The following is a 144,179-nucleotide window of genomic DNA, read 5'->3' on the forward strand; positions in this document are numbered from 1 at the left end:
CCCCTTGTGTTTGTAGCTTGTCTGTCAGGAGGGCAGGAATATACCATCCTCACCCCATCTCTCCCATCCTGTGCTTTCCAAACCCCTGATAAGTTTGTATACAGACTAGCTATACAACTCCAACCAAAGGAAACAAAACGGAAACAATCAAATACTGTATGTAGATAAACACACTTCAGAAAGAATTACTACCTCTGTAGGACATTTGCATGCGTTTAAGACAAAACAAGCTGGCCTGCAGCTCTGCTAAAACTGTTAAAGGAACTTTCGCCTTCCCCACACCCCGTACAGTTTGGAAGCTGAAAACTAAACCCAGAACAAATGAATGAGAAAGTGTCTGCACTGGACCAGAGTCCCCCACTCCCGAGAGCAAGGAAGTCTGCATTGAATTTGACTCTGATGTGACCCTTAACTGGGGCTGGTAGAAGAACCATGCCAGATGCAGGAGAGGACTTGTGTAATTCAATAGTGAAAAGAGAAATATTGATGCATTGTCAGCCCTTTTTCTTATTTATTTTATTGTTTTGCAGTTTTATATGCAAGTTGGCAGTCCTAAATAAGGAATAAGGCAAAGAGAACTTGATATTCCAAGAAACGCCTCTGTGCTGCAATTGTTACACAGTGTGATTTGATTTTCAAGCAATGCCCATCTGCTTGGTATAGCATAAAGGGTCAATCTTATCCTAGGACAGGACTGAAGTCTGCACATTAAGATTGTATTATTGATGCAGCAATTCCATTTGTTCAAAATCTCTGGAAACAGAAATCCGGTCGTGAATGACAGTATCCCGTGAACAATACCTGGCTGTGGTTTTTGCAGTTTTAGCAGAGTGCATCCCAGCTTTGGAAGCTCTCAGTTGTCTTTTATCAAATACTCAGAATGATCTCACACGTACGTATACAGTACTGGGGTGGTAAGGAGGGAGGGAGAGAAGCACGTGATTACTAATGCGTCTCCTTCACTGAAAGATGAAACGGTGCAGCAGGGGTTACTCCAATGTTCTGAGAATGCCAGCAGGTTTCCTCTGATTGGAGAACTGAGTGGGGTTGGAGCTAAATATCCTGGAAGGGGGTGTGTCCTAAATTACAACTGAAAAATAGTTCCAGTGTGTGTGTGTGTGTATATATATATATATATATATATATATATATATATATATATATATATATATTCTAATAACCAAGATTTAAATATTGCACATTTTTTCTAGATCGGTCTGATCTAAACTTACACAATTGTTAATTTACTCCCAAACCCATATCTGTAGGGCAAAGTAGTTTTAACTGAATAATAAACTTGCTTGACATCCGAAACCCTGCATACACACAGGTGACGTAAGTGTGTCTAAAGATTCTGATGCACCTACACACTACCGCCATCTATTGGCTGAAATAATCATTGCACCTCTCGCAGGCTACGGCGAGCCGCACACACACTTCCGCGCCCGGTCTCGCAGTCAAGACACATCTTAGCCGGGAGACAGCAATTCCCAGGCACCGACGTGTCAATACAGACTGCTTAAAACAAACAACGCTGTCAACTGATGCTTTAAATATGCATTTGAAGAAAAGTTTGAACACTTTGCATTTGTAACAGGGCGGCGGCTGGGTGCGAACCGGTGGCCCTGTGCACCTCATCTTCCCGACGGGAGAGAATCCGTAATGGCACTGCACGTCTCTGGTAACTGCAGAGCTAATTCATTACCAGCGACAGCTTATAAAACACTGTACAGGGACACCCATCCAGACAAGGAGAAGTCCAGGGCAATCCGTAAAATCTGATAGGGTTATCTCTCTCTCTCTCTCTGGGTTAGACAGGGGTGGCAATGGTCCAATCAGCACACCACAGGCTTCTCTGTCTAACAGGTATTTCTTGCTGCTCATCAGCAATATTGAACTTAAACATGATTGCTTGGCTGGCTTCAGCTACTGATTGAATGTATTAGATTGTAAATCATTAGCAATAGATGGTGGAAGGGAGTTATCTGCACCTGTGTGTGTGTGTGTATGTGTGTGAAGTCTCTGCACCTCTGTGTGTGTGAGAGTGTGAATTCTTTGCACCTGTGTGTGTGTGTGAGAGCATTCTCTGCACCTCTGTGTGTGTACTAGCTTCCCCAGTCTGCCCTCTGTACTTGTAGCTGATATGTATATATGTCAACTTTTTTTTTTCTTTTTTGTATACAGTATAAATTAACTATATAGATTAGCAGCATTCTCGACTTGTACAGATTGATAAATGCTCAATTGGTCACTTTAGCAACAACATTAGTTGCAGGTATACTCAAGAAAAACAGAAATGAGAAATCGTCTTGACAACGCTATACACTACCTTTTTAAAATTTAAATATCTAGATATAATGAATATTCTTTTATCTTATATTAGCTATAAAGTGACCAAGGCGCAGTTTCCCTCGGAGAGAGTATCATCTCGACCGAAAATCCCCACATTAAAAACTGTTATCCCAGACTTTTGAAATGAAACCATTCATTATAGTTAAAAACAAATCTACTTCTATGAAACAGGTCTGTGCATAAAAATAAATACCTAACTCGATCCATGCATGAACTCACAGCTTGAAAACTGAGTACTTCTGCAAAACATAGTCTATGTGACAGACTGTAGGTCTGCGGTTTCTGTTAAATAATATAATAATCAAACAAGATACCCTTGGCAGCCCCCTGAGCCAGGCCTGCGGGGATCCTCTGTCCAGGAGCAGCAGCTGATTGGTCACAAAACTATTTCATCTATATAATGATGCACTGAAATGTATAAACTATTTACAGAGTCCCCATTCCAGCGACGGGAGTGCACTCACCAGCCACACAGTCACTCCTTGACTCTCAACTCCACTGATTCAAACGGGTTATATGTGAACCTCTCTCTGTCTCCCCCGCGGGCCGCTGACTGGGTGATATAATGGAGCGCGGCGGGAGGCCCCTGGTCTGCGCCTTTGTTCCCTTGAGCAGATAACAGCCCGCTATCTAAACAAGCTCGCAAAATTAAAAGAAAGACGACATTGTCTGATCTGAGCAATTCAACCCCAACGAGATTTCAAAGATGATTGTCAATGACTTGACTCGTCCATCTCATTGTGGGCTCCTCTGTGTGTCTGAAGCATGTAGCTTTCTCTGAAGCACAATTAGGGGAGCCACAGAGCTCTCACACAGCCCCCACTAGAGGGAGCAACCAGCCTTCTGCTACAAGAGCTGAAGCTTAACCTCAAATTACAAGGATCCCGCTGGAAGCAAAAATAATCTGTAGAAATGCAACCTGCTTTTTTGTTTTTTGCTAGGAATCAAGCATGTCTGTATCCAGCCCCCTGGAGGCTGTGGCTCTGGTCAATTGAATCATCGGAATTTCTATTAGTTCTCTTGCAACCCTTCAAGGCTAGAATATTGGATTGTCAGAGACATACAGTTGTCTTAATTCATGCATTCTTACTGAGCTCCCTGACCTCTGCAGAGGTGCTGCTCTGGTCTGGTGGTGGACTGTGGAGCTGAGGGTCCACCAGGGCATTTTACAACTCTGTTAAAATCACAGCTGCAATACAAACACATGGATTAATTTTTTTCCCCCTTGGAAAAATAATTTGGAAAACAAGAAATTTGAATCAAATCAAGAAATATAATAATCTTGGTCAGGATTCGCTTTTTGTTTTTTATTTTTTGTTGCGTTTTTTTCTAATTTAAATTGGGATTTGCCCTTTCCAAAAAAATTAAATAATCTAATATGTAATATATTTTTGTGTTGCTTTTGGTTTGCCAATGCATGTCCAACATCTTTGTATTTGTATATACAACACAGCAATAATTAATATTGGATCAGTCACAGTATATTGATTCGTTTGACTTTACAAAGTCAAATATATATATATATATATATATATATATATATATATATATATATATATATGTATATATATATATATGTATGTGTGTGTATATATATATATATATATATATATATATATATATATATATATATATATATATGTTATATATATATGTATATGTGTATATATATATATATATATATATATAAGGGACGCTATACATACAATGGCGCTTTGTGTGCATGTGAAATATATTTACCAATATATTTTAATATATGTCATATACTTTGTAATATATTTTCAAATATTGACATTGTTTTATACATGTTATACATTATATTTGATATAAATATAGATATATAAATATAAATTTGATATAAATATATGAATCCATATATTTCACTTTTTTCAATATATTGCACCCTGTTTTGTTACTGTGTGTAAGTGTGAAAGCTGCTCTGCTGTGTGTGTGTGTCTGAGTGGTGTGCAGGGCGGGGCGGGGGCCGTGGGTTATCATCAAATACTAGAGCCAAGTAAATTGAGAAAGAAAAGTCACTGATTCTTGAAGCTGGCATTTGGGATTTGGAATTTGGAAAGATAACGCAGATAACCACAGATTTCCAAACCCCTGATCCCAGGAACAGGACTTGTGTATTTGTGAGTTTCTCAATGTGTCTCTCGGGGGCCCTGAGGCTTGGTGGTGTTGTTATATCTTGGCGGCAGAACAGTCAGTGTGAAGCAGACCTACACAATCACACTGTCACATTGTCACACTGTCACTATGTCATGCTGTTACTCTGTCACACTGATACAATGTCACACTGTCACGCTGTCACGCTGCCTGTCATTGCATCACTTTGTGCCTACGGTGTCCATTCACCCGTCACAGTAAACAAGTTATTTTCTTCGGTCTTTGATTAGCTTTCAGTCTTGGTGAGCTCACACCCTCCCCTCTGCATTCTCTTCTTCTCTCCATCCTCGGACACATTCCCTTCTTCCTGTCATCTTTAAAACCACTTTACAAAAAGTTCCTCCCTACCCCTCCGCCCCAAAAATAGATCTCTGTTCCCAGCAGCCAGATGGGAAGTGTGTTTGGAACAGTAAACATGAATGCAGGGAATGCTGGGAATGCTGGGTACGAAAAGTGACTGCCCCCAAACTTCAACATGAGCATGCTCAGAATGAAAGGGCTCTTTGGACTTGACACTGCGTGAGGAATGTGGAAACACCTGGTACCGGCGTGAAACTGGTGCCCTGGCTCTTCTTCTAAAAGAAAAGAGCAACCGGCAACGCATCTAACCAGATAGCAGGACCTCTTACTGCTCTGCAGAGAGTGGAGCCCCTTCCAGCGCTGGATGTGTGGAAGGAAGGTGGGGTTGGCATCTGTTTAGCAAAATAAAATCATCATCATAACTGTTTCACGCCTGTACTAAATGTGAATAATTAAAATACGTCAGCCCACCAGGGTGCGTTGTGCGCAAAAGGAAAGAAAGGAGAACAGCAAGAAATTACAGTGGGAGTGATAGGGAGTGTGCTGGGGTCCCCTCTGAGGCTGGCTGGGGTGATGCTGGGTTCAGTCACTGAAGGAAGGGGCTGGAGGTCGGGCTGGCCGGGAGGGATGGTGGGTTCAGTCACTGAAGAAAGGGGCTGGAGGTTAGGCTGGCCGGGGTGATGCTGGGTTCAGTCACTGAAGAAAGGGTCTGGAGGTCGGGCTGGCCGGGGTGATGCTGGGTTCAGTCACTGATGGAAGGGGCTGGAGGTCGGGCTGGCCGGGGGGATGGTGGGTTCAGTCACTGAAAGAAGGGGCTGGCCGGGGGGGGATGCTGGGTTCAGTCACTGAAGAAAGGGTCTGGAGGTTGGGCTGGCCGGGGTGATGCTGGGTTCAGTCACTGATGGAAGGGGCTGGCTGGGGGGTAATGGTGGGTTCAGTCACTGAAAGAAGGGGCTGGCCGGGGGGGGATGGTGGGTTCAGTCACTGAAAGAAGGGGCTGGCCGGGGGGGGATGGTGGGTTCAGTCACTGAAAGAAGGGGCTGGCCGGGGGGGGATGGTGGGTTCAGTCACTGAAGGAAGGGGCTGGAGTTCGGGCTGGCCGGGGGGGGATGGTGGGTTCAGTCACTGATGGAAGGGGCTGGAGTTCGGGCTGGCCGGGGGGGGATGGTGGGTTCAGTCACTGATGGAAGGGGCTGGAGTTCGGGCTGGCTAGGGTAATGGTGGGTTCAGTCACTGAAAGAAGGGGCTGGCTGGGGTGGTGGTGGGTTCAGTCACTGAAGGAAGGGGCTGGAGTTCGGGCTGGCTGGGGGGTAATGGTGGGTTCAGTCACTGAAAGAAGGGGCTGGCTGGGGTGGTGGTGGGTTCAGTCACTGAAGGAAGGGGCTGGAGTTTGGGCTGGCTGGGGGGTAATGGTGGGTTCAGTCACTGAAAGAAGGGGCTGGCTGGGGTGGTGGTGGGTTCAGTCACTGAAGGAAGGGGCTGGAGTTCAGGCTGGCTGGGGGGTAATGGTGGGTTCAGTCACTGAAAGAAGGGGCTGGCCGGGGGGGGATGGTGGGTTCAGTCACTGAAGGAAGGGGCTGGAGTTCGGGCTGGCCGGGGTAATGGTGGGTTCAGTCACTGAAAGAAGGGGCTGGCTGGGGTAATGGTGGGTTCAGTCACTGAAAGAAGGGGCTGGCTGGGGTGGTGGTGGGTTCAGTCACTGATGGAAGGGGCTGGAGTTCGGGCTGGCCGGGGGGGGATGGTGGGTTCAGTCACTGATGGAAGGGGCTGGAGTTCGGGCTGGCTGGGGTAATGGTGGGTTCAGTCACTGAAAGAAGGGGCTGGCTGGGGTAATGGTGGGTTCAGTCACTGAAAGAAGGGGCTGGCTGGGGTGGTGGTGGGTTCAGTCACTGATGGAAGGGGCTGGAGTTCGGGCTGGCCGGGGGGGGATGGTGGGTTCAGTCACTGAAAGAAGGGGCTGGCCGGGGGGGGATGGTGGGTTCAGTCACTGAAGGAAGGGGCTGGAGGTCGGGCTGGCCGGGGTGATGCTGGGTTCAGTCACTGAAAGAAGGGGCTGGCCGGGGGGGGATGGTGGGTTCAGTCACTGAAAGAAGGGGCTGGCTGGGGTGATGGTGGGTTCAGTCACTGAAGGAAGGGGCTCGGGCTGGGGGGGGATGGTGGGTTCAGTCACTGAAGGAAGGGGCTGGAGTTCGGGCTGGCCGGGGGGGGATGGTGGGTTCAGTCACTGAAAGAAGGGGCTGGCTGGGGTGGTGGTGGGTTCAGTCACTGAAGGAAGGGGCTGGAGTTCGGGCTGGCCGGGGGGGGATGGTGGGTTCAGTCACTGAAGGAAGGGGCTGGAGTTCGGGCTGGCTGGGGTAATGGTGGGTTCAGTCACTGAAAGAAGGGGCTGGCTGGGGTGGTGGTGGGTTCAGTCACTGAAGGAAGGGGCTGGAGGTCGAGTTGGGTTCTCAGGAGTAGATGGTGATGACCTCTCTGCCTCCGCCACGCACCAGCAGCACCCGGTTCAGCCCTTCAGTCAGCACTTCCAGGAACTCCATGTCTGATTGAGGGAGTGTTAAGAGACATGCTGACCAGTCATAACAACAGCACTGTCTTACAGCCAGATAGCTTACTTTCTGACTAAGATGCCCTTCTAAAACTTTCAATAGCTATTGCATTGTAAAGGTAACACAGACCGTCTGTTCAATTGATCCAAACAATGCTGTGATAATTAAGGTAGGGTTTCGTTCTGGTGGTCTGCCATTCAGGTCAATCTTTGCAATTCCCCCCCCAGTTGCTCGAATGGTAACTGTCCCAGCGCTGGGATTGGCAGTGCAGTGGGTTTGGGCTCCAGCAAAAGGATACAGTTCTCATCCCCCTTCCTGTTCTTGGGCGGACCCGGCATGTTGAGCAGGACCAGCTTCGCATCCTGGGACTTCCTTGTGATGACCTCGTTCAGCTTCAATGCCGTATGCATTCGCCGCACATTCGACTGGTTCCTGTTGGGGCGAGAGGGGGAGGGTGGTAAGGAGGGGAAGAGGAGGGGGAGGAGAGGGGGTGGAGATGAGGAAGAGGAAAATGAAAGATGTTTTTAGCTGTTATTAGAGCTACACAGTATTTCTTGGCATTATCAGTGTCAAGGGTACTTACAAGTTTTCCCATTCACTGCAGCAAAGAGAGCGAGGACAAAGAGGGAAACAAAAATGGTCCAGTTAGTTCAATGGGTTTAAAGCTGTCTAGAAAGCATTATTCGCTCTGCACAGTAAGCATGTTCGATAATCTTGCTTGTAACCAACAAACATGTGCAGCCACTGAGTCTCTCCTTGAAGAAAATGAACGGGCTCCTCTTTAATTTGTTCTGCTTGTGCATGCCTTCTTATTACTTAAACTACAAAAGCAGTGCTGATTACATTCCCAATGACCCCAAGCACCTGCCAGGAGTCATGTAAATACACCTGGTGTCTGGTGTTAGGATCCTGTGTGTGTGTGTGTGTGTGTGTTTGGGCACCCCCCCCCCCGACAGCCCCCACACTTTGACAACAACTCATTTAATGTACGTCAAAAAGCAATGAAGGATCCTACTAATGAAATCCTGCATTAAACAGTGTTGTGCCATGTGCCCCACACGCCCTGAACTGCCTACCATGCCCCACCCCGCCCCACCCGTCACACTTACGGCTTCATGTTGAATATGTCTTTGATGCCCTCAGGGGTGCTCGGCCCCTTGCTCTTGCCTGGGTCTCCGGTGAATTTCTCGGTCCACGTCAGCTGCACCTTAGAGCTGGGAGTCTGCACCTCCTCCACGGGGGACTGGGGGCTGGTCGGGGTGGGCGTGGCATTCTGGTCATGGATCAGCTGAACCTGCGAGGGGCAGGAGAGAGCAACACTCTGAGAGAGCGGGGGAGAGCGAGAGCGAGGGAGAGAGAGACAGGCACAGTTAGACACACAGCGAGAGAGAGAGCGGCAGGGTCTGCAGACAGTGAGGAAGTCCCCAAACACCCTTATTGGAAAGCTGACAGCGAGTGGGACAGTGTGACGGTAGGAGTGTGACTGTGAGATGAGCATGGGGGGGGGGGTAGCTGCAGCACTTCTCTTCATTACAGCAATCCCAGATTGCATCTCACTCAGGTTTGTTTTTTAATGGAATGTACTGTATAAAAAATATGTTGAATGAAATGAACAGACTGATTAAGTGGGATGGAGGGAGAGTGGGAGGAAGGAAAACAGATGCGGGGAGGGATGTCGAGGGGAAAGGGATAGGTGAAGAGGATTAGGGAGGGAAAGAGGAATGGAGATGGTTACAGAGAAAGGAGAGAGGGGAGAGGAGGGAAGGGAGATGGCAGGGTGGGACAGTGCTCGTATCTCTTCCTCAGAGAGAGGAGAGTGGAGAGAGGGGAGAGAGGAGGGCAGGGTGGGACAATGCTCGTACCTCCTCCTCAGGTTTCTCCTCCTTGCTGCCCCCTGGCTGCTCCTCCTGCACACTCAGATGCATGCGAGGGTTTGAGGGGTTCTTGCGCCGGATCGATCCACGGGACTCATCTGTGATGCTCTGGATCTGCACAGAGAGGGGACAGGGAACAAGCATCACACAACAATAAAACAATGTGGCCACTGGATGTTTAAGTTGAATTCCCATAGAAATGTCAGACTTTAAAAAGTCACTTTAGATCATTTATAATTAGTTTGCTGGGTGCAGTGCCCCAGTCTGTGTGTGTGTCTGTGCTGGGTGCAGTGCCCCAGTCTGTGGGTGTGTGTGTGTGTGTGTCTGTGCTGGGTGCAGTGCCCCAGTCTGTGGGTGTGTGTGTGTGTGTGTCTGTGCTGGGTGCAGTGCCCCAGTCTGTGGGTGTGTGTGTGCCGGGTGCAGTACCCCAGTCTGTGGGTGGGTGTCTGTGCTGGGTGCAGTGCCCCAGTCTGTGGGTGTGTGTGTGCCGGGTGCAGTACCTCTCTCTCACGCTCAGTCTTGGTGAGCTGCATCTGCTTGAGGATCTGTGAGCGCTGCTCCATCACCAGGGTCTTCTCGTAGGTGTATGCAGAGATGTCACTGTCTTGCTGCCAGGGAAACAGAGTTACAGGGAGATCACTGCACACAGCAGAGTGTTCAGAAATACAAAACAGACCACACTGAACACATTCCTAAGACACAGCTCCATACTGAACACATGCATTCTGCTATTCTTCCACTCTGGCTCAGAGATCACTTGCATGATTCAAGAACATTAAGCTACATCATAAAAAACAATCTAATATAAGGTTTGTGGTGTTTGTCATTCATTCTGTGCCGAGCTCCATTCCTGCACCACAATACCCAGCCACTCAGCCCTGGCCCTCCCTGGCTTAAACGGTGTGGACCGTAGTGCACCTCCCTGCCCTGCCTCACTCAGCTCGGCTCGGCACGACTCTACTCACCACCTCCACCACCTCCACTTCAGCGCTGATGCGCAGGTGGTACAGAAAGGTGGTCAGGTCTTTCTTCATCTGGATGCTGTTGTCGTCCATCTGGGCCACGGTGAAGATACGCATCTTACACTTCCTCCACACCTGTCAACACACACAGAACTGTCAACGCACTGGTACCGGGGGCACGCAGACAGACAGAGAGTCACACAGTCAGAGAGACAGGCAGACAGACAGACAGTGTGCACCTTGTGCTGGCGCAGCAGGAAGGGCAGCAGCATCAGCATGCCCCCGTCGTGCACGATCCACCACACGTCGATGTTGCCCTCCGTGAAGCGCTCCTGGTTGGAGGGGTACGCAGAGATGTTCATGGGCACCAGCAGGGCCAGGTGAGCGGCTGTGGTCTCCCGTACCAGCTCTGTGGAGCAACATAGGGTCACAATACTGTACCAGCTCTGTGGAGCAACACAGGGTCACAATACTGTACCAGCTCTGTGGAGCAACACAGGGTCACAATACTGTACCAGCTCTGTGGAGCAACACAGGGTCACAATACTGTACCAGCTCTGTGCCAACACAGGGTCACAATACTGTACCAGCTCTGTGCCAACACAGGGTCACAATACTGTACCAGCTCTGTGGCGCAACACAGGGTCACAATACTGTACCAGCTCTGTGCCAACACAGGGTCACAATACTGTACCAGCTCTGTGCCAACACAGGGTCACAATACTGTACCAGCTCTGTGGAGCAACACAGGGTCACAATACTGTACCAGCTCTGTGCCAACACAGGGTCACAATACTGTACCAGCTCTGTGCCAACACAGGGTCACAATACTGTACCAGCTCTGTGCCAACACAGGGTCACAATACTGTACCAGCTCTGTGCCAACACAGGATCACAATACTGTACCAGCTCTGTGGAGCAACACAGGGTCACAATACTGTACCAGCTCTGTGCCAACACAGGGTCACAATACTGTACCAGCTCTGTGGAGCAACACAGGGTCACAATACTGTACCAGCTCTGTGTCAACACAGGGTCACAATACCGTACCAGCTCTGTAGAGCAACACACAGTCAACTCTACTACTCCCTTAAAAAAGTTTATCTTAGTAAATATACAGCAAAGTGTAACAAAGCTTTGTGAAAGCATGGTAAGGCACAGGTAAGAATTGTAAAGCTTCTAGGGGTACGGTAAAGTATATCAAACAAACCTGGCACACAAGGTTAAACTATGGGAAATGCAACTATGAGAAAAAGCACAGGGGGTACAATGCAAACATCCAGCAGCACAGAGTCACAATGCTCCACTCGGCTGTAATTCATCACTGATTGTTGTAAGTGACTGAGCGTTGGGCTGTGTTACAGTCGAAGTCCTGGCTCTCACCGATGAAGTTCCTCCAGGTGCTGTGGTCCTCTGCCTGCTTCCAGTTGCATGGCCAGCTCACCAGCACGGTGTTGTGCTGCAGCCCCCCAAGCCCCCCCGCCTGGATCAGATGGGACGTCCCGTCACGCATGTTAGAGGAGATCACCACCTGGCAGAAGCCCTTCACCTTCTCCGTCTCCATCATCCGACGCAAAGACTGCAGAGAGGGAGAGAGGGAGAGAGGGAGGGAGAGAGGGAGAGTGGGAGGGGGGAGAGAGGGAGAGAGGTGAGACAGAGGAGGGCAAGAGAGGGAGAAATGGAGGGAGAGAGGGAGGACCATATCCACTTTGGTCACAAATATTTTATTACATTTTTTGAAAATTTAAAACAGTTTGTGTGAACTCTAAGGACATATATGCATTATAAAAATAGATACATAGATAGGAAACTTAACAACTGTGCACACAGTGACTGAAGGGGATGTAACCGGTACAGTAACAGCCTCTCTTTCACAGCTCAGGCAGTCCTGAGGGACCTCTGGACACCTGTCTGCTCTCACCTGCTCGGCGCGCTGCGCCTGAGGGTGGTTGTTCAGGTAAGTGCCCTCCAGCGCTGCGCCCACGATGGTCAGGCCCTTGCCAGCCTTCAGCTGGTTGGTGAGGGACAGCAGCTGGGGGTTTTCCACATTCTGATCCTGATCCACACTGACCACGACCAGGATCTGAGGCCTGAGAGAGAGCTCGAGAGATCAGAGTTAATGAGACCAGAGAGAGAGAGAGCACATAGAGAAAGAGAGTTTGTGTCAGTGCGTGCAGTAGTGTGCTGCGCTGCGCTGAGCTGGACTCGGCAGGACTCACCTCCAGTTCTTGGTATGTGGGGGTCCCTCCTCCAGTCTCAGCAGAGCGAAGCGTGCAGCGCTAAGAGACAGGCCTCTGATCCCGTCTCCCCACTCCTTCTCAGCCCTGCGAGAGGCAAACCACAACCGGGTCAGAACCTAGCCACACCGGGTCAGAACACACCCAAGAAACAAGCCAGCACTGGAGCAGAACCACAGAAAGAAGAACCTGTCTTTGCCTTTGATTAACTGACTGCGAGGCCGGTCCTTTACACAGGCATGGCACATGGAGGTCAGAGGTCACTCACCCTTGGTACTCGATGTACTTGTAGATGCAGGTGGCGATCACCATGGCGACGAGGGCATAGTACCAGGAGCAGATGAACATGAGCGACAGACACAGACTCATACCGAGGAAAGAGAGGGCCCTGAAAGAGAGAGAGAGAGACAGAGAGGGGCCGTGGGAATCAACCTCAATGTTACCATATCACTGTCCTTTAATCTCACAGCCAGAGAAGAGCATGTTGATGATGTGGGTGGAGTCCATGGGTGCAGTCAGGGCAGGGTCAAGTAGGGTATGTAGATTCATGGACGGGGTCAGGTAGGGTATGTGGATTTATGGGCGGGGTCAGGTAGGGTATGTGGATTTATGGGCGGGGTCAGTGCTCCTCACCAGTGGTAGAATTTGAAGCGTGGTCTCCAGTTGGGAGTGCGCAGCAGGGTCTGTAAGGCACAGGCCAGGTTCACAAACATGTAGCACATCAGGAAGAACCTGCAGAGAGAGGAGGGAGAGAGAACAGTTACGGTGCACGCCCTGTTTGCACTGAGATGAACACAACACACATCATTTTAAGTTCGAAGTGATGAGAGCGCGGATGCTGACTCTGCCGAGCAGGGAGTACCTACATAGAGAGGATGGGGGCCACAGCGTCCAGCGAGGCGATGAGGATCCCGATCTCACAGATACAGGCTGTCAGCAGCAAAGCCCAGGTGGGCTCCCCATTCGCCTTGCCGTGGCCGAATACCTGTAAAGGAGAGCAGAGTGAGAACAGGGACACACACACACATTTGCACATGCACACTCACACACTGACACACACATACACACTGCTCGGTACAACACAGGCACACTCAGGTACTACATAGAATCTGCTCGACATCAGACAGCAGCAGAACTGAAACACTTGGAATGCAGAGGTAGCCTGTATCTCTATACCTAGAATAGATACTGTGTAAATATGAAATGGAAACTTTCACAATCAATTCTGAAAAGTTTTGGAAAATAAGGGTGATAAATGACCCTGCAGGGAGTCTCTCTCTCTCTCTTTCTCTCTCTCTCTCTCTCTCTCTCTCTCTCTCTCTCTCTCTCTCTCTCTCTCTCTCTCTCTCTCTCTCTCTCTCTCTCTCTCTCTCTCTCTCTCTCTCTCTCACCCCCTCATCCCTGCTCTCTCCACCCCAATCAGGCAGGATTACGGAGACCAGTGTTTCCCTGCCACTTTATGAGCCTCATAAATCAGAGCACGTGTCAGGGGCTGAGGGACAGCGCGCTGCCGGGACTCATAAATCAGAACGCGTGTCAGGGCTGGGGGACAGCGCGCTGCCAGGATTGGACCCATTACTTCTCATTCTCTCCGTTATCATGAGAAATGGGAATGAGTTCTTCCTGAGCTTTCCAAACAGACAGCCAGACCCTGTGGAAGGTGACAGACAGACAGACAGACCCTGTGGAAGGTGACAGACAGACTGACCCTGAGGAAGGTGACAGACAGACAGACAGACCCTGTGGAAGGAGACAGACAGACAGACTGACCCCGAGGAAGGTGACAGACAGACAGACAGACAGACAGACAGACAGACTGACATGGGGAAGGTGACAGACAGACAGACAGACAGACCCTGTGGAAGGTGACAGACAGACAGACAGACTGACCCCGAGGAAGGTGACAGACAGACAGACAGACAGACAGACTGACCATGAGGAAGGTGACAGACAGACTGACCATGAGGAAGATGACAGACAGACAGACTGACCCTGAGGAAGGGCACAATGCCGTCGCGGGCAATGGCCTGGAGGAGGCGTGGCGCTCCCGTCAGGCTCTGCAGCCCCGCCCCGCAGGTGGAGAAGAAGGAGCCCACCACAATGACCCAGGGGGACGGCCAGGCCAGCGTCCCGATCACCAGGTTCCCGTTGACTGCCTCGCCGAACCTGAGCAGGGAGAGGAGGGTGCTTAGATCCACATGCACTGAATCACTTGTCTTATTGCATTACCACACTTGTTTTTGGCACAATTGTATTTTAGAACTAGCATTAAGTTCTCACTTACTTGTCCCTCAGCACCACCCCCTCGATGCAGGCTCCAAACAGGACAATACTGGACATGTCTGGAGGGGCAGTGAAGGAAAACAGGAAGAGAAACACCTCTCCACCCAGTGAAACCAGCGAATCAAAGCTGTGAGCTTGCTAGCGAGCATGCTGCCACGCTGCCGCGCTGTGGAAGGATACAGACGAAGGAGGTGGTGGCTATTGCCATGATGGTGCCGACAGGGATGGACTTCTGGGCATCGCGCAGGTCTCCTGATCGGTTCGACCCGGCCATGATACCTGGAACAGACACAGCTGCATTGTGTGTGTGTGTGTTCACGTGCAGTTCGAGACATGGCTGAACCTCTGTTTCATTCACCCCCTGTCGGTTCCACCGCACTGGTGCGTGCGCGCGCGCGCGTGTGTGTGTGTGTGTGTGTGTGTGTGGCAGTCCTGCATTGCACTCTATCAGAGACAGTGCTGCTGTCATGTGAGGACAGACTGACCTGTGACGGAGGGGAAGTAGATGCCCACGAGCAGGGTGAAGAAGCTGGTGATGTCACTCATGACGTAGCGCTTGGTCTTGCCCAAGGTCCCGTCTTCATTGGGCACGGACATCGCCCCCTCCTTCTCAATCACCACCCCCTTCTCCAAGTAGTTACTCCACAGGTTCTCTGAGAGCATAGGACAGAGAGAGAGAGAGAGAGAGAGAGAGAGAGAGAGAGAGAGAGAGAGAGAGAGAGAGAGAGAGAGAGAGAGAGAAAGTCTCTTATTCTTCATCTTGTGCAGTCTGGGCTGATGGCTGCTGTAAATTGATTCCCAATACAATAATAGACACCCTACACACAACCTATAAACTTACTATAAACTGCAAAAAAATTACATTGTCCTCAAGAACTACTGTTCTCACTATTAAATATAAAACAGTGTGTGTGTGTGTATGTGTGTGTGTGTGTGCGTGTGTGTATGTGCGTGCGTGTGTGTGTGTGTACATGCATGTGTGCGTGTGTGTGTGTGTGTGTACATGCGTGCGTGTGTGTGTGAGCCGGTATTAGTATCAATGTGCAGACAAAATTTGAGAAAATCTCCCCACAGAAATAGGATATCACCCCTTTATAAAGTACCTTTTTAAGAACTAAATATGACTGCAAAAAAAGTGCCAAAATATTGTTGTCGACTTTCACCATGTGTGGAGTTTTGTCTGACTGGAGTTAGAAATAGTAAACAAAATTATAGTGAGAGTCAATGAGAAGTCCCTAGAAATATAGGAATGCAAACGTGTGTACGTGTGCATGTGCGTGTGACTGTGTGTTTCACAATAGAAAACGAATTCTATGACAGAAATGAGCTTCTCAGATAAGGGGTAACCTCAGCTCTCCCGGTCTCTTATCAGTGTGCTGTCATGAGCTACCCAGACGAGCTAATCTGGAGGAGCGAGTGCAGAACCACGCAGGAGTCCCCGAGGAGTCACTCCCACTGCGCTGATAAGGGACTGGAGTGAGGGGCCAACTTACTGATCTCATCACATCTTCCAGCCTTTTCAATTTGTTATGTGGGGCGCTGCACGCACAACAGGAGGGATTCTGTGACGCTCGAAGCTTTGAAACCGAGTCAGCGGCTTTGCAGAAGTGTTCACTTCCATTTCCATACAGAGTGAAGTCATTGGGGGTGAGTAAAAACCTTGGAAGTATATATATATATATAATATATATAACATATATATATATATATATATATATATATATATATATATATATATATATATATATATAGATAGATAGATAGATAGATAGATAGATAGATAGATAGATAGACACACGGATATACTTAGAGACAGGCACACTCAGACAGACATACAGACACGGACACACTGGACCACACTCAGACAGACAGGCTCTCACTGGTGATGATGCCGCTGGCCACCCCAGGGATACCCTGCACCTCTGTCACGTTGTTGTTGGTGAAGTACTCGTCGCAGGTGGCGTTCAGCAAGGTGGAGTTGCAGAAGAGGCTCCACAGCTTGGTGGTGACTGTCTGGTTGCCCATCTCCACTACCTTGGCACACAGGTCGAACTCCTTGCGGATCAGAGTGCGGTTCCCCAGGATACAGATCCTGCAGCGCAGGGGAGAGCAGCCAGTGTTAGCCAGGCAGGAGCACAGCTCTTCAAAAGTACTCACAGACACTCTGAGACTGGGCTATTAACATTCAGCACGCAAGCTCTTTGTCCTTTTGTCAAAAAAATTGAAAAACACCCAACAAAACGGTGCAAATTGCACAATCTGGACAAATGGAAGAACTGTAAAAAAAAAAAGTTCTCTCCGGCTTTTGACATCTGGAATGTGTACAGTAATAACAGTATCTTTGTTCTACAGTAGGTAAGCCTCTTCAAACAAGCTAAGCGCTTTGCGGGGCTGTGCGCTTGGTGCTGTGCGCTTGGTGCTGTGCGCTTGGTGCTGTGCGGGGCTGTATGCTCGATGCCGTGCGGGGCCGTGCGCTTGGTGCTGTGCACCCGGCGCTGTGCGCCCGGCGCTGTGCGCCCGGCGCTGTGCAGGGCTGTGCGCCCGGCGCTGTGCGGGGTTGTGTGCTCGGTGCTGTGTGGGGCTGTGCGTTTGGTGCTGTGCGCCCGGCGCTGTGCGGGGCTGTGCGCACGGTGCTGTGCGAGGCTGTGCACTCGGTGCTGTACGGGGCTGTGCGTTTGGTGCTGTGCGGGGCTGTGCGCACGGTGCTGTGCGAGGCTGTGCGCTCAGTGCTGTGCGGGGCTGTACTCTGTGTGCTGGCTTGGGTACTCACGGGAAATCCGGGGGGTCGATGGCAGTCTTGATCACCCCTGCATAGATGGCGGCAATGGAGATGATGACGCAGGCCAGGAAGAGCAGCGCCAGCTTGTTGACATACTTGACTCCCACAAACACCACCGTCGCCATGCAGGACAGCACGCAGGTCCCATAGATACGCATGTTATTTAACATAGCCTCCTCCATCTCCGCCCCCTCCAGGCCGTCCAGCTTGAAAACAGCCGCCTGGGGCACGATGTAGGTCTGCGAGGGGGAGAGAGAGAGTTGGAGCATTCCCAGTCCACTGTGTGGGGCTGTGTGGAGCGAGTTTCTGATACTGCAATACATTACACTGATCCCTTCAAAATCACTCTTACAACACTCAGCCACCATGTGCACTCCATACAAACCCATTCACAGAAACTTACAGTATGTGGCCAGGGGGTGGCATTGCGTGATGTATTAAGCCATACCAAAGTGTTACCTCAAAAGCCTTTCGGTCACTCCTAACTAAGGCTGCCACCTCAAAATCTGTAAATGCCTTTGTTTATCTTATTAGTAATGAGTGTTTAAAAACTCCATTAACAATAAACTAACATTAAGCAGCTGCATCACTTATCCCTGATATATTTTTGTTTTACACTGCAATCGCATACTGACTCAATGGCAATCCAGTTATTAATCCACCTAGCTTTTTCTTCTCACAGACTGGCTGTAGATGTATGTACGTCCGTATGTCTGTCTGTCTGTAGCAGAGTCTCTGCTGCTCAATGCAAGTCCGTGTGTCTGTCTGTCTTTAGCGGAGTCTCTGCTGCTCAATGCAAGTCCGTGTGTCTGTCTGTCTTTAGCGGAGTCTCTGCTGCTCAATGCACGTCCGTGTGTCTGTCTGTCTTTAGCGGAGTCTCTGCTGCTCAATGCACGTCCGTGTGTCTGTCTGTCTTTAGCGGAGTCTCTGCTGCTCAATGCACGTCCGTGTGTCTGTCTGTCTTTAGCGGAGTCTCTGCTGCTCAATGCACGTCCGTGTGTCTGTCTGTCTTTAGCGGAGTCTCTGCTGCTCAATGCACGTCCGTGTGTCTGTCTGTCTGCTGCTTAGCGGAGTAGCGGAGTCTCTGCTGCTCAATGCACGTCCGTGTGTCTGTCTGTCTTTAGCGGAGTCTCTGCTGCTCAATGCACGTCCGTGTGTCTGTCTGTCTTTAGCGGAGTCTCTGCTGCTCAATGCACGTCCGTGTGTCTGTCTGTCTTTAGCGGAGTCTCTGCTGCTCAATGCACGTCCGTGTGTCTGTCTGTCTTTAGCGGAGTCTCTGCTGCTCAATGCACGTCCGTGTGTCTGTCTGTCTTTAGCGGAGTCTCTGCTGCTCAATGCACGTCTGTGTGTCTGTCTGTGTTTTTTGCATCGGCACCTGATTTCACGGCTCCAGTTCAAGTTCTCCTTGCTCTGTAATTATGGATTGTGAATTCACATTAATATTGATACTTTAATTAATGTCTGATGACTTCTGAGCGTGAAGTGTTTTCTGTGTGACTGTGAATCATTTACCATTTAAAAACAAAAAACAGCAAGTCGCGACTCAGACGCAGGAGTGCGATTTTATACATGCTTCACTTTTTTATTCCTCTGATAAGATTTGCTTTCAAATATCTACTGCCTGTAAACCCTGCTCTTACATACATATCTGAAATGAGCCACTTTCATGTGAGCTGATACAAGGCACACAATCTGCTACACTGTGCATGCAGACAGCCCTGTAGAAGGATTCACTGGGACAGGCTGTAATGAAGCGATACTGCTGATTGGATTAGCGAGCCCTGTGATAAAGATCTCTTCACCTGGGCAGCAGCCTGCATCCTGATCAGAGGGGTCTTTAAACAGCTACAAACACTATCTCCCATCTCTCTCTCTTTCTCACTCTGTCTGTCTAGACCAATATAAGCCACAACCTCGGTTATTCAATACCATGTCTGATTGCTTCAGAAGAGCTTCAGAAAGAAAAAATTAAAAACCAAACAACAAAAACAAGAAACTTTTTATTTTTATGTTGTATTGTTATTCCATCGTTAATAAAACAGAACAAAGTGCATCTTTGCCTGGTCCCGTCTCATCACCCAGCAGATCCCAGTGTTGCACTTTCTAATGCTGGATTTACATAATTATCCTTCTGAAAGTAGCGGGAGAGAGAAAGGGGATGAAGTGTTGGAAGACGGGGAGAATGTACAAGTATGAGAGGGAGAAGGAGGGATTGAGTGAGAGAGAGGGAGAGAAAGAGGGAGCAAGTGAGAGAGAACAATAAATAGATAGACACATACACGCGTGCCAACGCTCTTACCAGCAGGATCTCGATGGTACCCAGGATGTACATGGCTCCCGCGAAGGTGGTCCCCAGATAGAAGCAGAGTCCCACAGCGCCCCCAAACTCGGGCCCCAGCGAGCGCGATATCATGTAGTACGATCCACCAGCTGTCAGACACACAAACACAGGCACTGAGCGCAGGGGCACAGAATAACCTGGCACTGACCTGGTGGGGAATATCTGCAAGGACTCCTATTGAAACACCTGGCAGTGTTGGGAGCAGTGGTTAGTGACAGAGGAGCAGGGTCTCTAATAGAATTACAAGAGGAGAGCCGGACTAGAGGAGCAGGGTCTCTAATAGAATTACAAGAGCAGAGCCGGACTAGAGGAGCAGGGTCTCTAATAGAATTACAAGAGCAGAGCCGGACTAGAGGAGCAGGGTCTCTAATAGAATTACAAGAGCAGAGCCAGACTCCCAACACTCCTTCCACTTTCCATCTGGGATTTATTTATTTATTTTTTTTTACAAACACAATAACAGACGTTTATCAGCTAATCTCGGTGTTAATTAGCAGAGCAGTTGCGCTCATTAACGGTGGAGCTAATTAACTGTGCTCAATGATCGCACTTGCATAATTAGATTATTTCATTTGTTCGGAAGCAGTGCGAACTCTTTCAATTTCACTCCTTGGGAGTGAGGGGCGAGGGTCAGCTGGGCACACCGCTGGGAGTGTGACCAATAGTCAGTGGAATAATTCATTGTTTTACCTCCTAACTGTGAACAGGACAAGAGTGAAGTGTTACCTGCAGCTGAACTCGCAGAATAAGACAGACACTATGAACCACTAAAGAGAAGGTCCATCTGCCTGCCTGCCTGCCTGCAGCATCTTTAATTAAAACAAAAAGTTTTGGACAAGGATGAATGCACCTTCCAAATGGGGCTGCCACTGCTCTCTCCCTCTCTCGCTCTCTCTCCCTCTCTCTCTCTCTCTCTCTCTCACACACACAGTCATTACCACATGTCTTACTAGAGGAATCCCTGAGGAGTCTCCCTCTCTCCCCTCCCTGCCCCTGGCACCCCAGAGTACAAGCTGTTCACACCTCTGTGGACAGCACTTTGCAATAGTGTGCCGTGTTGCTGTACTGCAGATTCACCCCAGTTCTGTGCAGTCTCAAAGCTGCGTTTAACGCTGTTCCCGTAGGGCTGTGTCCTGTGCCTAACTGAGATATTGCTATGGGACTTGTCCTGGTTTGATTTTTCCGCTGGTAAAGTGTTCTGGTCGGGATCGTTAGATTAGCTGGTACCACACTGGCTCTGCAGCTTGGGAGTGCGTGCCCAGTGCCACACACATCTTTGCCAACCCCAGTACTGGACTCTTTGATCCTGGCACCCCATGACATTAGGCATCCTAACTGAGGACACCCTCCCAGTGAATGCATTGAGAAGTGAAATGTACCCTGACAGTCACCCCCCTCTGTTGTATAATGACACAGTGGAACGGCATTGGAAATGAAGATTTAAAATATGCAGTGGAGATGATGTCAAGACAGAGGGGTCTTTGCTTTGTCAGGTGTGTGGGTCATTGGGGAGAGAATATGATGCTGTACGCTCTGCTTCCCAGTTCCTGTATAAGGATCCAATGAAGCCACCTACCTGGTACCACTCCGTTTGTGGCGATGGCACTCATGGAAATCGCGGTCAGCATGGTCTGCAAAAACAAAACCAAAAAACAATTCAGTATTTCTGTTGATATTTTGAGTTACTCTTGCTTTTCAACCTACAGCAACACTGCGAGCAGACAGTAACCATGGAAACAGCGTGCTGGTGTGTCCGCATGGATCTCGAGCAGCTCAAATCGACATGAAGGAACACAAACAACCTTCTGAACGGAGACTGCTCTGCCCGGAGTGCAGCTGCCTTGCAGTTCACTTCTGCTGCTGCGTTACTGGAGCACCTACTAGTGGTGATATTAGGTAAGTGCACAGAGGGTAGAAATGCCAGCAAAGGCATTTTGTTTACATTACACGGGGTAAATAGCTTCAAATGATGATTTTAATAACGTGTTCATTCTTTTACTCTTCCTGCAGCTGTTCAGTGTTCTGTGATTGTAAATGCAGTATAAAGCAATCTGGTTCTGTGCCATATTCAGGCAGAGTGGATACGGGGGAATCAGAGTTTCAGTTACAGTGGAACTTATAAATGTCAAGAGGATTGCAAACGCAGAACAACAAGGGAGAGTTGGTCATGCAATGAAATGCTAGCAGGAGCTGAAAACGAGTTCAGAAGCTAAAGGAAGGGGAAAAAAAAGCCAGAAAAATCACTCTAAACTTTAAAAGACGACATACTCTGCGTCACTGTGGCTCAACTTTTCTGAGGGGCATTTTATGCAGTGCGGGCAGGTTTAGTGTTTGTACAGGGATGAGATGTCACGCGGAGCAGAGGGAGGGCAGCTAAACCTGCAATTAACTGCTAATACTCACTGAAGCGCTGAGGCAAATAAGAAACCCTGCCAGGTCAAGACAGCAGAGGAAAAACAAATCAGGGACACATGGACCAGCCATCCTTGTATCCACAGCCTCCCTGATATACTGCCTGGAGTCTGCATGCCTGCTCCCCTAGCCTGGCTTGTCAGGATAGCAGAGTGTGAACACTGAATACAGAGAGATCAGAGCTGCTATCTTCAATACAGCTATAAATAAGTAATCACTATCAGACTACTAGCAAGCGCCAATACTTTTTGCTGTCTGTTAGGATCAATCAAATATTACAAAGTATTGGACGTGTCATTAGTCTTAGTGCAAGAGTCCCTACCTTGTTTTTTTAACAGTCTGCTAGCATGAATCTGTTTAATTCAGTGCTAACACAAAGTAAGAAAATTAGATTTAAAAACCTTGGTTGCCACTAGTTTAAAAACAGCGGGTCCCACAAGCAAAAATCTCAGCAGGTAACTGTGAATCTTTGTGGATGCACAGTCAGATCTCTGTGTTCCCGACGCTCAGCATGCCTTCCTAATGAGCAACGCAGGCGAGAATCTGCACCACAAAGTTTAAGAGGTTCATAATCAGTAAAGCGTGAAGTTTACAGACACAGTTCCCTGCCAGGCAGCCACCCCTGTAAGCAAATCACTAATCAGGTATTAATAAAGTGGATATCAGTCTTTGAGAGCCCAGATAAGACCCAAATCGTTTTGGAGCTGTTATCAGCTGTAACTCATTCCGGAAAGCTGAACTGAAATTGAGTCTGAGCAGCACGTGGAAACGATGCAGCAGGGCCCACAAAAGAGGGATTCATAGCCCGGGAAATGGAACATAGAAGCATCTTTGACTGGGATTTATCACAGCAAACAGTGCGGCTGGGTGGCAAATCAACCCCCATCCCTCACCACAGTCCCAGTACTGCAGTGCTGCTGGGAAAGGCACCCATGGGTGTTCAGTACCTCCCGTAAAAGCACCCTAGCAGCCCCTGACCGTGCAACTCAGTGGGGTGACGGCACTCTGCAGGCAGCGCCTGGGACAAGTCCTGAGGGGCGACTGGTCTGGCAGAGAAAGGAGAATTAAGAGCATTTCACTTGCAGAGGGATGTCTGTCCGTCCGTCCGTCCGTCTGTCTGTGTCTGCCTGCCTGTCTGTTATAATGGGTGGCACTGTCTAATTACAGTGGCTTCTATTTGGAGTTCTCAATGCTTAACATGCTGCGCTGTGCTTGTCACAGTACTGGGCTCACTGTTCAGAATGAGCGCTAGCGATCAGCTATGAATATTTAATAGTGCACATCCTGTGCTACCAGCATTTAATAAAAGCACATTGATTTCATAAATATTGAATGAGGTGAGGGATGCATATTGACATTCAATTAGAAAAGCACCCTTGTGTATTATGGCTGAGGGTCACATTTTAACAGAAGAGTCTCGTTATCTGCTAGTGGCTAGTTAATACGCAGCAATATGTTTTAGCTGATCATATTCAGGGTTAATATTTCTATTTCTGTTAACAGACTCCAAGCCATCTATTTTTACTGTTCCTGTGAGTACAACAAGTACGGCTCCTACTACCTGCTTATCAACAATCAATGATGGTCATTGAAATCAGGGTTGTTCACAGGCTGAATGATGGAATGGGGTGCTGCCCGGAGATACACATGGCTTTCCAATAAGTATAGTGTTCACAGAAGCACAGAGAGAGGGGAGCGGATGCTAACTGATATAGCAGCCTTGCTATATTCTGTGCAGAAAGCTGGATTTCAGAGCTGAATGGCCCGTGGGCTCTTTAATCTTGTTTGGTGGAGGTGTACACTTCAATGTAAAGCCTTTATCGTTCAGCACTTTCCTTGCACTCCCTTCAATTCCACTAATAGCTCGGTGTTGGAGGCAGTTTTATTTCTCTCTCTTCTCTTCCTCCTACTGCTCCGTTCCACAGCCTCGCCTCTGTTATGAAAGCCCCTGAAGGCAGGCTGATTTCCACGTGGAGCAGAAAGCACTGCATAGAGGCTCGGTTCAACAGGATTTAGTGTGGGTGGAAAGGTTGGGGGCAGCGGAGTAAGAGAGGCTGGTAAAGATACAGCCCACCATTCCTCCCCCCTCTCCCCCGCTGGTTGGTGGATCCTGTTGTCTGGTGGCACCTGGACTCTGAAATACACCCCCAATATATATATAGTGAAAAATGCATAAATCACTGCACCAGTACTAACTCAAAAGTTTTAAATGACTTTTAAATGAGTTGTTAGGGAGCTCTGCCCGAAAACCATTTGTGATGCTATTTCTGAACTCTATCCAATCGGATGTCTCTTCAGTCATGTGCTTTCCATCTGCAGCGTCCCCATTAATCAGACCTGGGTTACGAATCATGATCGGGGTTCAAACACGCAAGCACCGCAGTGCAGGGTCAGGTGTTTGGTAGAGACCATCGCTCTGCAGCTAGACTGGGACTGACTGGACTGTAACTGTACATTGGAGAGGATTGACCCGATGTGCACATTGAAACAAACACTATGAGATGAAGAGCACCGCGGGGCTAGAGAGCTGCGGACTGACAGGGCCATTCAACTCAAGGGTTACATGCGGAATCCAATTATTAAGCAGCTGGCCAGTGGTTTAATTGCTTCAGTTTAATAACTGTGGACAAAACCCTGGACTGGATGGATCCAGCTGGTCAGTGTCTTCAGTATTTGTGGAGCCCAAGTTTCCAGCGCTGAAGAGGAGGGGGTGGGATTGGTTGAGTGCTACTCACACAGGTGCAGCATATGAAGACGATGATGAAGGAATCTAACACGCCCCCCATGCCCACCACCCAGGTGAGACGCAGGAACAGGATCACACCAAAGATGTTCTGCAGGCAGGGCAGGTACACGCCCATGAAGGTACCCATCCGTGGAGCCTGGCACAGAGAGAGAGAGAGAGAGAGAGAGAGAAAGAGAGACAGCTCTTGAGAGACTGTGAGAGACAGAGGGAGGGAGAGAGTGTGAGAGGGAGAGTCTGTCCAAAGGCCAACCTTAGCTTTATACAGAGGAGAAGAAGTGAGGGGAGGCACTAGTCCTTGTTCAGGCTGGCTAGGACAGTGTATAACCTGGCTAGGACAATGTGGATGAACGAGGGAAGGTGAATTCTTTATGCATTTAAACAGCTTGATTGTCTAATGGTTTTCAGCACACTATGGAATTATCAAAATGGACCTATTGTTTAAACAGAATCCCCAGCTGGACAAGCCTACAACAGGTGAGTGGCTTTGACCTTTATGTATGCAGCTCAAGAGGGTCAACCCCTGAGCTGCTGAACTGCCTGGAAACCTCACAATGTTGCGCTGACTCTCAGGGCAAGATGACCCAGCATTTCAAATTGAATTCGACAGAGAGGATGGAGATTAAACAGGGCTGGCAAGCGATTTCTAACAAAGGGGTCTGGCCAAGACGGACAGCTGTTGTGCCTGAGATGAGATACAGAACCTCACTTCAGCCAAGAGAGGGGGATACAGCACCGTACTGCAGGAGGTCAGATCTCTCTGGAAAACTGTGCTGGCGTGGATTATCCTGGAGAACAGGTGCAAGATCTTCCAGCACCTCAGTGCTCCACCTTGTTGGCTTCTGTGTTCTGGGTCCTGGGTTCTGTGTTCTGGGACCCAACCCTGCCTAGCTTGTAAGATCAGGCCTGAGGATGGTCCAGCTACCAAACAAGCCACCCCATCTGGATTGTGCGATGTGATTACAGTTCCAGCCTGACCAGAGGAACCTGGCCACAGCACAGTCCCAACTGCTGTATTGGCTTGCCTGACTTAACTGATCTGACCAGGATGTACGCCAAGGTGGTGCAGACGGGCTAATAGGAACCGTCACTGGCTCACCCGCTGCACTCAAACAGAGCAGCTGTGTTTGCCATGTTGGCTCAAGCTGTCCAGTAGTTTGCTACTCAATGCAGACTCCATGATGGAGCCAGACTGGTGTCAGTTTCACAATAAACCTCCTGTACTGTGCAAACCAAGAGCAGTGCATGTCTGAATGTGACCTGTGGAGCTGTTAACATATTAACCCATGTGTGAAGAAAATGTATCACATAACTATTGAAACATTTCAGGGGGGTCCCTGTTTCATTCATATGGTGTAATATCGCTATGCACATTTAATTCTGGTATTTTAAGACATAATGTCAGAGTTAGCATTCCAGACTATCTTGGCAATGAGTTTAAACGCTCATGAAGACACAGTTGGAGAAGTCTGCTTGTCGTCCATTTTCAGAAATGCATTTCCCATAGTTTGCAATGGTTTGACATGTTTTTGAATATGCTTTACCATACCTCTGGGGGCTTTACAAGAATTGCCTATAACTTGTTATGGCTCTCTTAATATGACATTATGTAGCAGGCAGTGTTGTGGAACTAAATCTCTGCTGTGCGTGGCTCCAGTGAGCTATAATAGGAGTGAATGAATGCGACTGTGAAGGTCAGCTGTACACTCTCTCAGGCTCAACCACTGTGATTAGGACCAGCAAATTAATAAGGTGAGCAGACCCTGGGTGACATGTCTCAACAGCTGCCAGGGAGAAGAACAGTTTCAATTGAATTAACCTGCAATATTAATCCCAGATTAACACTGTGCTGGCAGTAATTATTCACAACAAAATAATTTAAAACATGCACACCTTATTAACAGGCATTGCAATTAATATTAAATTGTGTTTTTTCTATTAAAATACTGGAAACAGAAATTTATTTTTAAGTGTCTGTTAATATTTTGTATTTTTTTTAAGCTGCAGGAAGGCCAGGTTTTTAATGCCATGTATAAATGCAGCCAGGTCTTCTATCTTTGCCATGTCTCTTCCTGTTGTAATGACTTGCACCTCTACTGCAGCTGTTGCTAGGCTGAGCGGTAAGCTAATTAGTTTCTGATCATTCACCCTTCAGTGTACAGTAAAAGGCACAGCATCCATCATGTCAACCTAGCAACTGTCTAGGAGGCTTTCTGGATTGGGATATTTTTAAGAGCGCCTCTCATTCAAGGTGCCGCCCAGCTGGGGTGCAGCCCTCATTATACACAGCGTCTGCCTGACAGTGTGCACACATTGTACTGCGCAAGAGCCAGGCAGACTTCCAAAAACAAGAGCGATGACCAGCACACCCTGAACCAACATGCTGAGCATCACCACCAACCACAGCGAAGACGCCAGACACAGTGAGAGGGCCATCCATTGCATTGCATTGTGGACAGTACCAGACTTTGGTTATTTTCTCTTGGAACCCGTGAGTAGTTTAGATGTTAAAGGTTAAATAGCCTGATGGTACAGACGGTAGCAGAAAGTCCCAGCTGAAAGGCTTGAGCTATTGTTTTGTACAGTGCCCGACACTCCCTAGCGAGAAGTCTGAGAGTAGAAATACTTGATGCTGTGCAGCCTTGTTTGGCTATGTGTACCTGGCTTGAGTTACAGGTTCATTAGATGAGATCCTAGCTGATAGCTGACTGAGACACATTCCTCGCTGGGATTATCGATCCTGTTCTCTGATTAAGATGCTGAAATGAGGAGGGATGACACATTCCTGCTGCCTTCTCGTTGATTTCTTATTTTAAACAGGGGCTTCGGGTTACAGCCGGTCATGTGGAAAGGTATCTCTGAGACGAACACACAGACGCCACTGCAGTCTAACAGAGTAGCAACAGGCGGTCATTGTGCCAGACTCGCTCATCACAGAGCTGAACCAAGCGGCGGAAATCTACAGCTCCCAGAACCCTACTGCAGTTCTTGAATTGTAATGTAATAAAACCAGCTTGTAATTCCTGCTTCACGCTCTGCTACTCACACACCAGCTGACAGCACTAATGTGTTCCTGTTCAGGCTTGATGGATTATTAAGGAGTTGCTTTCAGCGAGGGACATGATCGGGCAGTGTACCTGATCTGCAGTCATGCACAGGCAGGGGAGATGCACCTGATCTGCAGTCATGCACAGGCAGGGGAGATGCACCTGATCTGCAGTCATGCACAGGCAGGGGAGATGCACCTGATCTGCAGTCATGCACAGGCAGGGGAGATGCACCTGATCTGCAGTCATGCACAGGCAGGGGAGATGCACCTGATCTGCAGTCATGCACAGGCAGGGGAGATGCACCTGATCTGCAGTCATGCACAGGCAGGGGAAATGCACCTGATCTGCAGTCATGCACAGGCAAGGGAGATGGAGCCTTTGCCATGTGGCTGAAATCCACAGCCATCAGGAACGCACAGCCATGAAAGATGGATTGACTGACAGACACCCACAGCATATTGGATGCTGAATTCACTTTACTTGTGGGAGTCCACTGGAGCCTGAGCGAGCCGCGGTCACCAAGGGGACTGAGGAGAAAGGCAGCTGCTGATTCAAAGTTGTTTATTAACTTTATTAATACTGTCAGAGAAAAAGACATGATCCTATCTGGAGTTTGCTGTCTTTCTGTTCCTGTGCTTGCCAGTATGCACGCCCCCAGCTACATATCTGATTTATTTTCACTGAGATGAAAGCAGTGTGTGTGCGTGTGTGTGTGTGTGTGTGTGTGTGTGTGTGTTTTACAGATTGCATACCAAACCCCGCAGATGACATCATCAAAGAAACTCTGACAGACAGATAGCAGAGGGTGGGTGGGCAAGTTTAATATATTACTGTTTACTCTAAATGTCCTTCATTTCTAATGTTTTCCAAAGCTGTGATTTTGATTCAAGGCGCGATGCAGTGAACAGCCCCCTGGGACTCCCCTTGGAAAGGAGATGTTTTGTACGAAGCTAAACTGGAGTCGTCAGATCAGTGGTGTTTGTGCTGGTTAGCCGTGTTCATCAAGGGTATTTTTAACACCTGGATTAGAGAGATTTAAACAATGCTGGGATCGATTCCAGTGGTGGAAATGAAAACAAGCAGAAATAATCTGTTTGGGAGAGTGAAGGAATGAGAGAGAGGGAGAGCAGGGGGTTGAGAGGAGAATAGCAGTGTGAGAGTCTGGGACAGCTGAGAGAGAGGGACTCAAAGACCTTGGATCACAGATAGAGAGGTACAACACATTCACACTGGGACTCTCGTGGAGCTCTGTTGGTGTAAGCTGACAGTGTCTGTGCAGCAATGAGAGAGATACCTTCGTTACCTTGATGGGTTTTTTGCGTGCCTCCTCGTTGTTCTCTGCTTCCTCGTGCTCCTTGCTCCCTTGCGGCAGGTTCGAATAGTTGGCCAGGCTGCTGAGCAGAGAGGAGACCATGGGGCTGGTGTCCATCTCCTCCTGCGGACAAATGTTACAAGCAGTTAGACCCACGCCAAACAAAACCAAAGAAACATTAGTGCTTTGATAGCAGAGCAGAACTGCACTGTCATTGTTACTGTTATGTGGTACTGCCTGGGACCTGCTTTAAGGATCCTGGCACCCTGGGGGGCCTTCATCTCCGAGGCCAGGGATAGAATATGCCTCCAAAGAGCAGTGGACAGTGGAGTGATCACAGCAGCAACACTGCCCGGCTCTCCAGACCTGAATCTCAGGCAGGTGTTGTAGTTCAGGTGCATTGACAGAGAAGCACCACACACTAACTGCAGCTAGTGCCAGTCCCTCTTACCATATCAGTGCATGAGCACTGTGCACTGACTACAGAGCAGACATACCTCATTTCCACACAAGCACGTATAGTTAACAAATGAACTGGGGCTTGAGCGGGTTCATTTCCCAGACAGACAGACAGAGGGTGTTACCTCGAAGAGAGCCATGTGCTTTCCATCGTACTCCTTGCCCTTCTCCACGTCGCTGCTGTTGATGAAAGGGCTGCTCTCCTTAGGATTGCCATCTCCTGTAGGGGGCAGCAACGCAAAGAGAGCATCAGTAAAGGAGGGTATTGCTATATATTATTGACAAAGTACAGGACACAGCATTAGTGAAGCTGCACGGTAGAAAGTTTAAAGTAGTCGTGGTGTATCAAACAGTATCTCTACAAATATCCGTGCAGAACAAACCCAGCTGACCTCTGCGCATTTTCGCTTTTATTAAACAAGAATGGAAGCTAAGAGCTTCGTGCTGCACTTGAGTCTGGTCCCTCGAGGTGTTGTAACAAACATCACGGTTTGAGCGGCGCTTTCATTAATTAGGGGACATTACTAATATGAAAATGTGTATCTGTGCCCAGCGCCCAGTGCCCAGGACTGTCCACCAGTCTTGTTCAATCCCACAGGCTTCCAGCTGACCTGTTCACAGGGAATTTCTCCTTCTTTGCCTTCTTATAAAGTTTGCATGGTTCTGAGTTCAGTTGCTCCAGCTTAAACCATTTCCTCAAAATATGCCTTTGCTGGCTTTCAGCTACATTCAGAGCTGCTACTGAACCCTAATAACCTGCAGTTTTTAATAAAGATTAGTAAATCTTCAAAGGACCAGTTTTTAATCGCGCTCTCCCCTGCCTTGTTAGGGGATTCAGGTCGTATATCTGAGCAGTTTTGAGTGCCGTTGCTCACCTTTATTGATTTTTGTATAACCTGTGTGAAGTGCTTTGGCTGTTTCGTTGTAGCTGCTACAAATGCACTATTTCATTTCTCAGCTCTCCCAAGAGTAATGCACATTACAAACTCTTCCATGTTAGGTCTGGAGCACGCAGCTGTGAAAGTGCAAGCCACTTTATTAAGCACTAGGACTACAAAGTGATAAAGGTTCATGGCACATCTCCTGGGCACGGCTCAACACTTGAACTTATTTTTTGTTTTGTTTTCGCTGTCTGGGGAGCAGCAGAATTGTTCTTCATTAGGACAGCAACCTGGTCTCATGTTCCTGTGTAATCTCTGAGAGGAGAGGGAATGAGTGTTTCGTCCTGTTCCTAGAAACTGATTGATCTCAGAACTTTGTCAAGCTAGGTCTTAAAAGATCCAAGTGATTGTGCCTCAACAACCTGACTAGGTAGCCTGTCCCATCCCCTCACCACACTAGTTCCTGTGCTGCTCTTAAAGTATTGTTCAGGGTTAACTAATGTAGCTCCATTTAAGATTTTAAAGACTTGGATCATAACCCCTCTAATTCTTCTTTGTTCTAGGCTCCAAGAATGTTGTTGATCTTCTCTCTCAGTAAGAAGTGAATAAATTAGAGCCCAGGACAAAGCCCCTGGCCCTGTCTAATTCAATTTGAAAACTCTTCCCTTCACATGCCCTCCTGACACAAGCAGATGCTGGGTGAATTTCAAAGTTTGCGTTTCTCCTGTATGAATGCATGTCTTCAAAGTGATGGGAGCTGGATCTAATTCCCACGCAGCTCAGCTCTGAAGAAAGGAGTCTGTGTCAGCTTTCATTTTTATTAAATGAAATGGCTCTATACTGATCTTCTTATACTGACATGTTGAGTACCAGTCCTCAGCAGGGCAGCTCAGGGATGCAGTGCCCTCACTCGATCTTTGTGAGGAGAATTGCACAGTTGACCTTCCACCTGCCCTGGGTGTGGGTGGGGGTGCACACTCGCCCCTTATTCAAATTTTCCACTGTAAATTTGCACAGACATTCAGCATTTTTTCATGTGCTTTTGCCATGGTTATATTATGCATTTACCATAGTTTCCCATGTTTAAAAAACAAACTAAAAAAAACGATTTACCATACCACTTTGGGCTTTGCAATACTTACATATGCTTTATGGTGAACTTTTATAACGGACCTCTCTTAAAACAGGTCAAAACTCCTGAGCGGTCACGGATTAGGATTCCCTTAATAATACTCAGTGTATTGTAGACCTCATTGTAGACTGACCTGGGAGAACCTGGATTGTCTGCTCTACCAGCTCTGCACAAAGATGTAGTAAAACGCTACAAATAAAAGTGCAGGCAGACTTTGTACATTCACTGAAGTGCATCTGACAATTGCAGTCAGAATATTATATTGATCTCCATCTTCCAGTGTAGGTGGAATTGCAGTCACATGCAATTTCATCTTGCTTCACAATGGCAGAGCAGATGGGGTATTGATGAGATACTCCAGCTGTCCCTCTGGGGCAGAATGCAGCAGCTACCTGACTGAGATGCTAACTCAGGCCCGCAGATAACCTCTAGCTACTCTTTTTACATTGGGGGTGCATTAGCAAACAGACACTCACCTGTGCACACACACAAATCCTTACACACACAGAGCTACACAAGCTGTTTCAAACACACTCTTCCTCATACATTCAATCAAGTCACAGTTCCAACAAGCTCAGAGAGGTAAGCAGGCATGAAGCAGCTTCAGACTTTCTAGCTGATAGCGAGCACTGTGCACAGGCGGAGCTGTCGAGACCGATAGCGAATGTGGTTCGAACAGACAGTCCTTCATGTCAAAGACCTCCTGAAACTAAACCTCCCTCTCACTTCTCATCTCACTCATTAGAGACACACACCAGGAAGTCTTGCTTGAAGTCTTCAATTGTAAATCAGTGGGCAAGGTTGAAGACCATAGGAATATTTTGCATGTGGTTCTGTCCAACACTCTCTGCCCTCACGCCTCAGTGTTAGTAAATATTCTTCCACGCTGCAGTTTGAGTTTCTTCGGTCCTTTGGATACCTCGCTAGGAGGCTCCTCTTTCCTTATACCTCTTCTAATGCACTTTCCAGCTCTCTCAGATACAACTGCTGCCTCAACTTCACCCCTTAATCTCTGGGGGTTTTAAAAGACCCTGAATTGTAATGTTATCAGAAAGGGCTTTAAGTCTCCACACACTGTAGGTCATGATTTTCCCCCTGTATTAGTTATAACCGCATAGAAAAAGATCCCATTTTCTCTTTCCTACTCCTAAATCAATACCTGTCACAGCAATGCCGGAGACACTAGCTAGCACGCTGTACAGTTTCATTCGATTTGCCTGTTCAAACATTCGGCTGGCTAAATGCTTGTGACAAGATTTAATTTTCACACATTCGCCCCCCATTTCTGGAAAATAATTCTGCTGTGGAACACCAACGAAGGTGCCATGAAACAAGAAAAACAATTCAGTTAAACTGCAAACAAGAGATTGCAAAAAGCATTGTCAGTATTGTGCAAACAGTGTCAAAACAAACAAAAAACAGAATCCAATTGAGTCAAGCGCTGCGGTTGTTTTCAGACAGACACCCCTGGTTGAGTTTCATGTTAGTATTAATATCACTGCATCCGTTACCCGCTGTTTGACCATAGAGACAGGTAAATACTGCCAAGCGCGTTCCTGCTTGAAACTGCCTGTGGAAATCTGCAAAGAGCTTCATTAATCAAATATTAATCACCTCTTGCCAGCTGTCACTGGGGGGTGGGGCTCTTCCCCTTGAGCTGCGCTTCCGTAAGACTGCACCGCTGTACTGTCTAGTGGCACAAGGGAGCAGAGCGGAGTCAGAATCAATGGAATATTACAATCTATAGCAATGCTGTAACAAAGACGTGGTTAAAGCACAGAGCCTAGAGAACTCTGAATGCGATACATCTGTAGTGCTACAATTCATATGTGAGACTCATTTTGATGATGCCTGTGGTCTAGGAGACCACGTTAGAAGGAGGATGGAGTGTATTTAGTTGTGTTAGATGTCAGAGGGGTGATGTGGTGTAGGTCAGAGGGAGGGAGGCAGTGTGCAGGTTATGTTTATCGGGGATGGAGTTTGAACAGTTTTTTCTTGCTTGTTGAGCAGTGCTGATTGACGTCTCTGGCATCATTAGTGTCAGAACCGAAAGTGATGGATTGCACATGATAGACCTGCTGGCACCAGCAAAAACTGAGGTGCGTTTGCTCATGGTTCAAGCAAGAGGTGGCGCTGAACACAACGCCAGCCAAGTGAACAAAGCGTGGGGCTACACTGCAGATACTGGCAGACCTTCAGATGCAACATCTTGTTTACAAGGCTGTCCAGTCCCGTTTACTGGGAAAGAGGGATTGAAGAATGCCTAAAAGAGGACCAGGAGGTGTGTTCGGTCCACAAAGAAGACAGGCTTACCAGATGAAAAACCCGACGAATAGCGAATCACACGGGTACCATGCTGGGTTCTAAAGGGTTAACATCCCCAGTGCTGTGACTGGAATTTAATTTTGGAAACGCTCGTCGAAAATCGTCTCACCTCATTAAAGCAAGCAAGTGCTGGAGCATAAACGCCAAGAGAGAGAGAGAGAGAGAGAGAGAGAGAGAGAGAGAGAGAGAGAGAGAGAGAGAGAGAGAGAGAGAGGAGGGGGGAGGCCGCCCTGGAGCGACTGAAGGACAGAATACTACCTTATGTGTTTCTCACCCAGCCCAGTCCATACCTTTAACACCCTCCCCACCTCTAACAGTGTAACAAGCACATCCACTGCCTAAGACAGCTGTCAAGAAGGCATGCTGGGAAGTACCCATGGACAGTGTACCTCACACTGAGCTCAAACAATGCACCCCTTGTAGCAAGGCTCTAGGGAGACAGTGCCATGCTGTGTTTCCATGGACCACACTCATGCTCAGTCTGTCAGAAGGCTACCTACTGGGTAAAATCTGGAAATTGAGGCCACGTTTTTAAGGACACTCTAAGGACAAAAAAAAGTCCGTTGGGATCAATGTTAGGCAACATTTATTAGCAGTAACATGTAGGCTAGTGAGACTACGGAAGTGTAAAATGTATTGCTTGTCTGCAAAAAAAATGTAAAATACAGAACAATTCTGGTTGCATTAATTCAGTGTGGATCAGGGAACAATTAATTAATTTTGTTGGCAAAACTTTCATAAGATCAAAACACACAGGTGACTCAGAACCACTCTGTGGGCGAGTATGAGAAGGAGAGAGAGAGGCAATAAAACCTGCAATGAAATTAGCATTCCTGAGAATGACGTGCTGAGATTAACAAGTTCTCCAAATGCTGGTCTGCCAGTTTCAATTTGAGGGCCTGTCACCGGTACAGCACCCCCCTTCAAAACCCCAGTGGGCTGACCAGCGTATTGCCCTGAGCTTGCAGTTCTCAGGCTTGTTCAATCAGAAGCTTACTGTGGATACATCTCGCTGCAGTGGGTAAGGAGTGACAGGTATTAGGAAAAAGCCTCCTTCACAAAGGGATGGGATTACAGCCCAATAAACACATTAAAATACTTGGGGAGGATTGATGTTTTTAAATCCTTGTCGAGGTAAAACAGCCGTGGCCAAGAATAACCCGGCGAGTGCCTGGATTGGGATCAGCTGCCCCACAGAGTCAGTTAATCCCACACGGGAGCACTCTGTGTTATTATCTGACTGGAGACTCCAACGCAGAACAGGCTTTTAAGAGGGAATCGGTGGTTATCTAACACACACTGCTAAATATCTCCAGTCTAACAAAATCTCGCTTTTTACAGTGGCACAAAAACAAACGTGTTCTGGGCAAACGGAGAAATGCAAACCACGGTGCAGCACAGAACATCTCCCTGGTGCCAGAGCCCTAACTAGACAAGCAGCATGCTGAAATGACGTCGTCAAGATCCCCAGGATCCTATAGAAGTCTGGGCAGCAACTACTAGTCGAATTGTCGACAGCTAGTTAACTGCAGGGGTTGTCGACTTGCAAAATCAACCAGCCTCATTTTTACAGCACTCTATGCCCTATTCAGCATTCAGCACATGCCCTCCTCTTTCTGAAACCCTGTGACATCGCTTTCCAATGCTGTTAGCAGTGCTGCAGCTCAGCAATGGACCAGCACCAATTAGCTGACCATCTGAAATGTGTCGTGTAATATTGTAAAACTCCATAGTGGAAATGTCTTCCAGTAAATACAGAAGGATGTGCCAGTCACTGATAGAATTTGGAGTGGAAGGCTCTCAGGGCCTGGCAGACTGTACAGTCTGAGATTGACTGGCTGATGAGCTTCGCTGGGATAACTGGCACCAGTGCAGAGCCGCACACTCACACCTGCAGCCCCCCCCCCCCCCCCCCCCAGCACTATGCAGAAGAGGAAGAGAGGAGAGAGGAACCAGCCTGCCTCCCACAGTAAACATTACAGCTCAGAGAGGAGAGTGGAACCAGCCTGCCTCCCACAGTAAACACAACAGCTCAGAGAGGAGAGTGGAACCAGCCTGCCTCCCACAGTAAACACTACAGCTCAGAGAGGAGAGAGGAACCAGCCTGCCTCCCACAGTAAACACTACAGCTCAGAGAGGAGAGTGGAACCAGCCTGCCTCCCACAGTCTACAGCTCAGAGAGGAGAGTGGAACCAGCCTGCCTCCCACAGTAAACATTACAGCTCAGACAGGAGAGTGGAACCAGCCTGCCTCCCATTTCACATTGCCCACCATTACATTTACAATGCTTTAGAAAGGGATCTGTCCATGGGTACTTCCCAGCATGTCTTCTTGACAGCTGTCTTAGGCAGTGGATGTGCTTGTTACACTGTTAGGGGTGGGGAGAGGTTCAGTACTTGTGACCTCAAACCCACTCTTTTTGGAATTCCGGTCAGGGTGAGAACCTAGTGGTATTCCCCAATACGGGGAGTCGCGAGGTCATGCGCTCCAGCCCCTCCCCCCTCCTCCCTCTCTCTCTCTCTCTCTCTCTCTCTCTCTCTCTCTCTCTCTCTCTCTCACCAGCTCTTCTGTACTGTGAGTCTTGTCCACACCTCCGCAAGCCTGACTGCCACTAACCAGTACCTCAGCATGCAGTCTGGGCTCAGAGCTGCCAAGGACAGAGTGTGCAGTGCAATGGAGTGTGGGGTGTGTTATTGTAAGGATGAGAGACAGCATTTTTATACACATACAGAAATACAGTGTGCCAAAAAACAACACACTTGATAATGCAGTGACCAAAACTCCATCTTTTTTAATGCTACAATCTTTTCCAATTCTTTGACTGTTTTTATGTTTTTCTTGCCAGTTACTATTTCAGTGCTATGTTTTAAAAGGAAGGTTTCTGCATATCTCAGATCCACCAGATTGAAAGTATTGTTTGAGATATATGAATTAATCAATTTGATTAGCATTTGAACGTGATTAGATTGTTCTATTGATTTTTGGAACGCTGATTGGTGGTGTCCTTCTGAAGAGCTGACCTGCACCCCTGCTGCTTCCTACGGCCCCCCAGTCCAGAGATAACTCAATCTCCAGATCTGAACTGACAGCATAGCCTTCTTTCTCAAGAGCTACGACCACACCACCCTCTCAAACAGGTCCTTTATCCAGGTGGAAATCTGGGGGTAAAATGCATTGTCTGTTTTTTAACAAGATTATTAGAAAATATATAGTCCCTGTAAAGGTTGCTTTCTATCCAATTCAATAAAGTCTGGCTGTACCATGTTCTGAAACAGCCCCCCATACCCAGTACACAGAGAGGACCCTTCGTTTTATAAAAGGATCCATGATCTGGAAAAACAAGCCGAAGAATCTTTTTTTCAGGCAGAAAATCAAAAACTGCAAAAACGAAATAATAAACAAACAAACAAAAAATACAACAGAACAGAAATTGTAAGTTGAAAGAGAAAGTGTGAAATAAGCGCTTTGGAAATGTGCAGACTGGAAATGTGCTCCAGGCGTTTTCACTCTGTACAAACTATTAGAGGCTTTAAAGCCATCCATTCTAACAGCCTCCCCCATTGAGAAACACATGAGCACCCTAACTGCCATTAAGAGCACTAAACCGAGAACACAGCTGAAAGACTGCACAACACATTCATTTATTAAACAGCGTTCAATCTTTTTTGTGTTACGGTATTAGGCAGACTCCAGAGCTGCTGGTAACATCCATGCCCAACTCTTAACAGCTGAGCAACTCAAAGCCACTGCCATCCACACTGCAGCCCAGCATTCTAACCACTGAGCTCCTCACTCATATATATATATATAATATGTCTTTGTTTGTTTCCCATGATTTTTGCTGACATTATTTCTAATGTTATTTTCTAATTTAAGAAAGTGGAACGGGCAGAGCTGCTCAGATCCTCTCTGCTCCTTCGGTAACACAATCTCTCTCTAATCTGTTCAAGTGCTTTGTTGAATCAACTGTTTTTCCAATGCCTCCCCATCAACCAGGATTTCATTCCTCAACAAATTACACCTCCACGGGCTTCTCGTGTGTTAATAAAGGAAGCCTGACCTGCCCTCTCTACTCCACAGAGCAGCTGGACCTGTTTGACAGGACTCACAGCTGGAAGGTTGCTCTCTCTCGGCTATCCTGGGTTGGTCATCTCCTTTTTAATCCCTTTTCAACAGTTGAGGGGCCCTGGACTGCACCTCTAAGATCTGGCTGGTGTTCTCCCCATATCTGTGGGATTATCCCCTTCAGATTCTCATCTTCACATTTCTCTGTCCATTTTGCCCTCCAGCTGTGGGGGCAGTGGTATCTTGCTCCGGGCATGAAAGAACTGTTCTGTCACCCCAGGAGTCCCGGGTTCAATACCCAGTCCTGTTTTGAACACACCCCCAAGCACAAGCCAGTGTTCCTAAAATGCTTGGGTGGGTTTTAACAAAATTCTATAAGAAAACGATTCAGTACCATCAGCCAGTCAGCTTCCATCTCTAGCGGGCTTCTATCAGATAGTAGATACTCGCTGGAATGTCACCGCATCAACTGTGAATCAAACTTGAAATCAATCTGTGCAAGTGCCGGCTTTTTCATTTAGACTTGCTGGAGTGAAAGCTTGGTTCACATTTATTGAACCGTAAATACTAACCGAAGACACAACTGGCATCTACAAAACCCTTTATTTACTAATAAGAGATGCCAAGCATCTCTTACCCTGCTTATTAGCTGTGAAACGTTGGAATCAGCAGGCAATCCACTCTGCACTTCTCTAGTTGAAATATGTAAGCTGTCAGCCCATCACCTTTCCGGAGCACTTTCAATTTATTAGGCTTTTCAGATAGCTAGAAATCCCTGAGAAGACACAGGAACAGTTCTATGAGTTTTTACTACAAGTGCTAAACCTGTAATGGCTATTCAAGTCTTTGCATTTCCCAGGAGCTGTGAGCCTCTTCAGTCACTTTGAATCAGAGACTCTCCAGTACAAAGCAGTCACTAATCTAATAACGATGCCCTCGATCAATAATGCTTTCACAGAAAAAATAAATACTAATGAAGAATAAATGAAACCCAATAACCTGCTGGAACACAGTCGCTCTTAATATTTAATCAAGGTAGCCCTGCTTATCAATAGATTAACACAGTCTCTCAGCTCTACCCTCTCGCCCACACTGCCTCCCAGAGCCTCCCATCTAAGCGTTTAGCTGGGTTGCCCTTTTCATTTCATTATGCCTTTGGATAAAGACAATGGAGCTTTAGTAAATATCAGCTCCCATATATCCTGGCAGTCTCCTAATACATTAATGAGGTGACTCCCTCCATTGAAAGACCTGCTCCTGGGCTCCAGCAGCACATTGCCATTGTTCCCAGGCTGATGGGAGCCGCACGATCTCTCTCTTTTTATCTCACAAATGCCGGCCGTTATTGATGTATTCTGCCTGGGCCTCTCCTTTATGCCAACACTCCATTGAAAAGGATATCTCAGGGCAATGGCAGACCTCCGTTCTGAGTGACTGAGCCCTCCACTCTCACACACTCCTACATCAGTGCAGGCAGGCAGGCAGGCAGGCGGGTACACAGGGAGCACTCTGGGCTCCATGAGGTGTAACCAGAGTCACAAGTTTTAATGGCAGGGATGGAAATAAGACTTGAACAGCAGTGTGATCCACGCTTTGCTATTCACTTGAGCTTGTGATCCCTAGTGTTGTAAAGCCCAGAGAGGTACAGTAAAAGCATATTTAACACACATGGCAAAGCATGGTAAGCTGTGGGAAATGCACAGCAAAGCTGTTGGAAAAGCGTGGGAAAAATTCACAATTACCATGCAAATGATGAACTTTAATATGTACTCCTAGGGTCTGTGTGTGCCCAGGTTGTGAGTGATGCTGCCTGCAGCAGACTGCTATAGAGTCCATTAGTCAGCTTGGAGGGGGAGAGTCGGAATTCCCCTTTACTCACAGAGTGAGCCACGCTGCAGTGAAAGGAGCTCCCTATATGGTCTTTGTGCATCACAAGTGTAGCGTGCCATGTAAATATATGCATATTAGCAAACGCTATAAAGTCTGCATATTATAAGGGCCATTAATTGGATTTAAGTGGAGTTTTTCTATATAGTATATTGAGTATCACAGTGATCACAGTGCCAGACAGATGCATTCAAACTGTTTATTTGGGGTGGGGAGGTATATTTGAAATGGCTTACAGACTTTATACAGAATCCTCTTATGTGTTTGCCAGGCTATACAGTAAAAGAGAGGAGGGATCGCATTTCTGTTTCGAATATCTGTGCTACACAGTAAAGTAATAATTCTTGCTGACAGGCTGCATGCTCCGGCAATCCATGGAGCTGTTCATGGAGCTGGTCCCGAGAGAGACTCTGTCAGGGGCCAGGCCTCCACCTGCACCCCTGGGGCTGCCAGCGAGGACTGTCCTGGATACAGCCAGCCTCCTGCTGCACTCAAAACCTCCTGCAGGACACTTTAGAGCCACACAGTTTACTGCTGAAAAAGCTGTGGCTTCGAAACTCGTTTCTATTTTCGTTTCTATATTTTTAAAAATTTATTGTATACTTCATTTCGACACAGTGATAAATTGTGGGAATTCTGCCTTTATCTTTTTAAAATATCCCTATATTTTATAATCCAGTGTGGTAAGCATCATTTATGAGGGATATAAAAAAAAAATGATATTCCCATCTCATTTGCAAATATGTGTTAAAGAAACAAGCCATGTTCTTCGAGGTGCTCTAAAGGTGCACTAAAAAATCAGATAAATCATAATATTAATCTGCAGTTTAAACACTGCGCTCCGACAGAGGCAGCTGATTCTCATGTAGGGCTAGAGTGCTACAAATCATCTCATCTCATCATATTAGCCAAAATCAAGATTCCGTCTACACCTTTATTCCAAATCGCTCCAATAATACCTACTTTTTATTCACCCCCTAGACCCTCATATCTCAAACTGGTACGATTCATATCCCTTCTGGTGTCCTGACCAGCCCAATGAAGACATCACAGAGCTGAATCCAATTGCACAATTGTATCAATGAACAGACGTGCGAGTGAGCGTTCCACTCTGCCCACTTGTTGTTAGACGGACTCGCTCCTGTTTATTATCTTGTAATGATTATCCCAGGGTGGTCTGACAGACAGTCAGGGGCTCATCACTTCCACTAGAGAGTTTGACACAACTTGGTTGCAAGGAGGTCAAGTGACTCGACCCATTTCACTCAGTGGCCATCGTTTTCTAAATGATGACCTTCCATAGGCTTGTGCACATGATCAAGTTTGTCTGGGTTCACAGTGTGTTTTATGTTATCCAAGCTGGAGCCAATCCCCTCTCTCTCTCTCTCTCTCTCTCTCTCTCTGACTTCCAAAATGTTAAGTCAAAAATGCAAGTCACCCATATCGAGGTCTCATATCTCATACCTGTCACACTGCATCCCACTGTCTTCTTCTTAGCGTGTGCTGTTCTTGCGCAGCCAAGCAACTGCTGAATCAACAGCTGTGTGTAAAGCACGGAGACCACCCGGGAAACTTGTCAGCGGGCAGTCCTCTACAACGTAAAGCATTGTCTGTTTCTGCCCACATGAGCAGAGTGGGCTGTCTACAAGGCCCCAGTCATAAAGACACGCTGCACACCGACCGTGACCAGTACGATAGCGATTGAGTAAAATCCAATCTTGGCGAGGCAGGTCAAAGTCGGGTGGGCGGTCTGTTGGGTCGGCAATGAGGAATTGGTTGCGAGTGTCGCTCTGGAACCACTCCTCTTGCCACTGGGTTGTTGATGACCAATCAGGGTCAGGAAGTGACAGCCAGACTGGACGTCTAGATTCCAGACGCACCTTTGGTGGATGGAGGATAAAGTCATGCAATGGTAGTGCCGGGTTATCCTGGATCTTGTTGACGATTTTGACCACTGCTTCCTTGCGCCGAATGTGTGGAGGTGTGATGTTGCTCAGCACCGGTAGCCACTGGACCGGAGTTGAGCAAAAAGTGCCGGAGATGGTCCGCATTGCAGAGTTCAGCTGAGTGTCAATTTTCTTTGCATGCGAACTGCGACACCAGACTGGGGCACAGTACTCAGCTGTTGAGTAGCAGAGAGCAAGGGCTGTGGACCGGAGGAAAGAATCCTAATTTACGTGCGAAAGGCACAGGAGTGGGCGCTGCTTGATCTCTCTCATTAACATTGCCATGTTTTGCATTCCAGTTGAATCTTTCGTGTTATTTCTTTACTGTCCTAAGGTAATCTCTTCGTATTCACGGCTGATTTGATTTGTTTGACGTTTGAAAGGTGTTGGTCTCCACTGCCTGCCTTTGTGCCTCAAGCTTTCCTAAATGGAGTCGAAGCTCCAGGTTTCTAATAATTCTCACAGCAGGAAAGTTGTCTGACTCAATTCTCAAAGGATGATAAGGAGGAGGGGTCAGCCGAACTGACGCGGAGTGAAAATGTTCTTGCTCAGTAAAACTCTCGACGCTCTTACTGAATGAAATATGAATTGAAAGTCCTTCGTTTTGTTTTGCTAGGTGCTTACGTGACTGATGTGTTGAGACACTTCCAGAGAGCTGGGGTCGGCCGACAGGTCGATTCTCAGAGACTAATTGTTCTTGTTCTCTCCGCGGGCGCTTCCCTGACAAGGACTTTTGGTCAAAGCACCACCTATTTTTAGAACCCATTTCTATTCATCCGGTACAGCGGTTCAGTTTTTATCCCCTTTTTCGTTCAGGTTTGCCTTTGAATATGAAGCTCTCAAACCCTGCCTACGAGAAGGCTTAAAGAGAGATGAGAAATCTTGAACTGTGACTCTTTAAGGAGACTGAACAGCCAATCATTACGACTCTGTCTTCCACGTGTCATCGCTGTGTATTCGTTAGTATTGCAGAAGATTATGAGCATGTGAACTGTTTGTGCATTCTGACATGGTCAGTAGCTGGAGCTAATTGTGAAAGGTGCTAATAAGCAATAGTAACTACGGGATGGCAGTTGATTTGATTTATTTGTACAGGCGTCTTGGACACAGCTGGTATAGAGGACTGCAGGGGTTAATGCTGCAAGGATGAAAACATTACCTGTGAGCTGTGAGCGATACAACATGCACGTCAGATGGGCTAATGAAATGATGTACAGCACAGTCATGGCTTATTAATGTGACCTTTATTACACGGCGTCCGAAAAAACGAGTCCTGTACACATTAATTACCATCAACTGTAGGCTGTTACCAGCACTGCAGCTCCCCGAGCACACACTGAAGGACACACAGTCAGACAGACCCGGTCCACACGATCACTGTACCTGAACCTGCGTCATACAGGAAGGGTAGAGCCAGGAGAACATTGCGCCCCATTAATCAAAGCCTTCAACTCCAGTATGCAAAGGAAACGAAACTGGCAATCCTACAAAACCGGGGAGAATTCTGAAGGGTAATGTGAGGAGCCCCTACTGTTTGATTGATGTTAATATGTTGCAGGTTTTGTAATAGGCTTTCGTCAGCTAGCCTGAGACCCACGAAGGGGATATGGTTATACAAAGGAATGTGATGGTCTTATTAATAGTCCACCAACATTGCTTCAGGCAGCAAAGGGTTAATGAGCGAGCTGTTTGACAGATGCGTTCCAGGTGCCAGCAGGTACAGCTCTCTACATTCCTTTCACAACGTCCTCATGGATTAGGAGAGGGCAGGGGGGTCAAGGAGACCATCAGAAACATCTCAAGCTCTCTGCCCCTCTCCTATGGGACCCTGGGATAGGAGGCTGCTTCGAGCTACAGGACTGACATGCAGTGTGCCAGTGCTTGATTAGCACACAGGGTTTGGACAGACAGTTTATACATAAGGACGGAGAGGAATAGCCTAGTGATTCATTAACAACCCAGATTGTGAAGATCATTGCCTGAATATTTTGCATCTACCAGTCTGATTCCCTCAGGCTCTCCTGAACTAGACTAAAAACCTATTTCTCTGACCTGCCTACATGGGGTGGCTCAGTTCTTTTCAGTGGCGTGAGATAAATACTGCATTGCCTTGTATTCTTCCCCTGCTAGTGCTAAGGAACTGAAATGCAGTGTTCTTTAGTGTTTTGTATTATTCACAGATATATTCAAAACTGAGGGCTCGGATGGGAGGGTAACACAGTGGCTTAAAGAGCTGCGGACTGGACTGGGAGCCAGGGATGCTAGTGTTTAAGTCTTGATGCCTGACAGTAAAAAAACCCAGCTGACAATGGATCTGTGTTTGGTCTGATAATGGATTTGGACATGGGCATGCATTGTGCGTTGTTGTAAAATGAATGAAAGAAATCCTAAAATATATTATAATTATTATTCAGCCAGGAGTGTTTAAGAATGCTCAACCTTCTGCACCTCAAGTTGAATGGCAGCCCTCCCACCTCTTTGCAGATGAGTCTACATGCTCACAGGGGGTGTCCTGCATATATATCCTTAATCAATGAAATGCTCTGCCAAGTATAGAGTTTTGCACACAGTGAACCCCTACCAGTTTCTGGCTACAGAATGAGAATTGATTACTTGAACAGTTGAATCAACAGTTTGAGCAAGCAATTAAACAAAGAGGATTGCAACATGTGTACACACCTCTTTTTTAGCAGCTTTATATGAATTGTGTTTGTCTGTCCTGCGCATTATCATATAACAGACCCTCGATTGATGATCTAAAAGACAGTGGACCTACAGGAGAGACTGAGGCACGCTGTTAATGCACAGTGTGGATAACACAAGCAAGGGACCTGCATCAATACTTGGTTTTGCTGCCAGTGGGGAGTACGTGGAACGACTGCAGAAATGCAAACACATATCAAATTACATTAGTGTGTGGCTTTCCCTTCTCCTACAGTACAGAGAGGGAGACAGCAAGACTCCTGCCCTCAAACATCAACCTGTCAGCCCTCACAATCCCTGGCTATTCTGGTCCCCCATACATGCTTAGCTACAGACTAGGGTCCAAGTGCAAAAGTGTTTGATTAGTTCTACTAATCCTGGAAACTGCTGATCAGTTGCCTGTATGACAGCAAACCTCTTTGGCAAACATGTATCCCTGCTCTGAAAGTGTGGTAACCCACTTAATATTCCAGCTGCACCCTTCACTTGGGACCCCTGAGTTGCTCAGGGAGCTGCGCAGCCTCGTCGAATCACTGGCTCGTTTTTTTTCACAGCAGGGGACACTGCACTAAACCTCAGCCTGACAGGTACGGCTGTTCTACTGTTCCGAGCAGCTTAGGAAAGAACAGGAATGAATCTCAATGTTATCTCAGCCCGTGCAGCTGTGAGAGGGGTAGGACCGCTGTTCTCTGCTGGTCTGGGGAATGCAGCAAAGGGTTTCTGTTCGCCTGCAAACAGAGGGGCTGCTGTACGTGCTGCTCATCTCAATGAGCCCCCCCGAGTCCAGCCGCAGCCCAGGCACAGCGGATTAGAAAGGCCAGCAGGATTAATATCATCATTGCTATTATCATTCCAGGATGCAATATCTCAGCTCTCCGGCATTGTCGTTCCTCTGCACTAAAACCCTCCATTACTGTGAAGGTAAGCTATTACACCTTACAAGTGAGTAGGTTTGCCCACACTATTTGTCCATCTGGAATCACTGAAGGAGTTTTTATTTCCAAGCCATGGAATTTTCCCCCTCGTCTTGAGCTCTAGATTTCGTTTGATTTATTGTTTCCTCACTACTCTTGCGTCCGTTCTTTCTCCTGCCTTGTTTGCCATGTCCCTGGGGTGACTGACGGAAACGCATTTCTTCCTCTGTCTTCAGACCTCATTCCAGAGCGTGGCGCCCATTCTCCCGGTCACACACCCCCCCTCCCCTCCTCCTCCCACCCAGCCCCCTGCAGCCTCAACAATGTTAAAACAGCACACAGCAACACAATGCAGTTCCTTGGCAGATTGTGAAAGCAATGATACTTTTCAAAGTCCATAAGAAACAAGGATAGCAGAAATGTGTTAAATACAATCTCCCTGTCGTAGCTTTAAAGTGCAATGCTGGGCACACACAGGCGGCTGCCAACCTGCTCTGCAGGGCTAATACAGAGGTACTTTGACAACAGGGCATTTCCATTCCCCACACTCTGTACCCCAGGCCTCTCAGATATGTGGAGTTTCCATTCTGCCCGCTGGCAATCCTGTGGGTTTTCTAAAAGCTGAGCCAGGCGCTGTGCAATTCAATTAAAACTGTTGACTTCAGAATTACAACCCTTTGACCACGGGTCATAATAAAATAAGAGGCTGTTTAATTCGCTCTTCCTTTCTTACTGTAGCAGCTGGTTTCCCCTGGGCCCATTCAGCGTGCAGGACGGTTTAATCTTCAATAATAGCCTGGCTGGCAGAGTAGCTGCGGTTTCCAGTGTGGTCACATGAGCACATTAGAGAGAAGCCCAAAGATGCTTTGAGTGAAGGAGCGAGATGGGAGTGAGGATGTACACAGAAGCACTTTGCAACTCTGTGCCAGGGTCAAGGGTTTGAGTGCTGTCAAGCTTTATCGAGCCTGATTTACTGTATTTATTTTGAAACGTTACAATTGAACTTGGAAAAAGCAGTCAAAGTCATGACAAACTGAAATGCAGGTCCCTACAGCTGTGTTTGGATTGCATCTGTATTTGTCATGTTAAAACCTGTAATACTGCATTGTAATCAATCAATGCCACTGAAACTAAAATCTTCAAGATAAGGGCTGATATTCAACCTGTTACTGTGTCTGCAATCACATACTGTTTACTGAACACACAGACAGTGTACCGTAGAGGCACTCTGCATAGACACAGGAAACTCTTTCCAGAATAGCAAACTCAGAGGTGTTACTTACAGCTCACAGAACAGTGGGCTGACTGCTTCTACATGTGGCTGCCTTACACAGATTGAAATGAAATCAGTCGCACCAAGCACATCCCCCTCTTCATCTAGAATGATCAGACCCTGCAAACTTGTGCACTGCAGCCCCCCTGTCTGTGTAATTCACACCTAGGTGATTATTCTCAATCGATTCCAACAAAAAGCGCAACAAAAATAAAAAGCCAGGCTTTAGCTGAATGAATCTGAATGCTGTGGTACAGCCTGTTTGCCTGCCTGCCTGCCTGCCACAAAGTACAAAGCAGAGCTTCCGGGAGGGAACAAGTAAAGGGAGGGGGGGGGGATAAAGCATACTTCCGCCATTTTGTGACTTTGCTATAAAGCTTTAGAATTATTATTTTATTTTTTAATCCACGTCTCTGACAAAACATTTGTAACTGCTCGACCGTACTAATGGTGTAACTCCTGGCAGGGAAATCTAATTATCCCTCACGACCCCCTCTGTGTTAATAAGTGTGCCTGTCTCCAGTCCTGCGCACTTGTTTTGGGATGCTCAGACCTGCAATGACGTGTGTTTATAACCCAGGGGTGGGGAGGGGGGAGACTGACCTGCAAAGGACTTGCAGCCCCCTAGTCAGTACCACCAGACTCTCAGCCCTCAGGCACCTCCAGGTCCTCCGCTCACCACAGCTCTTTTATCTGTGTGTGCCCAGACCAGCCTGTCCCTCTCCCTGCCCGGTCCCTGGACTGCCAGCACAGAGAGGTGCCGCAGAGCGTCTAGCAGATGTTAAGAGTAACACCAGCCTCCCTGTTTTATGTCAGCTGTGTTTGCGAGTGCAGTCATTAAATAGGGGGCTGTGAAGACGTGCATGTGAACGCCTCAGAACCATAAGTAGTTGTGACAGAAACCACAGCAGATATCATATCACACAGAAATTGTGAACACGTGAGGGGGCAGTGTACAGGACTGGCCCCGGGCTAACCAGTTTCTGCTTTTACATTATACTCCATTCGCTCTTCAGTCAGTTCCAGCTCTTTAGGAACCTGTTCCTATCGCACGTCAGCTCTGTGCATTGTTTGCCTTTCCTGTGCCTTTCACTGCAGTCATTTGGGACCCTTCTGAAAAAGGAGATAGCATTTTACCTTGAGAGCTCTCTGCTGAAAACGAAATCTTCAAATAAACGCTTCAAATAATCTAAAAAGAAATGTCAGCGTCTGCCGCCGCTGCGTTATATAAGAGCAGCGCTTTCGTCTCCGGTGGGGTGTACCAAACTCATCTGTGGCTCGTACATTCAAATAAATACATTCCTGTTTGGAAAAGAAGCGGGCAGATCAGATTAGAGGAGCGCTGCGAGGACTCGGGGCTCCCAGCAGGCCGGGGCTATGAACGCCGCTGCCTCCTAACGCCAATTACAGCAATGTTTCAGCGGCCCCCTGCAGAATCAGACAAGATCACTGCACTCCTCCCTAACAGAGACTCTGCGCCTGTAAAGTGACCTACATAGCATAATGATTCTGCCTCTCACTAACAATCTCTTCTCCAGCTGCACAACCTGCTCTGTGCGTCCTACTCTCAATCCTACAATAAAAAATACTGTCGCTGCAATACAGTGCATGATTTCAAACTGTGCCAGGCAACTGAATGCTTAGGTTAGAGTCTCAAATGAACGACTGCACAGTATGTCAATGCTGCTGCAGTACCATTTTCAGCACGGCTGTGAGTGTGGTTACAGTACTGTTACTCCTATAGAGCACAGCATGCAGGTGTGCGTGCAGGAAGACTCCACAACAGGCTCCTATGCAGGGGAATTGCTTCAACATGACCAAGTGGTTCATGGGTCAAGGAATGTCAAGCATCAAATACAATTTTCTTACCATGAAAGAGGTCAAGACACTGGTAAGAAGCATTGCTATTAATTATTATTATTCAAAACAACTGCGCCATTAACTGCTCCTAATACACTTTCCCTTCAAAATAATATGAACAAGTTTTCAGCAGCGTGTGGCAAAGACACCTATTTACCACACTGATAACTGACACTGCAGAAAGTCTCTCATGAACGCTTCAGCAACTCAGCCATATCTAAAATGATAGGCAAACTCTCAAGAATCAGCTCCCGGGTTCACAGTCACTTCAGAATTACTGATCTTTTGCAGTGTCGAGCCCTGGTCACCATTTCAAGATGTCTAGCTCTTGAGCGTGCTGGCACCTTGCCAATAGGAGGCAGTTACCAAGGAAACAGTAAGGTTGGTGTTTCTACAGTACATACTGGAAACCCTGAAAAAGACTGGGGTTTGTGCCACTATATTTTGCATGTTCTACTTGACAGCCTTCCTGAAATAAAATAAAACAACATGTACATTTGTACCTTCAACATCCTGACCTTAACTGTGGTACGGGAGTGAGGTGTTGCCTTAGGGATCAATTGATGTGATCCGATGTTGTGTGCGTTTACAATGATAACTGAAGGCTGCTTTGTGATTCTTGCTCTCACTGCTCTAGTTGTCTGCCAGTGTTCAAGCTACACATTCTGAAAAAGCAATAAATACAACAGTCCCTAAGGGATACCTGTTAAAAACACAAGTACACGCCATTCCAATGTCAGAACAAGGAGATTACAGGGGTGATGAAGCTGCGCACTATTCCTGCTTGAATCCCCCCTCCTCGGCTTCCTCCTTGCTGTGCTACATCAGGGCTCACAGGCTCTTTGACCGTCTGTTATTCTGCAATAAGAAACGATCCTGCGTGTCCATAGCTTTCTCTTGTGGTGTCATATCATCTGTATCTGGGTATTTCTGGCTGGTGTGGCTCAAAGGCGAATGAGTTATGTCACGCTGTTGGGACTTGGCTGCCTGTCACACGCTCGAAGGGATAAGTGCTGCACAGAACTGGAAATACTAGAAACTGGAAACTCAACATGCTAGCGACCGCAGCCACTGCAGCCATCCTCCAGACTCACTGCCTTTAATACAGTCCCCCGCGTTGAAAATATTTCTATACAAAGTTATTATCATCATGACATACTGCCGTTTGACAAGGATCCTCTGATTTGTGACGACTCTCCCTGGGAGATTGCTTTTAAGCCTGCTATTGCAACAAAGAGAGAACAGAGTCGCTCCCTTCTCAAGTGTTTCTACTGCGTACGGTTTTATTTCTCAGAAAAACAAGCAGGCTATAAGAAAACTCTGGCGTCTAACTCGGATCCAGTGATTGTTTATCCCTTTTTTACAAAGAAAAAATCTAGGAAACTCAGAGGACAGAGGAGGACATCCAGTTTATCAAAGCACTTCCCTTTTCAGCACATCCCCCAGGCTGTACATCTAATTGCCTGAATGGCCCATAATCTCTGAAGGAGTTTGTCTGTAGACCCTGCCACTTGCTCCTTGGCGCTGCGTAGCTCTAAAATGGTAGCTCAGACGGACACCATGTGCTGTGTCCTTTGTATTGTGCATTCTTTGGCTATATCTCCAACCTAAAGCCCTTGCTTCCTGTTTGGAAGCATGTTTTCCAAGTTCTCCACACTAAGGCCCTGTATTATTAATGAAGTTAGCGCACGTTTTTGCAGTGCACTAAATTGGCAGCAATTTAGTCTCCTCCACTCCCCCTCCTCCCTGAACAGTCCTGCCTCCTCCACCCCCCTCCTCCCTGAGCAGTCCTGCCTTCTCCACCCCCTCCTCCCTGAGCAGTCCTGCCTTCTCCACTCCCCCTCCTCCCTGAGCAGTCCTGCCTCCTCCACTCCCCCTCCTCCCTGAGCAGTCCTGCCTTCTCCACTCCCCCTCCTCCCTGAGCAGTCCTGCCTCCTCCACTCCCCCTCCTCCCTGAGCAGTCCTGCCTCCTCCACTCCCCCTCCTCCCTGAGCAGTCCTGCCTCCTCCACTCCCCCTCCTCCCTGAACAGTCCTGCCTCCTCCACTCCCCCTCCTCCCTGAACAGTCCTGAATCCTCCACTCCATCAATGGATATTGTGATCCTCTCCCACTAGGAGCTTTTGATTCACTCGCAGTCATTAGCCATCGAAAACATTCCATCTGCTTTGATCACTTCAAGTGATGGCTTCACAAATAGCGCTGACTGACACAGCTAATCATCAGGTAGGGTCAGATGATTTGAGGTGTTCTATGAAAAAAAAATGCAGCTAACTGAAGCACTTTACACCACTTAAGTGAACTGCCCTTCAGGTTAACCCTTCATAGACAATATAGACAGAATTCTACTATTCACTAGATTCCCGATGGCATTTTTCTTTTTTTACAAGAAAAAAAACATCACTCAAAAATGTGCCTGATTAGACCCCACTGTCCATTTTACAGCAGCTTCATTTAAATACTGTCAATAGAAAACTAAATTCATAAAAAATAAATCCTTTCATTGATTTTTAAAGAAAGATGAAAGCCATGGATGTGTCTGCTTGGTTGATGTGAAGAACTAAACTCAGATCAACCTTAACCAACAGTTTGTTTATCCCTGCAAGATGATCTCTGCAGAACATGTCTGCTGTAATGATTGAAAGGGTGTAGAATGCTGAGATTGCACAACCCTACTAGAATGGAGAGCAGGTCTGCTCGGGGTGTCAGTTTGTAAATGTGTGTGTGTACGAATGACTGCATATGTCTGTGAGCTCCTGTGGCTGTGCGTCCGTGTGTGCGTGTGTGTGTGCATCCGTGCGTGTGTGTGTCCGTGTGTTCACGTGTGTGTTTTGCCGTGTTGCGAGTATATCCGTGTGTGTCTCTGTGATCACGATACTGTATTCCCTGTATTAAATATCCTTGTTCTGCGATCACGATACTGTATTCCCTGTATTAAATATCCTTGTTCTGCGATCACGATACTGTATTCCCTGTATTAAATATCCTTGTTCTGCGATCACGATACTGTATTCCCTGTATTAAATATCCTTGTTCTGCGATCACGATACTGTATTCCCTATATTAAATATCCTTGTTCTGCGATCACGATACTGTATTCCCTGTATTAAATATCCTTGTTCTGCGATCACGATACTGTATTCCCTGTATTAAATATCCTTGTTCTGCGATCATGATACTGTATTCCCTGTATCCAAACTCACCACAGAGAAATAAACACTTGGGGCATCAACAGAGAAAGAGATGGATACAGTACATTGCTAGATAAGGGATATAGACAGACAGATTATGCATAAAGAGGTTACAGATGGATAATGCAGTACACACACTGTTTCTAGTATTGGAAGGTTCCACTTGTACCTGCTCTCGTGGGGCAGTGTCTGGGGCAGAGTGGAAAGGTATACATTCTTCACTCGCTTCTCTCTGTTTGTTGTGCTTGCTTATTTCCAGCGCTATCTGTGCCGTGATGAGATGCTAATCAGAAGTGCGCTGTGATCAAAAGCTGACGAGACGTGCTGTTCAATATTCACTACAGTTGGGGGGGGGGGGTCTTATTGAGTTACCTTCTCCACCAAGAACAATCCAGATTGAATCAGGATGAAGGCGAATAAGAAACTGTTCCCAAGCAGGTATAGCTTCGTCACAGAGCACTCTGGATGTGGATGTCCACACATCTGGGTTCAGCTGGACTGTCCTCAAGTTATATTGCATTCCCAGAATGGCGACTTGGAAAAGACAGTTTTGTGATGGCTGTTGAGACACATACCCCACACTCAGCTCCCCAATACATCACGGCTCTTCTGAGTTAGGGATGACAATTCCTGCTGAAAAGAACACAAGGGCTAAAGCTGCAGTGCAATGCAAGAACGTACTGCAACTACATCGTGTTTTAATGTGGAAAATCTTTTTTACATTTCTGTGCTAGCATGTTCAGCCTTTGTTTTGTCCGTTTCACATGGTCTTGCTTTATAGCAGTGCTGGCAGTGGTATTTACTGATGCTTGTGATCCACCCTTCTTTGAATGTCTCCTGTTGAGCCTGTGAAGAAGGTAGAAGTGTGCCACTGCTGTAATGAGCAGCTAGCATGCGCAGCATGCCAAAGAAAACCAATCAGAAAAGATAGGGAAACATAAGGTGGTTAAAAAAGAGCCAGACAGACAGACGAGAGGAAAGAGCAGGCTACAAGCCAAGCGAATCGCTCACGATTTCTTTCTAATTCCCTGAATGCACCCTTTTATTCTGGGATCACAAACTGAAAAATGTGATGTTTGTTCCGTTAGTCCTTTAAAATCCCTCAATCATGCTTTAACGACTTCAAAGCAGGCTTCACAAAAGCCAAACAGATTTTTTCAGTGAGATACGTGAGCTGGATCCAGCGGCAGCGTCAGAAAACAAAGCTGATTTAGAATCGGTTCTGCTACAGCCTTAACCTCTGCCCAAGAGGGACCTGGGGCCTCAGAATGCATCAAGAGCGTGTGTTTACTAAGGGTACTGGTCAGGCCTTGCGCTCACAGGGCAGTATCTGGAAACCTCCAGAAGATACCAAGCTGGTTAACGCAGTTTCTCCGTGACGTTGTGGGGTAAGAGAGTTGCACGCAACGGGACAGGATAGTAGGGGGCTGTTCGGATAACATAGGGCTTTTAAATGCAAATTTGGATAATCAAGGTTTTACTCCCAGTAGTCCAAGGATTCCTAACGTATTTATTTATTTAATGTCTAAGAGTAGTCTGACATGCATAGAATATTTATTACATAGTCTGATTAAAAAGCCTCTGATTTTAAAGAGTGCTAGCAGAGCATCTCCTGTGTGTGTGTGGTGAGATAGCACCCCCTTTTGGTAGTGTGGCGAGCCTGCTATCCTCACGCAGTTATGTCATTTTTGGGGTTTCTGGGTTGTAGGCAGAGTACTGACACGTAATATGCAGTAAATACATGTTTTATTTATTCAGTCCAAAACAAGGCAATAGGTCAACTGGCCCTTTAAATGCAAACAAGGCAAAAACAACATGTACAAAATTCAAACAAAAGAAAAACCTAGCTCTCTCTGAGCTCTGCCTTGACTGGGGGATTTCCCTCGTTTAGTCCCTATCAATAAAGAAGAGGGCTAATTCCTGCTCCCCTTCTTAACCAAAAGGTTATATATTTCTAGTTTTACCTTTCTTTCCAGTTGCGCTACCAAAAACTCCTTGTTTCCTTCAGCAATGTTTATAACCATACCTCATGCTAACACCACACCAAGGGCTGTTTGCACTGGCCTTTTATACCAGCCCTTATTAGTTCATTGTAACCAGCTGTCTATTTAACTAACTTGTTATACCCAAATTGGCCTCATTAGACCATTGCCTTCTGGGAGATGTAGTTTTCTGTCTCTCTGAACTACATCTCTCGCCTCCACTGCATCTGCAGTGGTACATGGGGTATACACTTCTAGCGACACAGGAACCAATATATCTCCCTTCTGCTATTCTACCCCATACTTTACCATAGTGTATGTGTCAGTCAGTTTGAATGTACAAAGCCAGAGTTCTGTGCATTGGGTTCAAGTGGTGCTCCACAAGCCACACTGTACCCTCACTCTGTAATCCTTCCTTTACAGCTGTCCTCGGTGTCCTGTCATCCTTGGGAGTTAGAGAAATGGGGTCTGCTCTGTGTGATCCAGGGAGAAACAGCTTGTAATCACAATCTAGCAAAGCTGTAAATCAACTGGAAACACATCAAGGGGGGTATGGATCCGAACAAGCCTTTAAAACCCTACTGTGGGTATTAGGAGGGATCCTTATATAATAACTTGTGTGCAATTTCATCATCCTCACCACTACATGGTAATGTAATCAATGCGATGCTATGCATGGTTTATAACAAGGCAGCGAGGAAGAGAGGCAATGCCCTTCATGAGTCCCCCTGCTGCCATTCCAGCCTCCTCATTGGCTGCTCATAGCAACCAATCAGACAGGGTCAGAACAACACCAATGCCCTCCCCTGAGCTCACAGTTTGTGTACACTCCATTGTAGTACCACTCAATATATCCAGGTGGCATCATCTTCCATTACTTGCTTCAGTTCTTTGAGACATCCATTTATTGTCATCTCCCTCAAATAATCCAAGATCTTAACCACAGCCTCCCAATCCCTCAATTCTAACCACTAGACCACACCATCTCCCAGTCTCCTTTTTTTAAACTGCTGTGCAGAGCTGCAAACTAGACTAATCCACTGAGCCAGTGCAGCCCGGCAGCCCCACCACCTTGTGTCATTAAAACGAGAACAAAGAGGAGCCAAGAAGAGTCTTAATACATGCAGAAATATATTGGATGTTTTTGTGAGGTTGCTCAAGGAAGCAATTGAATTTCTAACGAGGGCTCTTCAATATCGCCCGATGTATTATTTGATAGGTTCTGTTGATAACGCTTGTTTCATGAGTTTGTGAGTGTGTGTGTGGTGGAAGATTGTATAGATAAATTGCTGTTGCCAAAGGAGATGGAAGTAGACAGCAATCCCCGTGCTTTCTCCTAGGGAGAAGGAGGAGCCTCAGGGAAGCTGGAGAAGGCAGAGAGCTGCTTTGAGGAAAGTTAATCTGCTCCATCCCTTCCCAGAAAGCTCACTGGTTAGACCGACGGCCACAGTGACAAGAGCCACTGATTGCATTCTGTACTGTCTGTTGGTTTACTTTGTTCCTGAATAAAACTATTTTGATTAAAACTTAACTGAAGAAGACTGGCTGATTATTTTAAAGAAGAAATCCACCCATTTCTTCCTGCTTGACAGAAAGGTAGATACAAAGCATCTGTAAGCATTGAGAGGAGGCTGTAGAAATCCCATTGTCTATTCATCAATTCACCTGGAAAGGATGGATCGATAGAAATGCCACACACCAGAATTTAGCTCAATTCTCAGCTTTAGAAATTGCATCAACACCCCCGGCTCCCTGAGCAATAACAGCAGGTCTTGACAGCACAGCGATGGAGGGACTGTTTTGTGAGTTTCTTTGCAGAGACAAAAAGCTCACAATAACGTTTCCCGTGCTCTGGGATGACAGCGTGAGGGATTTAAAGAATAGCAAAGGGCTGGCCTTTAATATTACTCTGCTCAGCTGTTAAAATGTGTTTCAATCTCAGTGCATTTCTGCAACAGATGAAAGAAAGGCATTTTTGTTGTGTTCCGTTTTTAGAACGCTAGAGCGTTTAGAGCCCCCCCGCCCTGCACCTACAAACAACCTATGCTAGTAGGGACTACAGTTTCTGTGCATGGAACGCCAGCTATGTCATCATGAAGGTCAAACCTCTTTAATGGAACACTGAGCAGATTGGCGTGGCTTTGTGAAGGGCGTAGTCCTTTACATTTGCATGTCGTCACCAGGCAGACACACGGCATGCAGGACATCATTGACTTAGTCCTGTAGATGCTGTAATCACCTCACAGCACTCAAGGTCAAGCACATACATTAGCTTCAACAATAACCCATATATTAAGCAGAAATCCCGCTATAACTGATTAGAGTGCATACCGATTGGATCAGGGGGATTCAAGGCTACTGTTTGAAAGCAAAGTAAGATCCTAGTGAATGCCTGGCTTTGGTAAACCACTGATAACCACAGCAGAATTTATAGAAAAGAGCTCCCTGGATTTAAGGCTTCATCGGTAGACCGGGCTGACTACACGCACTGCACTTTACTGGGAAAAGGACCTGCTCGTGTTTCAAAGACATTGCAGGAGCTTTTGTTATTACTTCTCAATGCCATGGAACATGCTGGGTACTATACTGCATAACCTTGCTTTCCTCAAAGGTTACTCCACATAAGAACCGCCAGCGTTAGGAAACCAAGCAGGGTTTGCAGAGCACAAAATCATTCGTAACCACGGTTACTTTTCTTAATAATCCCCAACAAAACCTTCTGCCAATGCAAAGTATAGATCCTTCTGATTGATTGTAGAAAGCGGCGTGTATAATAGTGGACTGGTAATCTCAGCGCTGGAGAGCGAGCACACGCTGGCATGAGCTCAGAGCCCAGTTTCATCTTCATTAACCTCCCCCAGAATGAGATGCAGAGACAGAAGGAAGTACAACTGACCAAAATGAAACATAGAAATCGTGACTGTACCTGAGCAAACTGCAGAGGAAACTACAGCCTGCAAAATGCTAGTGTACTGTTAAAAATAGCAGCCTACAGAAATGCACAGATGCACTGTTATATATCTATCTATATATATGGGAACACTTTACATGAAGTGTCTCTAATTACTGTGTATTTACATGGCAGTTACTTAGTAAATACATGTGTACAGAGTTACAACACTACTAGAAACCTTTAAAACAACTGAAATATTTTCTGCATTACCAAAATGACAAAACAACAACTAGTATTTCTTGTCAAAGCATCTTATTGAGCTGAAACAGCTGTTATTGTTATTTTAGTACAGAGAGAGAATAGTATAATAATCTTTAACCATGCGGTGCTTTCCTAGTTTGTGCAGTCTGGACGAGAGCTTGCAGGGAGAGCATTTCAAATGAACAGGGTTTACCTCTCCTGAAGATAAAAGAAATTTCATTTAAAAAATAATAATTACAAAGAAATACCAAGAATGAATCTGCTGAAGCAGGTGCTGATTCTTATTAGAATACAGACTCTGCTCAGGTAAGCCTCCTGGGTAACGCAGAGTCAGCTGCGTGCTCAAATGAACTGGCACATTGGATTCTGAGCATTGCTCCCCTACAAGTGTCATTTTAATAAGTGTGATTAAAGGTAAGATTCGCAGACAAGTGGCCCTGCAGTGAGTTTAATAACTCGAAGAGGTAATGACTGAAGCAACCACAGCAGAACCATCGCTGCTCCTTGACCGCCTCAATACATTGATGTATTGATTAGCTTTGTTAACATTTAAGAGATTTTAACAACCACATATTGACAATGCCAACCCCCAGTTCACTGCTGTTACACACAGCCGCAAAGTAACACTATATGAATACAATCCCTGCATTATTAACTTGTTAAGAAACACAATTATTATTTTCTTTTGCCTTTAACCAGCATTTAATCTAAAAAAAAACCTACTCCGTCTTTCATGGCAGCCTGTTTGTTTAACAATGTCAATTCAGTTTGTCCCATTGCAAACCTGTGGGAGTGATCAGATACTGAACAAGACACACTTTGTAACCAGCATGGTATAGACTGGTAACCCAATCTAGCAAGGCTAACACCCTTGGTTATACTACACTGTACTTTAGTAGAATGAATGGAGAATGCATTATTTGGCTTGGTCCAGCTATCCCCAGATAGAGCAGGCTCGGGACCCCATTCCCCTCCAGACTCCAGGTCTCTGGGGTCTGGAGGTTGAGGGTCCCTGACCTGGATCTCTGCTGGACACAGTCTGCTGTCGAACAGGCAGCTTCCACAAACTGACTCAGCAATGAAAATACAAAGAAATGCATTGATTGACCTCTGAATGGTCAAGCACTGACACCTCCTGTAACCCTTCGGAAACACAGCCCCTCAAAACACGTGATTCATACCGAAGTGGAGTGGATACAGGGGGCAAGCACAATGCATGTCAGTATGTCTCACTAGTGCACTGCATACATGTGCAGGCACAAAACCAACGACCTTGACTATTACATATATATTAAATTAATCTGATTGATTCTTTTATCTGGTCTGGACAATTTGATTGTATTACAATAAAATTTACTAAACCACGTCCTGTGCAAGCTTCACACTAAACAAATACACTAATTGTTACTTTCACCACCTGAATTTTTTCCCCATGGAAATCCATGCAGATTTCTTTGTTAACGACGAGAGCAAAAGAACTAAAGCAGCCACTGAGAGTCCGGAATGGAGAGAAGGTGCTGAGGTATGAGAGAGCTGCAGTGGAAAGATTATCGGGTTCAATATTCATTGCTGTTTTCCAGGTTTCAGAGCGGAGGGTCTGTTGTAACAGGCAGGGCTCCGTGTCTGCAAAGGTATTTTCTACTGAGGCTCTCGGTGTCCGAGAGAAAAAAAAATTCCCTTGTAAAAAATTCCCCAGGCAGTTATTAAGACATGACGCAGTCAGTCATAACTAAACATCATTCTAAGTGTACAGTACGCCTTTGCAGAGCAAGACAGAGGCCCAGGGGGATTCAGGGATGCTAGTGATTGAGTGTGTGGCTGGAGCCCTGGGGGTGTGAGGCAGCTGTCTTGGAGCACCCTCCTTCCCCAACGCAGAGGAATTCAAAGCCTCTCGAGCTGCCTCTGCCCTGGATTCCACTGCGATGAACAGACCAGTGCTGCTGCAAACTGCGGCTTTGAGAAGTCAGCTTGCAAACAAAGGGGACAACAGAACCTCTTTGTGAAAGCACCAAGGACGGATACGCAGAGGAGAGAGAGCTGCAGGATTGAATCAAACACAAAGCAGCAGGTAGGAGGGGCTGCTCATTACAAAACCAGAGGACTTCTAATGCAAAGTCAGCTGAGCAACCTTTCCCCACCTACATTGAGTATGAAGTCAGGAAACAGACAGAGCACACAGTTCAACAGATGATATTAACGGTGCTATTTCATGCAGTCAAAGCCTTGAAACACACACACACCTACACACACACACACACACACACACTTGTGCACACACACACACACACACACACACACACCCTTAGCACCACACACACACACACAACACACACACATCACACACAGCACACACACACACACACACACACACACACTCACACACACATACATACACACACATTCACACATACACACACACTCACACACTCTCATGCACAAACACACACGCACACACACATATATATACACACACACTCATACAAACACGCACGACACACACTGTGCACCTCACACAACACCCACCAGTCAGTAGGTACACACAAACGCACAAACACACACACACACTCACGCAAACACACACGCACTCAAACACACACAGACACATGCACACACACACACACACAGGGATACACACAAGCACACACACACACACACACACACACAACTCACACACACACACACACACACACACACACACACTAACACACACACTCACACTCACACACACATACACACACCCATTCACACATACACACACACTCACGCCACCCTCTCATCACACAAACGTGCACACACACTGCACACACCACTTACACATATATACACACAACACCTCACACCACACACTCACGACACACACTACAACTCACACGCACAAACACACGCACACACACACATATATACACACACACTCACACACACCTACACACACATACTCACACTCACACACACATACACACACACACACACACACACACACACACACACACACACACACACACACACACACACACACACATACACACACACAGACACACACACACTCACACACTCTCACGCACAAACACACACGCACACACATGCTCACACACACACACACACACACACACTCTCACACTCACTCACACACACACACACTCACACACACACACACACACACACACACGCACACACATACAAGCACACACGTACTCATACACACACACACACACACTCAGACACACACACACACACACTCACAAACACACACACACACACACACCTCAGTGTTCACAAACACACCACGCACACACACCACTACACACACACGCATCACACCCCTCACACACGATACGGCACGCAAAACACAAACGCACACACACGCTCACACACACACTCACACACACACACACACACACTCTCACTCACAAACACACACTCACACACACACACACACACACACAGCACACACGTACTCACACACACGCACACCAACTCAGACACACAGAACCACACACCTCAGACATGCCAAACACACAGCACACACACACACACTCACACACTCTCATGCACAAACACACACGCACACACACATATATATACACAGCACCACACAACCTCACAGGGGGGTTTGACTCACAACAGAACACAACACAACCTTCACCACACACACACACACACACACACACACACACACACACACACACACACACACACACACACCACAGAGGTATGAAGTGAAAGAAGGTCGTCTCAAAGGGAACAGAATCCTCTGGACTTCCATTTTGAGGTAGATCAATCAATCTACCTTTCCACATTAACCTATCAATCCACTTCAAAGAATGCATCCAAATTTCAAACCTGGTATCATCTATGGTATCTTTTTTTAGATGTTGGTGCTTAAACAATCTATTAGCCACTCAGCATGGGTCCATGGATGCTGCAGTTCTTCTGCAGATGTGAGTGACCCAATCCTGCTTGCAGCTGGATTAGCTCAGCCCGAGTGCCAGCATTAATGAGCTGCTCACTGGGGACTCATAGCATGACCCCCCCCCCCCCCCCCCCCCCCCCAGGGCTGTGCAGCAGGACAAACATGACATATGTTCTCCAGCATGCAGCGATACTGTATGATCAGTCACTGCATTAAGCAGTTACTGTACATGCTTATTTTGAAATGGGCCATTGCCATGTCCAACATTTATCAGATTAATCAACTGGGATATCTGTTTATATTTTTTTACAAGTCACTTCAGAAGCTGTATGGTGTGGATGTTTCTAAGGTTTCCCCTAAGTGTGTGCTCTGGTAGCACTGTAAGGACTCGCTGAAGCTTTTACTGTGAGACTCTGAGCAGAGGATAAGCCATAAAGCCAAACGTCTCTGCAGCAACATCACTGTCACGACTTTTAATCTCTGAGGTAAGAACAAGACCATTACAAATGGTATCTCCGAATGCTGCCCTCGTACTGCAGATGTACACCGGGCTTAGCATACAAATTGGTAGACCGCGAAAAAAAAAAAGCAAAAAACACTGTTCCATGAGGTGTGCAAATGCAAAAGGATTAGGTTAATACCTAGCTAGCCAGCCAAAATAGTGCATCAAACAGACATACAAACTGAGTCAACTGATAAGAGCTGTGCAGTGTGCGTGCATTTCAGCACCATGGAGAGCTCCATGCAGTCCTATTGTATTTGCAGGCACAGAGCAGATCTAATGGGAAATCAGCACCGGATAGCAGATATCCTTCCTAGCACAGCACTAACTGATTGGCTGATTTCAGCACCTTGGACAAAGTTACAGCACTATTTATTATACAGCGATGGTTGCCAACTCAAGTCCAAGGGGACAACTATAAGTCTGGGTTTTTGAGTCAACTGTGACCTACATACAGTAATTACTTCATGTCAGCAGTGTACATAAAAAATGATTTTTAGATATTCTTGTACAGTAAGTGGTTATTTTCCATATGCAGTACAAATAGAGTACAATACCAATAAAATAATTTAACTCACATCAGTTTAATACAAAAACCTGCATAGTGGTCCCTGTTTTAAAAACCTGCACATTGGGATGCTACACCAAGAAGGCATTGTTGCCTCTTCACATACAGGCAAGGAAGACAGCACATTCCTGCAGTGATCATACACTTCTCGAGCTGTAGTCATGGGGACGGCCGCGTGCGCCAGCTCTGAGACTCCTGAGCAGAAATAGCATGCATGGACACGCACACACACACACACACACACACACACACACACACACACACACACACACACACACACAGTATCTATACAGGCACATGCAAACACACAGAACAGTGCATCGTCTTCCTATTCACAAGACATGAAGCCCAGTCGCATCAAGCGCTTTTTGATTTGATCCCAGCAGATGAATACATCAGAGTGGAAATAAGATTCAGTGATAATGGTTCAGTAATCTGATTTGTTAATTAATTTCTGTGTTGTCTATTTCAGAATGCAGGTTATATATATAGAGCAATTCTCTGCCAATAGGCGAGGATTGAGATTCTGCTACTAGGGATTAGGAAACATTTTAAAATATGTCTTACCTCTGTGGCACTGACTATTTTTCTATCAATCTCTATCAAACTACCTACAGAACACATACACACAGACCCACACACACACACACACATATAATACATTGAGAATGCATACTTTTAAATATCTATCTCTCTATTTGACTATCTATCTCTTTTTCTGTATGAGCTGTGCTGTACTGAACTGCATTGACTGCATGCATCCCTCGTGTAGTATCTTCCTATTTTTCTGTAGCAGACCCTATTATTATTCCTGTCACAGACCCCATGCAGCAGCAGCAGCAGCAGCAACAGCCCTCAGCTAGATTCCGTCACTCACCCTGGTTGGGTCCCCCATCCCCATCCTCGCAGTCTGTCAGGTTGTTGAGCATCCTCCTGCCCTGCTGTTCCCTGGCTGGCTGGTTCCAGTAGGAGCCTGGGTCAGGTCCTGCGTGCTGAGTCTGCTCCTGAGGGAGATGTCCTCAAATAAAAATGAATCAGCACCAGCGGCTTCTTCTTTCGTTGTCTTCGTTTTTTCTATGCTTCTTTAAGGAGCCAGGTTTCCTTGTTCTCTCTTCGTCTTCTTCTTCACAGGTCTCACTGTGTGCGTGTTTTTTTTCTCTCTCTCTCTCTCTCTTTCGCTCGCTCTCTCTCTCTCTCTTTTGGAGTGTAGGAGGAGGAGGAGGATGGAGAGATGGAGTGGTTGCAGCAGGAGTGATGGAACGCCTCAGTACACCTCAGTCTCACACACACTCAGCATCCACAACCAGCCCCAGTCAGTCCAAACCTGACAACTGAATTCATCATGCATTCAGGAGGTATTATCTCAGCTCTCTCTCTCTTTCTCCCTCTCCCTCTCCTCGATCTCTCTGAGTGCCAATGGAAGGAGGGGGGGGGGGGGCTCCTCTAGCATCTCTCTATATGTCTTGTATAATGTAGGGTTTCCTGGATAGAGATGCTGTATATTCATCCTCATTCTTTCCCATTTTGTTGTTGTTTGATTACTTGCTTATTACAGGCAGCATAAAAGACATAACACCTTTCGTTTTCAGCTGCGTGTGTTTTGATTGACCTGTCAATGTTAATCTATTAATTCGCTGAGCAGTAAACTCCAAATTGTCATTAGCTCATACTTTTGTCTAAACAGAAAAGAAAACACAATTTTAATTCTGTTAAATAAGTAACAGCTTTAGACTATTTAGAGTCAATAGCTTTGAGGATCTAGCCCATAGTGGAACACCCTCCTGTATACACACTATATATATATATATACAGAGTATAAATCTAGTGTTTTCTGTTCTTTTTTCATTCTTAGTCTTGGCCTCTACACACCGGATGTGATGCACATGTCACACAGCACCACGACAAAAACAGATTTCTTTTATTTGTACGATCCGTTTGCACTGCCTGTGATGAGATGGGCGACACTGAAGCGATGCGGGAAAAAATAGGATTGGCATCTATGTTAGCGATTTTGTCACGTGGCAGCTAGAGAACTGACCAATGAGGAACAGCTTCCCTTGCGCGCCTTCTTCAATAAACAATGGCGGAAGAAAAGATCATTCTTGCAGCATCAAAATACCTGCTGCACAATAAAGGACACAAAAATTATAAAGACACGGCAGTGAGGAGAACAGCTGGCAGTCCATTTCCAGGGAACTGGCTATCGCTGGTGTGTACGATTCATTTACCTTTACTGAAATAAGTATTCTGAAGAGCTAGTAAGTATTCTCTATTTTTATCACATGTGTGATTTTTTTCGCGTCGTATTCAGTTTGTGGAGACCTTTAGTTTGTATTTCACCACCTCATTTGTGTTCACACTTGCGTGGTTTCTTTGGTTTACAATTACCCTACTTGTGGATCGATAGAGAATGCATCTCGTACAGTCACTGTGATCCATGAGGACTGCAAACAGAGCCCCCCCCCCGCCCCATACACACACAGTACAGCACAGACAGACCCAGCACACGTCAATAAAAGCCAAGCTTGCCTGCAACAGAACTGTATCAGGTAGCATGAAGACCGCAATCAGTGTGACAACATGAATAATGCACGGTGATGCGATGGAGCATTCAGACATGCAGCAGAACACCACTGATCAGACATGATGGTTGCATGTAATACATAAGAGTATTTTAAATGTGTGTGACTGCAAAAGAACATATAGATGCTTAAGCTCTGGAATGTGTGTGCAAGGGTCGGTTGTGGAGAGCAATGCATTTCAAGACACAGCATCTGTGGAATCAGCTTGTCATACAGCTGCTATCGGACAGCATTCATATATCATTGCTATTGGAAAGCATGACTTACTGTTGCTGCATACTGCACTGCATGGATATTTTTAAATCTCATTTTATATCGCTGACCCCCTTTTTTGGTATTTTGTATGCTCGGGTCTCGCTGCGCTCAGGTCTCACAGCGCTCAGGTCTCACCGCACTCAGGTCTCACAGTGCTCAGGTCTCACAGCGCTCAGGTCTCACAGCACTCAGGTCCCACAGCACTCAGGTCTCGCCGTGCTCAGGTCTCACAGCGCTCAGGTCTCACAGTGCTCAGGTCTCACAGCGCTCAGGTCTCATAGCGCTCAGGTCTCACAGCGCTCAGGTCTCACAGCGCTCAGGTCTCACAGCGCTCAGGTCTCACAGCGCTCAGGTCTCGTGCTCAGGTCTCACAGCGCTCAGGTCTCACAGCGCTCAGGTCTCACAGCGCTCAGGTCTCGTCGTGCTCGGGTCTCGCCACGCTCGGGTCTCGCTGTGCTCAGGACGAAGTAATCAGTGAATGTAAGCATTAAAATAAGGAAAGAGAAAGATCTCGACCTTGTTTGAGGTTCTTTTTCACAGCAGCGAGGCCTCTGCTTTAAACTGATACCTGTGTCTGAGCCCCAGTGCAGTAGGGCTACAGCATGAAAGAGGGCATGCAGTCCAGTTCTGCAGTCAGCCAGGTCAGTAATCAGTAATACACTATCAATAGTAATCAGACAGTGCAGCAAGTCTATAGTTACACAGCTGTGTAGAGAAATGCCAATACAAACCCATCGACCCAGAACAGTTACATTTCTACCACTTGTAATATACGAACGAGTCTGACAACTCAATAACGCTAGCCAGACACCTACTGGTAAAACGTCAAACGTTACTGCGACAAATTCAATACGGCTAATATTCAATAGCAGGGGTGTCCAACCCTGGTCCTGGAGGGCGATTCCACTCCAGGTTTAACAGGTGAAATAAGATCATCAACAACATTCAGAGTGTGGATGAAGGTTTAATTGGTTAAACCATTTAGAACAAGGCTGGAACAAAGACCAGGAGTGGAAGAGCCCACTCTGGACACTGTGCTTCAGTGCACAAACAGCAGTGCCGGGTCTAGAGCCAGCAGAATAACAAAACTTGCAAACAAACACAACTTTAAATCACACAAGGTGGTGGGATCGCCTGAGGCAGCACAACAATACAGTACAATGAAATGCTTAACGAATGCATTATAACAAACATTACTCATTTTTATAACACATCGTAAACGCTTCCCACTGCACTGTAAGTCAATTATATTATATAGTAAACAGGTATCCCTCGACAACTGTCACCAAGACCTTTAAGAATCTGTTTACAACCTGGTCGCTCTTTAATGGATCCTTACATTAAAGCCTGACCCTCTCCTTATCAGCGTGAGGTGACCAATTAAACCACGGGACGCACCCTGTGCACCGTGAGAACAGCATACTCTGAAGAGCAGAGTTCAGCAGATGAGAAGCAAGACAACTGTCATTTTCTGTCCTTGTCTCTCGCATCGATCCTACCTGCTTACCCTTGCTGTTCTTTAAAACCACATACAGAAGTTCTTCATAATCAAAAATGTATCCGATTGTACCTAACTACAACCCAAAACGGCTATAGGAGGGTAGAAGAGGCAATTCCCCTTGTGGGGACAGTCAGACAAGCAGACAGAGCTTTGAATCAAAGGCAACTACTAACCACACATCAAGTGGGCATTCAGACAGTATTCAGTATCTCTACGGATAACAATCTCCACTTCTACTTCACAGAGAAGACTATAAGCACACCACTACAGTGAACCCTAAACACAATGCACTAAATCAACACATGCTAACAAGTGTATAGTAAGTGGGGTGTTGCTGATTGCGTTATCACTGCTGTGTTTGACATCCAATGCACCTTTAAAGTGCTTCGAGATCCAGCACTTCAGTGTTCGAATAAGCACAGTCAAAATGTAATTATTGCTGCTGATGAGCTGACAAGCTGATCCCTGCAGACTCCTTTGCTCACCCAGCAACGCAGGACACTAGGACCAGCACTGCTACTGCAGAGAAAGGCTCAAGCAGGAGAATGAAGGATCTACTCATCATGTTAAGGATCATGTAACCCCAATCCTATATGCTACAGAGACTAGGACCAGAGGACAAGGCTGGAAGTGAAGTGGAGACGGACTGAGGAAAGAGGGAAGGAGACTCTTCTTCACACAGAGATGGTGCTGGAATCGCTCAGGTGCTGGGCACCACAGGAGCCCTCCTCTAGGTTGACTGGCACTCAGCAAGATGCTCAAGGGCTTCCAAATTCATTTCCATCTGCAGATTGCAGCCATCCCAAAACTGGTCAGTGTAAATAGTCTCTGGCACAAGGACTGGCCATCACATTGACCCAGGCGGTGCCTTGCTGCGCTGACGTTCAGTCATGTTCAAGGTCCGGTGAAACAGGACCTCTAAACCTGGTATCATGGGAAGCATTGTCCACTCATATTTTAAGGAAGGCATTGCACATCTCAAATTCACTTTATTGAGCTGCTGTAACCTGCTTTAGTTTGCTCCTCACAACCCACTGAAGTTGGGATTTTAAACAGTCCTCCAGCCCATCTTAATTCACTGGGACTTTAAGACACTGCATTTCTTTTACTTTACTGAGATTTAATCCTTCCTAAGAATCCCTATTGTGTTCCCCAGCAGTGCTCCAGCAGCCTCGCAACAAGTGGGCTGGTAGGAAACGTTAGCCACTGAAATGTGAGGCAGATCGCCCGTGGATCATTTGTTTGGTGTGTGCTGCAGTCCAGTGCTGGTGGAAGCGCTGTAAGTGATGAATTGCAATAATCAACCGCGGGTGACACAATCAAAGCATGAATATATCACTGTCACCTTGAGTGAGACACAAATAAATATTGTTTCTTTCTTCAAAACCTTGGACAGGGGAAAGGGGAGTGGAAAATAAATTCTGCCCAGCAATGCTTCCCCATTGGCTGAGAACTAAGCAGTACTCTGCCCACGGAAAGCATTCCACCATTCTGATTGGAGGGAAGCGTGTAGAAAATGTGCATTTGGTGATCTTAAAATATAAAAATAATATAAATATAAATATGATCACTGGGAAATAATATGTGAAAGGCACTAAGAAACCACTGTCCCTTTCTTAAGCAAGACATCTTTATCTCCAAAGCCTCTCTCATTATAATAAGCATCTTGTCATCTAACCAGATCATGCTGTGCTAAACAAACCAATTTCAGCACATAATGGAATCAACATTTTGAAGGCAAAAATAAATGACATATTAATTAATGCGCATTTCAGTAAATGGATGACTATTCAAGGATACTATTTAAAGAACCATTGTCTTTATGTGAAGCAGAATGAAGGAATTAAAGAAGGCAACAATCTCACAGCAGCAGGTCCCAATGGAGATGAGCTTCAACACACAGTAAGACTGGAAGTGAAGGCAGAGCATCTACACCTCTCTGAGCACTGCCCCCTTGAGGAGACCAGTGTTCACTACATTACTGAAGTACGGGTACTCAATCAGTGTGCCCATTGCTACAGAGTATGAGGGGAAACGCATCATAAAACCCAGCCATCTAGCCAGACTGTCACAGCTTATAGGTAATGCCTCTATACATGTTCTGACACACAGTTTACCCTGCTTAACTCGAGAATACCTGGAAGCCACCCTTTACGAGGCTCCAAACATGGGCAGGCAAACCATGTCATGAAATTTTATTGAATGCCACCATAAAATAGGAAGCTAATACTGGTGCTTCTTTATTGAATCTTCAAGCTGTGCTTATAACGATTACACTATGTAACACAATTTTTGTTCCTGGGTAGTAAGTGTTATTTCCTAATTGCTTATGCCTCAAAAGTATAGAAAATGGCAAATATTCCCCACAAACTTTGCTTTTGTGACCAGGACAGTGATATTTCAAAATATCACTATTTCCAATGGGAAAACGGGCAAATGTGTGTCTTTTCGTTCACATAAAGTCAGAAAAAAACAACATATGAATCCAAATTAACATGTATTTATACTAAAGTAATACAAAAATGACTACAAAAGATTTAGAAGTGAGTAGTTTTTCGAGATTTACAATTATACTGTATTTAATAATAGCCATTTTTCTATACTTTTGAGGCATAAGCAATTAGGAAATAACATTTACTACCCAGGAACAAAAAAAAAAAAAAAAAAATTGTTACACAGTGTTATTGATCTCCATACTATGCCATTAAATAACAAGATAATTAAGAATAACTATAAAAGCAGTATTAATTCAATAAAGAATGGGGTTCTGTATTAATAGTCTGAAAGCAGTATTAATTCAATAAAGGATGATGTTCTGTATTCATCTTCTGCTCCTCCTCCAAAGCAGTTTGATAGCACCTTTTACAATTTTAATATGCATGCAACTCCTATAATGATACAGTATTATGAGCCCTATTGTAGCCTGTGAGCGTTTGCAAGTACATCCTAATTGGAAAGAAAATACTGCACAGCACGTAGTATTAACCCTTTATTTCTCTTTATTTCAATTGCATCGTGGTGCTGTAGTTAGTTTATCATGTTTAGTAAGTGTTTTTAATTCAAGATAACAGATAAAAGGAAATGTATAACACTGTGAACAGTTTAGTAATTGCAGCAGAACATTATATTTTACTGTTATACAAAAAGGAGGAAAAAGAAAGTTTAATCTTTGAATTGCTTGAATGGCATTGCGTCAAATACAAAAATAATAACTAGCTTTCAGAACCGTTTTCTGTAAATGCATAACTATAACTGTGTCTTTTGTGCTGCTCTCTGAGCTGGCTGCACTATGTAAACTGTGTCTCAGATGCTCAGTTATGAAATGTGCAAAGCAAGATACAAAGCAGGCATGGAGTCATTTATTATTTTTCTTAATGTAAGGGTAGACCTGGCCACCAGCGACACGCGAAATCCTCTCTTGCACGTCCAGCTTCCTGGCGCTTGTTGAGAAGTGTGTACTGGAACTTAACCTAGGCACACAATTCCCCTAATTCAGAATAATCATGGTACATTTTAGCAGGGCATGCATGCATCTATAACTTCAAACAGTCTTGAAATCTAATGCAAAACTTTGAAGACAAACAAGCATTTGGGCTGTTGCACTGATGAAGGCACTGTGTACTGTATATAGAGTGTACAGAACTAGCAAGAAACCTCTACACTGTACTGTATATAGCAGCGATAAGCTCTACACTGTACTGTATATAACAGTAATATAGAACTAGCATGAAGTCTCTACACTGTACTGTATATTGGAGCTTTTAAATGAGCCCATTGAGTTATTTGAAGTTTTGCACAATATAACTATGTGCTGGCTGTGTCCTCCCCAGCGCCAGCCCTTGTGGTTTAACAGTCCATTACCCAGCTTGTTCACAGCAGCACTAAAAGGCTCATCACTTGAGCATGGGGAAGTTAATAACGATGGGGAATTGAAATGGGGTCAGTCAACAGTAACACAATGATCAGGGCTCAAGGAGCCACTGAGGCTGGGTGAGAGTTAGTGTGGTTTAGGGTGAGATAACACACCTGTTGGGAACAATAAGAATGTATCGTGGCTCATCGCGTTTAGTGCAGTGCATCACCTACCCCAGGATGGAGTTAAACAACTTCATTAAGGACCCTCCCCCCAAGAGCTGGGTAGAGAATTGAGATTCTCTATTACTCTCCTTCTTTCCTATCTCTGTCTGCATCTGCCTACCAATCCCCTTTATCTTTAGATTTATATATCCCTATATGTAGCTATCTAGTTCTCTCTAGCAGCTCTCTCTATTTATCCATCCTCCTCCTTTTCTTCTCCTCTGTAATCATCAGTTTGTTCGTCTTTGTATAATGATGTTTAGCGTGATGCAGAGCCTCATGGACCGGTATTTTAGATTTCATTTTAATACCTCAAGCAGGGTTGCTCTGGCAGTGGCCAGGTATTGCCCTGGCTAAGATGGCATTGATGACACTGCAGCTGGAACGGCAGCCCAGGAGCCCGGTCCAGTTGGGGGTGGAAGCATTGATATACAATGCTTTCACAAGCAAGGATACCATGATATACAATGCTTCCTCAACAAGGATACCATGATATACAATGTTTCCTCAAGCAAGGATACCATTAGACCACTTGAAATGATTGTTAAACGAATGCGTTTCAGCATGAACTATGAATTATCTGGCTGTGGTTTTGTTAATGTCTATTGCATAGGAAGGAAATAAGCCAAAAACTCAATGTAGAGAATGCTGCATTCCAGCATGTTAGCTCTGGTGTTTTTATTATAGCAACAGAACCCCTTGATGGAATTACAGCCCTAGTGCATGCACTTCTTCTTCTTCTTCTTCTTCTTCTTCTTCTTCTTCTTCTTGATTTTTTATTGTGTTTCTAAAAGAACAGTGCATCTCCCTTGTAACACTGCAGTAAAAGTTCAGATGAATTCAGATACAACACAGGTACCCCAGTGTTTTCAGATCAGCATTCCTAACCAGTATCAGCCCTGAATGGAGATGATGGGGATTGTGCTGGAGTATTACTGGGTATTACTGGGCATTACTTAACATGCTAGAAACCATATTTAGATAATAACGTCTCCTGGGTTAGGGTTAAGGTTAGAGTTAGGTTTAGGGTTAGGGTTAGGGTAAGTGTTAGTGTAGGTTTGTAGTGTAGGTGTTATTGTTATTGTTAGTGTTAATGTTAGAGTTAGGGTTAGGGTTAGGGTTAGGGTAAGTGTTAGTGTAGGTTTGTAGTGTAGGTGTTATTGTTATTGTTAGTGTTAATGTTAGAGTTAGGGTTCGTGTAAGTGTTAGTGTAAAGATTAGCACTATCATTCTGACCGATCACGTCAAACACTCAAAGTTACAATCACTCTGAGAACCCTGGCTGAACAGCCCTCATCATAGTGGTATTTTGGTTAATCAAAAAGCAAAATCATAAATCTAGCCTTTCTGGAGTTTAATTCAATCATATAATAGAAAAATGATAAATCACTGCCCTTGGCTAAATAACATGTGATTATTGCAGGATTTGGGGAACGCAAGTAGTATACCACAGTATTATTTCAGCAACAGCTGACACCCAGGAGCCACTGGTGAACTTAAAGAGTGGGGAAAGGGTTAGGGTTATAGAATGACATTGAAGTAAGGAAAAAAGCAAAAGAGAGAGGGGAAAAGAAAGGAGAGAAAAAGAGGGGGTTGGGAGAAAGGAGAGGTGGAGAGCCCTTCTGTCTTGGGGAGAAACCCTTTCTCTCAATCCAAGCCATCACTTCAACGCAAGCCCCTCCCAGCACCACTTGAACCAGCCAGTCACCTTGCTGGCAGCAGGTGTCAGCTTCAACTAGGAATAAATCCTGCTATTCAGGGATCAGCAGCTGGCCAGCTTCACTTTAATACACTCTGTGATTCATCTCTCAATCTTGTATATACCTGAATGCATATTGACAGAAGGCAGAGCAGAGTACATTAGATTATACAGCACAACAAGCATTGTGATATCCAGCATCGAATATGTTTTTCACATGCAGCAGTCCTGATTGAATATCATTTTGGAATCTATCTTGCAGTCATTCTAATCCAACAACAGAATGAGCGGTCGAATCGCACTGCTCCAAATCAAGCTGCATCGCTAAGCAGATGTGGCGCTCGAGTCAAGGAAAGATGTTATCCGATAGCAGCTGTTAAACACAGGTTTAAACAGGCTTCCTTTTCTAAAACATGTGCTTGATGATTAAACAGAATACCCTGTGGACGTTCCCGTGTCTATTTCACTCAGGAGGATACACAACCCCTGGAGGCTCGTCTGGGTTATTCAGCCTGATCCTCACTGGTGCAACTACCGGACCCCACGGTGTATCCTCTATATAACCATTCTGAACGCGCAAGAACACAGTCATGGGACACAGAGGCTGATACTAAATGATACTAAATCCCATAACAGTAACAGGTACATGCTTTCATTTTATTTTCTATGAATCTAATCCAAACCCAGGGTGTTAAACCTCCTCTCACCTTCAACCCCCTCGGGAGAAAGTGAACTCTCAAAGCTCCTGCTGGAATGTTTGCGTTAGTGTCTAAAGTAAAGAACAGATTGATTTCTAAATGCACGTATCGATGTGTTTACCAGGAGGACTCCCTCGGGGGTGTCCAGTCCTGGGAGGTTATCTGCGCAGTGCCAGGGCTGGATTACCCTGAGCAATACTGTAGCTGACAGGTCAGTGTGCTGAACCTCAAAGGATAAATGATAACACCCCCTGCCTGTGGGATTTTCCAAACGTCTCTTTCAGGTAAATTTCAAGATCAAAAGATCATCGCTCTTTCTTCCACTTCTGCGAGGTCCCTGTGATTGATCTGTATTGAAAGAGCCTTTTTAAGTAGGAAGGAGGCTTCATTCATAAACATGAAAAACTGCCGTTTCGGACCAGGGTGATAACTCTCTGAAAAACGGCTACAGTGGCCCCACTTCAGGGCTTGTAAATCAATTAGGTTTTGCACAGTAGATTTGAGTCATTTTATTATGTATATTTTTTTTATTTATTCAGTATTAGTCTACTGAGATGCAATCCCCTCATTCGCAGGGACATCCTGACCGCAGCAGCATGACAATCAATTGATCGATCAGTCAGATAGACAAGGGAATAATAATTTAAAAGCAATCACAAAACAATTAAAAGAAACTTTAACTGGAACATCCCTTTTCCAAATGCACAGCACACCCCGGGGGGGGGCAACGACTCTGGCGAATGTACATTGTGAGTGTGCTTTGAGAAGAGCTCTTCTGCATCCTGTGCTCTTGTTGTACGGTGGAGCCTGGTATTTCAGTTCTGGCTGGCTGGAGCATAGAGCATGACGGTTGTAAATTCATTCTCTTGCATTTGGCCATATGTGCTGATCAGGGCTCTTTTACACTTCATTTACTGGCTGCAACGGCTTTCTGATTTATTCACTCTGACACTGTGGGGCTACCTGCAATCTTCAATAAAGTGAAGCCTCCACGGCACCATTAGCCAGCCACCCAGGACCGCAATTACCAATAAGCGATGCACAGGTCTCTAACACTTTACATATAACCCTAACACTAACCCTAACCCTAACCCTTACACTAACTCTAACACTAACCCTAACTCTAACACTAACCCTTACACTAACCCTAACCCTAACCCTAACCCTAACCCTAACCCTAACCCTAACCCTAACCCTTACACTAACCCTAACCCTAACATTAACACTAACCCTAACCCTTACACTAACCCTAGCCCTAACCCTTACACTAACTCAAACCCTAACCCTAACCCTAACCCTAACCCTAACCCTAATACTAACCCTAACCCTAACTGAGGTACAGCTCAGTGGGTTTGAGTAGCTCAGTGCAGGGTCTGTGTAGCATGGTCTCGTCTGCTCTACATAACCAGAGTGTATTATATAGGTACAGCTCAGTGGGTTTGAATAGCTCAGTAAAGACATTTCTGCCAACAGTGTGCAAAGGTATGACGGCAGTAACACCCCCTACAAGTGTCTGTGATGTCAAGTGGTTTCCTCTGTTTATTGCCTGGCTCTGTCCCAGTCCCTCATAGCAGTGTGAAGGATGATTCTGCCACTGTCAGGCCTGACTCTGTCCCCCTGTCTCTAATTCTATTGGACCGCCCCCCCTCTCATAACTGTTGCATTGCCATTCTCTCCCATTGTCCTGGAGGAGCCATACATCACGGTGAACCAGCCAGCCTGCCTCCAGACCTCCCCAATTAAAACACCATTAAACCGTCCTTCATAAAAGAGTGAAAATGCACAGTGTAGAAATAAAAAAAACATGAGCACCCCTTAATGCATGCTGGCCTGTAGGGTGAAGATTAGCGTATGGAGGGAATGCAGTCTGGCAGTGAGTTAGGACCTATGAGTGGCATCAATTAAACGCTTCACTCATTATTACCAATGGAGTTCTTTAGTCTAATTCCAGGGGGAAAGCTGTGATTCTAACAATGCTTTATTGGAATGCCATATGCCTCCTGCTGGAGCCATTGCTAGAGCTAGAAAATACAGCCACGCTTAAAAGTTACTGAAAAGATGCATCTAGAGATGTTACGGATGTCATGAACAATATACAGCAACCCAGTGTTATAAAACATGTAATTAAGGCATTGGAAGAAACCTTGGCATTGTCGTGAGTACAGAGTCATACTGCATAAGTAGTATTGTAATGAACTGTTGTTCCTTGTTAGTAATTATCAGTATATTTCATTGCATCTTCTGATATGAATCCTGAAACCAAAGTGGGACTGGAAACCACAGTGCTGTGGATGCTATTCTTAAGATATTCCATTTTAAGCCCTTTGAATTTGCAGTTCTTTCTTTAAGTGTTACCCTGTGGAGGAGAAACACACACACTCACACAAATGGGCAACCTTTCAGTTTGACTCTCCCCGCTGTATACAGTAAACTCAGATTTAGAAGATGAAAGAAAAGGTCTCTGAACCTACCTTTGGAGTGAGTCCTCACCAACTGCACTGGGGCTGCAAAGAGAGAAAACGACCATTCAGAATCCAGCTCTCTGCACAGTCTTTAACACAGTAGACCTGGTTGGTCGAAACCTTTTGTAGATATCACATGTTTATGCAGCTGATCCTTTCATGCGAACTTGGCCATGCTTGTGCATGTTTTTGAACCAATAAAACCTTTCCAAGATGAGTAAACAACTTTGTACAGACTAGGACTTCTAATCATCCTGTCTGCTAGTCTGTCACAGTGCACAGTCATCCTTTAACCAGGAATGGACCCAATGAAAAGCAATTAAACCGACATAGTGTTCAGCACCAAGCAGGGAAGAGTAAACAAGCACTGTTCAAACAGCAGCACAACACCTCATCATAATCTCCCTTTCATTAGCACTCTGTAAGTTTCAATATATAACCAAGCACTATGCTTGCCTTTTTTACTGTTTCCCCAAACTGTGTGGTTGCTGACAGCGATACAGCACATTTACGAGCATTATATTCCAGCCCAGGTCTGTGTGTTGTCAGTAATGGGGATGAGAAAGAGCAGGGATCTGAGCACTGAGCTGTCTCTGCTGGCTGCCTGCTGGAATGATGCTTCTCTTTAAACAGTCCTTTCGTTAACCCCTGTAGGGATGATCGCAGGCTGACTGGTTTGTCATTTCATGGGGGCTCCTAGAACCTCTCCAGAGATCACATGAGCCCTCCGAACAGCAAGTTAAAAGTCCTGTGCTGGGGAAGACTCTACCAAACCCAAGTGTTCATTGAATTAATGAAGTGAATGATTGATGACAGCTGTCACTTACTGCAAGCTATAACATATTACACTCTGCAGAAAGGAAATGGAACTAAATTAGTATTTTGAGGAAGTCGCCAAAGGCACTTTTTCTTCTTTTTTTCATGCATGGCTGTAATGTGCTTCAGCGAGTTTTGCATCGCAAACGGTAACCGTTTGTGTCTTCTGTAAATGAGTATATATTATTTTTGCAGGTGGCTGGAATTCAGAGCAAGGTTTTCAGTCATGTGCTGCATTGTATTTATCACCTTTCTCGCTCTCAGAATAAATTACTTGAAGGGAGCGGAGAGAATGAGTCCAGGAGACAGCCTCGGCCAAATCTGCTGATTTACTTCCCTGCAGAATCCTGGGAACAGATTTAAAAAGCTGGGACACAGAAATTAGAATTGTGAAGTATGTACAGAGAAGAGCTGAAACTAACCCTGCAGCTAAATACATGTGAAGCAACAGGGTTCCTTGAACACACACATACACATACTGTATATATATATATATATATATATATATATATATATATATATATATATATATATATATATATATATATATATATATGTGTGTGTGTGTGTGTGTGTGTGTGTGTGTGTGAAAATATGGATCGGAGAGGAGGCTCACAGTCGGAAACTATGGCCCCCGTGGGAAGAACTATAGTTTATAGTTACCAACAGGGGACTGTGATGCCTGAAGCCGCAGGTAACTATAGTTCTTCCTGAGGGGCGTTTAGTTTTCTTCTAGGAGCCGAGGTCTGCAGTTCATATTTGTTGTATGAGTCAGTCAGAAAGTCCACAGCGCAGAGTTATTAACAGTTTTTTTGGCACAGAACTGTCCGTCTGACCTTCTCACTGCAGCACAGAATTCTCTGAGGAGTCCAGGGAGTTTGTTCACGCCGGATTTATTCACATTGTCGAGTTGGATTTGTTTGTATTTTAAGAGGTCAGAAAACACTGAAAGCAAAGTTTTGTATGCTGATTCTAGTGTTTGCAGCGTCTTTGTTACGTACTGTGTTTTGTAATTCGTTTTCTGTTACACCACAAAGTCACATCACACGTTGCTTTGTTGTGTGAAGAGAGGAAGGGCGTTCAGTGTGTCATGTGATTTTAGAGAGTTTGTAAAAAAAAACTATAGACCGCAAGCAGAGTCACAGAGGCAGTGGTTAGATCTATTTTGGTCCTGTGATGAGGTTTTAACCAATCACATGCCAGACTAGACTAATATATATAATGCTGAAAATACACTATAAAAATAAATATATCTGAAATGTATATGACAAAATGCTTCTATATATATGGTAGCTCCTGAAATATAAGATAGTTTATTCTTTAAACATATTTAACACATAACCGTGATATATGTTTAGAACATAGTACAACAAAAATAGATTGAGAGAGATTTCATACACATTACGTCTGTGTGAACAATACTAACTGCAGAATACTTTACAATGAAACTAAGGGCTGCAATTTCCAGCTGTAAACAATGCAATGTTTAATGAATTCTGCTGCAAAATGGTCATTGGCTGTAAAGGAGGATCACTCAGTGCCAAGCCCAGGATATGGTGTTGTACCCCAAGGCATACTGAAGGACAACGGAGCAGATGACAAGCGGAATAAAATGACATTGCTATTAATGTAAAGGGTGATAATGAGGTAAATGTGCTTACTGCATTGCAAACGAGGCTGCCGTTTTCTCTGAATTAAGCAGTCATCATCAACTGCACTCAGACTTCACTGCAGCTGAAAGTATTTGCTCATTAAATTCATTTTTGTTTGCTGATTACCACGCTGCTGTGTGACTTTTTTTTTTTTTAAGAACTTGGCTGCTGCGTTGCTTTGGTCCAATCTAACTTGCCTTGTGTGAATTTCGTAATGCAAGCTAGCAATGTAGTCATGGAGTCCAATGACGTTATCTGCTTGGCTTAATAATAGACTGGGGGCCCAATCTCATGAAATCAGTTTCAGGATGCCGGGCTATATTTGGAGCTTGGTCTTTGCTGCTGTTGGCACAAGATTCACGGGCTGCTCCAAACAGAAGCTCTTGTGTAATCCCATTTAACAAAGTTTTATGTGCTGTCAATTCAGCGCACGGTTACTCCCCCCAGCAAGCAGGCGCTGGACACCCTTGGAGAAGAGATGCTGCATTTAAATCTACCCAGCACATAGAAAATAACTTCAAACATGCTATTTCTTTTTAAAGAACTATTACCACTACATTAATATTTAAATACTATTTTCGATTTCATATTGGAAACCCTCTGGTGCATTTGTAGCGTGTAATTCAGTAAAACATTTTATTTCCTATTGAATTCAAAATTAAACATTCCTTACATTTGTGATCTGATCCATGTGCATTTATGAATAGTGCACCACTGTTTTTTTCTATTTTATTTTTTATGGTGCACACTTTATGCACAAAATAAAATCTGCTGTCTGTGAGATCCAGTTAATGAAAATAACACTGTTCTGAATCTCTGCGCATTCAGCAGAGAACACAGGTGCTGTTTCCAGAGACATAGTAGTCCTGTTTAAGTGCTGGTGTGGGGTCCTTCACCTGCTGTGAATTCTACTGAACACCCCCAAAACAAAAGGAGGTGCTGAGAAAGCCAGCACTTAACTAATTAAACAAAAAGACCGGTAAAAGGACTGTAAATGAAATGTTCCAAGACCGGTAAAAGGACTGTAAATGAAATGTTCCAAGACCGGTAAAAGGACTGTAAATGAAATGTTCAAAGAAAGAACTGAACCACAATAAACGGTAGTAGTAGTAGTTGTTTGTTTTTTTTTTTTTTAATCTTAATTAACAAGGAAGCGTAGCTGGAAGAGTTCTGCTCTTTCCTGTTAGAGTCCCTCAGTCAAGCTGCATTTCAAAGCCTTGTCTCCCCTTGGGGCTTCTCAACAGTCTTACTAATTTGTAAATGTATTCCCTTTTTCTCTGTAACATTCCACAGCCAAAATACCCGTCTCATTTTTAATATATGCGTCTTATTATCAGGAGATTCTTGCTGCATCTCTTTGCGGCAGCACGCATCACCCCACCTCCTCCTGGGGTTCTGGTCATCTCATGAATTATAGAGCGCTTTCTGGTGCTGTGGCCGATGCTTGCATCCTCTGCCAAGTCAAGCGCAGTCCGGGGGAAGTGAGGTGTGAGAGATGAGCGCGTCTCTACGAGGCCGCGGAGGGCACTGATTGGTGGAGAGGCTTCGAGAAGCAAAGCACCATGGGAGCTTGAGTTCCATAAAGGGACATGCGCTAAAGATGTCTTGGATACCGAGGTCTGTTTTACGGTAATTATCAAAACGCGGCCGTTGTCTCTGTTAAAAATATATCATGCTGACCCATCTCAAACCAAACCAATTGGAATGGTTTTTGTTTTAGTTTTTTTGCCTTCCGTTCTCATTCCAGCCTGGGCATGTTGATCTCTCTCTCTCCAGTGAGCGGAGAAGATGGCTTTTTGAAAATCCTTCATGAGACTCCGGGGGTCATTTACAGCTGTGACCTTGTGGCGTCCGGCAGATTCACAGAGACCACACCCACTCAGATTAACCCTTGATGCAATTAAAATAACAGCATCAGGGCAGGCAGGTTTGATTCAGACTTCAAAACCTGCCTGATGTTGTGGAGGCATGTTCAAACGGGCTTTACGTTCACAGCTAGGGTCTCCTGCACAAGGGCTGGGTCAGCGCTATGCAGGACAAAGAGGTTAGTGAGTTGCAGTCCCAGCAGGTGCACCGTCTGGTCACTTTATTAGGATCTGTCAACCCAATTGGGTAGAAGGTGTCCGGGCAGCGTATGCGCATCCATTCCAAACTGCTTTCTGCCACTGTTAGTGCATTTAACATTGTTGCTAGGAACAATGGAAGTGGAAGACATGGAAATAGCCTTTCTGAAATTAGCTCAACAAGTCTTTCATTTCCTTTCGCTTCTAATCCTTGAATAGCGGACAGTACCACAGGCCCCTTCAGTAAGAATTCACTGCACACCCAAAGGGAACCCAGACTGATTGAGGTTCTTGGGTACCCTGTAGTGCAACCGTCTAGCTGATGACTGGCGGGGTGTTTGGAGCTACGAATGCTGATGTGCAAAGGAAGCCACAGTGACATTGCCCTGGAGGCAGACAAGCAGGATCTCCTGCCTAACCAGACCTCTGCTACAGCAGCCAAGTCAAACTGCAGCTATTGCATCATCAATCGCTGCTTTTAATCTATTGAAGCATTGGGTCTCAGGGATGATGGCGCTCTTATTCCTTAAATGTAGTAACTGTATGAAACACTGTGAACCATTTATAGGTTGTCTGGAAAGGGAAGAAATCCTTAAATCCTGCACAGCTGGTGACTACTAAGTGGGAAATGAATTACAAGAAATAAATGACATCAGTACAGCAAATCAGTACAGTACAGAGAAGTCATTGAAGAGGTCCTGTGTGACACTACCCTTCACACCACTGCTAGCATTGGAGGTGCTATCGTTAGATGTTCAAACAAAGCAGTGTTCAGTACAGTAGATCAAATGGCATTTCATTTTAAAATAATGACACACGTGCAACTTGCATGGCTTTTTTTTTTTTGTTTGCAATGGTTTCCAAGCAGTTTTCAGCTCTGGTGAGCCTTGCCCGAGTGTGTCTTGGATTCGCATGAGGGGCTGTTAACTCTGCTGGCTTCACCCTCCCTTAAGATAATAAAAAGGAAAAGGTACAAAACCCCATTACAATGTCTCTTTAGGCAAAGGTGCCATGCACGGCTGCCATTAAACTCACTTCCTCCTCAGTGCACATATCCTGACTCTTGCAGGGCAAAGGAGCAGGGAACAGAGAGCTAAGAGACAGCCCATAGTGCTGTACTGCCCAAGTGACTTTACAGCTCCTTCACCCATGTCACTTTGATAACACCTACAAAAAAGTCTGGGGAGGATAGTTGAGATTGCATTATTTATTGCATGTTTTAGCTGGGAGTGTGCATCCTGTGCTTGGTGGTTTTTTACATAGGTTATAAGTGAAAATTGCTAGGTGAATTGTGCTGTCTTGCTACAGCCACAGGTTCTCGCAGTGATGGAAGCAATGTGTGTGGGCCTTGATGGATCTATTTCGGTTTCTGTGCCTGAGTCCTATTGAAGCTGACAGATTCAAACAGCTACAGCCGCAACCCTAAACAGGCAGATAAAAGAGAGCTAAACGCTTTCAGCACGAGACACAAAACAAAGGGTTTCTCCTTCCCCATGTTTATCCACGGTTTTATTCTGGGAAGATCTGTGAGGGCTGTCATGGGCATCCCCAATCAATCCAACTCTCTGAAGTCCGGTCTCTGATCCCCCCCCCACCCCACACAGCCAGGGGCTCAGAAGCAGGCTGGGCTGCTCCTCCTGATGGATCGATAGCCGCATCCTCACACACACCACTAGACCTTCACATTATTCTCTATTTAATGCCTGCTCTCATTTTCAATCATTTCCCATCTTTCTTTCTTTCTTTCTTTCTCTCATCTCCCATGCATCGCAGGTGCATAGCAAGTGTTTGCAGTGTTCAGCCCCCATGGACAGTGAATTACTCCCGGCTCCACTCTTCTCAGTTCAGTCTCGCTCTCTCAGGGGCTGGGTGCAGAGTTTCTTTATTATTTTTCTGGCAGTGCAGTTTCTTTTGTTCTGATCTAGACACAAGTTGGGCCATGTTTATTGGTGTTGGTGCTTTGTTTTTCTTTTTTAATTAATAGTTTCACCTTCCACAGACTAGCTAATCTCATAAACAAACTCACTAATCAGATCCCTGGAGAAAACACTTCATCCTGAGCAACGCATTCCTGAAATGAAAAGAAAAACGAACGATGACAAGCTGCACATCGAGGAAAACTAATTTCACACTGGCATTTCCAAACAGCCACCAGATCCAGCGAGCTACAAGTGAAATACTCAAGTGATAATCCACTGAGGAACCCATACTCAGCGAATGAAGCTTCAAACCATCTCCCAGACGGAAGCATAATGTAAGGGCTCGGGAAAGCTGGGATTATGGGGTGGGGTGCTGGGAGTCTTTACACCACGTGAGAGAGAGATGAGGGATGCCGGCACTCAGAGACTGCTGCGAAAATGTTTTTCATACTAAAGCATTAAAAACAGATGATAGTGCTGTTCCATTAGATTTCTGTGAAGGTTAAAAGTGCCAAGGGGATGGCGCAGAAAGTTAAAAAAAAGAATGAAGGAAAGGTCAAAATAAGAATACTGCAAAAGAACAGAAAAATAATTTTAAAAAGGAATGGACAGAATAAATATTTTTAAACTTCCAAAGCACGCCTCCACGTCCAGAAATGCACCGTTGGCAGCAGCAGCAGCGTCAGGGACTGGAATGCGTTTACTTCTCTGATAAACACTGACAGACCTGCGCATCTACACATTGCACCCTCTTCATATCAATGCAACACAAGACAAGCCCTGCATTCCCTTTCACTTCATGCAAAGCTCTGTCCTTCCTCTCCACTGCACATGAGGGATACAGTGAGCCCTGTCCTTCCTCTCCACTGCACATGAGGGATACAGTGAGCTGTCCTTCCTCTCCACTGCACATGAGGGATACAGTGAGCCCTGTCCTTCCTCTCCACTGCACATGAGGGATATAGTGAGCCCTGTCCTTCCTCTCCACTGCACATGAGGGATACAGTGAGCTGTCCTTCCTCTCCACTGCACATGAGGGATACAGTGAGCCCTGTCCTTCCTCTCCACTGCACATGAGGGATACAGTGAGCTGTCCTTCCTCTCCACTGCACATGAGGGATACAGTGAGCCCTGTCCTTCCTCTCCACTGCACATGAGGGATACAGTGAGCTCTGTCCTTCCTCTCCACTGCACATGAGGGATACAGTGAGCCCTGTCCTTCCTCTCCACTGCACATGAGGGATACAGTGAGCTGTCCTTCCTCTCCACTGCACATGAGGGATACAGTGAGCCCTGTCCTTCCTCTCCACTGCACATGAGGGATACAGTGAGCTCTGTCCTTCCTCTCCACTGCACATGAGGGATACAGTGAGCCCTGTCCTTCCTCTCCACTGCACATGAGGGATACAGTGAGCTCTGTCCTTCCTCTCCACTGCACATGAGGGATACAGTGAGCCCTGTCCTTCCTCTCCATTGCACATGAGGGATACAGTGAGCTCTCTCCTTTCTCTCCACTGCACATGAGGGATACAGTGAGCTCTGTCCTTCCTCTCCACTGCACATGAGGGATATAGTGAGCCCTGTCCTTCCTCTCCACTGCACGAGGGATACAGTGAGCTGTCCTTCCTCTCCACTGCACATGAGGGATACAGTGAGCTGTCCTTCCTCTCCACTGCACATGAGGGATACAGTGAGCCCTGTCCTTCCTCTCCACTGCACATGAGGGATACAGTGAGCCCTGTCCTTCCTCTCCACTGCACATGAGGGATACAGTGAGCCCTGTCCTTCCTCTCCACTGCACATGAGGGATACAGTGAGCCCTGTCCTGTTTGTTTGTTTGTTTGTTTGTTATTTTGGATGTTTCATGCTCTGCAGCAGAAGAGCCTGTTTTTTTTTTTTAAACTCCTTTTCAAAGGGATGCATTTAGTCAAATACCCCATCGAAAAAGGATGGTTGTTAAAAGCAGAATTAAGACTGCCATTTGAATCCAGTGCTTTGCCAGCTGCATGTCTACAGCTTACATTCAAAGCTAATCTCAACAGCCACAAAAACTTTCATTAATTGAAGCCACAAACACGAACAAAGTTCCTATTGCAACAAAGGAACTTTTTTTTTGGTTTCACAAACGTGTTCCTGGTAAATACTTCTGCGTGAATGGGTCTCGATACATTGAGAGGTGAATTGTCAGTTCCCTTCTGTGCTTTACCAGTTCAGCCTCTTACTGTTTTATAGTAGGACTGTTGTGCTGTATTGATTTGACTTTTTGCATAGGTGCAGCATGTCGCGCCTCTGCCGCACAGTGTAAGAGACTGCTTCAGTCTCCAGCTGGTTTTATTATTAGAAATGCATTTCAAATTTTGTCAGACACAGTAATCCGTTTTACCACTACAATCCTCTCAGGCCAGGGTCCTGATCCCTACACTGGATCAGAAGGCATTTAGTCAAAAACTCCCCAGGCGCTGTGTGGATTAATCCTGCCAGCCCTGTAACCCAATCTGCTCTATTTCCTTGAAAACCTGCATTTTAAAAATGCAGTCCTTCAAATAACATGCAACAAAAAACCTACAGAGGTATGTCTATAGAAAACTGCCACGTCTGTGTAGCGATCAAACAAGCTTTTTTAAATTAAAACTTTCCACTGAATTACTGGACTTTGAAATGTTACCAGAAACTGACAACTCAAGATGTCTAATTTAAGGGCTTGTAAAAGCAGTCTTTAATTATTCCTTACTCCCCTTTTTTAAAATTCAGAAATAAATATGTACCAATGACAGTATGGTGTGAATAGCTTTGAGAATCTGGACCCATGTCTTTCCCCTCAGTAATCCAGTTCTGGTTTTTATTTTAACCTAGATCTAATTCTAAAAATAGAACTGTATTTCTTTCAAATCAGCCCGGCTTTCCATTTTTCCAGAGAACATTGCATACGGTGTTCACAGACAGCCTGCTAGCAGAACAGGGACACAGGGGAGCTTGTGGTAATGACGGAATTCTCTACACGCTACACATTTTGACGATTTGTAGCGCTTGACTGAATGAAAACAGCAGGCTCTTTAGAGGTATTACTGAATCCTGGTGCTGGAAGACATGAACTCTCTTTTTATCTCTGGGGTTCTGGCCAATGAGTTCTGGACTCTCATGCCGCCTTCCAGGGCCAGCTATTGATCCCTTCATTTTAATGCAGTGCCCTTTGACCCCAGAAAGCATGGCCTTTGTGTTCTGTAACCATGGCTACCACACCATCTTGCTCTATGCTGCAGTGCTGCTGGAAATAGCAGAGCCCAGTCCCCCTTGGTATCAGGAATGTGGATCTCACAAGAAAAACATGCCAGTGCACAATGCATTGAGAAGTGGGGCTTGTTTCATCAATAGATATATTTCCATCCCATCGTGTGTTTGTTCCTGCATACTAAGCACTTGTTACCTATACACTGTGGCTAATCAAGATCACAGTAAAACCTGGAATGGGTGAAACTGCTTTGCAATAGGAGTCATCCCTGAATCTATGTGCTTGAGTGGGCAGTGGTCTCATGAATCCTTGCTGAAACCTCATTCCATTCCCTTTTTCTTAGTGGTTGTCAGCACACAGAGGCAGTGACTAGCTCAACGATTTACCATGCTGGTAGAGGGGATGCTGTTTATTTTTGTGTCCACTATTACAATGCAGTGAATAGGAAACCCTATTTCTGACTGTATTTCTCTATGTTGTTCCCCACGCTCCCCAGGAAGCCAGCAATATTAGATGACCTCAGATGTGTGCAGAGCATCAAATCCTCCGCAGTAATTCCTCTCGCCGCTCTGAAAACCAATCATGATTGCTGCTGGTTGCCCTGGCAACGGCGGTCCTCTAGAACACAGTGCCGGCAGATCTGCCAATCCCTCGGCCAGGGGAGGTTTTTTTGTTCTAATGAGGTACTCCACTCTACTGCAACACTTACTTGCTTTTTTATTTTTATTTTTATAGCAAAATACAATTAAGAAAATTGTTCTGAAAACCTAGAACATTGACTGGGCAGCTGACAGGTTCTTGTATGAGAGGCAGTCAGAAACACAGGCTGAATGTAAAAAACTGATAGACGGATAGATAGATGGATAGATGGATGGACGGATGGATGGAATGATAGATAGATAGATAGATAGATAGATAGATAGATAGATAGATAGATAGATAGATAGATGGTTCTTACCTTATTTACACTTTTCATAATGCAGCCCAGCACTCTAACCACTGAGCTCCTCAAACCCACTGCCTTCCACACTGCAGCCCATAACTCTAACCACTGAGATACTCAAACACACTACCTTCCACACTGCAGCCCAGAACTCTAACCACTGAGCTCCTCAAACCCACTGCCTTCCACACTGCAGCCCAGCACTCTAACCACTGAGATACTCAAACACACTGCCTTCCACACTGCAGCCCAGAACTCTAACCACTGAGATACTCAAACCCACTGCCTTCCACACTGCAGCCCAGCACTCTAACCACTGAGATACTCAAACACACTACCTTCCACACTGCAGCCCAGAACTCTAACCACTGAGATACTCAAACACACTGCCTTCCACACTGCAGCCCAGCACTCTAACCACTGAGATACTCAAACACACTGCCTTCCACACTGCAGCCCAGCACTCTAACCACTGAGATACTCAAACACACTGCAGCCCAGCACTCTCACCACTGAGATACTCAAACACACTGCAGCCCAGCACTCTCACCACTGAGATACTCAAACACACTGCAGCCCAGCACTCTAACCACTGAGAAAACACACTGCAGCCCAGCACTCTCACCACTGAGATACTCAAACACACTGCAGCCCAGCACTCTCACCACTGAGATACTCAAACACACTGCAGCCCAGCACTCTAACCACTGAGATACTCAAACACACTGCCTTCCACACTGCAGCCCAGCACTCTAACCACTGAGATACTCAAACACACTGCCTTCCACACTGCAGCCCAGCACTCTAACCACTGAGATACTCAAACACACTGCCTTCCACACTGCAGCCCAGCACTCTAACCACTGAGATACTCAAACACACTGCCTTCCACACTGCAGCCCAGCACTCTAACCACTGAGATACTCAAACACACTGCAGCCCAGCACTCTAACCACTGAGATACTCAAACACACTGCAGCCCAGCACTCTAACCACTGAGATACTCAAACACACTGCAGCCCAGCACTCTAACCACTGAGATACTCAAACACACTGCCTGCCACACTGCAGCCCAGCAATCTAACCACTGAGATACTCAAACACACTGTCTTCCACACTGCAGCCCAGCACTCTAACCACCGAGATACTCAAACACACTGCCTTCCACACTGCAGCCCAGCACTCTAACCACTGAGATACTCAAACACACTGCCTTCCACACTGCAGCCCAGCACTCTAACCACTGAGCTACTCAAACACACTGCCTTCCACACTGCAGCCCAGCACTCTAACCACTGAGCTACTCAAACACACTGCCTTCCACACTGCAGCCCAGCACTCTAACCACTGAGATACTCAAACACACTGCCTTCCACACTGCAGCCCAGCACTCTAACCACTGAGATACTCAAACACACTGCACTGCCTTCCACACTGCAGCCCAGCACTCTAACCACTGAGATACTCAAACACACTGCCTTCCACACTGCAGCCCAGCACTCTAACCACTGAGATACTCAAGCACACTGCCTTCCACACTGCAGCCCAGCACTCTAACCACTGAGATACTCAAACACACTGCCTTCCACACTGCAGCCCAGCACTCTAACCACTGAGCTACTCAAACACACTGCCTTCCACACTGCAGCCCAGCACTCTAACCACTGAGCTACTCAAACACACTGCCTTCCACACTGCAGCCCAGCACTCTAACCACTGAGCTACTCAAACACACTGCCTTCCACACTGCAGCCCAGCACTCTAACCACTGAGCTACTCAAACACACTGCCTTCCACACTGCAGCCCAGCACTCTAACCACTGAGATACTCAAGCACACTGCCTTCCACACTGCAGCCCAGCACTCTAACCACTGAGATACTCAAACACACTGCAGCCCAGCACTCTAACCACTGAGATACTCAAACACACTGCAGCCCAGCACTCTCACCACTGAGATACTCAAACACACTGCAGCCCAGCACTCTAACCACTGAGATACTCAAACACACTGCCTTCCACACTGCAGCCCAGCACTCTAACCACTGAGATACTCAAACACACTGCCTTCCACACTGCAGCCCAGCACTCTAATCCCTGATTTCACTGGTCTGTAAGTACATTAAGATAAGGTGGCAGGAAGGATCATTCTGGGGGGGGGGGTTCCGACATCTTTTTGATAATTGATGTTATTAATTAATTCTGGCGAACACAAACAATGCATTTTTGCTTCCCAATACATTCAGTGTGCTTCTATACTACTGGCACTATGGTCATATTTTGCCCCTGGGGTGCAGCAGCAATAGATCTTGCATCGCAAATTGCAGGCTTCCACAATAAGATAAGCACTACACTAACCCAGAATTCAATAAACACGCCACAGATTCAATTTGTCTGGCACAACGATCTGGAAATCAGAAATAAAGCTAGCTGTGAGCAATCTTAAATTAGTACTAATCTCGGTTTAATTTAATCTCAGCTGGTGAGACGTGAACGTCCTGTAGCTGGAAGTGTCTTAATAATGAATGTCAGTCTGGACTATGCAGAAGCTCCCCACTGCATCAGGCTGGGTCTAGTGATGGCCACTGGTCCTGCACCTTCAACAGGAGGTTTACCACCTGGCTGTGTGATTCCAGCTCTCCACAGGTGGTTAGCTTGGTCACGTATTGAACTGTCTGCATGCCACTCTGAAAGGGGAGAAGCTGGCGCACCAGAACGATTTGGAACAAAGCATGGATGAAGCCACTGCCTGCCTGCCCGCGCTTGCCGCTCCTCGTCAGAGTAATAAGAACAATCAAAGCAGGGCACGGCAAGCAGGGTTTTCAATTACAGCCCAAGTGTTGAAAAGGGATCCTTGATATGAGTTTCTCACCACTGCCATTATCTATTACAGCAGCCTCTTTCGGTTAGCAGCCAAAATCAATTTTAATTCAAAATAACCACTGGGCTAGGCCTCTGCACTCCATGATCAGGGGAATAAATTCAGAAGACTCCTGGCAGTAAAATAAATAAAGAAATAAAAAATCACTCTCGTCGTTTCCCCGCAATGGCTGTGAAGAAATTGACAATTTGTTCTAATGCCTTCATTAAGAAAGTCACAGCAGAAAATAATCTGTAGTAATGAACTCATTTGTACAATTGGTACGACTTTAGCAACAGAGAGCTTTGTTTTACATCCCTTAACCAAAGACAGACACATCGTCTGCTTTCTTATTGTATTAAAGATGATATAGATATAGAATCACATGGAAGCACATAAGATTTAGACAGGTACCCTTTCAAGTTTAGATCTGTTTTCCTTACATTAATCACGTAGAAAGTATACACCACAAACCCTGAGATCTGTTATAAGTTCTTCATGATGTTGTAGTCTATCTCATCTTGGAAACTATGAGAGAAGTCATTATGACCAGCACTACTGCAGAAATGTAAACGCAGACAATTCCAGCGTTTAATAGAACAAAACTGGAATATTGTAAAAAGAAGACCCAATAAGCAGAGAGGCAGTTAAACTGCAATGGAGACGCCAGCACTGTCACATGCTTTTGTTCATGTAGATTTAGTTTGCTAGGGAACACACTTGAGTGTCACAGAGACACGAGACAAGAGACTCGGTTACAATAACCACAAGCCCTGCGCACACAGTGTACTGCACCAACAATCAATTACAACTTTTACATTCACCACATACTTCCGCCAGCCAGATGGACGTACATCATCATATACTCTACAGTCTCGGCTTTTCAATTGACCCAGCAGCAGCTACAGGAGGTGATCCACTTAGCCCTTTCCACCACATGGCAGACTGTCTGTATGATTGTGTTGCTGTGTTTGATGAGGACAGCCAAGCGCTTGCAGAGCTGACGTGCTCCTCAGTGTGTCTCTCCTCTTGAGCCGCTGAATCAGCCCATCTGCTGCTGAGGAGGAGGAGGAGGAGGAGGAGGAGGAGGCTTGAACTTGCAAATACAAATCATACATTCTGGTGCTTGTTTTAAAAGCACACTTTCGTCTCTCGCTGAGGGTGCTTTCAGCTTCTAAACGGCAGCAGCTTCGTCACCGGTGGGTGATTCAAAACTAGTTTTTGTTTCTCTGTTGGCAGGGCAACGGAAATGAACCGAGAACTACTTCCTGGTTCAAGTCAGCTGGAGATCAAGGGGTGGGGTTTAGCAGAGTGATGTCATTCCTTTCACACTCCACATTCTTGAAGCTGTTTTAAAAGTTTGGACGCATACAGAAAGAGGGGTTCCTTACAATGGAAAGAACACCTGGTGGAGCTCTGCTTCTAAGCTTGCTGTGCAGGCATACTTCCCTTTCCATTGGGGGTGGGTAGTTAATCTAACCCCTGTCATTGTCTTAACCCCCATCATTAGCAGCTAATCACCAGTTCAGCTCTCACAGTCTTTCTTCAGTAAATTCCAGACAGATCACACACCTCATCTGAAACTGTTTCCTGGCAGTGATCGCTCAATTTAGCATGAAGGGATCAGGAGACAATTCGAAAAGTCTTCGAGACAGGTCCACAAAGCCATTTATGCAAGACAGAATTGCATTTGCATGTGCGCGGTGTACAGCAAATGTGTTATTAAATAAATTGATTATTGAACGAGTGGTATAAATGTACACCATTATTGCCTTTAATATTGAATCAGTGGTTACATTTCAAATATCCCAGTGAATATTTGTGTGCAGTATTTTTATCATAGTGGTTTTCTTGGGGATCTCCACAGCAGGCTTGTCTTTTGATTTATCAACAGAGATTCGACAAGCACCTTTTCCACAGATTCTCATTACTGATCGTGCAGAGAGGACCAGGGAGTTTTATTTTTAATTGGACACCACTTTGCCTGTAGTATTTTGTGTTGATCGTACAAGTTACACATCTAAACACTTGCATTTGTTTTTGCCATATTGTGGAGCTCAGCAAGCCATATATAGCACAGGAGCGATCCATTAGACAGCCCTGTTCCATATGGTATCTGTTTATGTTTTGTGATGCCTTGGTATAGACAGACTGTCAACGTAGCTGTGCCAAAAAAAACCCTCCTGCATAGCAGACATGTCTGGATCACTATAACTTTATCAAACACTTAAGATGGGAGATGAGCTGCACTCTGTAAACTATAAGCCATGTCCCTAATGATGCCTCGTCGATTCCCGTTGCATTGAAGTGTCTCTGGTCATCATGCTATAATCTTCAGGTGTAACTGTTCAGGGAAGGAATGGAACAGAATCATTGAACGGAATGTTGGTGCTGGCTGGTTCCATCCCTGTGCTGACACACGACTGATTTCTATATGTCTGTCTCCAAGCGCTATCTGCCATTCAGAAGTGTTATAACATGTCAATAAGAGAAATAGCAACACGCAGGGAAGTTGCAAGGGTGGCATGGTGTCTGGGGCTCAGGCATGTGGGATAGAAAGCTGTTGTGAAGCCGCAGTGATGTGCTGCTTTTTACTGGTGAGCTGAGGACTCCCTTCAGCTGGGTGGTGAAGGTACTGCAATGCACCAAGGAGAGAGAGAGAGAGAGAGAGAGAGAGAGAGAGAGAGAGAGAGAGAGAGAGAGAGAGAGAGAGAGAGAGCTGCTTTACCGCTGTCCCTCCTGTTGCAGCTTCAACAAATCCCTCAATGAGCAGCACACTATATCAAACACACCAGCTGCAGCAAGAGAGCGAGAGTGAGCCAGCTCACTTCTCAACATCTTCAATGTATGTCTTTGCACCAGGAGTGACTAACTAGAACAGCTTGAACAGACAGAGAGGATTAGGAGAGAAGGGGGTAGAGAAAGGGGTAGAGATCTCCAAGCAGGAGGTTTAAATACCTTCTGACATTGTGTGAACGAACCTGCAAACACAGCTCCCAAAGCTGCCTATGTTTAAAACATGCAATAATTCCACAGCATTGAATTTGACATCAAACATGCTGTTAAAACCAAACACGTCCCTACAATAACTCATCATTATTGAAGGCAGCAGTGCTTTTTAATTTCTTTGAACGTCAATGGTATCGTTGGTGAGGTGCAGAAAATGCCACCAGTGTACATCCGGATGGATATTTTTGTTATGTCACACTTCCTGGGTGGCCAGACAGGCCAGAACAGAATCCGCAGGGGTCGTCTCCATGGTGAGGGTTCTACACATCCATTGTCACTGAACCACACGTCATTGACTTTCAACAGAATTTCTGACAGGACGGTTTCCAAGGTTCACTTAAAAACAGCGACAGAGCTTCTCACCATTCTGTCATCACACTAACCTGCTGGAATCCTGAGCCCTTATTCTACCCACCTTCAAACAGCTCCTCTGAACAGGTGTCTACCTGTGGCAGACGCTCTGTAAAGTAATAATCTATCGCTTCAGACAGAGTCGTTTAGTAACACCGTGGTCATTAGCAGGATTGTTCCACCAAAAAGTGGTATTGAGTCACAACCTTTAATATCACAGAGCTGGATAAATAATAAAAATCAATAAGCCACAAATACTGATAACAGACTGTCAGCTTCACTGGTGCGTTCAATGAGGGAAGGTGCCATACTTTCTTATTTAGATTTGTGTTTTTCTTGTTGTTCTGCCAACCGTCTTTGCTGGGTCATATCGAACCCTGCTGGTAGAGGTAGGGGACCTCAGTCACTGTGATTGCTATTGTGCCAGCTTGTTGTGTCTCCATGTGAGTCATTTCCACAGCCAGAAATGTAATGCAGATACCTCCTAGTACTCAGCCTGTATATAACATGTATGTATATATCATATGGACTGTGTGTTTCATTTGTTTGAATGATAAAAAAAGAAACCATCAAATCAAAATGTGTGCCAAATAATCAAAACCAGTGGCTTCTGGCCAGCGCATTTTATGACGGGACAGTCTGTTCTGTCGAGATGTTAATGCAGTTTCTGTTCAAAGGAAATGTATCCAGTCACGAATTGCAGTGCATTCCTCCACACTTGCTGTCCCTTGATGAAGCAGATCTGTGTTTGTGCTACTGTGCTTCAAAGCATTGCCACCCCTGCCCTCGGCTTGCATCTGCCATAAATCAGAGGCAGAAAATACTGACCTCAAGCATCCTCCTTGAGCGCCCGTGGGACCGGCTCATTCTTTCTGATTGCGATTCCTATAAAAATGCAAATGCGCAGAGCAGGAGTCTGTGTGAGCATCTGTCTGCATGCTGCATTAAACAGTGAGCAAGACAAGCTCAAAACACCAGTGGGGTCCACATCTAATTAACAGCTCCAAAACAGTGCTGTTGATGTACTAGCTCTAACATATTCATTCATTCACACTCTTCATACAAGACAATACAAAACGAATCTTACTGTTGCATTAATGATATGTATACTGTGTGGACTCTGCTGTTGACCCGGGGGGTAAGCGGTGAAAGACAAGTCCATTGATCCCCTAGCGCTCCACTGCATACTGCATATCGTTCAGATAACAATTAAACTCAAGCTGTTACAGCGAGACAAACAGCGTCCTCACCGAGGGGAAAACGCGCTAATAAACACGTCACTTCTCCAGCAGCTCATGACATCCCGATACCGTTCCCTGTTTCCAGATATATTATTCTAGTGACTGACTGAGTCCAGTGGGACTCAAAGGCAGCCTGTTCCATCTTCTGAATTTACACAAGAGAAGCAAAATCAATTCCACATGCGCGCTGCAGGAGAAATATCCAACCTATTCCAACAAATTATTCTTTTTTTCTACGTTTTCTTATTGTTTACTCTGACGATAGGCTAATGTCACGTCGATTCCTACCAAACTGTTGCATTGTGCTGAGAATCAAATCCATCTGTTGCCACGAATCTAGAGACCCAAAGCCCCCTTTCAGCCGTGTCATTTCGAAGCGCCGTGTCATTGTTACAGTGTGGCATCACATTGAGATACTCTTTTGCTCAAAGCCGTTAGATCTTTATATGCGGCACTGGGATTATAAGCAACACTTTCCTCTGAACTTTGTGAAAGTCTGTTTTACCTGAACTGATGCACCCTCTAAACTGACTCCCAAGTGGCGCATCCAGTAAAGGCGCTCTACTTGAGTGCAGGATGCGCCCTATAGCCTGGACGTTGCCGGTTTGAGTCTGGGCTATTCCACAGCTGACCGTGGATGTGAGTTCCAAGGAGGTGGCGCTCAGTTGGCTGAGCATCACCGGGGGGCAGAGGCCTAGGTCGACAGGATGTCCTCGGCTCACCGCACACCAGCGACCCCTGTAGTCTGTCCGGGCGCCTGTGGGCTTGCCTGTTAGCTGCCCGGGAGCTGCGTTGTCCTCCTACGCTGTAGCTCCTGGACGGCTGCACGGTGAATCCGCAGAGTGTAAAGAAGCGGTCGGCTGACGACACACGCTTCGGAGGACAGCATGTGTTCGTCTTCGCCGCTCCCGAGTCAGCACAGGGGTGGTAGCGGTGAGCCGAGCATAAATAAATAATAGTTGGCCATTTCAAATTGGGAGAAAATAAAAAAATAATTGGCAATGACTAAATTAAAAAACAAAACAACAAAAAAAACATGTTTCTATGAGACTGCAAAAAAGCAAAGATTAACAGCTGTGTTTATCATTCAAGTACTTTTCCAAATGCATTCACTCTTTCCTTGGATGTCATGCGCCATCTTGTGGCCTGAAGAATAATTGCTTTTAATAACTGCTTTTTCTTTCAAAGCAGAAACCATGGTGGAGTCTGTGGGTGCATTCAGATAATGCCTCTGGAATTCCCCAGCTCTCAATCTTGTTTATTATTATAGACCTCACAGATCTTCTCAGCTTCTTCTCAGTAAAGTGGGTTATCCTGTGTGCTGTGGACTGTCACCGCTGTCAATATCAAGCAGTTCACTCCTGCTGGTAATATCATGTTATTATAACTGGAATCTATTTGAGAAAAGAACAGTGTGCTGCAATCAGAGAGCTAGGTAGAGACAGAGAGACAGACAGACAGAAACAAGATTTCATCTCCCCTCTCTCCTGTAAGGCAAACCCTTATAAAGTTCACCACTGTATGTTTTGCACGTTATTTTTGGTTTTCAGCATGCTTTTCCACATGGTTATACTATCCGTTCACCATAGTTTACCCTGGTTTGCCACATTTATTAATACACTTTACTATACCTCGCAATTATTTACAATACTAACCTGTGCTCTACCATGTGTTCACTGTGCTTTACTGGTAAATAAGTGAAAAATAACAAAACAAATAATCAGATTGGCCTTTGAATGCGTGAGTGTGCTGGTGATCTCACTCACAGTCCAGTTCATTACAGCATGTACTGAAAAACAAAGGACCGTTCTGTGAGGCCACTTTTTAATGAGCCTTCCTTTGGCACTCCACGGTGAGAAGAATCAGGCAATCTGAGGACAGAGTGATCCTCGGTGGGTTAGAACTGCATTTCTGCATCAATTAACAAGAGGTGGGGGTGTGAAAGGAAGTTGGCTTGCTGCTGCGTTGGTATTTGCAATACAAAAGACAGGCACTAGAGGGAGCCACACTTCATCAGACTTCACTGAGACCGTCTCTAAAGAAATGCTCGGTGAGTGGGATATACCTGCGAACTGTTTTGACTGATTCCGTTGTTATGTAAATGGAAGATTGTTCTGAAACAGGAATGCACTGGGGACCACTGTCTGCTGATGAGACCACTGTCCTGGCGTGTCCTGAAATATACAGTATAACAGCTGCATCTTCGTGTTGCTAGTCACAATAGGCAAGATAGCAGATCCAAAAGGCGCTCGGCTGGCAGGTGCTTCAACAACCAAACCAGCAGTTATTAAAGACCAGGCAGCAACAGCAGCAGCAGCAGCTTTTCATATAAAGCCTGGCTGATCTTTGAAATTCACTACATAGTCCTAACTGAATTATAAAAGACAAGCAAAGAAACAACGTATCTTTAACAGAATAAAAAAGGGAGTGGTGATGATATTTCTAGTGCTAATAAGAGGTATAAAGATGGATCTTAAAACCTTCAATGAAGTAATTCAGTGATGCTCACGAACCCCCATCTCTCTCTGAAATGTGTGTACCATTAGGAAGCTCCTGGGTTGAGCACAGTCCTACTGCAGTGACTAGACTGCAGCCTCACTGCAATGTAACTGCTGTGTACTTGTGCATTCTTCACACACTCATCTCCTAGCCATCACTGAGCCAGGGGTTTCCATGGTGACGCAGATCTGTGAGGTTCTCTAGACAGGGAGGGAGCCAATCCCCTTTCTCCTCACCGTTACGCTCACTGACAGAGTTACTGAGAGATAGAGTGAGAGTGCTCTGCCGACAGGGAGGCAAAGCAGAGAGAGCGAATAAAGAATCATGCAATGGCGGTATTTCCTAGCAGGTTAGCAGGTAATCCTGATCAATGCATTGTCCACTCACTAGTTAGCCCAGGCTCTTTTGGGTTTTAAACTCAGACTTGGTTCATACAGTAGCTGACAAGTCATTTACAGTGTGTGAAACAGTTGCTGTGCTCAGATGCATCCTTGTTAGCTTGCCCTCACCCTAGCCAGCTGCCTCTCTGCCAGCGTACCAGCGCGTCGTGAATTTCAAACACATTTACTGGTGATTCAAGTGCTTGTCGGTGAAATTAGGCTTTCTTTTGTTCTTGTGCCCTTCCATTTGAGTAATGTGTTGAAGCAAGGGCTTTCTGAGAATAGAAGTGTGACTCCATCTCTCTCCCACGCACACACTCGCACAATATGCACCTCAATTAACAGGAAACTGATGAAATACAGTTCGGTTCTCTTGATTGTCTTTATGGAAAGTGATTTCTCTCTTTTTTTGTTTTATGAGTGCTTGCTGTTGATCAAGGTAAACATTGTCTTCTCCATTCATCCTCAGAGCATCGCTAGTGGGAATCTCAGCTTCCCGACATTGCCTCACAAGCATGTCTCAATGGGAGCAGTTCAGACTCAATGCCTCAAGCCCTGGACTGGAGGGAGCACCCTTTCTCTTAGGGGTGAGGAAGGGAGTTCAGCCTCCATGCCCCAAGCCTGTCCTGGACTGGAGGGAGCACTCTTTCTCTTAAGGGTGAGGAAAGGAGCAGTTCAGTGTTCATGCCAAAAGCAAGCTCTGCACCCTTTCTCTTAGCGAGGGGCTGTATGTGGATTTCTCTTCTATCCAGTGCTGTGCTGTTGCTCATAATAATTGTATTCTTTACTGTGGTAAACTTCCTAAGAGTAAAGAGCAGTGAGGTATTTCTGGCACAGCACGCCATACAGACAATGAGCTGAACTGAGGCCCTGGCATTCCAGTGAGCTGGCTGAGGACAATCACACATGAAACCCTCATTAGAAGACGGACAGCCGGATCCTCTCTCACTTCAGCTGGAACGACAGGGCCTGAATTCCAGAGAGCTGCTTGGCATCTGCATCAGGCCGCAGTTTAAAAAACAAAATCAGCCATGATCCAGGTCAGCCAACTCCCAGTGCCTCATCTTTAAACACGAGAACACATTGCCTCCCAGTGCCTCATCTTTAAACACGAGAACACATTGCCTCCCAGTGCCTCATCTTTAAAAACAAGAACACACTGCCTCCCAGTGTCTCATCTTTAAACACGAGAACACATTGCCTCCCAGTGCCTCATCTTTAAACACGAGAACACATTGCCTCCCAGTGCCTCATCTTTAAAAACAAGAACACACTGCCTCCCAGTGCCTCATCTTTAAACACGAGAACACATTGCCTCCCAGTGCCTCATCTTTAAACACGAGAACACATTGCCTCCCAGTGCCTCATCTTTAAACACGAGAACACATTGCCTCCCAGTGCCTCATCTTTAAACACGAGAACACATTGCCTCCCAGTGCCTCATCTTTAAACACGAGAACACATTGCCTCCCAGTGCCTCATCTTTAAACACGAGAACACATTGCCTCCCAGTGCCTCATCTTTAAAAACGAGAACACACTGCCTCCCAGTGCCTCATCTTTAAACACGAGAACACATTGCCTCCCAGTGCCTCATCTTTAAACACGAGAACACATTGCCTCCCAGTGCCTCATCTTTAAACACGAGAACACATTGCCTCCCAGTGCCTCATCTTTAAACACGAGAACACATTGCCTCCCAGTGCCTCATCTTTAAACACGAGAACACATTGCCTCCCAGTGCCTCATCTTTAAACACGAGAACACATTGCCTCCCAGTGCCTCATCTTTAAACACGAGAACACATTGCCTCCCAGTGCCTCATCTTTAAACACGAGAACACATTGCCTCCCAGTGCCTCATCTTTAAAAACAAGAACACACTGCCTCCCAGTGCCTCATCTTTAAACACGAGAACACATTGCCTCCCAGTGCCTCATCTTTAAACACGAGAACACATTGCCTCCCAGTGCCTCATCTTTAAACACGAGAACACATTGCCTCCCAGTGCCTCATCTTTAAACACGAGAACACATTGCCTCCCAGTGCCTCATCTTTAAACACGAGAACACATTGCCTCCCAGTGCCTCATCTTTAAACACGAGAACACATTGCCTCCCAGTGCCTCATCTTTAAACACGAGAACACATTGCCTCCCAGTGCCTCATCTTTAAACACGAGAACACATTGCCTCCCAGTGCCTCATCTTTAAACACGAGAACACATTGCCTCCCAGTGCCTCATCTTTAAACACGAGAACACATTGCCTCCCAGTGCCTCATCTTTAAACACGAGAACACATTGCCTCCCAGTGCCTCATCTTTAAACACGAGAACACATTGCCTCCCAGTGCCTCATCTTTAAACACGAGAACACATTGCCTCCCAGTGCCTCATCTTTAAACACGAGAACACATTGCCTCCCAGTGCCTCATCTTTAAACACGAGAACACATTGCCTCCCAGTGCCTCATCTTTAAACACGAGAACACATTGCCTCCCAGTGCCTCATCTTTAAACACGAGAACACATTGCCTCCCAGTGCCTCATCTTTAAACACGAGAACACATTGCCTCCCAGTGCCTCATCTTTAAACACGAGAACACATTGCCTCCCAGTGCCTCATCTTTAAACACGAGAACACATTGCCTCCCAGTGCCTCATCTTTAAACACGAGAACACATTGCCTCCCAGTGCCTCATCTTTAAACACGAGAACACATTGCCTCCCAGTGCCTCATCTTTAAACACGAGAACACATTGCCTCCCAGTGCCTCATCTTTAAACACGAGAACACATTGCCTCCCAGTGCCTCATCTTTAAACACGAGAACACATTGCCTCCCAGTGCCTCATCTTTAAACACGAGAACACATTGTCCCAGTGCCTCATCTTTAAACACGAGAACACATTGCCTCCCAGTGCCTCATCTTTAAACACGAGAACACACTGCCTCCCAGTGCCTCATCTTTAAACACGAGAACACATTGCCTCCCAGTGCCTCATCTTTAAAAACAAGAACACACTGCCTCCCAGTGCCTCATCTTTAAACACGAGAACACATTGCCTCCCAGTGCCTCATCTTTAAACACGAGAACACATTGCCTCCCAGTGCCTCATCTTTAAACACGAGAACACATTGCCTCCCAGTGCCTCATCTTTAAACACGAGAACACATTGCCTCCCAGTGCCTCATCTTTAAACACGAGAACACATTGCCTCCCAGTGCCTCATCTTTAAAAACAAGAACACACTGCCTCCCAGTGCCTCATCTTTAAACACGAGAACACATTGCCTCCCAGTGCCTCATCTTTAAACACGAGAACACATTGCCTCCCAGTGCCTCATCTTTAAACACGAGAACACATTGCCTCCCAGTGCCTCATCTTTAAACACGAGAACACATTGCCTCCCAGTGCCCATCTTTAAACACGAGAACACATGCCTCCCAGTGCCTATCTTTAACACGAGAACACATTGCCTCCCAGTGCCTCATCTTTAAACACGAGAACTCATTGCCTCCCAGTGCCTCATCTTTAAACACGAGAACACATTGCCTCCCAGTGCCTCATCTTTAAACACGAGAACACATTGCCTCCCAGTGCCTCATCTTTAAACACACATTGCCTCCCAGTGCCTCATCTTTAAACACGAGAACACACTGCCTCCCAGTGCCTCATCTTTAAACACAAGAACACATTGCCTCCCAGTGCCTCCCAGTGCCTCATCTTTAAACACGAGAACACATTGCCTCCCAGTGCCTCATCTTTAAACACGAGAACACATTGCCTCCCAGTGCCTCATCTTTAAACACGAGAACACATTGCCTCCCAGTGCCTCATCTTTAAACACGAGAACACATTGCCTCCCAGTGCCTCATCTTTAAACACGAGAACACATTGCCTCCCAGTGCCTCATCTTTAAACACGAGAACACATTGCCTCCCAGTGCCTCATCTTTAAACACGAGAACACATTGCCTCCCAGTGCCTCATCTTTAAACACGAGAACACATTGCCTCCCAGTGCCTCATCTTTAAACACGAGAACACATTGCCTCCCAGTGCCTCATCTTTAAACACGAGAACACATTGCCTCCCAGTGCCTCATCTTTCTTGCCTCATCTTTAAACAAGAACACATTGCCTCCCAGTGCCTCACTTTAAACACGAGAACACATTGCCTCCCAGTGCCTCATCTTTAAACACGAGAACACACTGCCTCCCAGTGCCTCATCTTTAAACACGAGAACACATTGCCTCCCAGTGCCTCATCTTTAAACACGAGAACACATTGCCTCCCAGTGCCTCATCTTTAAACACGAGAACACATTGCCTCCCAGTGCCTCATCTTTAAACACGAGAACACACTGCCTCCCAGTCCCTCATCTTTAAACACAAGAACACACTGCCTCCCAGTGCCTCATCTTTAAACACGAGAACACACTCCACTCCCAGTGCCTCATCTTTAACCACACTGCCTCCCAGTGCCTCATCCAGTCACTCACACTCTAACTCACTCTAACCACACTGCCTGCCTCCCAGTCCCTCAGCTCTAACCACTAGACCACACTGCCTCCCAGTCCCTCAGCTCTCAGACCCACTGCCTTCCACACTCTCCCAGTCCCTCAGCTCTAACCACCAGAACACACTGCCTCCCAGTCCCTCAACTCTAACCACCAGACTGCACTGTCTCACCAGTTCCTCAGCTATAGACCACATTGCCTGAAGTCCGTTAGTTTCAGTGCCATTCCTACAGCACAGCACAGCACAGCACAGCACAGCACAGCACAGCACTTTGCTCTACAGTACAGCCAGCACAGTCACGCAGCAGTATTCGCTACAGCTGACGTGACAGAGTGTGTCAATGGAGTCGATATCTGCACAGTAACAGACGTCAACGGCACATCAGTCACTACAGTATTCAGTGTGAAGCAGTTTTTCAGGATACGGTGCACATGTCGTGTCAAGGGTCTTATGTCTGTCCATTCGGCTAATGTCTTTGTCCTGTCAAGTCCTGGATAAAACTCCTGTTCTTGAAGTACAAAGCCACCTCCATCTCTGAGATGTTGACCACTAGAAAAGTGGTCACAGCACAGCACAGTACGGCACAGTACAGCACACTACAGTACAGTACAGCAGTTTCAGGATAAGCACTTGTCACCTTTCTCTCTCTCTCTCTCTCTCTCTCTCTCTCTCTCTCTCTCTCTCTCTCTCTCTCTCTCTCTCGCTCTCTCTCTCTCTCCTGCCATGCAAAGTTAAAACTATCGGATGTAGAGGAGCATTTAGCTGCAGCTGCATCCTACGAATGCCTATCTCATTTCGCTAATCAATCCAATACAACAATACATTGCCCCTTTAAAGATCATTATTTTCCAAGCTTTCTAACTAGTCCAGCACAACGGTGTCTGAAAACATTTAAAAAGGCTGATTGGAATGATATAAAATGGAACTGTTGTGTGACGGTCCTTAAAAGGGCAAGTGAAAAAAAAAAAGCTCTGTCTAATATATTCAAAAAAACAACAGCAGCAGCAATGGATGGACACAGACTCGGGAAGAGAGAATCAGGGAATGCAGACGCAGCTGGACGCGCTCTCTCTCCAGCACAACTTGCAGGGAAATCAACGTTTTCTTTACAAGCCTGATACAAACCAATACAAACTCTAGTGGGTGTCAATCAAAATACTAGATGAATTACTGGGGTGCAGTTTGGGGCTCTGCATAAAACACTGTCGGAGCAGTGTGGCCCGTTCTGAGGTTTGCCTCGTTTCTTTTTCGTTTCAAATCCTGATTCTGTAACACTGTCCCTCTCCTCAATGGCTGAAGAGGAGTTCTGGGATTATGAATAAAAAGTGTAACGTGCTTGAATGCTAATGGCTGCTGAAGGGAAAGGATCCCCCTGTCTGGCATTTGAAAGGGCTTGGCTCGAAAACAGCATTCAGATTAATTAAGATTAGCAAAGACAGAGCCGTGAGCTGCAGGCACACTGATTCAGATGAGGTGCTGGATGTTAGACGCTGGGAAGCCGGAGGAATGAAGGAAGCCTGCCATGGCCTGTGATAACGAGAGAGCTGCTGCTTCCCACTGTTAATCCTGCTTCATACTATTTTACTACATTTACTTTGAATGTCAATCTTTTGGCATCTTTGATTAGGATTTCCACTCAGCTCACAGTGACCCTCGCCTGTCTAACAGCACACGGGGGAAGCAGCATTATTCTTAGTAGATTAAACACGCCTGTTTTGATGTGTCTTAGACATCAGTTCTTGTTATACAACAGACAAGCCTGATTATGGATTTGTTGTGTGTGTGTGTGTGTGTGTGTGTGTGTGTGTGTGTGTTAATCACGCAAAACAGACTGTTGTGTTTCCATGCCGGTCTCAAAACAGGACACTATCAAATCACAGGAAACTCTTTCCCAAACAGTGTGCTTTTCACACAGCTACTAAACATGTCTGTTCAGAAAGCAGGCGGAAACGTGGGACTAAATGAAACGGGATGCATTGGGTGCTGCATTTCTGATGCTGACATGGTATTTCATATTTACAATAGATACATTTCTACATTGTGCACCTGGGCTCGCTGGCAGAGGAATGAATAAATACATGACCCAATGAATGAAGCCCAGGAGAAGGAGATCTGATCTATGGCAGCAGGAATGGATTCAGGAGCTGTGTTTCTACCAGAACCAAGACCATGTGAAGAGTTTACAAAGAAAGATACAACCCTGAACCCTGAGTTCGGATATGAGAACTTTTCCTGGTGTTTCCAGCAGAGCCCTTTACAATTCCAGGGGACTCAGTTAGGATATCTGAACCCTTCCTGGTGTTTCCAGCAGAGTCCTTTACAATTCCACTGTAGTGTTTAAACTGATCCATCACTGCATTGATTGCTTCGTTCATACAATTGCTAGTTTGTTTTATTTGTTGGATTTTAAAATATTGATCCTGGGAGAACCAGCTGAGATTGAGAAGCTCCTGTTTACACTCAATGCAGTTAAGAGCAGAAAGAAAACAATGCATCTGAAGGCGCTTTCATGTTAGATTGGGATCAACCCATTATGAAGCATTCTCATTATTAACACAGGCTGCGTGGTTGTGTTGTGATGTCACGACGGCTAGCATTCTCATTATTAACACAGGCTGCGTGATTGTGTTGTGATGTCACGACGGCTAGCATTCTCATTATTAACACAGGCTGCGTTTTGTGTTGTGATGTCACGACGGCTAGCATTCTCATTATTAACACAGGCTGCGTGATTGTGTTGTGATGTCACGACGGCTAGCATTCTCATTATTAACACAGGCTGCGTGATTGTGTTGTGATGTCACGACGGCTAGCATTCTCATTATTAACACAGGCTGCGTGATTGTGTTGTGATGTCACGACGGCTAGCATTCTCATTATTAACACAGGCTGCGTGATTGTGTTGTGATGTCACGACGGCTAGCATTCTCATTATTAACACAGGCTGCGTGATTGTGTTGTGATGTCACGACGGCTAGCATTCTCATTATTAACACAGGCTGCGTGTTTGTGTTGTGATGTCACGACGGCTAGCATTCTCATTATTAACACAGGCTGCGTGATTGTGTTGTGATGTCACGACGGCTAGCATTCTCATTATTAACACAGGCTGCGTGATTGTGTTGTGATGTCACGACGGCTAGCATTCTCATTATTAACACAGGCTGCGTGATTGTGTTGTGATGTCACGACGGCTAGCATTCTCATTATTAACACAGGCTGCGTGATTGTGTTGTGATGTCACGACGGCTAGCATTCTCATTATTAACACAGGCTGCGTGATTGTGTTGTGATGTCACGACGGCTAGCATTCTCATTATTAACACAAGCTGCGTGGTTGTGTTGTGATGTCCAAAGCTTAGCACTCATTTCATTGTGACAGACCAGTTCATCTTGAATGCTATTGTCATTTCTGTACGCTACTCCATCAGGACAGGAAACATGAGCTGTAGTAAAGAGCCATTGAGGCCGTTAACGGATTGCACCCCCCTCTCCCTGCTCCAGACCCTGCTACCCCACCTCTCATCAAACATGCAGCTGCTCCTGCTTCAGCAGCACTCTCCACGAACACAATCCAGCTGCTTGCTGTCTGTGTGCCCTGCTCTACACATTCATGGCTTTACAAACCTCGAAGAGGTCACCTTGAAGTCTTCTCTTTTATTCATCAATAAGGAGAGCAGCCTTTAACCTGTCTGTGTAATCGTGTACGGCTGGGAATGTCCTCTGCTGCACATTCTCTCCTGCAATAACGACATGTTGTGTGTGTGTGTGTGTGTGTGTGTGTGTGTGTGTGTGTGTGTGTGTGTGTGTGTGTGTGTGTGTGTGTGTGTGTGTGTGTGTGTGTGTGTGTGTGTGTGTGTGTCAGTGTGTGTGTGTGTGTGTGTGTGTGTGTGTGTGTGTCAGTGTGTGTGTGTGTGTGTGTGTGTGTGTGTGTGTGTGTGTGTGTGTGTGTGTGTGTCAGTGTGTGTGTGTCAGTCCAGTGCTTAACTGTGCAGGTCAATAATAGGTGCTGTTTCTTTTGTGTTCCAGTTTTACTCCACTAACCTGCTTCAATAGCAGTTATTTACAGTGTCACCCCCAGCTTTAGTGACTTCACCCAGCCAGTATCTACTATCTATTCTAACCATGCTTCATAACAACTAGCAAAATTCAATACTCTTTTCCAGTTTAAGGCAGAAATTCCAACAGTAAAATTCCACCTCTAAGTTTATTTACCTAAATGTATTTAGACAATGTAATATATTTTCACACCATGTCACAAGACTCGCTTGTAACTAAAGAGCAGGGCATCATACTAGGGTAACAATAGCTACCTTCTGTAATCTTTAGAATAATTATTATGATCAGGTGTTTTGGAAATCAATCTATTTCATTATTACTGTAATCATCATCATCATCATCATCATTATTATTATTATTATTAATAATAATAAATAATAATAATAATAATAATAATAATAATAATAATAATAATAATATTATTGTTGTTGTTGTTGTTGTTTAGTTGTTATTTCATTCTTTATTCAAGGCATGCTTACAGGTGCTCATTAGATGAATGTGCTTCGACTGATAATCATTGTTTGCACAGCAGTAGAGCAGCATGTAGGAGCCTACCTTTGCCCGGTTCCTGGGCTGTGCCGCTGGTACATTTGTCTGGAGAACCCGCTGTCGTTTCATCACTCTCGAATAACTCATTTATTTCCCCTTTCTTTCCTCCAAGACCCCACGCCTCCTCATTCTTGCCTGCAAACGCCGTGACAGTAAACCTCTGGCTCATCTCTTACAGCGGTGCAGACTGCTCGACGCAACGAGCGACCCGCCTTGCACAGTCTGTGCTGCTGATACTAGAATTAACGGGGAGGACAGGCAAGCAAGGAGCTCTTGGCGAGGATGAAACGGTAACGTTTTAAACGGCGCCTCTGCCTGTCAGTCAGTCTGTCTTCACTCGCTCTCTGCCTCTCTCTCCCGCACTCTCCTCTCCAGCAGTAGTGGACTCGGGAGTCAGAACAAGAAGCAAGCGCATCAAACAGTGTCTGCGCGGAGTCTTTCTTCTGGGTCCTAACGCACTCGCATCACTTCGGCAGGTGCTTGACTGGTCCACGGACCGGGGCTGTGATTGACGTTTGAAGTGCGGGGTTTCCTCAGATCAGAGGGGCACAAATTAGGTTACTGTTAGTGGACAGCTGATTATTCGAGTAATGATAGACACTTCAAATAAATAAATAAATAAATAATAAACTGGTTATGCTGGTTTAAATGCTTGGTTGCCTTCCTTCTGATATGAATGTGATTGCTGTAAACCTGTGTTTTTTTATATAAGATACACGCTGATTTTCACTCACATCTGATTAAAATGAGCTAAACCGTTGGACTATTCTTTTTTAACCATGTGTTACAAACACTGTACTAGAGTGTCTTCTCATACGCGTTGCTTTTCACCCGCTCAGCTGTATATCTGTGCATGCTGTCATGTGCCGCTACACAAAGACCTGGCCGGTCCAAAGACCTGAGCGCAAGCAAGGTCTATCCGGCAGTAAGTGCTGCTGCCGCACCGGCTGCCTCTAGACTGTCTGGAGCCGTCAGCCGTGGCTTGTGTCAATCACTCTGTTACCCCCGTCCCACCCCGTCCCCCTTCCAAATCATTTTCACAAAAACACCTAATTTAGTCGTCCTTGCAATCACTAATCCATTCATGCGTTCGCATCGGGTTCCTTGCTTGCACCAGCTTCTGGCAATATTCAGTTGCTATTTGACTTTCCCACCACTAGATGGAGCAAGTTGCACAGAACATATCCCGGATCTTTAGAGTTCCACTCTTGCTTTGAACATAAGAACTGTCTCTTATGTTATATTGCGTTGAATTATTATTATTTTGTGTAGTCATGTACTGTAATAAGGATATTAAAAATATGAACACGTGTGACTAAGGTATTCAAATACAGTTTCTACCCCCTTCAATATGTAGCCACAAATCTTTTTTTTTTTTTTTTACTGTATCTTGTAAAGCTCTCTGGGCTGGGGGTCCACTATGAAAGGCGCTCTATAAAATACAGATTGATTGATTGATTCATTCGTTCATTCATTATATCGCGGTCGACCCCCTTTTTTGCATTGATCTTTATTCCTCCAACTCCTTCTTCGTGGGACCCTTGCAATGATTTTGTAACTATAACTGATATGACTCGTTTGTCTGTTTCAGTATCACATTCCCACCAATCCTGCAGTCTATTAAGATCAAGACGCTTCAAGCACTCCACTTGTCTTCAGCTGAGATGCAATTTAGTGGTGTGTTGACTGACAGATAGTATTTGACAGGCTGATGGCAGTAAGACCCATAAAGACTGGGTTTTGGATAGCCTGTGGGTTGTGGATATCCTGAGTGCTACTGAGTCCTCAGACTCCGGGAGGCTGCATTCAATACAGGAGGAATCCCCCCCCCCCCCCCCCCCCCCCCCCCCCCCAAACCCTATTATTGTATTGAGCAAGCAGAGCTGTGATGAGGAGCAGGTCTGTACCAGGGATTGAATTTCTACAAAGAGCAATGTAATAATGTTAAGGTTTATTAATTTCCTTATTGCATAAACCGGCCAGCTCAATAATACACACTTGAGTCAAACCTTTCCAAAACACAGCTTTTTTTGTTTTCTCAGGTTCTAATGTCATTATCTTTTTAAGTGGATTTTTGTTAGCTGGGAATTTGTCAGACTGGTTTCCAGTAGAGAGCGAGTCCTGCTGAGTGGCTTAGAATTTGGAATGTTAGAATGTGGAATGTTCTCCTCCAAGTTCCCTCTCCTGAGAAACGAATCTTCGCTGTGTTTACACTGGTACTTTAGAGCAAAATACCTTCAAACAGGTTCTGACACCTCCTTTTAATTCTCAGATACTTGAATTAATCCAGGCATTTTTATTTTTTTAAATTTTTATTTATTTACTACTTCTTGGTAGTTTCCATGCTTGCTGTAGTGATGGAATGGGTTTTATCCAACCTAAACTAATTCCATTTCATGCATTACAGAAATCAAAAGCTGCAGTGCAGCATGCCATATCCTACAGCAATGGAGGGATCTGATTGGTTAGAAAGGTTGTGATGGTGTATTAATAGATAGATAGATAGATAGATAGATAGATAGATAGATAGATAGATAGATAGATAGATAGATAGATAGATAGATAAGGCTGTGTGTTTTGGTAACATACCATTGTTGCAAGACAAACAAGGGCCCAGCAGTGGCACTGGAACCATTTTTAAAGTGGGGGTGCTGAAAGTCATTGAACCAAACTGTAACCCCCGTATATGATGGAAGCCATGCAAAGCCAGGGGGCGCTGCCACTCCCCCAGCACCCCTAGTTCCAACACCCTTGGGGCCCGGTGCCCTGCACACAAATGTGTTGATGCTGCTTCTCATCCAAGAGGATGTGGCCAAAAACTGTGAGACTGCATAAACAAACAGAAGCTGTGAGTCTGTCCCTCTCTCTGTCTGTCTCTCTGTCTGTCCCTCTGTCTGTGTAGGAATACAATGTGTTTTAATGGGACGGTAGGGCGTCAATATTTTTGGGTCAGGGTTTAGCAGTGGCAGAATTGATGAGCAATGTCTGGAATGGCCACTGGGTGTCACTAGCCCACGTTCCTCTGCTGTGCTGTTAGAGGTGCAGACAGGGCAGGCTGGTTTGTAGTTGTAGGTCCTGCTTCTTATTACTGGAATCTAAGCATGTGATTTTTTTTTATTGTTTTCGTCTCGGTCCTGCATTGCATTGCAAGAAAACAACAGTTTGCTGATGCTATCAGTTTAACAAAGGGAGATTTCAACATGGTTTTTGGTTTTGGGGTCTGCAATATCACATCAGCTCTAACTTCTGTCATGTAAAGAAAGGCACTGAAAGGAGTGTTGCACAGTTTTGGGTGCTCAAAGACTGAGGCTGTCTGAACAGCCCACGTGCCAGCACGGGCTGGGACTGTTTAAACAATACAAAAAGAAACGCAAATAGATCTCATAAACAGTGCAGTATTGTACTCGGTTTATGGCAAAAGGTCTCCCTTATAAATGGTTACCCCAGTAAATGCACAGCAAAGTGTAATAAATCACAGTGAAAGCATGGCAAAACACGGTAAGGCATATTAATAAACATGGCAAAGCAGGATAAACTGCACATTATAACAAGGGGGGAATGCATGGGAACACTGCAAAAATACTATGGTGAAATGTTTTCATATACAGTAACGTCACGCTCTGAACACCACTGTGTTTAAACACTGTAATGTGGAGCTCACAATAAGAACAGCAGTTAAACATGTGGAGCGACTTGAACAGCTGCTGAGCAGCGTGGACTCTTTACTTTCACAAGCGTTTCACATTTACTGCAGCAGTAATACAAGCTGAAGTGCCAATGATAAGGGCCAACAGCATGTAGGGTAGCCTGTGCTGTGTTTCAATCAGGACGGGAGAGCGCACAATACATGGGATATTGTGAGGAGAGAGGAACTCGTCCTCGTCAGAGCGAGGGGGGTGCTGAGCATCAGTCATTCTCACAAGCTGACCACCTTCTGATTCTACTGGAGGACAGCTGACAAACTTAACCTTAAAGAATACTTACAGAAACCAGGACCAGCAGACACTACTGCCAAGAAAGTGGAGGCAGATTTAGGATAGAGGGAAGGAGACTCTTTTCACACAAAGAGTGGTGAGGGGATGTAATGGGCTGCCTAGTCATGTTGTTGAAGCAGACTCTTCTTCACACAGAGAGTGGTGAGGGGATGGAATGGGCTGCCTAGTCATGCTGTTGAAGCAGACTCTTCTTCACACAGAGAGTGGTGAGGGGATGGAATGGGCTGCCTAGTCATGTTGTTAATGCTGAAACAATGAGATCCTTTAAGAGACCACTTTGAAACTTATCATTTTACAGCCAACTTCCTAAACGAACCCTGTGAAAAAAAAACACACAAGACTGGTCAGCTCTGTACTTTCCCTGCCCTCCCACCAGCACTAAAGAGTTTCATGCAAAACAAAGATATGTATGTATTTCTGACCAGCAAGCACACACACTGCAGAGATCCAGGAAGCGAGTGTGTGCAAGGGGCAATGAGAGGCTGACGTTATCAGGGATGTGGTCTGGAGCCTTTCCAGCTGAGGCCCTGCTGGCATGATGCTGCTGCCCCCCTCCGCCCACACACTCTTCACTCTCAGGGGACTGTGGGGCTGGACAGCTGCCAGCTGACTCACTAACCTCAAGCTACCAGCTGTTAATCATTTTGGTACTGGGAATTTCCACTTTTTTGCACCTTTTTTGTTCCCGTTTGTGTTTAAGAGAGGCTCGAGCAGGGGGTGCAGGTATTGACTGGGGCCCGAAAGCTCTTCCAATTGGGTGGGTCACCGGCAGGAAGTGGTGTCACTAAATAAATAGGCAAATAAAAATCCTGCACATTTGTCCTAATTGCTGAGATATTGATGAAACACAGACATCAGAGATGCGGAGACCAGTGCAAACCAAGCCCGTCAAGGATCAACCTCATTGGGTATTGAAATCTACCACCTTGGCTGAATAGTGACGTATGTGCAGGTCAAATATGTATTGGTTTATTTACCAGGAAAACAAACATAAAGAACATGATAACAACTCACTTGCAACTAATTAAGAAGCAGAAACATGACATATTCATAAGAGATGCAGAGTGTATGGCATAGTGTGTGATCCTAACCCTGTGCCAAGCTCCCTATTCATTCATTTCAGTGTAATCAGACTGGAGATTCACAGATTGCATTGTTTATCAGTGGACTGGGAGCAACACTTTCTTAGATACTGGCAGGACTAAAACAGTAACCAGACAGAAGAGGTTTGTCAGGAGACACCAAGAACAACAGTTTCAGAGCCAGTCGACTGTCTATAATATATGGTATTAAAAAGTGTTTCAAAGCGAGCAGTCGCCCAAGCATTTAAACAGCCCTCGACATGTTTATTTCATCTCTGCTCCCCTTGCAGTCGCAGCAGTGGGTGGCTGAGCTCCTCTCTCCAGACTGCTCATCCGTTCAGCCTGGCAGAGCTGGGTGGAGATCTGTTCCTGTGGAGGGTTTGTGTGGTCTCGCAGTGGGTGTCAGATGGGTTCTCGTCCCCACGATCACTTTATTGCAAAGATTTACTGCCCATTTCTGGTAATCTGACTTTTTTTTTTCATTTGTGTGACCACAAGCCCTAACCTCTCTGGAACGCCTCTCTGCAGAGACTGCTTATACCACGTTCATCTCTTCAACCCTTTCTTTACCAACCCCAAATCACTCCAGTTTCACTGCGTTTAAAAACAAATTCAAGGAGTAAGCTTCTTAGAGTTGAGCAAAACAGAAATACTGTGGCTGAAACCACTCGCCTTTAAAGTGATATTGTTTGAGTCTAAAAAAAAATTAGAGCCTGATTCAATTTTGTCATGTTGATTAAATTCTCCCAAAAATATTGTGCTGTTTATAGAATGAATTTCCCCAAGTGCCACTGTGTGTCAGCATTCGAGTGATATAAACAGTGCGGACTACATCTGCATCATATATGCGAGTTAAGGTAGGGTAAACCTCCAGTGTGATTGAGAATACTTGGTATTGTTTTTGCTTTTCCACTCAATAAGGCTCCTTTCTAAAAGCTCTGAAATGACAGTCCTGATTGCTTTCTAGCTCCAGCATTCCAGATTCCTGAGGCTCTGAACTCCAGCTCAGTGTTCTGATGGTTGGGGCTGCAGGACTCAAGTGTAAACCTGTTCCGAGCGTTGCTTGGGATGGGGCAGAGACCAAGGTTAGGGAAAGGTGGGGAGCAGTTTTTTTGTTCCGTGTCTCACTCAGATGTAACAGTGCCTTTGCATTTGAATCCCGCTGCTGTTTTAACTGTAGCTGGCTCTCGATGCCCAACAGCAAAGCAAGCTGTGTTTTAAATCTGAATGAGAGCCTGAAAGGCCTCTTGCTTATTTGTCGTAGCGTGTTTACAAACACTGTGATTGCTCTTGTGGATCTGGTTGGGTGTCTGATCAGAGGTGGGTGACTCGCTTCTTGTCATGAGACAGCGCCTCAAAATGTAACCAACCAACAAACTAAGGAGAAATGAAAGACGCAGATGGAAACCGAGACAGATGTGCTGTTGATAAGTCTGGAGCCGCACTGTGCATGCTGGCTCAGCGCAGGTGTCTGCAGCAGTGACAAGGCTGTGGTGCGATGACACGCACAGCTTGCCTGGTTTGTTTTCGTGTCTGGGGTTTTCTTTCGTTGCTTCACTGACTTTGTGCTAGAGCAGTACTGTGAGCTCCCTTCATTTTAGCTCTGACCTGCCTGCAGCTCTGTGCTGTCAGAGAAGCCAGGGCCTTGTAACTAAGGCCAGTAGCAGTCTGGACTCACTGTGTCTCGTTCACTGATGCGCCACACTGCAAAGCTGAAACAGCTAGTCTCTTCAGCACAAGCACATAGTTTCATGCTCAAATTATTTATCTGAATGCAGATGTCTGTGTGCGTGTGTGTGCGTGTGTGTGCGTGTGTGTGTGTGTATCAATCTATCTATCTTTATATATATATGTGTGTGTGTGTGTGTGTGTGTATCAATCTATCTATCTTATATATATATATATATATGTGTGTGTGTGTGTGTGTGTGTGTGTGTGTGTGTGTCTATCTATCTTTCTATCTATATATATATATATGTGTGTGTGTGTGTGTGTGTGTGTGTGTGTGTATCAATCTATCTATCTTTATATATATATATATGTGTGTGTGTGTATGTGTGTGTGTGGGTGTGTGTATCAATCTATCTATCTTTATATATATATATATATGTGTGTGTGTGTGTGTGTGTGTGTGTGTGTGGTGTGTTATAGTTAGATAGATAGATCTTATATATATATATATGTGTTGTGTGTATGTGGTGGTGTGGGTGTGGTGTATCACACATAGTTAGATAAATAGAATTATATATATATGTGTGTATGTGTGTGTGTGTGTGGGTGTATGCAGTAGTGCTGAGAAGTCAGATCAGTTTGTATTGTCACAGTTTTACCATGTGAGCGCAGAGCAGATGTTTGCAATATCATTACACATGCATGGTTAGGACTGGCTCTTTTCCAGCCCGGGGGCAGCACTCCTCACTTCATTTCCCGGGACAGTAATCAAAAACAGGGTGCGATAAATCCAGCACTCTGCACGTCATAGCTGGGGCGCTGTTCAAAAAAAAACTATATCAACAAATACAAATTCACATCCAGTAATCCCTTTTTAATGACAGCTGGGTCAGTTTGGGCTTGGTACAGTAACACCGTGTTTGCTGATCACAATGTAGCAGCCGTCTGCCAAAGCAGAGTCCATAATAAAGCGAGAACTACAAGCTCACAATTCATGTGTCAGTTTTTAATTAATAAACGGTGGAATTTATGCTTTGAAAGACCTAAAAAAATCTGAGGCGATCCTCAAACACTGTGCCTGGGGTTTTATTCTTCCTAGCAATGTGAGACAGAACCACTTAAACACCAGTAGAGGAAGTGAGGAGTAAAACAGATGTATCGCTGAGTACCGCCCCGGCCATCCTTCTCCAATCTTCAGTGCTTGTACCACCAAGCCGAGCCTGGCTGTGTTTTCACTGCAGAGTCCGAGCAGCGATGAACACGCCAAATCTCGTTTGTAAGTATTCAGAGGAGTTGTGTTTGAGTTGAGAATGGCGCAGGCAGAGCTTTCTTGGTTGTGTTGTTCTTTGTTTTCGCTCTTCATATATTACTGAATGCAATTGAAATGCAGTTGCACGCTATGTTGTTTGTTGTCCTCGAGTGTACTGACTGACACAACGCAATGTCGAAAATCAGTTGAAGGGGTATATCAGTGAAATGGACCCATTGTGCTCCCTTGTTGATCTTAACTGGATACGTAATTGTTTCTTTGATAGACAGAGGAAGGCAGTTAGACAGACACGTGAAATAAACAGAATCACACCCATATATCAATAATGAATCTGGAATGAAATAAGAAATTGTTTTCCTGTTTTGAATTCTTAGCCAGAGGCTGTGTTAGTAAATCAAGTGAGTAATCGAATGATCACGTCGGAAGTAAACACCAGGCTGGCAAAGCCACACAATGGGATAAACAAACGATGAGACACCATCCCCTCGACTGATAACAAGATGCAGAGAGCAGAGCCTGGACACCCTCGCAGACAATACTGCAGCACCATTCAATAGTGCCCCCAGGTCTTCAAGTTAGGGAGATGTTTTGCGCACTGTAATAGTTGTTTGCGTACATGTAGGCAGCGCAATGGTTTTGGTTTAGTAGAAAGGTGTGGTGTAATAGTCTAGCAGGCGTGTTGCTAAAACACACTTAATTTCAGGCAATAAAATTCAGACTGGGGTCAAAGGGGAACTTGCAAGGAGTTTCTAAAATATTTTATTAAAAAAATAAAAGTTGTATTTAAAGCAGATGTTTTTATCCCTGGATTAGAAAAGTGGATCAAGCAGCTACTCATTGCATGTAACAATGCAGACCCATTTCTGTCTTAACTGCAGCCCTGTGCTCTAACCCATACATCTCTTAACTGCAGCCCTGTGCTCTAACCCATACATCTCTTAACTGCAGCCCTGTGCTCTAACCCATACATCTCTTAACTGCAGCCCTGTGCTCTAACCCATACATCTCTTAACTGCAGCCCTGTGCTCTAACCCATACATCTCTTAACTGCAGCCCTGTGCTCTAACCCATACATCTCTTAACTGCAGCCCTGTGCTCTAACCCATACATCTCTTAACTGCAGCCCTGTGCTCTAGCTGGTTTCCCTGCAAGCTCAGGTCTCTGCAGGGTAGATTCTCACGCTGAAAGGTCCTGGTTGAGAAGTCAAGCATGCTGACTGTGTGATTTCACATCCTGTGATGAGGAGTTCTCCATTCCCTGGAAAGACAATGCTGTACATAGAAGTCTTCAGCAGCTCCACCCAAAATGAAGCTTTTATGAGATCTCTTGTTAGAGACAGTGAGAGTATAGCAGGGCTCTGAGTCCTTATGGGGGTGCAGTACAACGGAGCACCATTGACAGTGTCGACAGAATGTCTTTAATAGTGTTTACAGTACTGTAGGTCTACAGCGTTGCATAGTGGGAAAGCTGTTCCTCTGGGCGTGTGGTGTGCGTGTCTGCTTGTGTGTGTGTGTGTTCATGGTGACTCAGTGGGGAATGCCAGTGAGCTGTATGAATAATCCTCTCAGATAAGATGACAGGCATTGTGTCTGAACCCTGAACACCCATTAGAGCAATACTAGGCCTTGGGCATGTGGCTTACACAGGGTTTTATTGAGCCTCCACTAATCAGTCCTACATGACAAACACCTGTTTGGACACAGTTTCTGTGGGGTTTATTTGCGCTATTAATGGATGTGTTATTATCACATGTTCAGACTGGGTTGTTACTCACTGTCACAGTCACACCACAGCCCCATGGCTCCCATGCAGTTACAGGACAGCTTGTCAGAGAGATACCCATCCCAAAAGCTCTTTACTGCGTAACCAACTCCAGCTTTACATCTTGTTTTCCTGAAATAAACACAAAGACTATCCTCTGGTTTACCAGAACCACACCAAGGGGCCATAAACTGGATGCTTTTTAAAACCGGGACGGGTCTCTCAGAGTTGAAACATTAGCTTTGAAACTAAAGCCGTGTGTCTGAAGTGTTATGTGCACGCTGACAACGGCCCGGCTGGACGTGTGTAATCCACGCCACCTCTGCTTCTTAACAAACTGGAAAGCTGACTGCACACTCGTACTTTACTACACCAAGCCCTGACAAATATTTCCAAGGAGTCAAGATGAGCCCTTAGTGATTGAAGCAGGTTCTATGTGGTCGGTCTCCATGGAGACAGAAGGGTTTTCTTTGCAGAGAACCGAGTAGAGGAGCGATCTCTCTCAGCCAGTCCCAAAGTGCTGTGAAAGGAGCAGACACACCTTCACAAACACACACTCATTAGCAGAGTCCTGTCCACCCCAACACACACACACACACACACGGTCGTTCAGAATCACATTGTGCTGGAAACACAATCTCAAGCTATTTTCAGCATATTGAGAGTTATCTCAGCCAGTCTAAACAGATGGGGAGTGTTCCAGAGAAACCTCACGAGCGACTTGCTTTGCTCTTGCTTTCTCTGAATGCTTACTTGCGTTACCTTCATAGTTTCGTATCCCATCCCGGCAGAGGGAACAGGACAGCACATTCCTAGAGCACAAGAGCATTCTCTTTCTATGCTTAGCTTGGTTTTGATAAGAGGCATGCTGTGCTGAGCTGGGAGAGAGCACAGGCTGTCCATTCCCTTTCCTTGCACAAACTATCTGGTTCGGACTTTATTTATGTCCTGGATTGAGCTGAGCTGGAGAAGTGGAAAGACAGCTCACCCTGCATCTTACACCTGTCTGAGACGGTCCAGCTGCATCTACACAAAGAGAAATGCAATGCTGGAACGGTGCCAGGATGGTGGAGGGGTGCAGTGGGGCTCATTTCTGTGGCTTACATTGATATAACTTTTGCCTTGGGCTGTGCTTCTGGAACATGCACAAAAATAAACTTGAACAAAAACAGATTCCAAAGCTGCTGGGGGGGGGGGGGGGGGGGTCTTTTTCTTTTAATCTTTGTTGTTTTGCTTGTCTCATCAGAAATGGCTCTGGATTTTCCCACCATCAAGGTTTTTGTGTGTTTTCTGCAGCTGAAAACATCATTCCAGCAAGAACCAAATGTGATGAGCTCTGAATAAAAACATAAACAACCCCGCAAAAAAAAAAAAAAAAAAAAAAAAAAAAAAATAGGTGAAACCAGACAGTAAGAGCCACAGTCAGCAGCAGTCAGCAGCAAGTTGAGAGTCAGTCAGGTCATTGTAGGGTTACCAGAGGATTTATGGTGCATTCAACCTGCCTCAGGTGTCTTTCACAGCAGGACTGCACTTCCCAGAATGCATTGGGTGTGAGTTGAAAAGCTTGAACGGTCCCAAACTGTCCTAGTGTACATGGAGTCATATGGGAACCCTAGCTCATTGTCCCATTGAGTCAAGTACAGATAACCCTTCTCAATCAAATTATACAAAACCACACATTATATATATATATATATATATATATATATATATATATATATATATATATATATATATATTGTAAACGATCCTCGCACTCACGGAGTTCGTTGCCCCTTTAAGATAGACCCAGGACACAAAAATTGATTTTTTACGGCGCTGACGCGCACTTTTTAATAAACACAAAAATGAAAACAAAACAAACGCCTAGCTCCCTCTTGGAGCTCTGACTAAACATAGACTGGTTCCTCACTAAACCACAGGACGGCTAAGCCGTTTACCTGACAAACACCAAAACGGGCTTCTCTCAGCACTCTCTTCAATACGACTGGACACACACGCAGTCGGGCTCTTCACTCCGCACTTCACCTTGAATACGACTGGACACACACGCAGTAGGGCTCTTCACTCAGCAGCCCCGATCAGTCTGGCTGCCTCTCCTCAAATACCCTGCACCTGTCTCTAATTTATAATTACGATCAGGTGCCGAGGATTAACTAAATCATTAAAACAATTACAATTAAACCCCATAACACCCAAATGTGCATTCTCACAAGGTTTTTAGCAGGGAAGGATTTTAACCCCCTCCCTGGTACCTTACACATCCTCCCCCTCAAGTGTGAAACACTGATCGGCCATACCAAGGCCACCCCCTCCCCTAAAACACAACCACCCACACTCAAGACCCAAAATGTCCATTTCCGCCCTCTTCCACGGGCGGACTTGAGGGTGGGTCGAACCTTCCGGCACTTCCGGGAAGGGACCCTGAACCGGCGACAAGGGACCCCACCGGGATGACAGGGCCGACCGAAGCGATGACCGGGGAACAGGAGGATGCAGCAGGGGACAGAGATCTTCCACTGGGGACCGGCGCAGCGATGTCCGATCACCCAGGGGGAGCGAAGCAGCGAACAGGGGGAGCAACAGCGACGTCTGGCAGCAGCCCAGCGACGTCTGGGTGCTCGGGAAGAGCGGAGCAGGGAACCAGGGGAAAAGCTGTGGCCAATGTTGCAGACTCCTGGGCTCCAGGTCCAGCGCAGGAAGGTCTAGGAAGACCGGCAGGGTGTCCAGGAGCAAGGGGCAAGGGACCGCAACTGGCAGTGCCGGACTGGTTCGCTGGGGTGATGGAGGTGGGCACCTCATCTCCTCTTTGTTCATCGCTTCTCCCTCTCTGGGCTCTGGGAGCGGCGGCTCCTCCTCTCTGGGCTCTGGGAGCGGCGGCTCCTCCCTCTCTGGCCTCTGGGAGCGGCGGCTCCTCCTCTCTGGCCTCTGGGAGCGGCGGCTCCTCCTCTCTGGGCTCTGGGAGCGGCGGCTCCTCCTCTATGGCCTCTGGGAGCGGCGGCTCCTCCTCTCTGGCCTCTGGGAGCGGCGGCTGGGCTTGTCTTGCCTGCTCCCATTTTTGGAGCAGCAGATCCAGCTCTGTCGGCTCTGGCTCTGGCAATCCAAGTTCCAATCTCCATCTCTTATTCTGCTCAATCTGAGCAGCAGTGTTTCTTTTGATCATAGCGATCAATTCCTTTAAGCTTTCCATTTTTACTGGGTCATAGGGCCGCCCACACACACTTCTGGTACCATATGTAAACGATCCTCGCACTCACGGAGTTCGTTGCCCCTTTAAGATAGACCCAGGACACAAAAATTGATTTTTTACGGCGCTGACGCGCACTTTTTAATAAACACAAAAATGAAAACAAAACAAACGCCTAGCTCCCTCTTGGACCTCTGACTAAGCAAAGCTCTGAGCTCAGCAGAGACGTTGGGGTTGAGGAAGCAGCTGTTTCCTGCCATTTCTTTTTATGTGGGAACCTCAGAAAAGTGGTCAGTCATCATAGCAATGCATGACCACTCAAAACAGCTGAGTCCTGGTTACTCAACGCTTTGCTGTGAGAAACGAGAAATTGGAGAAGCTTTCTGGGGCAGTTTGGAACTATTTTAATACTGTAGTCTTAGTAGATTTCATTGAGTATTTGGGTATGTAATGATTTGGGGTTCTCTTTGTGAGACAAGATGTACCTGTGTTGGCTCTGGAAGTCAGAAAGTGAACAAACGAAATAAACTAAACCAATGTGCTACACATGCAGTGCCACTAATCTGATCGGGTTCGAGATAATAACTGGAGGAAAGTGTACCAGAATTCATTGCAATGTCCTAGTGTGCATGGAGTAGCAGGTTCATTCAGCTCCCCGTGTGGACGGGGGTAGTAAAGCATTCCTAGCCTGGTAGGCTGAGCAAGCACACGGCACGGACCGAAACACAAGAAGACACCTTCAGCACTCATAGTCACAAATCTTAAATGTCTTTTAAAATACAAACACACAGCTTGAATGATGTGATGCAGGGGTGTAGCGGGTAACTAGAAGTGAACGGATGAGAAGTGGGTGTTTGAAACACACAATGCAGAGGACGGCATTATCATTCTTAGTTACATTAAACACATTGGATTTTTTTTCCATGTCTAAATATGATGGGAAATATATTATTTATATTCTTCAGCCTGAGTACCTAATTTATAAAAAGTCTGTGCCTTGCTGCCCACAGACTCAACAAGAACGCATTGGAGTGTAGAAACCAAGCTCAAGTTGTATATTGAATGAACCGTGACTGTGAGCTATTACACTCACAGTATATATGAATGTGTCAGCCTGGCATTAGGGGAGGGGGTGATTTATATAAACATATAAACACATCTAAGCATGTATTCCTGGAAACACGGGCTGAAGGAGTGGTTTGTAGCTGTTAGTGAGCAGACAGTATGATCTCAAATCTGCCGCTATCAACCACAGACCCAACGTGCTGCTTACTTTACAGGCTCATCAGATATGCTTATTACATCAATGTGATTCCCCTGCTCCTTCCCAGCTTCAAGCGCAAGACGTTTAATCTTCCAGCACTTAAAAAACTTTAGCAATGGTTTAACAGTAAACAAAGTAAATCAATGCCCACAAATCCAAAAACCGCGATAGCCTTCTGTTACCAACTATCTATTTTAGAAAGCTTGAATGTATATTTGTATTTCGGAAAGATTTTTAATTTTTTTCATTTTATTGTGTTTAACCCGTTTTCACTAACTGTAATTTTCCTTTTCATTGTTAACACCCTGACAACTTTTTACACTTTAAAGTCTGTTTAAAGCTCTTTTCAAAATGTCTGCTTTAGTGCACCGATAGTGTCAGGATTATTGCCCACATTGTCAAACAGGTAACACAGCAATAACGATCCATGATATGGTACGGGACAGAAAAGCCAGAGCACTTGTTGTTATGGGTTTTTTTTATCGCTCTTCCTGCAGTGATTTAGAGGACAGATCTCTAACCCCAGAGCACTAGAGCAAACATTTTGAAAAGAGCTTTGAAACAGACTTTAAAGTTTAAGTGTAAAAAGTTGTCAGGATGTTAAAATGAAAAGAAAAATTACAAGTACGTTATTTAAACAGTTGTAGCAGCACGTGGGTGCATGTGACGTTAGATTTTTCAGAGCCCCACTACTTACTCTTTAAATTGACAGCACAGTAGTAGTAATGAATTAACGACCAGTGCTGGGTAACAGTTTTGATGATGCAATGTTCAATCTGTTAAGTATTAACTGCAGTGACGTCTAGATTTGTTCATCATTTCATTATTTCCCACACTGCCTTGGATTTCAACATTTTTCTTTGCCTGTGCTGTATTTTGCACGTCTCAATACCTGTGCTGTATTTTGCACATCTCAGTGCTGTGCTGTATTTTTGGAAATCACAGTTTTATGGTGCCTTTCCGAACAAGCGGGAAAGAATAATATTTTCATTAGCTGTAAATCTACAGGATTTGGCAAGCACTCCCAATGAGACAACATTAAAGGAGTGAATCAATAACAACTCAGCACAGATGTGTGTTTGTTTTTAGAACTGTAGTTCTTAGAATTGAGATTCTTATAGTTTACAGTCTGATTTTGTTGTGGGTACCCATGGCCTGCATTTTGTTTTTGCTTTTAACACTTTAAACACTGTGTTAAATATATGGGCTGGATCACAAAAGAGGGTTCATCTCATCTTATGGACAGATGATAAAACAGCAGCCAGCCTCCTGAAGCAGCACGTGAAAACCAGTCGCTCTGACCTGCGTACACATGTGCTGGTCATCGCTGGAACAAACACATACCAACCCTGATTCTTGATGTTTGGTTAGCCTGCCTTACATGCCTGCGCTGAGCACCTGCAAGTCCAGGTTACAGAACCTCAATCAATCGCAGCACACGCAGCATGCAGGAGATCGCCTCAAGATAAAGGAAGTCAGAGATCAGCTGTCGTCACCAAGGAGTGGACTGGGAGTGAGAAGTGGAATAATAGTGACACACTCATTTCCAAGCGCCCATCTTTCTATACCTGTCCTTCAAGACATTGTTGTGACACGACTGATAGACACTGATACTGGGGTCAGAAACCCTGCAGCTCAGTGCCCTCTGTATTAACACTTTTGGAACTTCTCCAGTGGAAGTGACTGGAAGTGAATACACAGGAGGTGACATTGCAAGAAGTATTGCAGTACCCATTGATTTAGTCACAAGCAAAAAGTCCCTCCTGTTTTTATATCACCTCGTTAATCGCAAAGCTTCTGTTCTTCTAATTCACAAATCCCATGTGGTTTTATAGGCTGCAATAGGAAAGCTTCCTCTTACCCTACATCATTTCAAAAGGTCTAACCATGGGAAGTAAAGAGCGGTAAACAGCATAGCAAAGTGAAGTAAAGCACAGTGAAAGCATGGCACAGCACAGGGAAGTAAATGCACAGTATTCACATGGGAAAAGTATTGCTTAATGAAAAAACAATCTGCATATGTGCCAAATGACTCTCATACGGAGAAGAGCGGCTGCAAATGACTGGGCGGGTGTGGAATGGGTTCCCTGAGAGGGTGTGGAACTCGTTCCCTGAGAGGGTGTGGAACAGGTTCCCTGAGAGGGTGTGGAACGGGTTCCCTGAGAGGGTGTGGAACGGGCTACCTGAGAGGGTGTGGAACGGGCTACCTGAGAGGGTTGGAACGGGTTTCCTGAGAGGGTGTGGAACGGGCTACCTGAGAGGGTTGGAACGGGTTCCCTGAGAGGGTGTGGAACGGGCTACCTGGTCATGTTGTTGAGGCAGATTCATGGGATCCTTTAAGACACAACTTGCCAAAGTCCTGAGATCTATTAGCTATTAGGCTGTATGAGCTCCTTTTGTTTGTACATGTTCTTATGTTCTTATTTTCTTATCTATCTATCTATCTATCTGTCTATCTATCTATCTATCTATGTATTGGTAGCTGAGCAGGAACATTTAAAGCAATTTCATCTGCTTTTTTGGATATTTGTAGTTACAATGATCTTGTGCTTAGAGAGGGTTGGAACGGGTTCCCTGAGAGGGTGTGGAACGGGTTACCTGGTCATGTTGTTGAGGCAGATTCATGGGATCCTTTAAGACACAACTTGCCAAAGTCCTGAGATCTATTAGCTATTAGGCTGTATGAGCTCCTTTTGTTTGTACATGTTCTTATGTTCTTATTTTCTTATCTATCTATCTATCTGTCTATCTATCTATCTATCTATGTATTGGTAGCTGAGCAGGAACATTTAAAGCAATTTCATCTGCTTTTTTGGATATTTGTAGTTACAATGATCTTGTGCTTAGAGAGCTGCCTGCCTGCCTGCCTGTCTGTCTGTTCTTATTGAGAAATAGAATTATTTTAGTGTGATGAAGGGACCACATCACTCACTCATGAAAACTGTACATTTATGCAATAAGGTTTCTCAAGACAAAGCCAGGAATAAAAAATATAACAAATCACTTAATTCAGCATCTACAAAACTAACAACACAGGAAGCAGTTCAATACCATGTAATAAACCAAAAATGTTTGGAAACTTTTTTTTTTTTAATGTACAGCCCCTCCAACCTCCCCCCACCCCCACCCCTCCTCCAAAAAATAAAAATAAATACAAAAGCTTGTTTGGTATTGAGACATGTGAAGGGTGTGGGATGGGGAGGGACCCTGGTGACTCAAAACAGGCTATAAATAAAGAGCTGGATCTCTGAGAGGAGACAAACAATCAGAGAGACCTGCTAGAGAAACAGCACACCTCAGAGGCTGATACACAATTCACTGAAGAGAAGCCGGGATGGGAGCCTACACTCTCACCGCTGTCACCTTGGGCATCTGTGTCCTAGGCACTTACTGCGCTCCACTCAAGTCTGTCTTTGTAACTTTCCCTGGAGAGACGCTCAAGAACATGACTGACCAGGAGTTTGCCAATGTAAGTAGACCCTTAAACAGGGATGGAGGTTTGGTTTTGGAATTAGTGCTTACCAATAGTAGTTTGAGGAGCTCAGTGGGTAGAGAGCTGGGCTGGGCATGGTGAAAGACAGTGGTATTGAGTAGCTCAGTGGTTAGAGTTCTGGGCAGGGTGAAAGACAGTGGTATTGAGTAGCTTAGTGGTTAGAGTTCTGGACTGGGTGGAAGACAATGGTATTGAGTAGCTCAGTGGTTAGAGTTCTGGGCAGGGTAAAAGACAATGGTATTGAGTAGCTCAGTGGTTAGAGTTCTGGGCAGGGTGAAAGACAGCGGTATTGAGTAGCTCAGTGGTTAGAGTTCTGGGCAGGGAGAAAGACAGTGGTATTGAGTAGCTCAGTGGTTAGAGTTCTGGGCAGGGTGAAAGACAGTGGTATTAAGTAGATCAGTGGTTAGATTTCTGGGCAGGGTGAAAGACAGTGGTATTGAGTAGCTCGGTGGTTAGAGTTCTGGGCAGGGTGAAAGACAGTGGTATTGAGTAGCTCAGTGGTTCGAGTTCTGGGCAGGGAGAAAGACAGTGGTATTGAGTAGCTCAGTGGTTAGAGTTCTGGGCAGGGTGAAAGACAGTGGTATTGAGTAGCTCAGTGGTTTGAGTTCTGGGCAGGGTGAAAGACAGTGGTATTGAGTAGCTCAGTGGTTAGAGTTCTGGACTGGGTGGAAGACAGTGGTATTGCATAGCTCAGTGGTTAGAGTTCTGGACTGGGTGGAAGACAGTGGTATTGAGTAGCTCAGTGGTTAGAGTTCTGGACTGGGTGGAAGGCAGCAGGTCAGTTTCCTACTGAATCTCTCATTGCTCCTCTTGCTGTCTTCCTACAGAACTACCTGGAGCGCTTTGGATACCTCAACCTGCAGGAGCGCAGCTCTCGTCTAGCCTCCAAGTCCAAGGCACTGCTAAGGATGCAGAAGCACCTGGGTCTTCCAGAGACTGGGGAGCTGAACACAGAGACACTGAGCGCTATGAAACAGCCACGCTGTGGAGTCCCTGACATTCGAAACTACCAGACCTTCACTGGAGACCTCAAGTGGGACCACAACGACATTACATACAGGTGAGAGGGGAGACAGGGGGACTGGCTTACACTGATACACAAGGAAGAAGGACTTTCCCTAGGCCTGGATAGCTAAGATAGCACTACAAACTTTGATTAATTTCAAGTCAGGTTACATTGGACGCATTATAAATATAAATGTATAAACTGCATTATAACTTTACTGCAAAGCCTGTCCTAAATGAGTATATACATAGGATTGAGAGCATAAATATGTGTGCTGTGCCTCGTCTGAGTTCTGGCTCCAGTCAGCATGGCTCTCAATCACTTTCCAGCTGGCTATGACATTGCAACAAGGCAACTGGCCCTTTGAGGAATACCTCAGCTCTACATCCACATGTGATATTCACATCCCTGGAATTCATTGGAGATGGTTATGAAGACACTCATGCCTCATTTTGTATGAAGTAGTATGTTGTGTTTTGTGGGACTCCCTACTGTAGCTGCTAGATTTCAGTAGGTAGTGTGCAGTTATACAAATGCATTACATGACCGCTATTGTGTTATTATTACAGGACCCTGAACTACTCCCCGGACATGGACCCCGACGTCATTGATGACGCCTTCGCTCGGGCCTTCAAGGTGTGGAGTGATGTGACCCCTCTGACCTTTACACGCCTCTACTCCGGAACGGCCGACATCATGGTGTCCTTCGGAAAGCTAGGTGAGACACATCCACTACCACTGCACCAAATCCACTACCACTGCACTAAATCCACTAGCACTGCACCAAATCCACTACCACTGCACCAAATCCACTACCACTGCACCAAATCCACTACCACTGCACCAAATCCACTAGCACTGCACCAAATCCACTACCACTGCACCAAATCCACTACCACTGCACCAAATCCACTAGCACTGCACCAAATCCACTACCACTGCACCAAATCCACTACCACTGCACCAAATCCAGGGTCAGCTATTTGTCTAACCCCCTGTGCTGTTCGCCTCGCGTTTCAGATCATGGGGACCCCTACCCTTTTGACGGGAAGGACGGGCTGCTGGCACACGCCTACTCCCCTGGCGAGGGCATCCAGGGAGATGCACACTTCGACGACGACGAGTTCTGGACCCTGGGCACCGGTCCAGGTGAGAATCACGATGCCACAGCTGTGCCAAGACACAGGGCACACACAGGGCTGTCGATACACTGCACACAAAGAGAGATAATAGCAAAATGTTTTAATGTGTTGTAAATTCCTACCAATGCTCCTGTTATTTATGTCAGCAGTTTAGTCTGTGACCTGCTGGTGAAACAATCTTGCCAGGCCTGATTCTCACTGCTGCCCATCTTTCTTCTTGTGGTCTAGCCGTGAAGACGCGATACGGCAACGCTGAGGGCGCCATGTGTCACTTCCCCTTCCTGTTTGAGGGCAAGTCCTACTCCAGCTGTACCACAGAGGGTCGCTCTGACAACCTCCCCTGGTGCTCTACCACGGCTAACTTCGACACCGACAAGAAATACGGCTTCTGCCCCAGTGAACGTGAGTGTGCTTACAGACTCTCCTCTATGCCCTTTACTAGGCGACACTCCCTATCACTCCCAAGCTTTTACCACTGGACCACATTGCCTCCCCATGCTCAGCTCTTCATTAGGCCAGACAAATGCATTTAGTTGAAAGCATCTTTCCAGGCTCTGGGACTGTGGAGGACAGAGCATAGAGATGCCAGCTGTCTTTAGAAATGTTTCATTGAACCTCTTGTTATCCACAGTGCTCTACACCTTTAGTGGGAACAGTGATGGAGCGGAGTGCGTGTTCCCCTTCGTGTTCCTGGGCGAGACCTACAACAAGTGCACGACCGAGGGGCGCAGCGACGGCTATCGCTGGTGTGCCACCACCAGCAACTTCGACAAGGACAAGAAGTATGGCTTCTGCCCCAACCGAGGTGAGCCTCTCCACACTGCCTTCTGAAGAGATAATGAGATAGGCTTAGAGCTTTGAACAACGACAACTAGAGCAACTTACATTTCAGATGTGCCTCATCATGACCAAGGCATCTCAAAGCTCTTTACAGTACAAATACAAAGACACAATATTCTGCAAAGCACAAGAAAAACACTTAGACTGCTGCATGCCTGGCTGTATGTTCTCAGCATTATCAATGATTTTTTAGTGAAAATGAATAAATAAATAAATAACTAATGGCAATATGTTAACACTGTTGATTTGTTTTATTGCACAGACACAACAGTGACTGGTGGAAACTCAGAGGGGGAACCTTGCGAATTTCCTTTCACGTTCCTGGGGAAGACATACGATTCCTGCACCAGCGAGGGCCGTGGGGACAGGAAGCTGTGGTGCGCGACTACCAGCAGTTACGACAGGGACCAGAAATGGGGGTTCTGCCCAGACCGAGGTGAGTACACCTGACCACAGACAACAGAAAAAGATCTGCCGTGGTTCAACTTCAAAAGGCTATTCATAGAAATAGTTTTGGTAACAAGGTGCATATTAAGCAGTAATTATATTGTAGCACAGTTTTGCAACTATTTTGCATTTGTTTTACCATTGTTCAGTAATCAGTGTTTCTAGCTAAGCCTCAGCGACACACGTTACCGTTTAGCAGTGACTATGTGATTACTACATTACACCACATTTCAATACTCAATGAGGCTCGAACACGGACCCAGACCCTCACTGCCTTCCCTCTTCCAGGATACAGCCTCTTCCTTGTGGCGGCCCACGAATTTGGCCACGCTCTAGGCCTGGATCACTCCAACATCCGTGATGCTCTGATGTTCCCCATGTACAGCTATGTGGAAGACTTCCAGCTGCACCAGGATGACATTGCTGGGATCCAGTACCTCTACGGTGAGCTCCTGACTTCATAATTGCATCAGTGCCATAGCTGACCTGCTGGAGCTATATCACAATGATATTCTGATGCAGCTCATAAACTATGATAAAGTAATCAACTCCACTTTTGCTCCTGTCCAGCAACACATAAAGTACTGCATATGAACAATTGTGGCTTGCGAGGCTGGATTATAATATTAACATAGAGGGGTGGCTAAGCATTGTATCACATGCGATACACAAATGGACATTTCAAGGTTAAGTGTATTTGTTTGTCATAATCCCAGTATACAGTTTCAATATCTAATAATGATCTGTAATCTTTTTTTTTTTGCCACTGTAGGTCCCAAAACCGGACCGGACCCCACTCCACCCCAGCCTACTGATGAATCCCCTAAAACCACCACCCCCAGTGCAGAAACCCCCCAGACCCCTGTCACGACCCCAGACACTCCCGTCACCACCTCCCACCCCATTGACCCCTCTCAGGACGCCTGTAAGGTGAATCAGTTCGACGCTATCTCAGAGATCAAGGGTGAGCTCCACCTCTTCAAGGACGGGTATGCAGCCAAACCCTTATGTGTTCTATTTTATACATAGCATGCCATTTTTTTAAACTCTTGAAATTTTACAATTAGTTGTTGATCGCAGTTGCTCTGTCTCTCTAGACAATACTGGAGGGTCTCTGCACAGAGAAAAGGAGAGATCAAGGGCCCGTTCCCCATTGCTGATAAATGGCCGGCTCTTCCTGCCACCATCGACACCGCCTTTGAGGACCTGCTCACCAAGAAGATCTTCTTCTTCTCAGGTAACACCAGCGCCTCGCAGCTTCTGCGTCTAGAAGGGGGCAGGCATCCTGCCTCTTTAGGAGAGCCTTCTCTGGTCAGCTAGAGGAACGTCACCCAGTTCTTCATGTAGCATTAGCATGGAGTGTAGACAGAACACTCTATCAAAACTGGAATCCTATTGCCTCATGAGCTGGTAAATGTCTTGCTTTAAAATGTTTCGATTCATACACTGCTGCTTTATGATTATTACTACAATTAATTAATTAATTAATTAATTAATTGATTAATAGTTATAATTGCTCTTGCTGTCCTGGGTCCACAGGCAAGCGTTTCTGGGTGTACCATGGTCAGAACGTGCTGGGCCCCCGCAGTCTTGACAAGCTTGGTCTGGGCAGTGATGTGGATCAAATTGTAGGAGCCATCCAGAGGGGGAAGGGCAAGGTGCTCCTCTTCAATGGAGGGAACTACTGGAGGTGAGACCGGGGCTCTGCAACCCACCCATCAAACCCTAAACACCAACACTGAGGGGCGTAGCGACACACCCATCAAACCCTAAACACCAACACTGAGGGGCGGAGCGACACACCCATCAAACCCTAAACACCAACACTGAGGGGCTGAGCGACACACCCATCAAACCCTAAACACCAACACTGAGGGGCTGAGCGACAAACCCATCAAACCCTAAACACCAACACTGAGGGGCGGAGCGACACACCCATCAAACCCTAAACACCAACACTGAGGGGCTGAGCGACACACCCATCAAACCCTAAACACCAACACTGAGGGGCTGAGCGACACACCCATCAAACCCTAAACACCAACACTGAGGGGCTGAGCGACACACCCATCAAACCCTAAACACCAACACTGAGGGGCTGAGCGACACACCCATCAAACCCTAAACACCAACACTGAGGGGCTGAGCGACACACCCATCAAACCCTAAACACCAACACTGAGGGGCTGAGCGACACACCCATCAAACCCTAAACACCAACACTGAGGGGCTGAGCGACACACCCATCAAACCCTAAACACCAACACTGAGGGGTGGAGCGACACACCCATCAAACCCTAAACACCAACACTGAGGGGCGGAGCGACACACCCATCAAACCCTAAACACCAACACTGAGGGGCTGAGCGACACACCCATCAAACCCTAAACACCAACACTGAGGGGCTGAGCGACACACCCATCAAACCCTAAACACCAACACTGAGGGGCTGAGCGACACACCCATCAAACCCTAAACACCAACACTGAGGGGCTGAGCAGCACAGTCGAGCGAGCACAAGGGCAAAGCAACTGGGGGTGGTTGGAAATCCTTCATATTGTAGTGCTCTTCAGCACACAAGGCTGGAGAGGTGCAGAGCTCATTCACAAGAACAGTGGGGTGCAACAGCACCTGTGACACTGCACTGACACCTAGTGAGAAGATCATGGACACGTATCAAAACCACATTGTTTGCTTCTCCTAACGGTTTTGTTTCTCTCTCTAGAATGGACGTGAAAGCTCAGACCATTGATAAGGGATATCCGCGCAAAACTGATGAGGTCTTTGGTGGCGTGCCCGTTGACTCCCATGATGTCTTTCTTTACAAAGGTAAGGATTCACCTGAGGTCTAAACAGGCGCATCTGATCAGTCTAATTTTGTCAAGGTGTATTAGTTCAGGGGATATTAAACACTTTCTGTAATAACTCAAACACCAAGGCTGCTTTGAGGTACCAGTACGGAAATTAGATTTTTGCACAGTGCCTCCCATCAAGTAGCTAAATCTTGCGTTGCATTGTCTTTTAATATCACACAGAACACAAAACAGCTTATCTCCGCTGTCTGTCTGCAGGTGTAACTCCGCTGTCTGTCTGCAGGTGTGACTCTGCTGTCTGTCTGCAGGTGTGACTCTGCTGTCTGGCTGCAGGTGAAACTCTGCTGTCTGGCTGCAGGCTACTGTAACAGAATCATCTCTAACCGCTCCATGCTGGGTTTGTTTTGTTCCAGGAAGCTACTACTTTTGCTGGGACCGTTTCTACTGGAGGATGAACACCCGTCGCCAGGTCAACAGAGTGGGCTACGTGAAGTATGACATCCTGATGTGTGCGGATCCCTCACGCCGCTACTGAGCTCATCACTCTCTCTCTCTCTGACTCTCTCCTTTGCAGGGCCGTGAGAACAACGTATTATTGTAGGCACCCTCCACACAAATGAAGATGCCTTCTATACCAGTGTGTGCTTTATTGTATTTCATAGACCCCCTCCCTTTATAGCTACTTAAAACCGTGTTCCTTAATGACACTTACTGCTCAGATCTGCACAGAGCTGCCAGGACAGACATTAGGGGTGTGTAAACAGCACTGGGTTCTCTCTTAGGTTGGAGCACAAATGTGAAAAATGAATCATCACAAAATACCCCCCGAATCTTTTTTTGTTTTTGTTCAGAAGAGATCCGTCTGCCTGGTGCAAATGGAAAGAAAGAAAAACATCTGCTGTATTTCTTTATCAGCAAATTTTCTTTTGTCATTTTAATTTGTGTTGTTGTTGTTATTATTATTATTATTATTATTATTATTATTGTTATTATTATGATTATTATTATTATAATTGGTTTAATTGTATTATTTTTTTTTAAAATACTTTGTAACGTAAGAGTTGTTTTTTCTATTTAAGAATGTTCCATATTTGTGTAGTGAGCAACTCTTGATGTGTTGCTGAAAGTGGAATCTAAATTATTGAAGAAAAAAGTAAAGAATGATACAAGAAGATTGTTATTTTGTACAATGACGGCTTACTCAATAAACACACTGCCTTTCTAAATGCAGATCTCTTGTCTTGATCACTTTAAGAAGAAAAATAAATGATTCCCCAATCAGTCTAGTGTTAGGGTTAGAGGTGTTTAGTGTTTAGGGTATGGTCAGAGGTGTTTAGAGTTAGAGTTAGGGTTAGAAGTGTTTAGTTTTAGGGTTAGAGGTGTTTAGTGTTAGGGTTAGAGGTGTTTAGTGTTAGGGTTAGAGGTGTTTAGGGTAGGGTTAGAGGTGTTTAGGGTAGGGTTAGAGGTGTTTAGTGTTAGGGTTAGGGGTGTTTAGTGTTAGGGTTAGAGGTGTTTAGGGTAGGGTTAGGGTTAGAGGTGTTTAGTGTTAGGGTTAGAGGTGTTTAGTGTAGGGTTAGAGGTGTTTAGGGTAGGATTAGAGGTGGTTAGTGTTAGGGTTAGAGGTGTTTAGGGTAGGGTTAGGGTTAGAGGTGTTTAGGGTAGGGTTAGAGGTGTTTAGGGTAGGGTTAGAAGTGTTTAGTGTTAGGGTTAGAGGTGTTTAGGGTTAGGGTTAGAGGTGTTTAGGGTTAGTGGTGTTTAGGGTTAGTACTGGAGGTGTTAAGTTATTGTCTTTGGTCTGCAGTGAGTGCATTGTTCACAATAACCTTTCCATTGATATGGAAGAGCGTTATGCATTCTTCACATTGACTGTTTGCACTTGTTTGTAGACAACATTACAAGGCAGGGCACAGCATAACTAGTACTCTATATTGTACTGGTCTTTATGATCATGTGAAGATTTACCACTGAGCACCAGCAGTCCACAGTAATGTCAATATGTATATTTTGTATTACAGTATGATTTCAGCACAGTAGAGGGGGGTGGGGAGGTGGGATCTATATAAAGATGTAATTATTTTATAGTACATTAAATTACAGCTTGTGAATGTGTCCCTGTACAGAATATTATTCTACGCATGTCTGAATGGCTGGCTCCCATTGATACATAATACTGGTGTGCTCTGCAAGAAAACATTGGTAGCACTGCTTTACTAGGTACGCAAGTAAGACATTAACTTTAATTGTACAGCGTTTCAATCAAAACCCTGCAGTCGTCCGGAGGACTAGCTATCCCACAGTGCACTGTCTTTACCTCCGCGAGCCACCTCGCTTTTTAAAACCCCTTTACGTCTTTCCCGGAGAAAACTGCCATAACCTTCCGCCAACAAACCTAGTCCCAGATTATAGTTTACATTTAAATGGACAGTGCTTTAATAAGACAAACGTTCCGTTTAAAAAAAAAAGTCTTCAACGTGTCTTCTCGTTGTTAAACGTGTTATTTTTATTTAAAAACACACACGTCCAAATGCCAGGCACTGAAATTAGATCCGGCCGGTGTCCTAAGAGAAGAACGAAGAACTTGATGGCGTCCGTGTAGAATGCCGGAGCATTTACCAGATTGAACTCTTTTCGCCTTTGAGGGATTGGAGAAAAAGAAAGACTGCCCGGAATCTAACAAACAGTAAGGAATGCCATTCGTGGCTTTCTCTTTCTGATAAAAATACGAGTTTTTGATTTTGTTCAGGGAAGGAGACGGGGCGGTCTGGTCGTTTTGAGGAGGCCCTCGGGGTCCCTTAGCCGCAGATAGGAGCTCACGGACTGCCTGAGTGGAAAAGGACAAGGGGAGGGGGGAATGGCGGCAGGCAGTGGGTAGGGCACCTTGGCCTGGCACATTTCTCGAGCTGAGTAGGGGCTAGTGGAGAAAGCACGGCGTGTGAAAACAATATTACAGTTTAAGCAAACTGAAAAGTTATTAAATACAAGTGACACGCTTTACGAATGAGCTGTGCGTATGGGTGTCTCACTCAGTGTCCAATATATAAACATTTATATTAGCAAAGCCAGGATAGCTAGTCGTTTACACAACACCAACAGTGTTTTCATAAACAGCATTGCATATACACAGTCCGCACAACGAGAAGCATTGGGTCACACGCATCTGTTTCCACACCGCACTGCACTGACTCTTACATCTCGGCCGGCAAGGATGTGTTCATTTACGGTACCTGGCCGACCAAGAGCATTTGCGTGATTTCTCTCCAAGGAAGGTTACACAAATAACAGCACAGCCCGTACAGAGGCCTGTGCAGCAGCTTATTTCGCACCGAACACTGGCGTGTGCACGGCAGGCGGGACCTTGGTTAATTTACACTGTTTACAACCGCGATGTGAAAGATTAAATGGTCTATGTGGATTGTTTAGTCGGCAAACCAGATAAGTTTTCCAGAGCTGGGGCAAGTTTGTGACAACCTTAAACTGCACTGCAGACCTACTGCTGGGACGATGTACTCGCAGAATAATGAGCCGACTATAGCCAGGCTCCATATGAACGCAGAACGATGCAAAATATCATGTGAATTTACTGTTAATGTTAATATTTATTAACAACTGGGTAATTTTTATTTTCATATTTCAGTTACATATTCAGCTAACGCTGAAATGTATAACGTATAAGTACACATATCCACGTATTAATACATAATTGTAATTTTAGATTTTTACATTGGATACGTAAACTAGTTATATGCCTTTAAAAAAAACATCAATTTATCATTAAAGACCAATAACCAATATTCTTCGATACATGAAAGGAACATGGACATTCATCAATAAAAAATAAACGGCACCACATGACCTTGAAAAAGCATGCTATATCACGTGCTTCTATCTGTAATGCTGTTGACGGCGCCGCAAATCTGCACGATAACGCTTATCCTTGTTAAGCAGACACAGTTTGCACAAAACGAGAAGCATGAATAGCAGCGTTGGAAAGAAAGCCTTTACGATTCCCACACTGCATGACTCGTGACTGCTTGTGCGGATGACTCAAGTCAAACCCTATATTCCTGCTGCTAATTAGTCCTCAGAAGGAGCAGGATATATTTGGGTCTGTTGGATGATACAATATACACGGTAAATGATGCACTAGCCATGTAGCTATAATTTCAAAGAGATGTAACAGCTGCAGCCACAATTCACACGCTGTTATTACTGATAACAGTCTTTCATTATAGACAGTTAGTGGAAAAGAAATGCCCTGTGTTCCTCAGTGAGCTCCACCTTGCTAACATCTAGTGTGAGTGACTAATAGAAAACAACATAAGGTTTCATTTCTCTTAATTATTCTCCACCTAGTAGTTGTCCACCATAGACATGATTAACAGAAATACAAGCAGGCAGGACAGGATGAGCACAGACTATCCATGGAACTTGCAGCATTGTCTGGATTTATAAGTATCCCCCAAGTAAACAGACGATCCAGTGCAGTGGTTTGATGGGTTTGTGAAGGTAAGCCCAGCACTGAACTGTGAGGCTGGAAGCAACTGCTCACTGTCTGCTGGTCACCCCTGCTACAGACAGCCTGAAGCTAGTCTCACAAACCAGTTCTAGGTAGCAGTCTGCTACATGCACTTCACTGCCATAAAAAAAGTATTGCATGTATCCTTTAATCTTATACAGCTATGGCCAAAGATTTGACATCACCTGGAATTTTATTGCAAAAGTCTACTGGAAGCCATTATAGCAGTATAGTATGGTCCAGTTGATAAAGTCCAGGGTTTGTAACCAGAAGGTCAAATTCCACCTCTACCACTGACTGACTCACTGTGTGACCCTGAGCAAGCTCCTTGTACGCCACCCTGCGGATGAGATGTTAAATCAGTGTCCTATTGTAAGTGACTCTGTATATAATGCACAGTTCACAGCCTACCTCTGTAAAGCGATTTGTGATGGTTGTCCACTATGAAAGGTGCTATCTAAAAATAAAGATATTATTATTAGATTTTGAAATGTTTTTTATTTTTGTCAGTTGTTTGTTAAGTTTGGAAAACTGCAAAGCAATATGTAATTCAATATGTTAACGTAACATTATTCAGCAGGTTTTATTCGAGTTTATGAAGCAAAATGTATTATTTCTACAGGGTGGAGCAAAACTGTTGGTCATAGCTGTGACTTGCTGAGTGGATTCCTACTGTGTTGCCCTATCTTAAAATATTGTTTTTTGAAATAAGATTGCTTGCTCCGTGCTCGCAGTGCTGTGTGAAACTGGCCTCTGTCCTCTTGCTCTCTGGCAGCAGGATGGACTCGGAGGACAATGAGGTGGAGAGCAGCAGCGATGCAGGTCCTTCAGGGCTTGAGGAGCCCTCTGAGAGCGGGATGGGAATGGAGACGTCCGAGGCCATGTCAGCGGACAGCAGCGACACGGTCGCCACGCCTCTGCTCGCACCCGAGCCCGACTCGCACGTGGGCCAGAGCTCCGAAGGCCTTTTGGTATGTGCACCGCTTTCTGAGATGTGTTTTTATTCACTTTTACTTTTAAATTGTTTCCACATTATACTGCATCTTCTTTGCTATACTTCTTTTTGGAAGCACCATGCTGTAAAACCTTTCGAAATTCATAAAGCAAGTCCTTTCTTAAAAAAGAAAATGAAAAAGAAAAACATCTCCTAAATAATTCATTTGAAAACTGGCTGTTTTCAGGAGGTGATCCAGGAGATGAGTTCCAGCACTGACATCATGGCTGTGGTTCACCTTCCTGACTCTTCCTCCGTCGCCCAGTCCACCAGCGTGTCCAGCGTTTCCACGGTGACACAGTCCCTGCTGGTGTCGGAGTCTGCGCAGGTCCTGGTTCACTCCAGCGCTGTTGGCTCCGAGGGGCTCATGATGGTGTCTGACTCCACTGCCTCCACCTCCAGTGACCTGGGCTCTGCCATTGACAAGATCATCGAGTCCACCATCGGACCTGACATCATGAACGGTGAGTGCGGACCTGCCGTCTGTCTGTCTGTCTTAATGTTCGCCTGTCCTTTGGGCCTAGTATTACCAATCGCGAAAGTCTTTATTTTGTGCAAAATGAGCTAAATCCATGCTCTCTCTTCCTCTGCTGTCTGTTCTGCAGGCTGTATTGCTGTAACAAGTGCAGAAGATGGAGGGGCTGAGACCACCCAGTACCTCATCCTGCAGGGACCTGATGACGGTCAGTACTGCCCCTGACAGGGAGGGGGCTCCAAGAGGCACACGGTTCAAATCTGAAAATGCTATCCCACCATGAGTTCATGTGTTACTTTGGTGTAACTGTTTTCTAGTTGAAAGTTTGTAAACGATGGCTCTAAGCTAATAAAGACAGCTTGTTTGTTTCTCTCCAGGTGCCCCCATGGTCTCACAGATGTCCTCCTCCGCTTTCTCGAACCGGATAGCCATGGAGTCTTTGGCGGAGGGGCCCACATCCACCTCCACATGTCTGGACCAGTCGGAGATGGTCGATCACCAAGCAAGCCTTCAGGATCAGGATGGGATGCATCCGGATCAAACTGACCAGCCTGGGCATTCTGGCTATCCTGAACACGAGGAGCCCCAGCATTCCCGATACATTGAGTACAGTGGGGTTAATCCAGATCAACCACAGAATTCCCAGTACTTTGAGTACAGTGGAGAGCTCCCTGATCAGCCCCAGCATTCCCAGTACATTGAATGCAGTGGGAACAATCTGGATGAACCACAAAATTCCCTGTATATGGAGTGCAGTGAAGATCGTCCTGACCAGCCCCAGCATTCCCAGTACATTGAGTGCAGTGGGAATGATCCGGATGAACCTCAGAATTCCCAGTACAGCGAGTGCAGTGGGAATGATCCAGATCAACCTCAGAATTCCCAGTACAGCGAGTGCAGTGGGAATGATCTGGATCAACCACAGAATTCCCAGTACATTGAGTGCAGTGGGAATGATCCGGATCAACCTCGGAATTCCCAGTACAACGAGTGCAGTGGGAATGATCCGGATCAACCTCAGAATTCCCAGTACAGTGAGTGCAGTGGGAATGATCCGGATCAACCTCAGAATTCCCAGTACAGCGAGTGCAGTGGGAATGATCCGGATCAACCTCAGAATTCCCAATACAGTGAGTGCAGTGGGAATGATCCGGATCAACCTCAGAATTCCCAGTACGGTGAATGCAGTGGGAATGACCCAGATCAACCTCAGAATTCCCAGTACAGCGAGTGCAGTGGGAATGATCCGGATCAACCCCAGCATTCCCACGAGCAGTCTGGGTATCGGGAGGTAGAGAGGGCGCAGCGCCTGGGGGAGCTGGACCTGGCAGAGCTGGAGGAGATGATGGAGGTGGTGGTGGTGCGGCAGTTCAAGTGCAAGATGTGTCCCTACAAGAGCATCTCCAAGGACACCCTCATCAAGCACATGAGGGAGCGCCACTTCAGAAACAGCAGTACGTGCGGGCGCAGCGTCACCAGGGGCTGGGATTCATTATTCATTGTATGTCTATAGATGTGCTATCACAGTGTTGGCAAGTTTTCAATGTGCCTATTGTGTTAACTGGTTGTACAATTTAAGTTAAAATACAAAATTTTGGTTGATGAGGGCATTTAGGGCAGGAGAGACTAATGTCCACCACCCCCCTCCCCTCCCCTCCACAGGTGCCCCCCCACCAAAGAAGCGAGGCCGCGGCCGTCCCAGACGACAGGACTCCTCCCAGGAGGGAGCAGTGAAGGGGGAGGAGCAGGCCGAGGAGGAGGAGGATGATATTGTAGACGCCGGTGCAATTGACGACCCTGAAGGTAAAAGACATGACGACTGCAGGTCATTGCACCCCTCGTTGTGGATCGGCAGCAGCTCCAGTTCTGAAATGCAAGCTGGGGTTCAGTACCTCGTTCCAGCCATAAGCTGGGGTTAACCTGTGTTGCCCATCCCAGTACCAGTGACCTTAGCTTTTGCTTAAAAGTCTGCACACTATTGGTCAATGTGTACTTACAACCCCCTTCACTCTCCACCCCCTCAATCCCTCCTTCTCCTCAGACGACAGTGACTATAACCCAGCCGAGGATGAGCCTCGCGGACGGCAGCCCAGTTTGCAGCGTAGTGCCCCAACCTCTTCCCTGGAGAGGCCTCGTCGAAGAGTGGTGCGCCCCAGGAAGTTCCCCGCTGACAGGCGCCCTCAAAACCAAGGTGCGCCTCCTTGCTGTTGTTGTTATTGTGAATACATTTACTGTATTGCTTAGTTGTGTGGTTTCATGAGAAATCCTTCAGACTACCTTAACAGGTAAAATATGTCACAATGAAAGAATCCTTCCCTGCACAGTATGATGTGACAGAGGGTTTTCATTTTTGAATTGACAATCATAGTTTTCAATGGAAGTTGACGTTCAACACATACTTCAGTTGTATGCATATAGATATATACACTACCGGTCAAAAGTTTTAGAACACCCCCATTTTTCCAGTTTTTATTGAAATTTAAGCAGTTCAAGTCCAGTGAATAACTTGAAATGGTACAAAGGTAAGGGGTAAACTGCCAGAGGTTAAAAAAAAAAAAAAGTTTAGGTTACCAAAAACTGAAAAATAATGTACATTTCAGAGTTATACAAAAAGGCCTTTTTCAGGGAACAAGTAATGGGTTAACAACTTACAGCTGTTCTGCAGCAATGGAAGTAAATTAAGCCTTGAAAGTTGATGCTAACAATTCCTACAGGTGTCCCAACTTTTGTTGATTACTTACAAACCCTCTGTCTGTATAAAAGCAGTGTTGGAACAGACTGTGTTACTACACCCTCTTAAGCATTATTTAGACAGTATTGTACTGCAGGAAGTAGTATATTGCTATCATAATGGCGAGAAAAAGGCAATTAACAAAGGAAGACAGACAAACCATTATAACCCTTAAAAGTGCAGGTCTTTCCTTTAGAGAAATTGCAAAGAAAGCCAAGGTGTCAGTGAGTACAGTTTCCTACACCATCAAAAGGCACTTGGAAACTGGAGGAAACTCTGACAGGAAGAGGTCTGGCAGACCCAAAGCCACAACAGAATCAGAAGACAATTTTCTGAGAGTCAACAGCTTGCGTGATAGGCGACTCACAGGACAACAGCTTCAAGCACAGCTTAACACTGGTCGAAGTAAGCAAGTCTCAGTTTCAACTGTGAAGAGAAGACTTTGAGCTGCAGGTTTGACAGGTCGAGTGGCAGTAAGAAAGCCATTGCTAAGATGGCAAAATAAGAAAAAGAGGCTTGCCTGGGCCGTGAAGCACCGCCAGTGGACTACTGAAGACTGGAAGAAGGTCTTATGGATCGATTAATCAAAATTTGAAATCTTCGGTTCATCTCGCAGGGTTTTTGTATGCCGTCGAGTAGGCGAAAGGATGGTTCCTCGGTGTGTGACACCAACTGTCAAACATGGAGGAGGAAGCGTGATCGTCTGGGGCTCTTTTGCTGGATCCAGAGTCTGCGACTTGCACAGAGTGAGTGGCACCCTGAACCAAAACGGCTACCACAGCATTTTACAGCGCCATGCAATACCCTCTGGTATACGCCTAGTTGGTCAGGGATTCATCCTACAGCAAGATAATGACCTAAAACATACCTCCAGGCAATGTCAGAACTACCTTAGAAGAAAATAACAAGACGGTAGGCTTCAAATCATGGAATGGACAGAGCACAGTCTCCAGCCTTAAACCCCATCAAGCTGGTTTGGGATGAACTGGACAGAAGGGTGAAAGCAAAGCAGCCTACAAGTGCAACACATTTGTTGGAACTTCTGCAACAGTGTTGGGAAGAACTTTCCGAAACAATATTTGATTTCCATTGTAGAAAGAATGCCACGAGTGTGTTCGGCTGTTATATCTGCAAAAGGTGGCTACTTTGAGTCAAAAATTTAGATTAAATTTTGTTAAACAAAACGATTCCATGATTTATCTTTTTTATCTCCAATTGTTTATTTGTTCTATGCTTTAATTTCAGAGTACATTGAGACATTAAACTGCGTAAATTTCAATAAAAACTGGAAAAATGGAAGTGTTCTAAAACTTTTGACCAGTAGTGTGTGTATATAATTATATATATATATATATATATATATATAGTCATGCATGTTAAATGATTGTCCTATTTTGTTCATTAATACATCAGGAGCCGAAGTGGAGCCCTTGATTCCCTCTGTATCCAATCAAAGTGCGGAGCTACAGGGTTCCGAGGCTGCGAGCTCCTCAGGGTTGGGCAATGGGGCGACCTCAACATCCAATGAGAACTGCGCTGAGCCTGGTGTCAGCCAATCTGATTCAGAGAACAAGGATCCCTCCTCTAATACAGGTTCAGAGGAGACAGGCTACTTCCCGAGGAGGCGAGGCCGACCCTCCAAGCGATTCTTACGCAAGAAATACAAGAAGTACATGTCAACCCGCAAGTGAGCAGCTCCTCCACACAGTGTACTGGGTCTGATGCTTTCATCTCACACCTCAGGCACAGCTCCTCCACACACAGTGTACTGGGTCTGATGCTTTCATCTCACACCTCAGGCACAGCTCCTCCACACACAGTGTACTGGGTCTGATGCTTTCATCTCACACCTCAGGCACAGCTCCTCCACACAGTGTACTGGGTCTGATGCTTTCATCTCACACCTCAGGCACAGCTCCTCCACACAGTGTACTGGGTCTGATGCTTTCCATCTCACACCTCAGGCACAGCTCCTCCACACACAGTGTACTGGGTCTGATGCTTTCATCTCACACCTCAGGCACAGCTCCTCCACACACACGGTGTAATGGGTCTGATGCTTTCCATCTCACACCTCAGGCATAGCTGCTCCACACACACAGTGTACTGGCTTTGATGCTTTCCATCTCACACCTCTGGCAATCCCTCCTCTTCAGCACTGAAATAAAACAGCCCTATTATGTTCTTTATCAGGCAGTTTGCATCGGCATTTGTAAAAAGAAAAATACAACTTTTGAGTCCTTGCATTAGCCTCCTGATCTTTTTGAAACACTAATAGTTTTATTTTCCTTTTACAAAAAATGGTATAGTGAAATTCAATTCAATTTTGAAATTCAAAGTAATATGAAACGTGCCAGAAGTAAATGTAGGTTTTGCCAATGAAGCATTTCAGGATATTACTTTCCTATCTGTATAATATGGGTTTGTCTTTTAACATGTTGCTGCTTGTTTTTTTTTCTGTTTTTGTTTTGAATGCTAGATATTATTACAGATCGCACAAGCCCCTGCTGAGGCCACATCACTGCCGGATCTGTGGCTCGCGTTTCCTGACGCAGGTCGACATGCGATTCCACCTGGATTCTCACGAGGGGAACGACCCAGAGCACTTCAAGTGCCTGCAGTGCAGCTATCGGTGCAAGCGCTGGTCTTCCTTGAAGGCAGGTGTGGGGCTGGGCTGGGGCTTGCGTGCTGGGTACACACTGCTGTCCTGCACATGTTTAGATGTAAAGCAGTCCTTTTATTTCTAAGTATTTTCTCTCTGGAGAAGGCAAAAGCTGAAGTATCAGCATTTATCTTGCTTTGCTTTCTTAAACTTACAGGGGACGGTTGAACCAGCTATGCGTAAGTTCAAACTTAGCTTAGTTCTAGCGTAACTCTAAACTAAACTTTACTAAAGAGAAGTCCACACAATAAAGTTTGTCATGCCACCTTGGAAACAGAAGCCACAAACAGCTTTACACCTGTCTAAAGGTATGCCTACATTTTAAGTAACAACTAAGTCATATCTTCTAACTATATCTCTTGGTGCAACCCATGGATATTAGTATTATGTAAAAGCAGAGTTAGTAAAGAGTTATGCTCTAGTTAAGCTAAGTTTGAACTTGCGCATTGCTGACACAACTGAACCCAGGGCAGTATTGTTGAGGCTCTTCCAAATCTTGTGCAGTGGTGCCATCTACTGGGCAAGTGTTTGTGTAGCCACTGCAAATGCCTGTAGATTACAACAACGCTGGATCATTTTCTTTTACAATAGCGTCCCGGCAGATCTGTTCCCTTTTGAAATCCTGGTTTTGGCACACAGTATTCCCTGAAGTTTAATGCTGTATGTCACGTTTCTCTTCTTGCTGCAGGAGCATATGTTCAACCACGAGGGAACAAAGCCATACAAATGTGATGAGTGTGACTACACCAGTGTGTACAAGAAGGATGTAACCCGTCACTCTGCCGTGCACAGCAAGGACAAGTAAGTAGCTGTGCTGGCTGGCTTGCTGCTTAGAGCCCCAGGACTGGAAGGCAGTGGGGTCTAGTCCTACGAGTTGTGAGACAAGGATGCACTGTGGCTCAGTGGTTTACGCTAAGGGACTGGGAGGCAGTGTGACCTGGTGCTTAGAGCTGAGGATATGTGAGGTATCAGAGGATACAGGGTAGTTCTTAGAATTAATTATAGCTCACAGGTAAAGATAAAATGGAGTTTTGATACCGCTGAGGAGCATAGGAAAGTGAATTAAAAAAAGGTGGCACTACAACAATTCAAGTGATTTTTGTTTCCCTTTTCTCTTACAGGAAAAAGAAGACTGAGCTGGTAAGATATCACTTTTTGAACTACTGTTTTACAAATGGAAAGGATGGCAATGGATTGGTAAAAGGCAAATGCGTTGTTATGCCTGCCCATCTTGGACTGCTCTCATGCTAACATGCTGGTGCTAGATGGCTTAGGCTCAGGAGGTTATCTTTTAGCACACCCCGTTCTAGGGTGCTGGTAGAAGGAATGAGTCAATTCTGTCTCTAGATGGCACAGTGGCTGCACACAAGGGGCAGTTATTAATAATGATGTGGGCTTCACCCAGATATGACTAGAGGTGAATTGTCCAGCTACAGATAAGCTGACTGATGTAACTTAAAAAAAAGGATGTTGAGTAAGTGGATTCAAGAAAATGTCCTTTTCTTCAATCAGTTGTTAGCTTTATTGAAATATGCAGGGAGTCTGGTCCCAGGTACAGGACAAACAGATTACTTGTTCTTACAATTTTTGCAAGACATTAAATACCCTTCTATATAGATGGTCCACCTCCTCTTTCTCTGACACTTAACCAATAGCAAAGGTACAACACATTATTCTGTTACCATATACTTAATTTAGTGTGTATGTGTGTGTTTGTGTCTGTGTGTAGTCTAGTGTGACGACCTCTGAACTCGGTGCATTCTTCAAACCCCTGGTGCCCCAAAAGGTCCATACATCTGGTTTTTGTCATCTTCCTTGTTCCTATTTCTCTGTATTGCTTGAGACTCTTTGAGTCCAGTGGCATTATCTCTTATTCTCCCTGAGAACCTTTGGGTCCAACGGCAGTCCCTGAGATCCTTTTAGCCCCTTTATGCTTTGCATTCCAAAAATCTTCTGGTCCACAGCATTATCTTGTTAGCTTGCAGTCAATGCTGGGCAAGAAGCTTGTAGACACAAGGTCTCTATCAATTGTTAGCAGTACATGCAATTTGAACCAAACAGTCTGCTATCTGCAGTATTAGTCTCTTTTCAGAAAAGAACACCAGTATAGCTCTGCCAGTCCACATGCTTAGCAAACTGCTAATCAATTCTCGATCCATGTTTTCCAACACTGACTCTAATCAAAATGTCCCTTTTTTTCCCCATTTTGGATTCTGTTGACCACACACACACACACACACACTGAACCTCTGATGACTTCCTGCTGATCTAATTGGATGTTCGCAGGACGACAAGGTTTGTTTAGCAAGTTGCAGTTACAATTCAAAATCTGTGCATTTAGAAACAGCCCCAAACTGAGGCTATAGCTAGAGAAAGGTGTATGAACTGGAGAGGATTCAGCTGGGGCTGAAATATAAGCACTGAGTTTATTGAATCAATCTCCGTGCCAGTGCTCCTGCAGTACATTGCGATAATGACCTTCCTCTGCTCCTGAACAGGTTCCCAAGATCACCCAGTACCCCTGCCCAGTATGCAGCCGGGTCTACCCCATGCAGAAGCGGCTCACACAGCACATGAAGACGCACAGCTTGGAGAAACCGCACATGTGTGACAAGGTCAGTCCAGGGGCTGGACACTAAAGGCAGCAAACTCGTATTGAAAACCACCAGCATAGTGGTGCTTCCCTTAGAGAGGCATTACCACAGTAAATCTGCACAGTATAATCGCTGGGTTAAATCTCCACAGATACATTATGAATGAGCAGTTTCAGCCAGGTTTTGGAAACTTTGGGAAAATGTATTAATGCTTCCTGTTTTCTCTTCGCTCTGCAGTGCGGGAAATCCTTTAAGAAACGATACACCTTCAAAATGCACCTCCTGACTCACATCCAGAGCTACGGGAACAGCAGGTGAGAGCAGGTGGAATTCATATATGATGCGATAGCGCGTGACCTCGTCAGTGTTGTTTCGTGTTGATGCGTTTGCTTTCTGTCTTGTAGGTTCAAGTGTGAGTTCTGTGAGTATACGTGCGACAATAAGAAGCTCTTGCTCAACCACCAGCTTTCACACACCAGTGACAAGCCCTTCAAATGTGACTACTGTAAATACTCCACCACCAAAGAGGACTTCCTGGTGTCTCACATGGCCATCAAGCACACAGGTGAGGAGTCTGCCAGGGCACGGGGATGCACAGGATCTGCCTTTTAATAGGGCTGTGTTTTTTATTATATATATATATTATATAATATATATTTATATATATATATATATATTATATAATATAATATATAGCTTTATATATTTCCACTTTTTGTTGTACTTTTTGTTGTACTTTTTTTTTTTTTTTGTATTTGTTTA

The 144,179-nt window shown here is 45.6% G+C and overlaps 3 protein-coding genes across 6 annotated transcripts in view; 2 read left to right on the plus strand and 1 right to left on the minus strand.

The window, feature by feature from the left end:
• Nucleotides 1–6,967: 6,967 nt before the first annotated feature.
• On the minus strand, nt 6,968–105,887 carry LOC121319438 (solute carrier family 12 member 5-like). Of its 4 annotated transcripts, none has more exons than XM_041256876.1 (27): nt 105,480–105,886; nt 75,397–75,429; nt 29,948–30,042; nt 29,355–29,486; nt 24,994–25,140; nt 21,423–21,477; nt 19,805–19,935; nt 17,497–17,744; nt 16,607–16,818; nt 15,212–15,379; nt 14,907–15,005; nt 14,728–14,785; nt 14,435–14,609; nt 13,310–13,428; nt 13,077–13,175; nt 12,712–12,831; nt 12,426–12,530; nt 12,128–12,296; nt 11,590–11,785; nt 10,446–10,615; nt 10,210–10,341; nt 9,745–9,852; nt 9,233–9,358; nt 8,480–8,691; nt 7,954–7,968; nt 7,669–7,802; nt 6,968–7,363 (listed from the first exon to the last, which is right to left on the minus strand). In XM_041256876.1, the coding sequence occupies exons 1-27, from the start codon at nt 105,640–105,642 to the stop codon at nt 7,272–7,274; spliced, it is 3,513 nt and encodes a 1,170-aa protein (XP_041112810.1). In that variant the 5' UTR covers nt 105,643–105,886; the 3' UTR covers nt 6,968–7,271. The 4 variants fall into 4 exon arrangements, with proteins under 4 accessions (XP_041112810.1, XP_041112812.1, XP_041112811.1 ...); XM_041256878.1 differs by having other exon boundaries at nt 8,480–8,664; nt 105,480–105,884; XM_041256877.1 differs by lacking the exon at nt 7,954–7,968 and having other exon boundaries at nt 105,480–105,887.
• Nucleotides 105,888–122,957: 17,070 nt separating this feature from the next.
• Nucleotides 122,958–130,671, plus strand: LOC121319439 (matrix metalloproteinase-9-like). Its single transcript, XM_041256880.1, has 13 exons — nt 122,958–123,172; nt 124,024–124,256; nt 124,772–124,920; nt 125,223–125,351; nt 125,573–125,746; nt 125,976–126,149; nt 126,447–126,620; nt 126,920–127,075; nt 127,404–127,620; nt 127,729–127,868; nt 128,171–128,321; nt 129,358–129,461; nt 129,859–130,671. Exons 1-13 carry the CDS (start codon nt 123,038–123,040, stop codon nt 129,978–129,980), a joined length of 2,058 nt encoding a protein of 685 aa, XP_041112814.1. The 5' UTR covers nt 122,958–123,037; the 3' UTR covers nt 129,981–130,671.
• Nucleotides 130,672–131,852: 1,181 nt separating this feature from the next.
• The window catches only part of LOC121320201 (zinc finger protein 335-like), a gene marked incomplete at its 3' end in the record, with an annotated part of 13,266 nt that continues 939 nt past the window's right edge, over nt 131,853–144,179 (plus strand). Inside the window, exons 1-15 of the mRNA XM_041258452.1 lie at nt 131,853–132,125; nt 134,737–134,932; nt 135,143–135,419; nt 135,561–135,638; nt 135,808–136,884; nt 137,093–137,233; nt 137,472–137,621; nt 139,575–139,848; nt 140,641–140,818; nt 141,512–141,624; nt 141,945–141,963; nt 143,110–143,118; nt 143,322–143,438; nt 143,655–143,731; nt 143,822–143,982. Of these exons, the coding sequence (XP_041114386.1) occupies nt 134,741–134,932; nt 135,143–135,419; nt 135,561–135,638; nt 135,808–136,884; nt 137,093–137,233; nt 137,472–137,621; nt 139,575–139,848; nt 140,641–140,818; nt 141,512–141,624; nt 141,945–141,963; nt 143,110–143,118; nt 143,322–143,438; nt 143,655–143,731; nt 143,822–143,982 (2,863 nt within the window). The remainder of the gene's footprint in view (nt 132,126–134,736; nt 134,933–135,142; nt 135,420–135,560; nt 135,639–135,807; nt 136,885–137,092; nt 137,234–137,471; nt 137,622–139,574; nt 139,849–140,640; nt 140,819–141,511; nt 141,625–141,944; nt 141,964–143,109; nt 143,119–143,321; nt 143,439–143,654; nt 143,732–143,821; nt 143,983–144,179) is intronic.

This window comes from Polyodon spathula, chromosome 8 (assembly GCF_017654505.1).
Source record: "Polyodon spathula isolate WHYD16114869_AA chromosome 8, ASM1765450v1, whole genome shotgun sequence".
Classification (NCBI taxonomy): Eukaryota; Metazoa; Chordata; class Actinopteri; order Acipenseriformes; family Polyodontidae; genus Polyodon; species Polyodon spathula.

Coding starts and splice junctions, on each gene's coding strand:
- LOC121319438 (XM_041256876.1), bottom strand. CDS start 105,642: ATGAGCCAGAGGTTTACTGTCACGGCGTTTGCAGGCAAGAATGAGGAG. Junction 25,141..29,354: donor CACGCAAAAAACCCATCAAG/GTAACGAAGGTA, acceptor TCTCTGTGCCAG/GCTCCACGGATGGGTACCTT. Junction 12,832..13,076: donor CGCTTCAAATTCTACCACTG/GTGAGGAGCACT, acceptor TCTCTCTTTCAG/GGCCCTCTCTTTCCTCGGTA.
- LOC121319439 (XM_041256880.1), top strand. CDS start 123,038: ATGGGAGCCTACACTCTCACCGCTGTCACCTTGGGCATCTGTGTCCTA. Junction 125,352..125,572: donor GACCCTGGGCACCGGTCCAG/GTGAGAATCACG, acceptor CTTGTGGTCTAG/CCGTGAAGACGCGATACGGC. Junction 129,462..129,858: donor TGATGTCTTTCTTTACAAAG/GTAAGGATTCAC, acceptor GTTTTGTTCCAG/GAAGCTACTACTTTTGCTGG.